General features: G+C 29.4%; 1 protein-coding gene across 1 annotated transcript; it reads right to left on the bottom strand.

Annotated features, from left to right (window-relative positions):
• Positions 1-43,259: 43,259 nt before the first annotated feature.
• Positions 43,260-121,863, bottom strand: LOC121124549 (uncharacterized). The gene is made up of 8 exons (XM_040719707.2): positions 121,681-121,863; positions 82,620-82,764; positions 73,794-73,854; positions 61,269-61,404; positions 60,218-60,351; positions 48,741-48,845; positions 44,638-44,773; positions 43,260-43,561 (listed from the first exon to the last, which is right to left on the bottom strand). The coding sequence occupies exons 1-8, from the start codon at positions 121,751-121,753 to the stop codon at positions 43,371-43,373; spliced, it is 981 nt and encodes a 326-aa protein (XP_040575641.1). The 5' UTR covers positions 121,754-121,863; the 3' UTR covers positions 43,260-43,370.
• Between the last annotated feature and the right edge of the window lie 22,316 nt (positions 121,864-144,179).

Raw genomic sequence — 144,179 nt, 5'->3', positions numbered from 1 at the left:
TTAATAATTTTTATGAAGGTATTTGTCTTATTTGCCTTAAATGAGATCCCAATGTTACCTATACACATAACATATACTATTACTAAATTTATGTCGAAATAATAATATTCTAACAAAAAAAAAAAAAACAAGAAGCAAAATTACTAATCATGTTGTTTTCACTGAAGGAGTGAAAGTAAATAAATAAAATGAAAGTAGTCAATACAATCAAAAAGTTTTTTAAGAGCTTCATGTAGACCCTGCTGTTAAAAAAATTATTAATATATTATAAAAAATCAAATTTACCATCTTCTTTCTCTAAGAAATATTAAAATAGGTTCTATTCAGTCTCTTCTAAGCCTTTTTTATATCATATTACATTTCCAATATTATTGATAAATATCTGAAGGATAGAAAAAATATCGTTCCAATTAACTCTGTCTTCCTTTGTATCTAAACTAATTTTGGAAGTAAATTGATATGCAATTTATCAGGAATACGCACCATTTTTATAAAATATGCCATAATAACACAATCATAATAAGCATATATTTAAAGGGTACTAGGAAAATCACCCGAAGAAAAATTGACGTAAGTTGAATATTGCCAACAAACTCCGAATTTTTACTTAGTTTTGATCATAGAAAGTGACTTATACCTAAACTTCTGAATATCTTGAAATTCCTTGAAATCAACAAAGTCTTGTATTAAAGACAATTTAGTTTTTTGAAAATGTATTTGCTTTATTTACTTATACTATAAAAAGGCTTAATTTAAAATATCAAGCTTCTACTTGCATAATTTTTTTGCCACTTTAAAAAAAAGCTTGATTGAAAATGGAGGAAGGTGGTTAAAATTAATATTTATCTTTAACCATTGACAAAAAAAATATTATCTTTATTTTCATTCACAAATTCATATGTGTGAGAAATTTCAACATTATATTTAAGATTCTTAAACAAAATTCAACGAAGGAAATAAACAAAACTGAATATACCTGTGTCTCAATTTTTATCTTGTTCCATAAGCTCTCTTGAATAAAATTTTATGTGTTCCTCTACGAGAAATTTCCTTTCTGTCAATTTTCACACTCATGGAATTTTTCTAGTAATATTTACAAATGAAACATTTATTGATTCTTCTGATGTATGTATTGATTAACCTCATAAACTAGAGTTAATTGTAATGCTGCTAAATTCAAAAACATTTTTTCATATTTGAGTATTTTTTCAAAAACCGAAGGAATTAATATAATAAATTCATGAAAGCTCTAAAAATATATATTTCAACCCCTATAAATTAAAAAAAGATACTGTAGTAGAACATAGGATTATGAGATTTACTTGATCTCAAGCGTATTTTAATTCTAATACACGATTTTAATTGAAATTGAGAATAAGTTTTTTTAGCAACCTTTAATAGACCTTCATGTAAATAGCTCATTTCACGAGACTCAAAAATTAAAAGTATTTTGAGTAAGCCCTTTCATAATATATTTCTACTAAGCAAGTTTTAATCCGTTCTGTTTACAAATATTTTGAAGGACGAAAACTATTCAGAGACAGATTATGTCGTGTAATTTAATGTTTTACTGTACCTACAGAAATTCAGGTAATCCAAAAAAACGTACATAAAAAATTTATTTTTAAAACTACAAAAATTAAACTGCAAAGATATAATTTTAATTTCATTTTCTGTAATATATAAAAATTTAATTTAAAATGGCTTCCTCCAGCCTTCTCAGTTGCCGACAGACGATCACTAAAGTCTTTAATGGCGGTTCGGACAACTTCATGACCGATTTGTTCCCATGCTTTAACCAGCGGTCCCTTCAGACTCTCAAAATTATAATTAGGGGTTGTACATGCCTCTGCCTCAAGAAGGGAATAACAAAGAGTTGTCCATATAAATTAAATACGGGAAGTTTGGAAGTTATTCTGCCTTTGAATTTTTTTTTTTGGAAAATTCGCTGAGTAATCTCGGCAGTGTGTGAGGGACTCCATCTTGCTCTAAGGTCCTCAACTAGTTCCTAAACTAGTGTCTTAGGGTTTTACATAAGCCTCAAGAACGTCCTTCAGCTAGTTCTTGCATTTACCATGACACCAGATGGAATAAAGACCAATTGCGTATTATTCACCTCCCAGATCATGACAGACGCATTTTTTTGTCATTTGTACACACATTTGGCATCACATTACCAATTCTTGCTCTATACACGGTAAAATAATGTGTTAATGACTTAAAGGGATCAATAATTACTTTATTAAAAATTAATATTCAGATGATGAACTTGATATTACGAAATCTTGACGGACTATGGACAAATATATTTGTGATTACTCACATTTCCTTACACCCTGTATGTATAACACATTAGTTATCATTAGATAACGTAAAAAAAAGTTATACATAAACATTTGGTTAGGCCTTAAAAGTCAATATTTCACTTTTACTTATCCGTCATTCCATTTTGTTCCTTTCATAACAAAACTTCACATTACTAAATATTTATCGTTTTAATTATTATTCAATGAGGACCCCCGCTTCTGAATGGGTTCTCCTGTATATTGTAAAACTAGTAAAAAAAATTCAACATCTGTAATTTTTCTAATAATATAAAGTTACAAGACCAATTTTGTCTGAAAGTATAAATACATTTACTGGTTAGGGAGTTTCAATATTCTACCTTTATTAAACAATCAATTAGATTATTTAATATTTTGTGTTTTGATAAGCACTTTTTAGGAATCAAAGGACTATGATTAGTATCGATATATCTTCTTTCCTTTTGCGGTAGCGCTTACCAAATCATGTTATCCTTAGAAATTATTTGATTTTTATTTAAATTTATTTGTTCCAAAAATAACTCATGTTTCCGCTCCCGAAAAAAAAACCCAAATACAAAACACATGCAAATCATCTACAAAATGAAACATTGTTTTGGTGCACTCTTCTCTTGTTGGCAGAGGATAAATTTACATGACATGGCAGGAATTCACATTAAGTAATCAACGATTAAATTTTTTATATGGTATGCCCATCAAGAAAAAGTTTGACTTTGTTGGAGAAATTTATAATAACGAACTCAAAATGTCATTTGCTGAGGAAATGGAACAGAAAATAATTTTAAAATTAATTAAAGTGCGTAGAAGCCAAATTTGCCCAATTAATTCCTTCTTCAACTTTATAAGAGGAATGACCAACAAGTCGATTCGACTTATACAAATTGATGATAACGACAAAAGTCGATACTTAAGACAAATAAATAGAAAGAGGGATTCATTCAGATAGACGGCTTCAATTTAAAATATTTTTGAGGCTATGTTTAATAATTTATTCTAATTTTCAACATATTGATTCTGATATAGGGTGATCACAAACACGTTTACTATGGGAAATAAATATTAATGGAAATACTTCTTAAGATAGGTTTTGCTTCTTTTGTAAATCTACAAGGGAAACTACAATTTATTTTTTGTCTGAATGCTGTGAGATGGAAAAATACGGAGATAGAATAGTGCAAATAGTATATGAAAAATATAGAATAATTTTAAGATCTAGTCATATTGCATTTCTTTATATTAGCCCCTACCAAAAAAAAAAGAACTATTTCATTTCAAAAGTTAGTTATTTTTTTTTTGGTAGGGGCTAATATAAAGAAATACAATATGACTCGATCTTAAAATTATTCTATATTTTTCATATACATTGTATCAAATGTTGATATTGTATTTACAGAAGTTTAGTTAATTAGAATAAAGTTGTTGTATTTGTGTACAAAATCCACTATTTACTATTAAAATGAATGGTAAGGGTGATAAATTGATTTTTTTTTTAAGTACGAAATACGAGCAGCCCTTGTATACTTTTGCTTTTATCTTACGTTAGTGAGGTTAAGGTAAAATTTATAAAAAACAAGGTGATTCTGTCTCAGGGAATCTTTTTTATTTGATTCTGACTTTTTATACTCTTTCAATGTATTGAAGCAAGAATTATTTCCATCATTTTGTCATAGGTAATCCACAGTGATTGTTCACTATTAATACATGGTTATACTATCAGAAGATTTAAAACATATTTATGTACACTCATCAGTTAATTTTGTTATTCAATAAAATAATTAATGCTTCAAGTGTTTTTAATCCTACTTAGTCTAATAACAATGTACCGTGCCTCTTACGACTGAGATATATTTGTGTTGGAGATTCAGTACGTATGGAGATGTTTTGATTACTTGGTTAAAATCTTTAATATATTAATAATATTTATTGAAGAAAAGGTTGTAATTACACTTTTAATACGTGTTTAATGTTTTTTATATAAATGATAAATAAATCATAAGCTTTAGTATAAAAAATTACATATTAATACATAGTGACAAAAATTTATTCTCACTTATTTAAAGTTTAAAAGTAACGATTTTATGAAAATTCTAAAAAAGCTGTCGTTACTGTTGGCCTAGGCTATAGGCTGTCATATGGTATACCATTATTTCTTATTAGAGACAATGTAAATACAACAAAGACAACTGATAGCTAATTTGATTGTAACATATCCAACAAAGTATAATTCCGTCTCAAGTAAAAATGACGAAATCCTAAATTGAGTTGTATTTTTTTATCCAATACACCCAGTGACATCACTTGGATCAGATTCCAGGTATCTAGATTTACACCTGTTGTAGAATTGGTCAGTTGTAAATATCTTTTAATAGGAAAATCCACCCATATCTATCAAAAAGTTAACACGTTCCTGGCATCGCGCGACTTCTTTGTTCATAAGTTACAAAACACGTACCCCTTCGTTCATGGTGAAACTAACCATGTTTTATGTCCCCCTGATCTTAATGTACGGATCTGAGATCTGGAATCTCTTCAAAAATATTTGATTAAGTCCCAGGAAAAGGTACAAGTTAGGCCTGTATCGATTTTCATTTATTCATAGATATTGTCAACTTACCAAATGCAAAATTAAAAGACTCAAACTCATAACTCTGTAACTAACATAAATGTTGCATTAAATATGCTATTATGCTCCACGGAATATTAAACAAAAAGATAAACCTATCTCTTCCACCTTTGGTACTAAACACAGACTACCTCATACTTGGAACGAGACTCTTTGATCACAACACCATCTATCTACCAAACCCAAATATAGACATTTTCAAATATAAGTTTTATTATAGATCAGTAATTCTCTGGAATTCTATACCTTTATACTTTCGTTGGGGAAATGAGGTGGACCTCATGCAATTTTTATCTAATTTGTTTTTATTTGATATTTGTATATATTAACAACATAACATAATTGCTTTTTTTTTACTTTTTATTTATTTTTAAAGCTTTAATATTTATTAATTACATATATTACTTTTAATAACAATGATTTTGATATTTTATAAATACTAACTATCGGTCGACCATCTGGTCACAATAAACAAATAAGAAGTTGAGTCAAGGAACTCGTATATATGATTTAAAAAAAGCTTTCTTGTCGTGAAGTTGTTGTTTTCGAAACTTTCATGTTTCTACGCATTATTCAGATGGACATCGTTGGATTCTCTTTAATAGTCGCTTGATATTGTTTTGATTACCACAATTCCCTTTTAAATGGCTGAGAACCTCCACAGAGTCCAACTACATTTAATGTATCTTTGGATCCGTTGTATATATACATTGGTGACATTTATGATATTTGCCCGTTATGCTTCAATTAAATCAACTATATTGGCTGTATTTGTATTTATCGTGGTATACCATTTAAAATAGATTAAACTGTGTCCCTATAAAAAGTAAATACATTTTTGGAGTCTAGTTATATGAAAGAAGTAAATGCCTTAAAAGCTCTTTTATTTTTTACAGAACTATTCTGCTACAAAATTATACTTGATGAGCAAACAAATCGTTAAAAATGATGTCATGTACAGATCTTCTTCTCCACATAAAAACAAAAAAAAAATAAAAAGAAATCAAATTTCTTAATAGTTTTTTTTTGTGCATAGAAGCAGATATATGCATATATGTACAAGTACTACAACAAATGTAAAATAATCATACTCATTGCAAATTTGAACATTGATAGAGTTGTAAAAAGTATAACCTGCCTTCTTTCCTAAAAAAAGAAAATATGCGATTAGCTTTGGTATGCCAACTAGCCTCGTGCAAGGTTCCTGGTGATTTAAGAGGTAAATGGGTACCAGGAGGAATTTTTCCAGACTGAATTACCAAAACAATGTCATAAATGTAGCGTTGGGCATTATTTAAATCTGTCAAAATATTTTTATTAATTTTTTTAACTTTTCCTACGACAGGCCTAAAATTGACGACTGGTATTTTTTGTAAATCTTCATTTATTGATTTTCCAATTGAGCCCTTATAAATACTTAGTCTTTGATGAGCACCATCAATTTGTTTGAATGCCTCGTTCAATGTAAGTTCATTCATGTGAAGTTGACACACCAGCCACTGAAGGTATCTTTGGAGGAAAAGTTCAAGCGTCCTTGCAATGCCAGATCAAATTCCTAAATAGGTATTGCAGCCATCACATATGATAGCAACTATGGATTTTAAGCTTTCATGATCTTCTAGAACCGATAGTATTTCTCTAGCTTGATCCTCCGCTTTCCCACTTTTTGGTGAAACATGGTGAATGTAATCATGTTGGGGTGCTTAAAAGGGGAAATGCCAACATTAAATTGTTTGCATAATTATAAATTTCAAAAACGAATCAGAAAGCTTATTCTTGTTAAACTACATTTAAAGTTTCGAAATCATGAAAGTTAAAATTCCTCACTCATATAAAGGGTTTTTCAATAGGGAACAGGACGTCATATTTGCTATTGTTTCTTTGACAGCTGTGTTCAAAAATAATTGTAGTTTTTTTTAATCAACAATTCAACGTTTGGTGAAAAAATTTGAGTTCACATACACGCTACATAATGCTCCTGTGCCAGTGAGACAAAATACACGAAGCGTAAAAAATATTGCTACCGCAAGTGAATCAATTCAAAATGACCCAAATTTGTCTCTTACGCGCCGTTCTCAATCGTTGTGCATCTCTGTGACATCGTTGTTGCGAATTTTGCGAAAAAATCTTGGCCTACACCCGTATAAGATAAAGTTGACAGAAGAACTGAAGCCGCTTGACCACTTCAAACGTCGTGAGTTCGTAAAATGGGCTGAAGGAAAATTGGAAAATGATCCTGATTTTCAATGTAAAATCATTTTTGGCTCAATTGGCTTTGTTAACAAGCAAAATATACGCTATTGGGCCGGAAAAAACCAATAGCTGATTCATGAGGCGCCATTACATCCCCAAAAATTACTGTTTGGTGTGGATTGCATGCTGGCAGTGTCATTAGACTATACTTTATCGTCGACAATGACAATCGCCACATTACTTTGAATGGAAATCGTTACCGTGCCATCATAACCAATATTTTTTTTGCCTGAATTGGAAGATATGGACTTGGACGATATGTGGTTTCAACACTTCACACACAGCAAATGTTACAATCGATTTATTGAAGAGTAATTTTGGTGAGCGTCTTATCTCCAGAAATAGACCAGTCAATTGTCCGCCTCGCTCGTGCGATTTAACGCCTCTAGATTATTTTTTTGGGGTCACGTGAAAGCCCTGGTCTACACCAATAATCTGTCGACGTTAGAAGAGCTCAGAACAAATATTCAACGCGAAATTGCTGGAGTTTCAACCAATTTATGCGGAAAAGTAGTCGAAAATTGGATTTAACGATTGGACTTCGAAAAACGTGCATGTGGTGGTAATTCAAACGACATCGAGCTTTATTCATAAATTAACTTGAATGTTTTTTAACGGGAAATAAAGAAATCGTCGATATCTCAAACCGTTTTTGTTTTATATAAAAAAAAATGTGAGCGCTGTTAATGAAAACCCCTTTTATACGAATATAAATTAAAACAATTTCATATTAGATGACTTGATGTCTATAATAAGGTTTAAACATATGGTATGAGTATATGCTTCTCTTTTTATGTGAAAAGCTGCCATTGCTTCTCTACATTATCTTCTATAACATTCCCAACTGTTGAGGGGCAGAAGTGCAAATATCATTTTCAAGTACATAAAGGATTTTTTTTAAAAAGAAAAAAAAAAGTTTATTTCATAATTATTTTTTTTACGTCATACAGAAACCTTTCCACATTTTGGGCTTATGTGATACCCCCTAATGTCCATATAATACTGAGCAATGTGGAAAAGGTGCAGCCGTTGTTTAACCACGAACTATGAGAATCTGCAACAGGTGCGCATGCGTAGGTAGGACATTGTTGATTTTTTTGGCGACTAGCCAGAAGTGATTAACGTCAGTTAAAAAATGTTATCGTTAAGATAATTATTTATTACAAAGTCGTAGAAAGGATAGAATATCCTTGTTGCGAGCTGTAGCGACGAGACAATGTTAAAATTGCAAAGTTCTTAAACCTGGACATATCATTTTTCTTATAGAGAGTCAGGAAAGGGAATGGAAGAGTATAGGGGTGAACAAGGCTCTATCTAACGTCACACTGCAAAGAAAATGTTGGCCTTGTTTGTGATAATTTTTATTTACTTTGTCCCCCAGCTCACCGGAACTCTACCCCATGGACTTTTTAGTGTGGGCACAGTTAAGGGACACACCAAAATATCATTCTACAACACAAGATCAAAGCTAATATCCAGAATCTGAGAAGATTTCTGGAATCTGACAGAGGAGACTGTCATCAAGACCTGCTCACGTTTCCAAGGTCGAGCTGAGACAGTTATTAATGCAAAAGAAGATTATATTTAAAAATTTTTATTTACCTTTCATTTTGTAATGATTTTTATTAAAGTTGGATGATTAGTTTAGAAGAAAATCCATTTTTTTTTATAAATTGTCCTGTTAAATAGAGATTGCCCCTTGTAGAAATATATTGTAAAAAATTAATCGGGACTTTCTCCTTTTCTTTATTTGTTTTTAAGATTGTTTTAATGTTAAAGTACCACATATTTTATACAACTCTTACAATTGAAATACACAGTATGTATATAACATTCGTAAATTAATATTAATGAACTAAATTTAAATGTTAAAATAGTACAGACGTATATTTGATCAACTTAGTTTTTTTTTATAAAACCCTCATATAATATACATATTATTAATGTTATATAATTTGTTCCATAAAAAAAAAAAGATTAAAACTTTCTAATGGGTATTTTGTAGAAATAAAAGCCATTGTTTCATATACATACATATATAAGCATATGTGAGTTTATACACATACATACATATGTACTTATTTCTAAGAACAAAGGAGTTTTATAAATGCATGTTATGGCTGTCATAATGCATAGAAAAATTATGCATTTACATATGCATAATTATGTATGCATGTATTTATTTATATGAAAATAATATAAACTACCAATTTGATCCTATAAATAAAAGTTCAGAGATAATTTATCCTCAAGCATAGACAACTTTATTGCACTTAAATAACAGTTGTAAATCTGATTTACATCATTTATGAATGATTCATGTTATATTAGCAAATATTAGTTTAATAATATTCTTATATCTACGAGAGAATAAAAGTAGGGGACCACATATATATATTCAAATAATTTCCAAAAATTTTGCAAACGATAATCTTCCCACCTCACCAACTCTCACTATAAAAATAGAGAGGTTCTGTCGTTTAAAACCTTTGTTGTTTAGAGGGGAAAAAAATACCACGAATGTAATTTTAGTACTTCCAAAATGAAGATTTATAATTGAATATTCCATCCTATAAATAAAATATTAAATTTCTTATATACTCTTTTCTTTTAAAAGGATGACTGTTGAGGTTTGTAGATTATAATATCGTGGAGTTGTCATATTCATACATTATTTTCTATTGTGAATGATAGCATAGAAAGAGGTAAAAAGAAGAAAAATCTCAGACCTCCTTCAATCATAAAATGGCAAAAAGAGAGTATTGCCAATATTGTACACTTCCTTCTAGAGACTTTCTACAATGTGAATAAGGCCATCAACACTTTGGCCTCTCATCTGAGTCAAGTTGGAATCGGTGAGAAAAACATAAAGATTCTAACTTCAATGCCGGTTTGGAGGCTAAATAAATACTGACTTAACCATCCCAATGCACTTCCTTGATAAAGGAATGCTAGTTAGTGATGGGAGAATCAAAAGACTGTGAATGAAAGAAAAAATGTATCAAACGCTTTGTTAGAGTCCTTTGACATCTTATAACTCCATCAAAAGTAATAAAATGAATTAAAAATTTCGAAATTTTTTGTCCCATCTCAACGTGCTAGACTAACCCATTAATTGTATGGTCAACTGGAAATACATTAATTTAATTTAAGAATTATAAGTATTTTCAAAACAATATTCAAATTGAAAACACAGATACTAAACTAAAAATTTTATAAACAATATTTATTGCAGTTCTGTCATGCATTAAGAAGTATGATCTCTTTTTAGTAATAACTCTTTAGCATCCAACCTATAACTTACCATAACTTTTTTTTTTTATTTTTTCTTCATATGTTTTTTGTAACTATTTAATTCAAATATCTTGTCTATCGAGGACTCTTTCTTAGATTTATTTATATATTTGTATATTTAAATCTAATAAATACTTTTTTTTGCATAAAAATATGACAGTGGTCTTATATACTTATTTTATATCATTGTAATAATTTCTCAGTTCGTCTAGCCCTTTTGTAACGGAGACGTTTTAAACTTTGCTTAAAGGTTAATAGTATTATATGGTTTGAGTAACGTATGAGTTGTAGCCATACACCCTCTATGCAAAGTTTCTATGTCTAAGATGAAGAAGTCATGCAGTTCTTTAAGTGCACATTCAAAAAGTGAGTACTCCACAGACAAACAGATAAGCTTGTCTATATTAATAAATATTTATAATATTATTTAGCAGTAACAAGCTCGGGAAGCACAATCAAAAATGAAGGATGTCAAGGACAAGACTAAAAAATGTAGTCAAAATTTTGCAATTTTAGTATAATATATTTTAAACTATGTTTATATTTATATTTGATAAACATTGCCCTTTGTTAACTCATGGGCTCAAAAGTACACGGTTTCCAATATAGATGGAGCTTTTTATGAATTCACCTCATTTTCAGTTAGTACAAATTTTCAAAAGAAAAGTGTAATAAGGATATAAAAAACTTGTTTTCTTTGTTCAGCCCGGGGCTTTTCAAGCCATGTATTAAAAATCCTTGAAATTATGCCCTTACAGTAGGTTGAAAATTTTTAAGTTGAAGATAAACACAATCTTGAATAAAATTCAAAAGAGAAAAAAATCCTGAATGATTTGTTTATTTCATTTATACATACAGTCAAATATTTCATAGACCTATTAGTGTCAATTATAGGATTTTTATAATAAAATTTTAGGATGAGCTATGACACCTTAAAAAATTGGTTATATTTGAAAACCTGAATTTGATTTAAGTGAGTAATAATGGGCCCCATAAGACAACTTTCCAATAAAATCAGTCAATTTCTTATTATTTTATTATGACGATCAATTTTGGCTATTTTAAGTGCACTTTGCAGTGCCTCCAAAGGGTTTAAATGAATAACATTTTGATTCGTAAAATTACAATCAGTAATTCACTCTTAATTTTGATAAAATTCACTCTAGCTCGCTTTTATGTTGAACATCAAAATTTGTCATCATTTTTATTCAAATAAGATCTATCTTATCTTTATAATGAATCCATAAAAAGATAAACCTTTCCTCCGTTTTTGTTTGTAAGGAGAAGCTTAACCTGTTTAAAGTTTTGAATTATTATCCACACAAAGAGAATTCACTAAAATGCTCAATGCATTTGTTTCATTTTTGAGGGTAAAACTGGATATTTTATGCTGTATCTATCTTGATGGTCTTATTCTACAATAAAGATCTTATGAACTTATTAGAAAGGAAGCTTGTTTCATAGCTTGTATTTGTGCTTTGTTAGGTTTCTTAGTAAATTTTGAAAATAACTGTTTATTCTTTCTAAATATATATTTTATATATGTTATGGACATTGTGGAAAATTCTGCAATCGGAAAAATACTCGAGCAATCTATAAAATTTCTAATATAGTGATAATATTATGTACATTCACATAGTCAGGTAAAGTAATGGTGGTTAATTTGATTACTAAACAATTCATTGCAAGCAATTTGATCATGAAGCTGTTGGCCAGCGATTGTTTAAGTGAACTTAACATTTTGGACCTAAAGTTCATTTGCAAAACCTGTGGGCCGGGTGGTATCAGAGAATATAAGAAAGACTCTATGATACTCAAAATAGCGACAGTGAGAGGTTTTGATCCCCTTTAGGGAACAGCTGTCCACTTGAAAAACCTGTTAGCTGGGGTATATAATAGGATTAAGTTTAAAACAAGATACAGAATCAATCAATTCAATTTTTAATTAAAAAAACAAAAATTTTACATAAGTTTTATTAATCCCACTTTTAATTTGGGGATTATTTTAAGGATAGAAAAGGACCTTGAACTATATGAACTTATAAAGTGTACTTCATACTCAGGATAGGGGTGGCGATAGGTCTTGATCCCCCTTGGGAACCAGCTGTCCATCTACACAAGTCGAAGTATATTTTTCAAAATAAAGTTGGGTCTCTTTGACAATTTCTTATCATACAATAGTTTGACTGTCCGAAAACGAAATACAGTATGTCCAAAAATTGATGGTGTTTTAAAAAAAAAAATAATGAAATAACCTAAGCAATTGATTTGTTTTTTGGCGAAAAACTTTATTTACTTCCCAATACGACAAACTTTATGCTTAATACATTTTTTATGCGTTTTCCCATCCCTACAGATTATTCAAAGTATCTCGATAGGTTTTTTCCCAAGCATTTGTCAGTTTTTTTTTAATTCATCCTCAAGAGTTTCTGGCGCATTTTCATTGAGTTCCCTCTGGACCAAGACTCACAAATTTTCAATGGGAGACAAATCAGGACTGTCGGCAGGCCATGTGCCTTTACCCCAGAAAGAATCTAAGATGTCTGAACACCACTTTTGTGCCTTTTTTGAGTGGTACCATTCTGCTGGAAAATGGTTTTTGATGTGTCAGACAACATTTTCCTCTTCAAAGGAGATCCAGTTTCTTCAGTACGAGACAAAGCTGACATCTGAGACTTGCTGAGGATCACCATTATGTAGTACTCGACCGTCACAGTTTGGTTTCATGGAATCAGGTGAAGATCTGACACTGCCTGGTGGCTGATAATGTCCGAAACCGGAATTTTCGGAGGAAATTTCACAGTTGGAGTGGGTTCCACATCTCCCTCATCTCTTGCCTAAACCCGATCTGTTTGGGGATTGGAAGCATGAAATAGCTCAAATGGACTTTCATAACTGAAGAGGATACATTTCCAGTCATCTGCAGGGCAGTGTTTCCCCTCACAACAGAATTGAAGACGGGCCTTCCTTTTGTTTTCTGAAAGTTTGGGGTGCAGACGAGTTTTGTATGGCAAAACATTCAAAGAGTGTCTCAAAAAGTTGTGGACAGATGCCTTGGATATTGGAAAGCCCTTTTAAGTGAATCTTGCTGCAAGTTTCCTGCAAGTTTGTTGATCGCATTTTTTTGGTCAAAGAGTTTGAAATCACCAGTTTGGTAACTTTGGTAATTTTTTTCTTGATTTGCAAGGGTTTGTCCATCCTTCCAATTCTCAATGGTACTGAGAGGAATCGGTAACCTTTGAGCAACGTCTCTCTGCCTCGATCCAACCTCTATCATGCCAACAGCCTTGGCTTTGGTCTTCAATGAGTGCTCTTCCACCGTTTCGGATATTGAATTTCAACTGACTTCCTGAGCCCTTTTATACGGATGTATGGTGCAATCATCGAAAATTATTGCATCAGAAAAATTCAATATTGCCTGCAGATTGTATCAGCCTAATTTCATTTGATTCCGATCAAAAAAATAATATTTTTTTTGAACTATAAAACGGATATAACATCAAGGATAGGGGAATTTCTGTTGTTCTCTGATGAGCAAAAATAATATTCTACTATAACACTAGGAATTGGGTTTATGCATGTGAACAGTAATTGTGTTTTCAAATGTTATTATAATCCTGGAGACCTAAAAAAAACAATAAACAAAAAAATAACTTTAATTACCGTATGGGTTTGAAGGAGTTAAAGTAGCTAAAATTAATCGTAACAATTAAAGAATGAGAAATTGATAGATGTCATTTTAAATATATTATATTAGGGACCGTTTAAGTTATGTAATATAGGTAATTTTTGTACATACTGTAAATTTAAATGAAGGTGCACACGATTATAGAAATTCTTGAAATAAAATTGGAACATAATGAAATCCTTAATGATAAAATTGCTTGTAATAAATTGTTTAACAATAAAATCAATGTGCAACACACTAAAAAAGTTGCATGAGTGAAGAGTTTAGAATGCAAAAAACAAAAAAAAACATAGTCATTCTTGACAGTCCATCATAAAAAATACCTTTCAAAAATTTAAAATTTCAAGAAATTAAATCAATTAACTCACAAAATGTGGTGCATCAACATAAAAGCAATGTTGAAAATCCAAATTAATTTTTTTACTTCATATAAACATTCACCCCAATATTCCATAGACATATATGAAACAATTTTATGCTTATTATTAAAATTAATGATATTTTTATAGCGAAAGTTTGTAAACTTTATTTTCTTTATGAAATTTAATTTTACCTATATTACATAACTTAAACGGTCCCTAATATAATATATTTAAAATGACATCTATCCATTTCTCATTCTTTAATTGTTACGATTAATTTTAGCTACTTTAACTCCTTCAAACCTATACGGTAATTAAAGTTATTTTTTTGTTTATTGTTTTTTTTTTAGGTCTCCAGGATTATAATAACATTTGAAAACACAATTACTGTTCACAAGCATAAACCCAATTCCTAGTGTTATAGTAGAATATTATTTTTGCTCATCAGAGAAAATCAGAAATTCCCCTATCCTTGATGTTATGGTATCTAAAATTTATTTACAGGCTTGTGAAGTCTGTGGAATCAGGAACTATTTGTAAAAAGTATAAGTCGAAGTAAGAAATTACTTTTTTCACTGAAAGAAATTCATGACGGGAGGAAATTCAGATACAAGTTACATATATCGAATGATACATGTCCTTTTTCTAGACTTGCAAAAAATGTTTAAAAAATAAACAGTACAGTTTTTTAAGTCTCTGGCTCTATGTATCATCAAGAAATTTTGACAGTGGTGTTTTAAATTTTCATAATCGAATGTCTTGAAAGATGCAATGTTATACAGTATTACCTCTATTTAGCTGAACAATATTGAATAAAAAATGTTACCATCCCTAGCGTCAAAGCCTATGTGGGTTATCAGTTAATATAAAAGAAAACTTATTACCACATTGGATATTGGTGCAATAATGATCACAGCAGCAAGATATTCTATGTTTTCCATCAGAATTCTACAGATGCATGGAAAAAATGGGATTTTGCTCCAAATTTATTGAAATTTTATACATCAATCTTTGTTAAATATTTTCATACTCTAAGTTTTATCATCAGACTGTACAAAAAACAATTAAAAGTTTAAGTATGTGCGTATAATTGCTGCTGTTTTATCGTTTCTATTTGTAAAGCCTAGAGTTGCAAAGGGATGGGAAGTTTCTGGTTAGTTTCCATGGATATTTTGTTTAAATAATTCTTAAATGAGTAGGCTATGTGTTTTTGAAATGTTCTGTCTAAATTTAAAGGTTAATACATTAGATTTTTCTAGTTCATTCTCTAATCCAGGGGTCACCAAACTTCTTTTTTTTTACTACGGCCCTGATAACTGAAAGAATGACGAAAGCGAGCCGCATAATTATCATGTTCAATACTTTTAAGCCAGAAATAAAGCTCTGGGGAAAAAAGACAAAAAACTTAATTTAGCAGTCCATGTTAAGTATGGGTAAATGGTGTTCAATGAACAATAAACAAACACAAATATCATCAAGATTTTTTATTTTATTTTATAAAAAATTAGCAAATAAGCAAAGATACCAAAGATATAGTTACATCAGACATAGTATGCACATATCCAAATCTTACAAACTAAGCAGCTAAAAAAGTTGCTAATATTTGTGACATTAACGTTTGGCTTTCAATATATCATCGATTTCGGTATGAATTGCTCCATCCACTCTAACAAATTGCTTTCAAATGTTCATCAGTTAAACGTGTTTGATGTGCAGACTTCACATAATTCATTTTTGAAAATATTAGCTCAAGGACATAAGTTTTACTATTACACGCCTTAAGGGTACGTAGACGGAATAGCCACCTCCTCCTCCTAAAGCTACAAAAACCCCAATTAAATGTGGTAAACCCTGTAACATATACCCCTAAGACTGGCATATATTTTCATCTACTTTAATCATATTTTTTTACAACAAAAATTCACAAAAACCAAACCAATTCCAAAATTTTCCCAGGTGGAAAGTTGCTTTGTTTTAAATTCCCGAAATATTGAATATAGAATATAGGAGCGTCTGGAATATTTGGTTTTTTTTTCTATGCTCCACTGCATAATTTGATCAAATGAGCTTTATATTTAGAACAAAAATCCTAATAAAAATTTATCCGCTGCATTTTTATTAATTTTCTTTTTCCAGAGGGATGATTTTTCAAAAATTCCTTCATGGAGGTACGCTACAACACCTCAAGCCCACTGTTTTTCGACGTGTCTGAGTAATGCCTCTTTTGAATGCCTTATACCCCTTAGAAAGGGCTCCTACTCTATCCCTTCATTGGTTTTTATATTCTTATTCACAAATTGTGTCGTCTTTATGTAAAGTATTGTATTGATTCTATTTCATTTTAATACTTTAGAAAAAAATTAATTTTGAACTACAATGCTAAACGATGTTTTAAAATCAATCTATTTTTCCTTTTATGTATATTGAAACACACAATATCTACCATATAAATAAAAGCCTTGTGTTTGAGAAAAAATAAAATTATAATGGATATGTATTTCAATGCACGTACACATATATATGTGTAAAATAAGGATAAATAGAGTGTTATCTTCTTTATTTCATTAGCTCTAAACTAGCTAAAAAATAAAACAAATAATGCTATACTTCTACACAAAAAATTATATATTGTAAAATAATTTCTAGTAATGCATAGTTGTAAATAGAAGCCTTCCCTATTTTCTCGAAATCCACGAAAAAAATAATATATTTTATAAAATAGAAATAGAAATCCGGGGAACATAGTTTCATTTCTTATAATACGTGGTTATCAGGCTATAAAAGTAATAGCGGGTAAGACTGGTTTGATTCTCGAGGTGAGATTATTAATTTTTTTTGTAAATCCAATCAGTCGCTGTAAAGCGTTGGAGTAGTTAGGAGGGTCCGTTTCCCATCAAAAATAAATACTGCGTAAAATTGGTTTCATTGATTCTTTTATAAAATAAAACTAATTGCAATTTAGCTCTTTAGTTATAAATATTGGGAGTTATCAAAATTAGTTTTTAAATTCTTATATGCACAAAAAGATTATATTTACATACAAAATAGTGATACAAAGAAGAATATATGTAGCTGTATTGACTAAGGGGTTCATATATAACAAATCAAATATAAATTTATATGAAAACAATTTGAAATGAAAATAAGCAGAATTCCTATTTAAAAATTCTCTAAAATTGTTTTTCATTACATAAAAAATAGTTTTATACTAATATTTGAAGTAATAGCTTTTTTGTTATAAATATTTATACTAGTTTTTAGACTGTCCACATAGAGAAAGCTTGACTCATTATTCCAGGTTTTTACTAAACTTGGTCCAGATAATAACCGTTCCCAAAGACTCGTCAACATCAATTAAAAAAATCTTAAAATCGGACTCTCGTCCATCCGTATTTGGCTATCAGTAAAAAGTTATTTTGTAACAACATCCGGTCCGGAACTTGAAGATGTGTATATATCAATATTTTAAGAAATATGTGAACAAGGTATGCAGAGGTATGTGGAGTTATTGGATCTTCCATTATCCTGTTCAATCATAATTGAAAGTTTATCTTGTGGAGCATCAAAGGGCAATAAATTCACAGATATATTCCAATTCTTTTTTGTTCATCCATGCAAAGGTTTTTTGAAGTTTTGTAACTACGGGATTAACACTTTTACGGAATGTCATTTTGCTTTAATTTTGAAGGGTCAGTTATGAATCAATTTGTTTCTGGGATTTATGGTTTAACATTCTGAAGGCATTCATTTTATACGGACTGTCATAATAAGAAAGAACTGCTTCCTACAAGCTCGTGCAGTACGCTTTGCACTTTTAAGTGCAAAAGTTTAAATCGCAAAAAAAACTAACGCTTTAAATAACTGTATGTGGAGCAGATCTTAGAAGAATAATAGCTTTAGTTTCAACAAAGTACTATGCATTGGATCTGAATATCCCTGAAATTCTACTCAAAAGTTAGTTACTATTTTTTGAACTCTTTAACCTATTTTTATGGTCTTGTAGTATTAGGGGTCACCAATTTGTAGTACGTGTGAGAACGAGTAAAATAAACCAATATATAGAAATGTAATAAGCCTGATCTTCTCTTTATTTTTATGTTTATGTTCGATCTTTTATGGTAATTATTTTTAAATACACAGTACTTTAAAATCCTCCCGTCTTAATAATAAAAGGGTTTAATTAATAAAGAAAAACGAAGGGAGGGAGACAATATTTGTTGATGGAGCTTCTTCACTACACTCTTAAGAAAATTGTTTTTGTCTATTATTTTCAAATAAAAAAAGAGAAAGAGATTGATATTAATCATTTGAGAAAATATTTTTATTACATTTTTATTTATATATACGTTATTCCATCGATTTTATGTCCAGTTTTTATATTTTTATATTGAGTTGTTTGTTTATCTATTTTATAACTTTATTTTTTTGTTTGCTCTAAAAAAATTTATTTTGTGAATTGGACAAAATACTATCCAATTGAAATGGTTGAGTGAGAAACTTTGCCTTGCACATAAATAGTCTTTTGGGGAAGTCTAATTTGAAACTATAATGCTTATTTACGTTAAAGATATTGTGATTCTTCCCTTTGATTATTTTTAGGTTTTTTAAAAATCCCCTTTTGAATACAAAAATTCTGAAAAATTATATATACATCATTAAGGTAATTGGTTTTATTTACTTTACCTTACCATAATCCACGGTAAATAAAAAAATTTTACATTAAAAAAATAATTTTTTTTACAAATATTATGTCTACTCTGAGCGATACACAAAAATTACATGTAAGAAGACCACGTTGATCATTTTTATCTATAAAAAATGATTTATTATGGGATTGTCACTCCTACAAAAAAATTTCATAAATCTCTTTATTTTGGAAATGGGAATGTTTGAGTTCTGAAGAATATAATACGCAAATTTCTATAAAATACACTATTAGATACGTAGATGTGATAACTTTGCTTCTAAAAATATGACCTACAGGTATGTTAAAAATGCAAATCAATCAAATAAGGATACGGCAGAAATTACTTCGCTGCCGATCCTCAATTTAACTCTGATTTCAAAAGGGTCTTACTTTTATAACTCCCAATGTAATCTTCAGTTTTAGTCTTTTCTCTGATGAACATCCAAACACTTTAAGCTAAGTTGATCTCACCTCAATAATGAGAGAAAAATGATAGAACATTGGAAAATAGAAACCCGAAACACAAAAAAACAAACTAAATCAACTTTTCTCAAATTTGAGTGAAGATATTAAAAAAAAAATTGAGAAACAATAGTAAATTTTATCAACAAACAATTTTTATTAACCATTTGGGTTTGTCACAAACTACACTTTAAGTAACCAAAATTGATACAGTGAAATAATGAGAGAGTGACATATTTTGTTTGAAATACCATATCAGTCTTTTAAATCACATAAAAGTTCTAAATTATAGTTAACATTATTGGGTATCATATCTCATCCCACAAATTTGAATACAAAAATGATAATTGGCACAAATATCTTTAGAAAATATTGGGATGTAGAAATGTATATAAAAAAGTAAAAATTCTCCCTTTTTCTTCATTTTAGTTCAATATTCCTTTGATGACAACATTTTATATATCACAAAAATTTCACATCTATCACATAAATATACATTAATTATCCTTTTCCCGAATCGATGAATATATGTATTTATTAAATGTAATGTTGTTTCTTCAACTTGAAAATAACATTATTAATTATAAGTAAGGCCCCATTACTAAAATGTTATAACATATTATGTACAATATATATTTTTTCCTTTTTTGAAGAGCAAAAACAAAACAAAACTGAAGTAAAATAATATTTTAAAATGTGTAATGCACTTCCTATTGTTTAATTTCATTATTAGAAAGTTCTTCAATGCATTTTGTGCCTTGTTCAAACATAAAATTATAAATCTTTTTTCTATAAACTTCCTTTATTCCGGAAAAATATCCATATATTGTAAATATATAAATAATATGTATATACAACATATACATCTGTATGCTTAAAGGTACACGTTTATTTGAGTTCTGTTTGTGGGTAAATATCATGGAGCTCGCATTTGAAATTTCTCTTAGACATGAAATACTTTAGTAAGTATGTTATATACATTATTTTTTAATAAGAAAATATTATTGATATAACATGTGTCGAGTGCTTTGGAAAAGGATATTCCACTACTATAATTTTTCTTCAACTCATGAAATTTAGTAATAAATTAAAGACAATAATAAGATTTCGTATTTCAAGAAATATATGTATGTTAAGTGATTTAAATCGTGCGTTTTTTTTATTTGGCTGTTTTTTGAAATTATTAATTTGAAAAATTAATAAATGAATTATCTTTTCTTCAGCTGTTATCATTATTATGTAAAGATACCTTCTTTTCCTACTTTCAATTACTCAATTATATTCCAAAAATGATTGAACATTCGTGTTTGTTCATAAAAGACAAAGAGTAACCTTGAGGATCTATTGCGAGATGTAAGTGTCGTTGTTGGGCATAGAGTAGAAGAATTGAGGATCGACATTGGTGTAATTCAGGCCAATGTCCTTGTTATATCCTTCACCTTCTCCTCCCTTGTCACAGTTGATTGTAGCTGATCGAATGAAACATCATGACATCCCAGCTGCTCTCCTCCAAAACATTATTGATATTGTCAGAGTTAGGATGGTCATTTTTTTAACATGCCCAAAATACACATAATTTTCATAATTATTTATGCAGTTCAGACTGTTTTAAACTGAACTACAAACATGGAAGAGTCCAGGACGTCCCCAGTAGACCCGGAGACTCCACAATATCATCAACTTTTGTGACCGGATCGACTCAAATCTAACTTGACGAGTTGCGACAAAAAAAATTCTACCGTAAATAACCAATGATTTGATTAAAAACCACCTACAAACTGAGGCACTTGGAGCAATAAACAAACACCCTACAGATCCTAACCTAAACCTAAATGACCGGTTCCTTTTCATGAAGATCAAACATCTACTCCAAGATGACGATTTCGTGGAAGTGATAGCTATTGTTGGGGGGGGGGAATTTTGTGAAGTTTGATAAGATCTTTAATGACACATCTATAAGGTCTTCAAATCTTTTAGTCGAACTAGATAGTTGTCGTTTACACCCATTCCCACAATCGACACAAACCAGACTTGTGAACCCTATCTAAATATAAAACTACTACATTAAGTAACTAATAGAATTGTGATCAGTATTCGAATTTTGTGAAAACAAATTCTTTGACTTTAGTTCCAGAGAGTGGAGTGTTCTTATTGGTATTTTTGATACCTGATGGAATTTTTATTTATTTTCCAATGCGTTGCATTTTTCTATTGAATCCTTGAAATCCAACAAGAAATTTCTTTCTTTTATCGAGCACAAGTCCTTGAGACTAAAAAATTATTGTCTAGAGTGAGGACCAGGAATTGAGTCCATATTTTGAAGACTGGACTTGATAAAACAATCATTTAGCCGAGACATGACTTATACTCGAAAGTCATTTTAACAAATTCACTGGACATAAAACACTTTTTAAAGTATCTTTTATTTTCTGAGAATTTGAAGTGACCTCAATTAAAAATTCAAGGACTTGAGACTCAACTTGGACATGTCAGCAAAGACTTGTCATTAAACTTGGACTTTCAGTACAAACAATATTTCGAATCCTCCAAGTTAATCGTATCCTCCAAATATTCTGGAGCTATTGATTATACCTGGTATGTCTATATGAAATGAAATAACTCATACTTTATATAGACATACCGGGTATATCAAAATATTTACTTGATAACTATAAAACCTGATATATGGAGGTTTCGTTGACTAATTTAAAAACTTCCGACAATAGATTACATAGATTCTGATAGATAATAGTTAATAAATTTTAATAATATTTGGAATGAACCAAGGGTCAATAACATGACCTCATGTAAGGTTTTGTGTATTTTTAATGGTTAAACATCAAATGGAAAATCTAATTGACTTGGTCCAATATTAGTCCATTCATATTTCAGCGTCCGAAAATCTAGGTGAAGTCACGTGCTACAATTAACATATCTTACTCCAAGATAACATTTTTGAAGTGAAATAAACATGGTTTTGATTAAAAAAAAACTTGCATGGAGTAAGTTTTTCAATCTGAGACTGATACCTTTAACATTTTTTACCAGTCAATTACAAAAAAAAAAAAAAAAATTCAATTTACACCCCCCTAACCCCACAAACTACTTTTTTATCCCTTAAAAACGCTTATTTTTACCTTTTTCAAAGAAAAAGGGAGAAATTTGTATATGTTGAAGACAATAATGAAATTTTAAAATAAAAGCGATAGGTATACAATGATATAAATTGAGACATATATTTTTAATGTCACTTTTTAAGGTCAAATGTTAAAAAAAACCTCATTATTTCCCAAATAAGTAGCTATGTTGTTTTGTAAAACTTTTAAAAATAATTATACAATTTAAATCTCACTATAAAAATAATATTAATTATATTATATAAAGTTTATTCAGATAAATTATCTATAACTACATCGAAATCATACCATGTTAAATTAACTTTGTTTGATATGCAAATGTTTGATGGATATTTTTTTAAATTATTTACATATTTATCAAATAATAATGTTATGTAGTTTTCTTTTCATTTGAATAAAGATGTTATTATTGGCATAGAAAGAATGGTGGCCTTATATTATCAAATTTCTATATAGAGCCATTCAATTTACGCTTTTTCTGATATGTTACAATTCGTGAATTCATCTACTTCATCTGGTATTGTGAAGGGACCCCCTTTAGACTTAATAAGTGTTAATTTCATGTTCTATCCAAACTCTTATTTTGAGCCTTTTTAACGTTAAGTCCCATTTCTTTCAACTTTTGTTGTGAATCATTCCATCTCTTCCATAATTGCAGAAAGAATTTCGTTCTGATATTTACAAGATTGAAACGACTCCATAGTTTTGAATTTAAAGGTTGGCCTGAAAATATTAAGAACAGTGGTGCTTAACCTTATTGGAGGTACTGAACCCTGAAGCTTCATCAGTGCCTTCACGGACTTCTTCAAAAAACATAAGTATATATTTTATGAATGCACAAAATGCACCACTGTTTTCAAAGAACAAGACTGACAAAACATGAATTTCACGAAAAAAATATATCTTTGAATATTAGTTGCAAATTCATGTGTCTTTTCCTGACCCTTTTCAGACACAAGCTCAGAAATGCGTGGCTTCACTTTGGTAAGTGCCACTTTCATTTAGTTTTCGCAACAGAGTCTGTTTATTTTCTTTGTTTTTATGCCCACCATCCTCGAAAAGGATTTATCAAAAAAAATATCTTGTTACAAACGGTATGAGTATACCCAGGGCTTTCCTTACAATAAGAGGGTATGATACGATTTCCTGACACCAAAACGTTGACAGTGTTGTTGTTCTGAAGAGTTGCTGTTGAAGCTGGCACTGCTAAAGTTCAATGATTTCATCGATATATTCATCGTTCACGTTTGGTGTCGCAACACTAAACGTGAAAAGATGTCTCGCCCAAGCAGGATATGACCCCTGTAGTGGGGAAATATCCTTCGGGAGACTTTATAAGATCTTCTAAGTGCATGGTCATTACTTGCTTCAGCTTTACAGAAGTACCTTGGATTCAGAGGTACCTTTCCTTACACAGCTCTTTGAGGATACGGTGCTTTATAGCCCCATTTTGCACGTAGCTCACACGTTCAACAACAACTTTTAATACTTGCGCTACTTTTAGAGGCAATGTTTTTGTTGCCAACAAATGCCTATGCAGAACACATTGCTTAATAATGAGTACATTGGATATCACCAGCGCTTCAAAACCAGAGTGTCGTCCCAGCATGGCTGGAGCTCTGTCTGAACAAACTGCAGAAACCATGTTTCATGAAAGATTGTTGCCTTTGAAGAAGTCATCCACGAGTTTCTACACTTCGACTTCCCTGGTTGTTGTTGTAAGAGACCTAGAAAATAGAAAATCTTCTTGTATCACGTAATCGTTCATATAACACACAAATACGACAATCTGGCTTAGATAAGAAATGTCAGTGGTCTCATCGAGTTGGAGGGTGAATTTTACAGGGCTTGAAATAAGATCTGCAACTACCTGAGCCAATATGTTATTGCTCATGTCGTTTATTCTCTTGCTGAAAGTGTCATACTACTTATCTTCAGTAGCTTTTCCCAGCATTATATTCCCCATCTTCAATGCAGTTGGTTTTCCCAGTGTTTCACCAATGGTGTGTGGTTTGCCCTGCCTTGCAATGAGGTAGGCAACTTTGTACGATGCTGTGAGGATAGGTTTGTAGATGGGTATAAAGTGGACAACAGGCAGAATAGCCTTTTCATCAAATTTAGATCTCTTTGCCTTAAATTTAGTAAGTGTTGTGTTCTTTCATTTCCATCTCCATGCAGCTTTAGGAAGTGTTCCTTCAGTTTTGCAGGTTCTAGAGTAGAATTGCTCAACTTGGCTGTTTAAATCATGCATCGAGGACGCTGACTCCCATCATGTTCCTTTATACACGTGAATCCATATTTTTTGTATTCATCAAACCCTTTTTTTTTGTTGACAATAGTAAGAAGGGAGGCTTAATGAAATTTTTTCTTGTTTAACTACCATTAAAATAGTCTCTTCTGTAATTACAGTCTAGTTAGTAAGTGGACATAGGGGGGCTTGCCTAACGAGGACGAGGTTTGTATGGCAAAGCATTCGAAGAGTGCATCAGGTAGTTGTGGATAGATGACTTGGATATTGGATAGCCCTTTGAAGTTTGCTGCAAGTTCCCTTGTGGATTGCCTCTTTTTGGTCAAAGATTTTGAAATCACCTGTTTGGTAACTTTGCAAATTTTTTTCTTCCTTCCTCGACCCTTCTGATTTGCAAGGGTTTGTCCCTCCTTTCTTTTCGTACACCTATTCTCAATGGTCCTGAGAGGAATCTGTAACCTTTGAGCAACGTATCTCTGCCTTGATCCACCCTCTATCATGCCAACAGCCTTGGCCCTGGTCTCCAAAGAGTGCTTTCTCACCATTTCGTATATTGAATTTCAACTAACATCCTGTGGTGTTTTCTGAGAACTTTTATATTGATGTATGATGCAATTATCGCAAATTATTACATCAGAAACGTCATTATGGTCTAATGATTGTATCAGCCAAATTTCATCTTATTTCGACCAAAAATATATATTTTTTTAAACTATGAAACCGATATTTTTAATGCCACCATCAATTTTTGGACTTACTGTATACTTATCCTTGCTGACTATTGCTAAAATATTAAGAACTATTATTTTCAGCTGAGTCAGATTATCTGTAGTCTCAGATGAATGGAGAAGGGTAGGAAAAACACGATATTTGCCTTTTATTGTGATCCCCTGTACACTAAATGATCCGCATCCCTTTTTCTTACTCCCATCGTCGTGGTAGATAATGACAACGTCAGAGCTCGTCATTATGAGCTCAATACTTTCAGAAAGAGTTTTAGCCAAAATGGCATACCTACCTGCCGTGTTTATGAATAGTGTGGTACTATGTTGAGATCAATTACATTTGTAATATCTAAATGATACTTCCACTTTCGATCGAACAGAAAGTTTGCTGTCTCCACTATGCTGTAACAGTCTGGCTCTGAGAGAATTTGTATGCACTCATGAGTTTGTCGGCACAACTATACAATTGAGGTTTTATCTTACAAGAAGATATACGTATAAGTTGATAGCATTGTGGCATATCATCCCTTTCACTATCACCATCAAATGCATGACTGTTTATAGAAATAAATGATGCCATACATGATTCGATTTCAAGGTGGTAGACATTTTCAGTAGTTTCAACCTCTTGAGAGATACAATCAGTGAATTAAGCAATCCTTATACGATGATACAATCCGTGTTTATTGATCTATCTTTTGTTTTTTTTCTTTATTCTGCTGGCTTGTAGGATCTTTTCCTTAGCTTGCTTTCTTTCCATTGTTCGCTCCCACTTTCTATCAACCTGTTCTGAACAGTAGCTCTTACGATCATTACGCATTGAGTGCAATAACTGAAATTCTTTGTCCCCCATTTTGACTTCAAAATTACTTTTTTGAGACTCTCATGCATGTGTATTTTCGCAAAATACATCAATTATTTTTTCCATAATCTCATTGTAAGCTTTCATATTGTTTTTCCATTTAGTTCTTCTTTTAGATGGTGGACGTCCCATATTGCAGAAGAAGCGGATATAAAGAAGTGTGGAAAAGTTATAACGCAAGATGCCTACTAAAAACGAATTGGAAATAGAAAACTAAGCATTAAAAGATCGAATCGGAAGAATGTCATGTGCTCTTGGTAGGATTACCAAGGTTCGGTTTTATTACGGATCACAGTCCGTTGGTTCCTATTCTTAACAATTATACAACAGAGATGCTTGAAAATGTTAGACTGATTAGATATAAAAGGAAGTATCAGTTTAAGACAGAATGGAGGAAAGGGAAGAACTATGAAGTTGCAGATGTGTTAACAAGAACACCCATATCATTACCAGAAGAGGATGATGTTAGATCAAGAAATAGGTTATCCTAGAGATAAGATAATCCGATTAGCAGTGATAAATATTTCCTATTTTGAAGAAGATGAGATATTAGTGGATCCAAGGATTGAAGAAATTCGTAATGAAGTTTATCGAGACCGAGAATATATTGATTTAATTAATACTATTGAAACAAATGTGATAATAGACACCATTGAATCCTGTGAAAATATTACATAAGGTGAGCGTAGAAGATGGTGTTATTTTTTATAAGGATAGGCTGGTAATTCCAAGAAGTAAGCGGTGTGATGTTCTTCAGAGGTTACATCGTGCACATCAAGGGATCGAGAGAACGAACAGAAGAGAGACAAGTATACAGACGCAATCTTTGTAAGAAGTTGCCAAATTTCAAGATCCAATTCCGATGAGACCTTTAACTAATCTGTATGGGAGTGGAACATTATTTGGTGTATGGGACAGATCATCTGGATATCTTCATTTTATCCAGACTTCAGGAGAAGTTATAGTGGTGCTGAGGAAGTTATTTTTAGAAACAGGTATTCCTGTCAAATTAGGGACTGATCAAGGACATCAATTCAGTTCTAAAGTCTATGGTGGGGAAGACAATGCAAACGCTTCTTGACAAGGTTGTAGGAAGATTCAAGTCCGACGAGTTTATCCATGAAATCCTAGAATTTAGAAATACGCCGAGAGCAGACGGAAAGTCACCTAAATATATTTTATATGGTCATCAAGTAAGATCATGCAAAGCGGTCCTTTGGAAATGTTACGTTCCGAAGTTAAACACAGGGAAGAAGAATATAGAACTAATTTAAAAATGATGCGTACAAGATAGAAGGAGAATATTAGTTATAATAAGAATAGAAGAGATTTACCAGAAATGAGTGTTGCAGAAAGTGTGATCGTTCAAAATTATAGGAATAAACGATGGTCAGATCATGGAAGAATTACTGTTAAAGGAAATAATCGAAAATATCAAGTCAAATTGGATTCAGGACAAAGGTTATGGAGAAATAGACGTTCCCTAAGAATTAAAAAGGGGGAAATGGAATGTGAGAGTGAAGATAAAAGTGAAAATGAGCTTGGAGTAAGAAGATCCGGGATAATTTGAAAGAGTTTCAAATTAAGGAAGGAGATGGATGTGATATTAGATATATATCGAGCTAGTTTGTCTAAGATGTATTATGTTCATGTAAATATAAAGTATTGTGTGATGTACATAGATATTATTCTAGAATAAAGTTAGTTGTATAGTGAGAGCTCTTGGTGTCAATTCATTCATCGGAATATAATAAGAAATACACAAGTATTAATTTAGAGGATTAAACGGTTAATCCCATTTTAAATTAATTATAATATAAAACTAAGAGTAAGAGACAGATGCAAAGAAAAAAAAAGTTCATTCATTTTAAATTTTAATTTATTGTGTCAAACATTTGTGGATGTTGCTAATCGGAGGAAAATACAGTAGTTCTGATTGTACGAGTTCCAAAATTGTACACCCTAGTATGCACGGTAAAATAAATAATAAGAAGAAGTTGACCTTTTTTGTGACCTTTGACATTTTAAATGACCTTAAAACTATCCTTGATAAACTTAAAATGTTATAAGCCTATTACTTTAAGCATAAAAAGGCTTTAATGATCCCAACATTTGCGACTTTCTTCTTATTACTTTGAAAATAGTTTTAAAAAATACGAATTCATGAGTGAAAAAGTAATTTTGGGTGTAGGAGGTGGGGTGGATTTTTTTTTCCTAGAGTACTTTAAAGATCATTTTGCATACGAAAAGTTGGGCTATAATTGAATTTAGTTTCAACAACCCCCTACTTACATGAGGTTCAGTGATTTACCCGTGGTTCATTCCAGATATTAGTAGAACTTATTGTAAGAGTCTAAGCTGTCGATTTTACTTTTATTGTTTTGTTTCGTTATTTCCGAACTATGGAGCAAGTGAATCGCTTAATAGTTGCTACTTTCCTTTTTGCAGGAGACACAAATAAAGAATATTATCAAACAGACCGGTGTGGACTCAGGACCGTGTACTACGTCAAAAATCATGACAAAGCTGAATAATTGCTGAACAGAAAGCCTGGAGACGGTCGCATCATTAGAGAGTATTCATTTGTGATCAAAGAGGCTGTCCTGGCTGCGATGTGAGATCACATACTAAGGATCTGAATGTTTCAAAACAAGGCGGTGGAGTTGGGTTCGGAGTCGTCGAGTGGGAAAGTTTTTACCAATCCTTACCACAATAAGTATTAAAATTTGTATAAACGAAACTTATTTATAATCTAAGACTTATATTAAGTATTCGTCAAGTTATTTGTTAAATATTTATAAATTATAGGTATTGAGTATTATTAATTTATGAAACTTATTAAGTTAACTAATTTATAAGTTTCCTTCACAAATTTTCAACGTGTTTTATACAACCACAATTCCCAAACACTTCTTAAGTCTAAATTACTATATTTGGTAGAACATAGCCACTAGCTGTGTTAGTTCATTAATTATACTTTTGAATAGTCAATATCATCCTATAAAATTCTAATATTGCATGAGATGTTGTGTTTATTATTGTTCCTCCATTAAGGGATTTTCAGAAACTTATTTACATATTAGCAATAGATAGATTTTTATACATTTCCTTTCTTGTTCATGTAGTTAAATATCTTATATTCCAAATATTTAATTTATACATAGCAAATTTTTTAACTACATACAGGGAGCGGGGATCAAATTGTTGCCTACTTTAAACCTTGATAACTTGCTGACGACATTATCAAATAAAAAACCGGTTACCGAATAGGAAAACTATTCTCGTCAGCTGACGATACGTAGTTCAGTTAGCATCATGCCGTCGCCATATGAGGAGATAAAGAGCTATAAGTGGAACGAGGAGCTTTCGAGGTCCTCCGTAGTCATTGCATTGTTTAAAATGGAGGTGAAATCTCCAACTCAATGATTGCTTCAACCTTAGGAGTGAATTTACGGACTGTTCAGCGTATCCGTAAGAAGCTAGAGGACACCTGGGGTGTTGATGCCACCATAAAGAGGGCACCCAAGGAGAAGGGCGCCGTCAGGAAGGTCAGAGACACCGACTTTGTCGACGAGATGAAAAAGATGGTTGAGGATGACCCTGCCAGGTCCATGAAGGCCATGGCGAGGGATCTGGGCTGCCATAAGAAAACAACAAGGGACTGTGTTTCTGAGGATTTAAGTTGCAGGAGCTACAAGATGCAGATGGGCCAGATCTTGACCCAGAAGGCAAAGGACAACAGGGTGATGAAGTCAACAAAATTTCTCAACAAGCTCAAGCACCCAAAGTAGCCCGTGATAATGTGGCTTTTCTCTGATGAAAATAATTTCTGTCAAGATCAGAACGTCAACAAGCAGAACAACAGGTGGATAGCCACTTGCACCAGCCATGTGAGGAAGGTAATGAAGGCCAATTTCCCTGCAACGGTCATGGTGTTCGAGGTGGTCAACAGTGAAGTTCATGTTATACCTCCCCACATGTTTGAAACGGGTCTAAAGGTCAATACAGAGGTCTACCTGGATGTTATGGAGAAGGTGGTTCTGCCCTGGATCCAATGGGTGGCCGGAGAGTATGGCAACAGGACTCAGCACCCTGCCATGTGTCCAAAATCTCCATAAAGTGGTTAACCGAGAACTATTATGACGTCGTAACAAAGGATTTGTGGCCTCCTAACTCTCCCGACCTTAATTCTTTGGACTATTTTGTCTGGGTCCATGTCGAGAGACATACCAATTGACATCCCCATAGCACCAAGACCAGCCTGATGGACTCCATCAAGGAGGTATTCGGCAAACATGGTCAATGAGATGGTCAGAAGAGTCTGCAGCCGGTTCCGAGGCCGTATTGAGTCCGTTATTGATGCCAAATGTGATTATACCGAATGAATGGCTACTCTATACCTATATGCTCGTCATAGTTTTGATTTTCAATAAAAAAGTTAAAAAATGTATATTTTGTGTTGTTTTTTGTAGAAAAATATTTTGGCGACAATTTGATCCCCGCTCTGTATAACTAACAACTACCTATAGCTATAAATTAAATTTATATATAAACTATATAGACTCAAATGACTCAATAGTACTTACATTAGCTATGAAACCTATTATTAATAAATAATAATTTTTGTTGGAGGTGATGCCTTGACTTTATGCCTACGTTGGAGGTCATATTAAGCTGTAATACGCTTAAACTGTTTTAAAATAGTACTAATATCAAAATAAGTTCAATATCATTAGACTCATTAAGTATATAGTTCTTGATTAAGTTCAGGGTTCCGAATCGAGAAATAGTTTTCATACACACGGTACATCTCAATATTTTATAGACAAATCTGAGTCTAATAAAGGATTTATAACAAAATGTAGAATGAGAAAAGATTTGTATTAATTTTAGCTATAGTTTAGAACTTTTATTTGATTTAAGAGACTAATATTCGCCCCAAAAAAACAAAAATTACAAAAAAAAATATATCTTTTTATCGGTCTTATATAGTGAAAATCATTTTTGGTTAGTTAAGTGCAATAAGCAGCCTCCAAATTGGTTAATTAGTATAACTTGTTGATAGAAGTTATCCTAGCTTGATTTGTGTTTCTGAATTTCCTCTCAAGGCTGCTTGCATCTCATCTAATAAAACGTCATGGCAGCAAAACTCCTCTCCTTCAAACTTTATTCAAATTGTCAAGATTTACTATTTCAATTTTCATTGTTTCTAACATACCGGCAGATAATATGATTTGCAACTCTACCTATAACTTTAGTGTTTTACATTCTGGATTTCCTCTTTCCTACTTTTAAATTTGGAGTTTTCAATCGGCAAAAAAAGTTTATGTATGATTTTCAAAACTGAACACATTAAAGTGTTAACGAATATAAATATTGAATGATACTCGATTCTGGATTCAGACTTGATTTGGACTCAAAATCAGATGGCCATGGAAAAGTAGTGGTCTTGAATACAACTTTATTCTGTTGTAGAGACAGTATATAAGTGAACCATTATACACTAATATATATTCTTAAGTTTCTAAATACTTTTCTCTACATAAGAATCTAAGTTAATTTAAAAGTTATGTATCAATAAACAACAATGAATTTATGCAAATAATTACTTTACTAAAATTTATTTGGTTAAAAATCGTCTGAAATGAAAAATAAAATAAAATGAAGCAATCATCTTAATAAAACTTAGTCCCCCCAAATGAGGATTCATTCTCTTTAACCCATTTTTACCGTTTGATTGTTCTTCAAAATTCATTTGTCTATTAATTAATTATTCAATGCATTGTGTTTAATATCATTTATCTATCTAATCTTTATTTTTGATGATTGGTTCATCGACTCTGACAGATATTTTGAGAGAAATTTACCTTCACAAACTTATTTTTGGCTTATTTTTATTGGAAACAAAGATAAATACTAATTGTATCCAAGTAAAATATCAGAAAACGTACAATTAATTGTAATTGCATACAACGATTATAATTGATTCTCTTTTTTAAGCATCAGGAATAGTATTCTTTTTTAAATAAATCTTCCCAAAGGGTAATAGAAAATGAATTGTAATTCCTTAATGAGGTTCTTTTAAAGGTATTGAATTACCATAAAATAAATATGATGTAAAATTTAATCATTATCGAGCAGTATTGTAGCAATTCTGGTTGGTGCAATATGATTAATATTTCATTGCCCTACTTAATTTTTCAATACAGTATTATAAAAATAAATAAAAAACACAGTTTTACGTAATTAATCTGTACTAATTTTTTTATTAGTCGTTATGGTATTTTTATTTTATGCTAATGACTGCATAATTTTAATATAATTCAAAATTGGCTGATATTAAAAAGAAATCAACATTATTTCATTTACATTACTTATTCCATATTACTCTTTTTTTTTCTATATATATAATTTATGAAACTATGTTCTCCATGACATATAGCATAATGTAACATGAAGGACCATACATAGATAAAATTAAATTTAATAAACAAATAAGAAGTATTTGTTCGTTGCAATGACTTCTCCAGGACTTCTTTTTAGGGTCCTAGGATTTTCTCATTTTCTTTATTTTTCTTGAAGATTGATTTTATGTTGATAGACCACTTGTACATAAATTGAAATAAATATATGATAAATTTTTACGTTCGTAGGAATATTCAAAAACATATAATATGTCCTAGAGATGTTGTATTTATATACCTTTAGCTGTTCAAAAGACATTAAATTAGTTTTGTGTCACTAGGAATTTTCAATTTTTTCAATTTTGTTAAATATATATAATCACAATTTACAATTATTTGTATATAACACGTACACTGAACTGGTTTTTTACTCTTTACCGACAAAGGTAGAAACTATAAAGATAATTTTTAGCATGGGTATTCTTGGTGTAGTCAATAACAATATTTATTCGTGAAATTTTTCGCCAAATAATAGATGTAGTAAAATCCGCTATTTTTCCAATAAATGGGTTTTCGTACAGTGTATCTCGCGTTGTATAAGATCGAAAAAATTTCACTCAATAGCGTTAGAAAGTAAAGATTTTGACTTTGTATTGTTTGATTAGGCGTCCAAGATGGACACCAGCAAAGTTAAAATAAACTGTATTTTTCAGTTTTTCTTTGATAAAGTCAAAAACGCCAGCAAAACGACTGAAAATGTGAATAGTGTTTAGGATCATGATAGAGTAATAGCTAATCACGCGCAATTTTGGTTCGTCTATTCTGTTCCCGTAACTTTGATGGCAAAGATGCAAGATCAATTGTCGAAAATGTGGATAACACAATGGTAATTTTTCGAGTCCGATTGTTATGTAAGCGCTAAATATTTGCATAATTGATTTTCAGAAATGTTACATTTGTGGTCTTAAGGTATTTAAATACCCAGACTTTGTTGTCACAATATAAATGTAACATATAACTGTAGCTTTAAACATTGCCATATACCTTTTTATTGAAAAATTACATAGTTTTCCAAAAATATTAGAATAAATTTTCAAGGATAGTTTATATATTAAACTATTTCCGCGTATCTCTATGATTAAATTATAAAAAAACATAGTTTGATGTCTTTTAAAATTGAAAGAAAGTCTCACTATAATCAGGGGCGTCTGCAAGTGGTAATTGGAGGGGCTGTAGCCTTCCTAATTAAGAAATTTTTCCTCTATACTATAATTTTTTTTCGTCATTTTGGTAAATTATGCAGCAAAGTAATAATTGAATATTTGAATTTTTTTTAATCATTTTTTAATTATAAGTATAAAATTTGATTATAAGCAGTGATGAATAAATTATATCCCACTGGAACGTAAAAGTAAAATAAACAAAAAATTGACATAGTCAACCAGTTTTCAAAAAGTTTAGGGGGAGAGCACTTTAGCTGTCATTAATTTGTAACAGTGACAGATCAGCTGCAAGTAGCCGTGAGTGGAAGGAAATAAACAAAAATCCTACTCCCTATATAGTAATAATATAGATTGGAATTACTCTGAGGTCGACCCTCAATTCTACTCCAAGTCTAACAAAGACTTTTAATAATAATTTCCGAACAATCCCCCATTACTACTGTTCGTCTTTTATTAGCACACACATTAGTTATTACTTTATACTTATATTTTCTATCTTAAAAAAATTCAATAACAATGACATCAGCATCGGGAAATAAAAAATTATGTGCAGATTATTAAATAAAAAAAAGCCTATCCCGCTTTTTAAGAGAATTTTTTTACTTCTATATATATATAAATGATGTGTTGATAAATGTAATCCATCTTTTCAGCAACATATTTAACTATAGTTTTAAAAAATGACCACATAGTTAACATTACGACTTTCACTATTAAGTTCAATCTGTCAATATATACTGAAAAATAGAATTTTTTTTTTTTTGTTAAGTGTTTGCAAAGTGAAAAAGTGCATATTTTCAACCAAAAAAGGCCGAAAATATTTTTTGGCTTTGTCCCTAAAACATTTTAAAGGCTAGTCTAACGTATACATAATGTATTTCAAAGTAAAGTTCTTTAAGATATTTGTGGGTAACAAATGCACATAGCTAATATATTAATGACACAAATTACGCTCCTGAATGTTCAATACACAATAATTAACTGCATATTATCCAATGTTGAATATAATTGAAAATCATAATGATTCCGAAAACCAATTATTATCATAATAGTAATAATTTTATAGTGATTAGAAACTGGTAATAAATGCAATATTAATGTTTCCCTAATTATTATCAGGATTGCATTTGTTGAAGTAAATAGCAGTTCACGTCAAATACAAGGGAAAACTCGAGACAGATACAGCTCTTTTAGTTTTAGGTTCAATTATTGGGCCCTGTTTAAATTTAACACAACATACATACATCTGTCTGTTATTGATCGAGTCTATTTTAAGATTATTTAACGTACTAATTTATTATACTAATTGCATTTTTATGAAAAAGTAAAAAAAAATAAAAAAAAATAGGTGGAATTGTGATTTAGAAATTAAGAAAATTACTATAATGAATATTTTTAGCAATAAATAAAAGTGTTGAAATTTCACTTTCAATATATTTATTACAAATAAACTTTATAAGTTTTAATAAGAGCAGCAGAGTTGGAGTCGTTGTGTCCTAGACCTGTTTGGTGGAATCGTAAAATTTGTACCGACTCCGACTAAGAAAGTTATTATAACTTATGGAAATAAAACTTATTTATAATTTAAGGCTTACATTAAGTGTTTGTAAAGTTTTTTTCCACATGAAATTTATTATTTATTGAGTTTTTTAGTTTTTATTCTTAAAAGTTAAATTAATTGATAACTTTACTTCACAAATTTTAAACGTATTCTATAAACAACAGTGATGGGTTAGTTAACTTATCTTTTTAAGTAGTTGAGTTAAAGTTAATTTTGATAATTATAAAAATTAACTGTTATGTAAAATTTAATTTTGACTTAATTTTTTAATTAGATACATTTGAGTTACTTATATTTTAATTGTAATTTATATTAAATTAATTAACCGAGCCTGGGTTAAGTTAATGATTTGAGTTCAAGTCAATTGAGAAATTTATCAAGGCTACATAATTAAGATTATTCTGTCGATCTATCTGGCTGGGATATTCTCTATTTACAATTGAACAATTAAGAAAAAAAACAAGGATTCTAAATCCAAATAACTTTGGTTTTGAAACAAAAAATCAATGCTTCGTATGATAACTACTGGAGGAGGCTAATGTGGAATGAAACACGTTTAACGATGTTTCTCCATATTTTCACTTAAACTATAGCTTAAACAAGTTAAATTTAAGTTAAAAGAATACAATTTAAAATATAACTAGTTCAGTTGAAAGTAAACAAAAAATTAATTTGTAAATTTATAATTAAAATAACGCTATTTAAATATTCAAGTAGTTAAGCTAAAAGTTAATTACCTTAATTATTATGTGTCGTCCAGCGTATCCACTAGCTATGCTAGTTCATCAATTAAGATTGGTTCACTGATGGGCGCAAAAAAGGTAACCCTTCTCTTCTTTTTGTTGTGTATGGTTTATCCCTAACCAATTTTTGTGTATATTTAACTCAACCTTTTAATTTTTATGTAATAAAATGAAGGGGAGGGAGGGGGGAAGGAGAATAAAAATATGACTAGATTGCATTGAAATAAGTAAAAACAACTTAGATCACAAGTTTAAATACTATAAGCATTGAATCATTCTATTCCACTCGGAAGACTAGTGAATTATCACATTTATTTCACAACAGGGATATTTCCTCAGGAATCTTCGCTCCCTGGACTAGTTAGATTCGTCTGTAACATTTTTGGATTAATAATACCCTAGATGTGTGTTGGCTTAAGAATTACCTTTCTGTTTTTGTCTCTCTGATTTTTCAATCATTTTAGCCCGAAGGATATGAATAAAAACAACATGATATATATTGTGCTGCCTCACTTGTTGTACTAAATTTCAAAATCTTAATCGTTATGACAAGGTAGCATATTCAGAACAATAACCACCAGAATCAGAAGAAGATACGAATTGTCGGGAACATAAAAAGCTCATCTCCAAAAGATGAAGCAGTATGTCCTGAACATAAGCAAATAGATTCTGAAGAAGAGACAGAATATCCTGAACATAATTGACCGTACTCAGAAGATAAGGCATTATTTCCATTACACGAGTTCCTAGATTCTGAAGACATATGAAATATTTAAAAGAGTCTTTCGACTCACTCAAAAAAATGTTGGTGTCTATGTTGTTAACATTTTATATTTTTTAGAATCTGGAAGTTCGTGTCCATTTTCTACGCTAAGACTTAAATAATACTACAAAATATGGGATTATATTAAGTATAAATATAATTTTTTTGGGATAAATTTAATTGATATAAACAATTTATGGCGTTTACAATGAAAACTATATGTAGTTGATAAATTAATTATATGTTAAAGAACTACCCAAAATGGATTTAATTGGACATATAATATTTTTTAATTCTAATGTTGAGATAACATTATTTTTAATGATGGTTTTATTGAACGTATGATAAGATAGTTTTTAGTAAGGAAAGCTTACTAAATTGTTAGTTATCAATAAATTTAAATCAAATTAACAATTAATTTAAGTTTAAAGAGACAAAAAATTAATCGAAATTTTTTAGTGAGTCTATAAGAAATGAACTAAGTTTTTTTTTTTTTTTTAAATATATCAAGACTGACCCACTAAAATAATAGAAGGAAGGGAGATAAGTTGATTTTTTTATAGCTATTTTTCCTAAAAATACTTGAATTACAATTCTTGCAACAAAAAAGACTGACCACTTTATGTCAAAATTTTAAAGAAAAACCCTTAGAATCTCCAGTTAAATTTGAAGGGATTTATTAAAAAGTTATGAATCCTTATAGCCGGTACAGCTTCTCAAACATGTCAAAGGATAACATATGGTTATTAGCAGTGATACATAATATATGTCCTAACAGAATATGAAATGTTTAAATAAAAAATGAACGTGGTTACTCAAACAATTTCAAAGAAGTTTTTTGGGGAGAACAAATAAGCTGTCATAAATATTTATTTGATCAGCTGCAATCAGCTGTGAGAGGAAGGAAATAAACACAAATCTGTATATCCCATTCTGTATATAGCAGATACATCTAGACTAGATTTTTTTTGTCGATGTTAATCTTAAGTTCTACTACAAGACTAGAACTCACAGCTATCGAGAAAACCCTTATTGTAGCTCTTAGTATTTCTTCACTACACACAATAGTTATCACTTTATTGTTAGATGTGTTAGCTTTAAGAATGAAATAATAATAACAACAGCATTAGAAAGTAAAAAATCATGTAAAAATAACCAAATAGAAAACGCCGCTCCCGTTTTTATAATTGTTTTATAACCTTTATTTATAAGGATAAATAAAAAAATAATGTTAACAACGTTAGGTTCTTTATTTTATTATATTTTTCAAATTTCAATCCTTTGAGCCATATAAATATTGTTTGGGTTGATGATATTAATATCAATTACCTGATTTTTTCTTCTTCTGTAAACTATAACTCTGATACGCTACCACAGAAGCGTCACAACTGGAATATGGATGTGGAAGAAGAACAAAAAATTAAAAATGGTTGTTCTTATTTTCTTGGATTTTTGGATACCATTTGGAATTAAAACTCCCTTGTTTTAGTTAGTATAGTCAAGAAAACGTTTCTTACAGGTAAGATCATAGCTTAAAAATGTGTTTTTATGTCTCCATTGGATCATAAAGCTTGTGTTTGTACTTTTGGCTGGACTGGATATTGAATTATCAAAAGATGAAATGCAAAATTAGTAGACAGAGAGTTTGTCGGACAACTTTTTCTTTCTTCTTCGCTATGGAAAATCCACCGTATATAGTCATTGTTTGAAAAATGAAGCAACATTACTTGACTATAACCTATAAACCCATTCAATAACCCATAAAATTGAAATATTTACAAAGTAATAAAATATTTTAAACACTTCATTAAAAACCTATAATAAGTTTTTGATCTCAAAGCCATTAACTTCCCTTGGCATTGGAGTAAGGAAGAGTTTATAATAAAATAATGTTTGAATCAAGATTACAATTACTATTGTACTAGACAAACTTTGATATTTTGAATTGTCATTGGAAGACTGCGTGACCCAAATTAAGTATAATGGGCTGGCGCCACGTTGTTTGTCATTTTGTATGGTCATTCTTAAGAATTGGCATATTGTTTCAGGAATTATAAAGAAATTAACACGTTGGATGATTAGATATTAAATATCAATGACAATATTAAGGAGCACTTGCACAATGTTCAAACGGATTACAGATATTATAAAACGCATGTTGAACACAACAAATATTCATCAAAAATCTTTTACTTTATTAACTATGATTTTTATGTAGCTAAATATAATCCACACGCACCAACACAAGTGGAAGAGACGCATTTCGTTTTTCTTTAAAAAACAATCTTTATTCTATTGTTATTGAGAATAAAGTATAAGGAACATCCAATATATAGTGTTAAACATTAGTTTTAAACCTTTTACTTTTTTTATAAATTCAGGAATAGGTTCATCGTATAGTAAAACATTAATATTAAATTTTTCAAAAAAATTATTGAACTTTCATCAATATTTGATATTGATACACCTCGTTTATCAACTACTTCCCTACGACGAGATTGAAATGTCTCATAAGCTGCACTCGCCATGGGAGTTTGACCCATTCTGTCTCAATTGTTGCACTAAGGTCTTCCAAATTTGTATTTTGACGGTATTTACCTTCGAATCGAGATAACCCTTCACAAAGTAGTCAAGGAGGTTGAGATTTGTACTCGAAGGGCCCACATATACTTGTCCCAAAAATGTTTTTTTTTTTGACATTCTTAGTATTGAACTCTGATTTGTATTAGAGCTCCATCTTGCTAAAAGATCACCTTTTTCGTTTTGGATGAGTTTTTCTTGAATCATGGAAGGACCACAGGCTCCAAAACGTATGAAATCTAATTGCCGTTCTTCATACTGAGACCCTTTGCGATAAAAAGATGTGGATATTTTCTCCTTTACTTGAAATCCCTTCCAAAACCATAAGGAATCAACCAAATTTGGAATATTTAAGAGGTATAAAAATACACTTTTTAATGAAGATGCCTAGATTCGGAAATTGTGTAGCTTGAATTTTGAATCTAGTTGCTATTTATTTTCATTCGAAAAGATGACATTCTCAGCCTGCAAAATTCATCCCTAATACTTATGAATTTTGGGACTCGTCAAAGTCCTTGTTCTTGTTAACTTTTGCTCAGATATTCCATACATTTTACGGATTGCTAGCTGACCTTGGTCGTCAACTTCGACCCTGCTCATCAATATTTATAGTCTCTCGAATCTTTTTGATAATATGTTTTAAGGAACTGAGACTAATTGACGGTCTCAAACCCCGAATTATTTGTGCAGTGATTTAACTGCAAGGTAACCATTTTCTACATTTTTCTAAAATTATACATCTAGAGAAAAAATAAAAATAAAACCTTACTTTTTTTTTTGTAAAGAAGGAGTATTTAACCTAGATTTTTTTACAACCAATCAAATTGTAAATAGATAAAAAAAGATATTATTGTGTCAAAGTTTATATGTATCGTATCTTTTACACTTTTGGATAACCTTTTATATATATTTGCTTAATGAGGCTGAACTGGTACATTTGTAACGTTCTCAGTATGTACAATCTTGTTCTAAGGGAATTACTTCTCAATCGGATATTATCAAAATGACACTCATTCTCTTTCATGTACGCACTGGTGTTTCTCTCTCCATCAATAATAATAAACCATTTATAACTCCAACACTACTGAAGATAAGGTTGAGAATATTCATTGAATATAATTAACACTACACTATTCATTTATTAATTTATATATTAAAATCAAGACGAAAACTTAATAATGTAATTGTTGTGTAGGGAGTAGAATATATTATTTTGTGGTAACTTTATTAGTCAGATAGTGTGAAAGCTTCTTCTTTTTAGAGTATTAATGAAAAGAAAACTAACTTTGCCTTTAACTATCTATTCTTATGATACTATTTTTCTCATCAACCACATGAATAAGTTTATATTCATTTGTTTGATAATTCTAATTAGCAAACAGGCAAAAAACCAACAGTAATTACAAAAGGCAACAATTAACTCCTGATATGGAAGTCAAAGAAGACTCAATTTTTAGATTTTTGAGTTTCTATTCAATATTTAAATGCTAAATTTAAGAAAAAAATGGAGATGGCTCAGTAGAAAAATGCCCATTTTTTGATCAATTTGGCGTGGAATTGCTCTATTATGATAAAACTTATATTTATCTCAGATCCAAATAGCCAGAAATAAGCAATATCATTTTTTAATATGAAAAGGGTTTAGCTATAATATGGTTTTTCTATAAGAAATTGATAAACAATAGAGGGACCGCATTTTTCTTAAGAGGCAATATAAACACCTCGTTTACACAAGAATATACATTGTATATCTTTTCATCTACAAATTTTTCCAGTTCTTTTTCCCTATTCATTGCTTTGAATGTTGATTGATTGAACTTGGATTGGCTCTTGTTATGCTGTGAACAATTCCCAACTAATATGGTATAAAAATAGTTGGGAAAATGGTCTAACTACCAACTGATATTGGGTCTATTTAGAAGAAAGGTAACATGAACTTTTGGAGCCTCTTACTCCTGACATGGAGTTCAAACAAGACTAAATTTTTTAGATTTTTGATTTTCTATTTAATATTAAGCTATATGCCAAATTTCAAAAAAATAGAAGATGTTGCTGTCTCTCGAGTGATTGATTTGACGTAGGAACGACCCCATATTATTCCTTAAAATGGCTCAAATATTTTCTTTATAATTTCCTATAGTTTTTGAATGTTAAAGCTTCAAACTACGTAGACATTTCCCGAAAAGTAATCAAATTGTTGTATAGTAGTGCAACTATTGCTTATGTAGAGTTTAAAATAATATGATCTTAGCCCAGCACGAGGGTTTTTATAATTGCAATCTCAACATTGTATTTTCATTTTTCATAGCTGGTATCATTATTATTTAATTGTTCAGGAGGAAACATTTAACTATATGTAGCGTAATCATGGACGACCTAAAGTAACACATATAATTTCTAGTAATTACAACTTAGGCACTCTATTCCCAAAAAATTCATCAAATTTTTAGGGCGGCCCAGCTAATTTTTGATTTTTCTAAAAAACTACCAAAAGGATATTTTTTACTGTTCCACAATTGGCCACAAACATTTTTTGATGTAACACATTTCTACGAATGACAATTTGCAAACGGATATTTCACCAAAGGAACATTTGGTACATTTCGCCGAAAATGATTTTTAATATATAGATACATGGAATTCCACTTTTTAATCCTATATATCAAGGTCATTATGATAAATAAGTATTGTTAATATATTATATAGATATGTCAAATATGTAAATGAATTATTTTTTATTTTCTAGAAAAATAGTTTTTTATGAATTATATTCATTAATGTACATTAAATGAAAACAACACTGTAGTATCTGGTTGGAATGAAGTTCGATCTGTATCCGATATCATGTAGGACCTGAAACCTTTCTATAGAGTTGGTCCCACGCAAACGCATGAAATATATCAATTTATTTCATCCTAGATATATGCCCATCGAAGGGGTGATTTACCTCGTAGTGTATTTATAGGAATTGTAATTCTTATACTTATCACCTCCTCGTATCTTCTTAAATAATACAATAGCTACCACTTACATAATTGATATCTTATATCAGTCTATAAATATAAATCATTATACTATTGTAAAAGCTGTTTATTTGACTAATTTTCTTCCTCTTGGGTCGTAGGTGGGATCCAGTCCTTTTCCCAGGATGCTCTTAAAATACATATATCCACTTTACATATACCTCTTATTTATCCAATCCGATAAGAAATTCACCTATATTAATAAAGTTTGATTCGTGTGTACAAACATTTTTGTTCTATTTATATGGTTTGATACAATCTCAGATCTTTTCTGCTCCAAATAAAACTATTTCTATATATGGTTTAATATAAGTTCACGTATGTATTTATAAATTTTATATTTGATTATATAAAACGTGAAAGATATATATTGTTATTTGGAAAATTAAATAAATATTCAATGTGCTATTAGGTTAAACTAAGACATAGAAAGCAAGCAATACACAAAGGGATACAACAATGAATGTGAAAGGCGTAATTGAAATGAAATTTGAAACCATTAACAATATTCTTGTCATCTGTTGGTTCCTTATTCTTTGACTTTGGAAGGGAGGAGTATTTGTCATCATCTACTATCTCAACAAGACCACTGTAGATGCCTATAAAATAATATTATATTGAATGCTTCGAATATATGTATGTGGTACGTCAACACTAAAGAAAGCTAGAATGATTTTTTCCGAAGTTGATTGTAGATTACAATAGTCAATTTATATAAATAAATTATTACTACTAACTCTTTGAGGCTCCGAAAATTGCACTTACTCTAGTCAAAATGGATTATTACAAGAAGAGAAAGGTAAATTAATAGATTTTATTTGAAAGGCGTCATATTTGGATCAAATTAAGTTCCTTCAATAAAATATTAATAAAAGTCTTGGATATCTTAACTCATCCAATAAATTTGAATATGAAGTTTAAAATTGACTCAATTATGTTTTTAATTGGGACTCAAAACTTAAAGTAGCATTTAATTTATATTTTATTCCCAATATTTGTAATTATAAGGTTTCATTGTGCAATTAAAGGACAGCTGAAACCAAAATAAACAATTTTTGTTTTTATCCTATAATCACAAGGATTAATATTTTGGAGTAAAAACAAAAGAAGCAACGCGAGTGCAAATTCTATTGCGCCTGTTTCAGTACTGATAAGGCTGTCATTACTGTTGGGATCTAAATCCAGAAGTCCGTTAAGGTCCCATACATCCGAGTAGAACCAAAACTTCTGCCGTATCAAAATGTTGACTTCTGGCCTTCTTCATGTGGCCCTCGTTCATCCCTGAACTTAACCCCCAAGACCTTGAAGTTTCGGACATCTTGGAGATGAATGACTGCCGCAGCTTTAATCCAAATTTTGCATAGAACATGGGCTTCATCGGCAATATCTGTCAATCTGTTCGCCGGTGGTTCAAGACTGTTAATGCTCGTCATGATGGAGGACATATAGAATAAAAAATATAGCTAAATATAGTATTTAGTCATATTGCAAATTGGTTTTGAGTTGTCTTTTCTTGATTTAAAAAAAATCACGTTTAATTTAGTAATGCTATTCCAAGTTTTAAGTTCCCACTCTGTATGAAAATCAAAAATAAAAATTGATTTCTTAATTTTTATTGTTGTTGACGAACCACATATACCAATAATATAATTAAAAACAGAAGGTCAATACTTACTGTCAATGTTATTCTTTTCCCGGCTTTCTAAAGCAGGTGCTTTTTGTGGTAGCTTCACCTCTAGGCTCACTTCCGAGCTTTTTAAATAAATTGGACTTAACATTGCTGTACATTTAATTTTTACATCAGGTCGATTCTGAAATTTAAGTTAAAAAGTCGATGAAAGCAGAAATTGAAAAGTCATCATAATGAAGAATGTTTTGTGGCAAGTTAATACTTGCATTGTTACTATTTTGATCCGAACAAATTCATGTATTATTTTTTTATTGGCCATCATAGTTTCGAAACATTTGTAGGATCAGTTTAGGATCAGTCACCGAATGGAGGTTCTATACCACCGTGAGTCTTTCTAGTGTGTATTAACTATTATTTGTTAAGTATTTTTTAAATTGGTTCGTAAAACTACTCATTTAAAACACTGAAAAACAGTTTGAATCATTTTTGATACAATCTTTTCATAAAAGAAAATACTGTACCACCGTCTTCCTAGAGCCTCTTGGCGTTGACGGGACACTGGTGTTCCGTATGTTCATTCTTTTGTCCTTGAATTAACTTTTATTATATTTAAGATATTCTTATACTATTAGAGAAAGTAATAGTAGATCTCTGAAATTTATAAAAAACATTTTATTATAGGACTTTATATTTGTCCTATATAAGTCTTCAAATATTGGTATTTTTTGGAATTCATTAAAATAACATTTTATCTATCATATGGATAATTTATGTTTTTTAAATTGATTGTTTAATATTTGTATGGTATAAGGAGTAATTGTTGAAAATTTTGCCATGTTTTGATGAGATATGAAAATGTTATGCTAGTTTAAAATTGTTGGGACACTGATTTCCCTTTGGGGTTGAAAGATAGTTTTTTTTTCTTTTTATTAGTCATCTAAATTTGTTTAGGATGAGACATGGATTTTTGGTTTTTGTCCTTTAGAGTATTTATTTTAAGTACTCTTTATTAGTAGATAGATTAGAAAGTAATACATATAAATACAAATGCTTTTTTAAATATTTTATTATTGAATGTAGAGTTGTTCATACATTGAAAAAACAAACAAATAATAAGATATTTTAACTTTTTTGGCAGCACTATTAGTCAAAAAAATTATAGCCTTTTAGACGTAACAGACAGTGCTGATGAAAAAGACATTGACAGTCTCATAAATCAAGAAACTACTTCGTACCACTAATAGTCAGTTATCAACCCAATTTTATCGAAGAGTCTTCTTCGATTTTCTAGAAAGGGTATGCTATATCGTGTATAACATCAAATATCAAGAAAATATTGGTTCTTGACTTCAGAGTTGTAATTGACATGAGTCTGATTAAATACTATGTAAGGTGTAAGAAAGCAACCTAATCTTCTAGACCATAGAAAATAAAAAATGTATATGTTATAAGGCAATCATAGTGGACATCTACCGAAGTTTGATAAAAAAAGAAAAAAATGTGCTCATTCTGCAAGCAAAATCGTTATGTTTCACATTTAAAGCCGTAAATAGTAAAAAGTAAGTAGTAATATTATTACTTCATTGAATTAAAAATAATAAGTATATTAAAATAATTAAAGTATGTTAGCAATTCAACTTCATTCCGTAATTTTAGTATCTATACAAAATAAAATAAATACCGTTCACACCCATAGGGACACCAGTGCTCCATTAAATTCTGGATAACCTATTGAAGTTATTATTAAAGATAATTATAATTAGTTCAAATATGGTGAAAGAGATCAAGAATCGATTATAATTATCTTTGATTTTCTTTTCAATTCTTAGTGGGTCTGAAAGGGCACTTCACAGCATACAACTAAACATTATCATGTATGAATTTTGAGGTTTTTTTTTCAAAGTTTATAAACCGGCTTCTTTTTAAACAAAAATTCCAATTTAAAAATATTGACACGGCATTGTATATGTCTGTTTGATAATGAATTAATTGATTTGATTTCAAGTATCTTTCATGCAACGACTGATTACAACAGTTTTAATCATTATATCCCTTCATGAATGAAAATTTTATATCAGACTTAGAAAATAGTTAAACATTTAAAGTTGAGCATAAAAATTATGCAAATGAAGCATTTATAAAAATAAAAAAAGGTTGAAATGCAAAAGGAAAATAAAAATAAACTATGACTAAGTTTTATTAGTCAAAAATAAAACTTAAAATAATTTAATGAGATAAGTTTTTTTTTATATAATTAAGAAACAGTAATAAACAAAAACTTAATGTCATTCAGGTCGAACACTTTAAACATTGTAGTCAAAAGTATTAAAAAAAAAAAAAAAAAAAAAAAACAACATTTATTGTTATCTTATGTAACTGAAAATAATTTTTTTTTTTTCATAACAAAAACTAGCTTGTTCACTTTTGCAGATATTTATATATATTAAATGAAATACAAATTAGTCTATTAAAGGACATTAGTAAATCATGCGTTTAATTGCCAAAAACAAAAAATGAAAAAATGATCAAAAAATATGATTCTTACATTTTTATCTCCTTTTCCAGTCCCTTAATAGCAGGTTGGCTGAAATGTTCGTATGCTAATACAGTGAAACACATTTATTTGCAAAACTCTATTTTTCTAATGAAGATAGTTACCTGTAAGGGTACGATTATAGGGGTAAATTTAAATTTCTGATGCCTTTTGCATAGTACGATTTCCTTTTAGTCCAAATATAGACCTCAGTATCGTAATTGCCTGTTCTTTTCCTCTGAGTTCTTTTTTTAAGTGAACATTCTTTAGAGATTTGAAAAAAGGAAAACGTGTCTGCTTTTTTCAGATACCCTACTGTGTCCGTCATCTTTGACACTCACTTTGCCTTGTTTAAATTTAGAAAACTATTTTATTTAATCTTAATTTCGGTAGTGGAGAGTCTCAATAATGTTGCCTTATGAACAAACGAAATTCTATTTTATTCATTTTTTTTAACAATAACAAAAGCTGCTTCACACTATATCTCACAGCTGAAAAATTTGTACACATATCGTTTGAGGGTTAATATTATTTTGTTCCCTTTATAATAAAACTTCACTGGTCTAAATATTTTTGACTTTAATTAATATCTAATGGCAGTTCTTCCTTCTGAATGTTTTGGCCTATATTGAAATACTATACGATTTTTTTAGATACATATAATTTTTTTCTATAAACATAACATTGTCTTTGGGCGCAAATACATTTCATAACTTTAGTGGTTAAGTAGCTTCAAAATTTTAACTTTCTAATGTGATTAATTAAATAAGTTTTATATGTATTGTTTACAAAGAACTTCATATACAAACGAACCATAATTTGGTGCACTTTTCTTTCCTTGGTTGCGGATGAATTTTAATTTATTCTAAGTTTCATTTGTCTTTAAAAATAAAAAAAGTCATCAAATATTGAGAAATTTAAGCCAGAAGTTTAAGAACTAAGGGCTCTATGATGTTTTCATTTATGACACGTATAAATATTTTTGTCTCCTGGAACTTATTGAGCGAGAGTGAGAAAATGAAAATATAAATATTGATTATTTAAGTATATAATAAGAGCCAGCCTAAAACATCTGTTTTGTATAATTATATGAACACTGTGGGCTATTGAAATAATATTAACTAAAATTTTAATCATGTATTAAATTAATAATGGATACTAAAATGATCAAAACTAATTAGATAATTTACTTGATGAAAGAAAAAATTAAAAAAAAATAACTTTACAAAATTGAATAATTTTCTTCAAATTTCGGGAACACCTAATTTTTGTTTATACTTGAATGATCAAAACTCAATTTTTATTGAGTAATTAATTATAAATTTTGCTGATATATTTTTGGGAGGAGATTTTTTCTTTTGTCTAATTGGGAAATTTTGAGGTAGTTAAATTGAATTGATTTTTGAGCTTAGAGTTTATAAAATCAAAGAAAAAGTTCTTCATTTCCCTGGACACCTTAACTTGAACTCCGACTCGATGCAACTCTATGCTCGAAAACTCATATTTGACTCAACTCAATGCTCAATTACTCAAACTTGACAAAATCTGATAGCTTTAAGAATATCCCAAAAGGATTTAAAATATATGTACATCCACATGCATCCGAAATACTTACACTGAAAAAATGTTCTCTTAATCGGAATTTGATTCCTAAAACAGATGTTTTCCGCCCATCTCTTTCTTCCTTTATTGGATAATAAATTAGTGTTGAGTTATCAGCCTGTAATAAGTAAATAAATAATCCCATATAAGTTAACATTAAATCTAGATATCTTTTTATACAATTACATAATTAAAATATTGAGGTGTAACAAAATAATTTATGTAAAAGTTTGAATAAGGTCACGAAATGACATTAAATTTATAAGTGATTATATACTGATATGGTCAAATTTTTCTGTTTATCTGTGAATGACTCATTTTAAATAACAAGCATGTCTAGCTAAAGCTCTTTCCATCATATTAAAAACAAAAGAATGCGTACTTATTTGAAATAAAAAGTAATTAATATGCATTTAGATAAGGTTTAGCTACGAGTGTTTGTAGATAAAGACGCCATATTAGAAAAAATAGAAGTACATACAGGGTAGGGCAGCGAAACGTGGAATACAGAGAATGATTTAGAAATACTTCAATAATTTTATATTTTCAATTATAGGGAAAAAAAAATAATTTAAAAAAAGCATGTAAACAATTTTTTGTAAAACTTTTTTCTCTCAATATGGCCTCTTAATTATCAATCACTGCATTTACACGTCCATGGCCATGCAGGAGTTGATGACAAACTCCTCTCACACGTTGTTCCATGAAGCCACTATGAAGGACTTCAGCGAGTGGCTGTAAGGTGCCATTAGTTTCCCTCTTCAAAGTCCCCCATAAAAAAAAGTCCAGTGGGTTCCAATCTGGTGAGGAAGGGGCCATATCTCATGTTATCTGTGCAGAACTTTTGCCACTTGGTATACCTATGAGTGCGGTCGCCGTCCTGAGTCCACACTTGTTTACCCTTCGGGTAGTTGGTCTTCAGCCATGGCAAGATGGTGTAACTAAACACATTATAGTAGGCATCCTGACCGATTTTCTGTACAGCCTTAAAAAAGAACGCAGTCATCTTCTTTCCATCAGAGGCTACAACGCCGAGAACCATTGTTTCGGCTGGATATTTGGTGAGGTAAACCCTTAGGGCCTCTAATCTTTTTTCTGCAAGCCAGTGCTCGTTCCAGCGGGTTTGGAGTTGATCAACTGCGAAAATCTTCTTGTCTGAGAAAATTGGAAGCATTGACCTATTTGCCATGATCCATGTGAGGACTTTCTTGCACCTATCGAGCCTCCTGGCTTTCACGCTCTCTGTCAGAAGGTGAAGTGGGGTCTTTGTGAAAGAAAATAATTCCCAGTTGCGCTTAATAGTTGTCCTAATGGTCCTAGGAGCCATAGAGAATTTGTTGGAACGGTGATTCATGGGTATCCCTCTTTAAATTATGTTTTCCACTTCCTAACATCCTGGAGAGGTCTTCTTCATTTTTTTTCATCTTGGCTAACTGAAAAACCAGGCTTTTAGAACATTTAATAATTTCCGTAATCTTCATCAAATCACTTCCAGCATCTAAGAACTTTGATATGCACTACCTTTTTGATTGTTGCTCGCTCATGATGATATAACGACTAAACGATTATTATAGTTAGCTTATGTAAAAAGGACGCTACAAACAGAATATCAAAAAATAAAGACTAAACCTTTTCATTGTATTGATACAATGAGAATTAATTAACTCTCCGCGTTTTGCTGCCCTATCTATATATATAAAATATGAAAGTCTGTATCTTTGTCTATGGAAGATTCATTTTGAACAACAAGCGAGATTAGCTAAATTTCAGTGTTTTATTTAAAAAAAAGAAGAGTACATATTTAATATAGAAAAATAATAATGTGTTCTATAGATGAAGTTTTGTAATTTAGTAAAGTTTTGACTTGTCGACTCCTAATAACTCCGTGCCATGCCGGGCATTCTTCCTAGTTATTCAAAAAATTTATTATATCATATTTAAATATTTGTGTTATGGTAACTAAGTAATATAAAATATAATTACATATACATTTATGCATTTCTGCAAAAAGTAAGTTTTTGCAATTATTTTACAATTAATTAAATAATAACATTTACAAAATATTTATCATTATTCAAATGACATGTATAAAATATGCATTTTCCCTCTTTACAATGACAGCTACAAATATTATTTCTTGAACCAAATTAAAACAAGTTCCATTTTTAGGATATAAATGTTGACATATCAACATCATAATCATTTTATTATTTCTGGAATTATTCAAATAGCTTAACTGTCGTAACCTTTACAGTAAGTCCTAACCATTGAGAAGAAACAGAACCAAAATCAGTTGCTAGTTTGCACATTGGAGTTGCATTGTTTTTTTAATGTTCCTTTAATTAGTCAGATAGATTTGCAAAAATTAAGTATAAGTAAACATTATAGTATTAAAAGTACTTTATCTGACCAAGAAATGTTCTTTGAAGTCCAAATACATAATGTATATTTCCTTCTCTAGGAAAACCTTTTCATTAGTGAAGCTGGAACTCTAAATATCTGGAATAAAAATAGTTTTTATCATTACCCCATATAAATAAATATTTTGCGTACATTAATAAATAAGAGCTAAATGTTTTACATTTCAAAAATGTTAATATACAAATTTTAGAAACGATTTGTCAAATTTTTTCTTTGCAACTTTTATTCTCAACAATTTATAAAGTGTTCATGTTTTGTTATTTTTGTCAAAATAAAAAAGGTAACTCGGAATACTCGAATAGGGTTCTCAAAACAATTGTCATATTCAATACTCAGAATTTGTAATTTAGTTTCTACAAGTCACTAAATAGTTTTAACCAACAGTTCTAGAATACTGAGTCAAAATCAAATATTCCCAATATATATTTTAAATTTGTTAACAAATCTTATATAATTATAAGGATAACACAAATCCGAAAATGAAATTGAGGTCCAGAATAAAATTTGAGTAAATTTAAAATACCTTAAAAATTGTAAAAACCATTTTGTAAGTAGCTTAAAATCGTATTTTTGACCACATTTAGAAATTGCAAAGTTAATAACTAAGGTTTCTTGCATGGAATATTTGATTCTCAACAGGCTCTGAAAGTCAGATGTACAGCTTTTAATGGTATATTTTTTTGCAAAACTTTGCTGCTCCAGCTCACTGTGATATCAACCATAAGGGGAAAACAGAAATAAATATGATCTTTCTTTCCTTGAGACGTCTTTTCCAATCTTTTTCATCTTGGCCACCTTAAAAATGAGGCTCCTGGAGTACTTCACAATGTCCATAATCTCTTCCACCTCAATTTTGGCAAACAGAAGGTCTGATATCATCTACCTTCTTGCTCACTCATGATGAAAGATTTGAGAAATGTTTATTATTGATTACTTATGCTAAAAGGACAGGAGATTTGGAATATTTAGGAAAAAATCACAAATCTTTCTTTTTTAATTATGTAATTAGCCTTTATTAACAATCCACGTTTTGCTTCCGAACCCTATAAATTTTGTTCCATGTAGGGGTAATAGTTAAGGTAATAAATAAAATATTGACATTTCTATTTTTAAGGATATTTTATCATCTAAACAAAGTAAGTTCTACAGACATGGTTATGTTAAGATTTAAATATTTTAATTTTAACTGAGTAAAGTGGTCATTCCTTTTTACGAAAATTAAAAAAAAAAATAGAAAAGGAATAAAAGTTACTATGAGAATAAATAATATCATCTATACAAACCGAACTCCTACACTACTCCCCTTAACGACTTAGTTAGTAAAGAGATCGTCTAATTAGTAATACCCAATAAACTGCGTCATAAATAATATTGATAAATAAACAAATAGATCTGTCTCCAGCAGTAGATCTTGGGCATCTTATAGTCGGAGACGCATTAAGGATACTTGGAACTCCAAATGCAGGTAGAACTCTATTTATCGAGACATTGTCAGTTCTGGATCCAAAGTTCAATTTATTCGTAACGATCGTGTCTCCCAATCACCTTAACCGGACCCTAGAAAGTTGGAGAAAGATACTCTTTTATGGGGTTATTTTTAACAAAAACAAATTGTGTTTTTTAATAGCTTCTTAATGGCCCCTTTATTAAAGTGTCTCAGAGAAACGGGTGTTATTTTATCTAAAATTTTTAAAGAAACTTTCGACGTTTAGGTTGCCAGAAGTAAATGTGGACGCATTTTAAGAAATTAAAGGGCATGCATCCCGAGAGACCTGGGAGTGATGGAAAAGGTGAATATTTAGAACCCGGGTCTATTAGTACAGACTTCCTCAATCCCCATAAAACTAAAGGTTGTGTATTGATCCAGTCTTCTTTTTCTTTCAGCATTTGTGCTACAAACTTGGTATTAGAAGATCTGTGAAACGTTATATGAGTCCGTTGGACTCTGGATAATACAAGGCTGTATTCTTGCTTTCAATTCCAAGTGCCCTGCAAACATCCATTCATAATGAACTTGTGAACTGTGTTCCTCCGTCAGACACAATGGTTTCTGGAACTCCAAACTTCGAAATCCAACAACTAAAAAAAATATTTTCTGTTGCTTGTAGGTTATATTAGGAGTAGGTATCATTTTTGGTCACCTTGTGAAACGATCCATCATAGTTAGGGCCTAGTGCTGTCCCTGAATTAGTGGCAATGGACCGAATATGTCTACTTGAATAAAGGAAAGTCTTTCAGGTGGAGGTTCGGAAGAAGGCATTAGTTTTGATGTCTTGAAAGGTTTGGGTTTCTGACACACTAAACACTCTTGTGAAGTTTCTGACACAGGCTCGCAAATTAGGACAAGCATAAAAAAGTGAAACCTTCCTTAACTTTTCTTTGAATCCTTGATGATTGTCCTTGTGTACAGAATGCACGATTTTTTGACGCAATTCTGAAGAGGAAACATCGACACGGAATGCGTCAAGATTGCCAAAACCAGCAAGTTGGGTTTCTGTAATGTATTTAAAGGAAGATTTAATTTTAAGTTTAAGTAAATTAGGATCCTATTTCTTTTGATTCTCAATAATAACTTCAATTAAGGTTGGGTCTATTGTGAGTTTATTTATACTTCTAGAAAGAATATCTGCAGTGTGATGTAATTTTCTAAAAACGTGTTGGATATCACAATTGAATTTTGCTATGAATGCAAAAGTTCGGAACTGCCTTGGTGTCCAGGAGGGATTGCAAATATCAATCGCAGTGACTAAAGGGTTGTGCTGTGTAAACTTTAAAAAACTTGTCTATCCAAAGCCCATACAGAATGTTTGATGATTTCCTTAACAATTAATAACTCCGTATCAAGCTTAGAATATTTCTGTTGTGTCGTTGAAAGAGGCCGATACCAAAAAGCTAGAGGTTGCCAGTGCCCATTTACCTTTTGCTCGATAACAGCTCCCATCCCTGTATCAGATGCATCAGTCGTCATGGCTAAAGAAATCAACTATCTCTGAATGAAAGTTGAGCACTTTTAGACAAAAAATTTAATAATTTTTAAAGGCGTGTTCATGTTTGGTATTCCAATGAAACTTTACATTTTTCTTTAACATGGGGTACATATGAACTGTCCATTGACACCATCTTTTGATGAAGTGAGAGTAATATTGCACCATGCCCAAAAATCTGTGCAGTTCATCTTTTGATTTAGGAGTTGGTACTTTTTGGATTGCCTTTACCTTACATTCTAGAGACCTAAAACCTTTCGATGAAATGTCCAAGAAAGTCTACCGTTATAAAAAACTCACATTTTGTAGGGCACAGGATCATACAAGCTGTTTTAAGTTTTGATGAAACAGCGTTCAACGTTTTCCAATGCTCATCCATCGACTCCGAAGCGACAGAGATATTATCAAGATACACAAACACATTTTGAATTCCTCGTAGAATTGAATCGATGAGTGTCTGAAATGTTTGAGCAGCTTTTTTAAGACCAAAAGGCATCCTCACATATTCAAGCAAGCCAAATGACGTAATGATTGCAGTTTTATTTATAGAAGTGCTAATTATAGGTATTTGTTATACGGTTTGTGTAAAAATTCATTTTACTAATAACAGTCATACTTTTTAGATTAGCCACCAAATCTCTTATATTTGGGAGAGAATATCAATCAAGGGCCGTCATCCTATTTAAAATGAAGACAACTTCCTTTCAGTTTTGGAACGACGTGTATAGCAGAATAATAGTTAGAAGAATATTATCGTAGGATTCCTTTCTTTAACAATTCGTTGATTTCGTCTCGTACAAAATGTGACTTCTAAATATCTAACTTTTGCGATTTTGAAAAGCAAGGAGCACCTTTTGTCTCGATATGATGTTAACTCCGATATTTCAGGATAAATTTCGATTTGATTTCTTTGTGTCTTCGATAGTTCGGTAATGAAGCACGGTTAATCTCGAAATAACTTTTTTTGAAGATATCAATTTTCAATCTGAAATTTAAAAAAAATATGCCCAAAATTGGACGACCTCATTGTATGACAAAAAATTTCCATTGAAAATCTCCTAGATTTTCTAGATTGAGAGTTAAATAGTTTACCAATAAAATCAACAAGGGCTCCTCCATATCCAATAATAAGGGAGAGTTTTCTCGAACAAGACTTTTACATTTTTTAATGGAATAACAGACACTTGCGCTCCTGTATATAATTTAACTATTACAATAAATAAAAAAATCTCTAATTATCCTACTTTTTGTTCCTAATCTATCAAAAATATTTATACAAATCTTGCTATTTTTTAGGATTTACGGTACATATTAGTTTGATTTATTTCAAACATTACTATTAATCAATGGCAATTCATAAAGCCATTTAATGGAGTTTTAACAAGGTTTATTAGAAATCTGTCAATTTTAAATATTAAAAATATCACCCTTGAGTCCATGAGTTGACGTTTCTTTCTATTACAACAAAATTTATGCTCTTTAATTGAAGATATCTAAACTTTTATACTTAACAAATTTAACACATTACACGTTCTAAAGTTTTTTATTCTCGATTCATTACTGTCAATTCATTTCATTAGCAATGAAATAAGTTATGATAAATAAATTTACAAGCTATTATGAGGTATTATACAGAAATTCCCTATTGTCAAAATGAACCATCTTTTTTAAATTGCATTGTCATTCTATCAAAAAGTATTCACTATTTAAAATACTTACTTAAATAAAAAGGATAAAATAATGTTGAACATAAATGTAACTCAACGGCACAAAAAATCTTACATTTCATGAGTTTTGGATTCAATGATTACTCAATCAATATTTTGGTAACTTAAAACTATCTAAATATACAAACTAAAAACATTTCAAAAACTATAATCAAAATCATTTCGAATGATAATCAGTTTTGCTCTTTTATAAGTACCTCATTAATTATATAATTCAATACAAAAAAGTAAAAATCAATTTGACATTTAATGAACTACGTCTATCAGCGTACTTAATACATGGATCTTAAATGCATTTAACATATATTCTTTTCATTATAATTTGATTGGTAATTGATTTACTTATTCTTGTTGGTGTGACAAAACCAAGAAAGGAGGATGAATTTGATAAAAATATAATTTATTAGTACAATATGGATAATTGTAATAAAAACATATGATTCAATATTTGTATCAATCAAAGAAATATTTTCATTTGAAAAGTTTTTATAAATTCACAAAAAATAAGTAAGATATGATATTTCTAACAATCAACAAGCAAAACGAAGAAAAAAACAAAGGAAAATGGAAGAAATTTGACTTTTTTTCAAGATGGGGACCTAATCAACGGATTCTTAGATGGAACAAGTCAATAAATTAATTCCTATAAATGTTGAATAATTGCAAGCAGATTGCAATTTTTCGGAAAGCAATTTTTCTGCAGACAATCCTCCGAGTACAGTGTGTATTGTAGTACCATGAAGAACAAGTTGTTAAATAAAACTACTAGTTGGTGAACTCGGTGTGCTGAAAATTTCTTTCTTTATGTACTCTTAATTCCTTTTGATTCCACCTTTTGTAGTCGTTTATATTTTACATTTGTAGTACTTTACACTACAGTATAAATAAGTAATCTAGACTGGTACCATGATAACTGCCTGAGAAGGAATATTACTGGTTGTTCATAAAAATAATTTGTTAATATAAATTGACGACGACGAGTGGAGGAAAACGATATTTTGAGAAAAATCATTTTAGTTTACTTTTGAATTGCCGACTACAAATTAACACGTTACTTATAGTTAAACTGTTACTTGAAATTAAAGTAATATCTTTTTTTTCATGAGTTGGACTCTTTTTTTGACAGATTTATTACAAAAATTTCTTTTAAAAATAATATTGTTTTCGTTCAAAATAGTCAAACATCTGTGTATTACTCAATGAAAATAAAATAAATACAGGATCAAAATTAAATTAACTCTAAAAAAAAATCCTTATTTTTTTACTAACTTTTAATTAAGTGAAGGATCGTCACTTATAAAAAATAAGAAATAGGTGTATATATTTTTGAAAGCTCATAGGGGAGTCAATATCAATATCTTAATCACAAAAATGTTCAAGACTATAGTTATAACTCTAGGTTATCTTAACTCAAATTTGAATACAATACCAACAATTGACTCATGTATGTTTATGGACTATAAGTTTCTTTTTATAATTGTAAGTAAGTAAAAAATTTAATTGGGATTTTCTCTTTTTCTGGATTTTTGTTAAAGATTAATTTTATGTAGACCCACTACATGTGCAATTTTATTTAGTAAAAAACAGTTTAAAAAGTATTGAAGTTAATATGAAATACATATTAAATGTTTGAAATACAAATATTTGTTTTTGGCAGTTTAATAATAATTTAGTGGTAATAATAATTATCGAAAGACTATTCAATAATTAGATTAAAATTTATAAAAAAATAGAGTTTTTAACACAACTCAGAAAAACATAAAAGCTCGGAAAAAATTTAAAACATATTTTGACAATGGATATTAAATTATCCTTTTTTATTATTTTTTTTAGCTATTAAAATATCGTATAAATTATTTCTCTAGAACAATTCTAGCCCAACCTTTTTTAGTGAACTGAGAAATTACATATACAAATCTAAATTCTTATTCCTTAGAATCTACATTCGGTTGCCAATACTTTTCTGTATGCTCCTGAATAGTTCAATCAGATTGTATGTGGTTATTTAGATATCTTGTTCAAGATTAATTCGTATATTTAACAATTTTTAATCGAGTTTCAGTGAATTTAATTAATAGTTTTGCTTCTAAGTCGTTCCTTTGTTTTTACTTTTGATTTCTAGGATTATTCGTTTTTCAATGTTAAAAATGACAGTAGTTTAAATTTGCTGTGTTATTGCTTTTTTGATATATATTACAATACAAACAACCTCATAAAAATGATATGTATCATTTTGATGCCAAAAATTCGCATACACTAATGAATATTTCATATAACATATATATATATATTTAGCAAAAAAAAAAAAATTTTTTGCTATAACAATAACAAATTATATTTTGTTGAAACCCAAAACTTATGTTGTAAAAATTATATTCAAATAAGAATTTATTTAAAATTTATGATCTATGCTCAAACAATTATTTTATTTGATAATTACAATTGCAAAATTAATGGAATATTTAGAAAAAGGATTTGAATATTAAATGATGTTCAGTAAAAGATAGTAAAACATAACTGAACCGTACGGGGGCACTAAGGTATTTCATACTCTCAAGCAAATGACTAGAAAAGTATACATCACAAGTGTTTTTTTATTAGTTTGATATTTACTAAAAAGTTCTATATTCTGTCGGGAAAAAAATGAGATGGCTAATTTGTACTATTCCCGACTAATTACACAAAAGATAAAAGTTTCAACTAGTCTGTGTCTTCCCCCGAATTTATATACCAATGAAATGAAGACAATAATTGAATTTATTTATGATAGTAAATTCCAAAACTGATCCGAGTTTTTCTCTCAGTCATCTGAAATCTCAAATATATGGAATTATAGTAATTCCGGACTAATATCGTTCAAAGTAATTTTTCCCCATAAGACCTTATGTAAAAACTTATATAAAAGTGTTTTTTTGTCATAAAGAAGGGTTTTTATTGATTTTGTATCTTATTCAGAACTCAATATATTTCTATTTTTAGAATGAAAAATGATGAAAATCGATACTCTTCTTATACACTTAAGACTTATTCATCATACATAGTGATGAGGAATATCAAAGATTATAATATAGAAAAATATTTAATGTATAATTTAAAATGGAGATATATACGCAGAATATGCACCTCCAAGGATTTTTGTTCCATTTTGTAGTGATCCCATTTTTTTATTGGGGTATATCAAATTTGAGTTAAGATAACCTAGAGTTATAACTATAGTCTTAATTTGTCCGATTGCAATACCAATTTCATGACGTTATGCCTCGTAAAAGAAAGATTGAGGCAATCGAAGGAAGATACTTCTAACTTCATCATCCATTTTAAGAGATGCTCGAATTGGATTCCAAATTCCAAGATGGAATATAGGAGGAAATTTCATTCTTGGAAAACTACTAGAACCCGATAAGGAGTAAAGTATACTCCTTCGTTGGGAATGAGATAACAGGATAGAAACAAAAAAAAACAATTCATTCACGATGATTAAAGAATTGTAATATTTTAAAACGGGATCACATAAAAAATACAAAATGAAAAAAAATCCTTAGAAATGCGATTTTTTAAAATTGATCTCCATTTTTAAATTATGCGTTGAATATTTTTCTATATTATAATCTATGATATTCTTTAAATCACATTGGCACATTTGTTGATCCTCTATCTCTTCCTGAATTTTTCAATAAGCTTTAAATAGCCTACTGTTTGTATATACTTAATTATTGCCTTTATAATTCATCTATTTATTCTTGAAGTTGTAAAAGTTCACTTGCTCTAAATACTTCCACAACTATATTTTAAAATCATCATATCCTATGATATTTCCTGTGATCATAATAGGTAATTATTATTCACAAGCTCATATATGTACAATATGAAATAAAGCTGCATACTCGTAATATTCTCTTTAATGTACAATTTAAAGCTATAAATTATAAAGCTCTTTATTAAAATTATTTTAATTAAACCTTATGAAATTATATTTAAAGGAATTTTAATTTATTCCTAAAACTTAGTCTTTGTTTGTTTTTTTTAAATATAGAAATTGTATCAACATTATGTACTTAAAATACATTATTTCTTCCTTGTAAATAAACTTATTAATTTTTCGTTGTTGGAAGCAAAATTACCTCCATAATATTTTTTGTACATACGTGAAAATTTTTTCATGACTTCCCCTCTTTCAAAAACATTCTAGGCATTTTTACTATTTCAATCTAGGTACGCTATTTGCATAATTTAGCCATTCATATTCAAGATTGAGAGGGAGAAAAAGAAATAACGTTCTAAGCTACTCATTACTAATGTTGGGATATGTTTTACATATCCAGCAAAAAAATGTACAAGTGTAGACATAATCGACTTACTTGAATAGAATTTATGTACCATGACAATTCTGTCGCTGGTTTTGAGGAATTGCAAGAGCAGTTTAGTTCAACCAAATCTCCACTAGTATATCGATCTCTTCTTCCAGTGATTGTAGGTCCTCTACGTGGAGCAGCTAAAAAGATACACGTGCGATCAAAATATAAGTCATATATGTAGGTCAGTGTCTCTAAACGTTTTAGATTGTATAACGTATGCTAAAATATAAGGATTTTCAAGTATCATTATTTAAATTAAACCATTTTTGACAGGAAAGGTGTGGACTCAAAACTTGCAATAACATTTAATGGCGTTTTTATAACCGATACATTTAATTACGAGGGTTAATTAAAAAAACAAAATAAACAAGCCTCTGAAATATGTTAAAATATGGGAGGAACAAAAAGAAAGGCAAAGCATTTTTCATCGTCTATGGTCCGGTGTTAGTGCCAAAAAGACTGCAGAGACCGTTGGGATCTCTATCCGGACTGCGTACAAAATCCAAATGTTACCTCCCCATTTAGCCAAGAAGAACAAAAATGTATGCTGTAACAATATGATGTCCTACATCCATGTGCACTCTTACGGACTTGAACTTAATCCGTTGGACTTTACAGTTAAAGTGTCTTGTAGAAGAATGTCTGCCACGCATACCGTCTAATTTAGATCCGATACAAGCTGCTCTCGGGGCAGCATAACATGGACGCCATGGACACAACCTTTATCGCCATGAGCTGCCTAACCTTTCACCATCGTGTCGAGGCTGTTATTGTATGTGAAGGATGAATAAAAAATATAGCCTGATTTAGTATTTGAACAAATTTTAAATTGGTTTTCAGTTGAATTTTCTTGATTCTATAAAAATCATATTTTTCGTAATTTAGCCGTGCTACTGCAAGTCTTGGGTATCCATTCTGTAATTTTATGTAAAAAATAAATAAATTGTATGATATGTTTAATAGAAAGCTTTCCCTTGTTTCTCCTCCACATAAAAATTCTATACATTTTGAGAACCATTGATCCATGTAAATTTAGAAACTGAATGGTACTTACCTACTATTCGTGCTATGGAAGAATTAACCACGGTGTCGTAGTATGGCTTTCCTGCAGTTACTTCACATTTATAATTTCCTTCTGTAGACCATCGGACCACTTTAAGTCTCACCTTTCTAGAGGAAGATCTTTCTTTCTATATATAGTGCAAAAAAAGAAAAAAAACAATTATTTTTTCCTTTGAAAATAGGCGCTCTAATACACATTATACTACTTTTCTTTTACATCTAATTAGGGGCTTACACAATATTCTGCTGAGTTTAAAAAATAATTAAATTGCTATTAGTTTTTAGAGGGAGGAAATGTTATGTAAAAATTTATTTTTTGAATTATAAATATGCTAAATGTAAGAGAAGAAATACAATAGTAAAAAAATATTTTTTGACCAAAAATCACACTAAAATTTTTCTCAAAATTCAGTGTTGATTACATTTGTTTTCTTCAACAATTTATTGTCAAATTCCATGCACAAATTATTCTTATTAATCTTTTGGATGCGCTGCAAACTGCACTTAAAGTAACCAAAACTGATTGTTACAATTAAAAAAATGAGAAATTGAAAGATTAAAAAAAAAAAAAATTATATTGGGGCCAATGTAAGTCTCTCAAATCTCAAACAAAGGACCTAAAATATTGCAAAAGTTCTTAGAACTCTTCACATTAATTTGAATACAAAGCCTATAATTGACTCAAATATGTCAATGAAATATTAGGGCTGACCAGATAAATTGAGATCTGACTCTCTTTGTAACTTTTCCAGATGGCGTTGGAAGCATTGGTAGGCCCAGTCTGTCTCGTGCAGATCCATTGAACTGGTTCTGGTTTTACACTATAAATTTACCTTCTCTGGATGACTGGAGGAACCCAGGGAAGAAATTACACCTTACAATAAAACAGTGCACTAGCCCACAACGCCAAAAAGTACAGAATGGCTTTGCCATAAAATTTTCTCATTTTTAACCCAGAATTTTGGGCTTGCAAAGAGCCTGCTGAACCCACGTAATTTTTATTTCTGGGGGAGGGTGGACCATGAGATCTGTTTCAAGTATCATTCGTCTGTGGAGACCCAGAAGAAGTATATTACCCGTACAATGGCACTTATGGATTCTCACAAGATCACCCGGGTACTGTGTGGTCAAGGTTATCAAGAAAGGCAGATTTCATAAAAATAATTGATTGTCATTAAATGTAGATTTCAAAAAATAATTCTTTTTATGATTCTACAACATCTAGTTCCTTCCTTATAAGCCTTTAAAGATTTTCCCAATTTATCTGAACCACTCTGTAAATATGAAGTAAAAAAATCTTGGAATTTTCTTCATTTCTTAATTTATGTTCAGGATTGTTTTTATGTTGTCACAAAATACATGTATCTGTAAAGGCAATATTTATATTTAAAGATAACAATAATTAAAAATACAAAAAAAAAAAAAAAATGACACATTGATTTTAAGGCAAATACTTTCTATTTCCTTTTTTTACTGAAAATTTAATGCTGTTTGAAATATCTATCATAACATACATAAATACGTATTAGTTCCTAAACTGTTCTAAAACCATTATGCTCATAGTGAGTGGAACCTATTTGGTGTTTGAAGAAGTTCAGTTGGGATCGGTCCCGAAAAAAATACGTGTTGTTTCTGTCTCAATTAAAATTTTATCTACATAATCAAGTGATGTTTGGTTCACAATTAAAAACATATGAAGTTAAACGGGTTGCATAAATCCATGGATTGAGGTTGAAAAAATTGGTTAAAGTTTTTGAAACGATTTCAGTATTTTTTTACAGAGTTGATCTTATTTAGTAGTACAAATTGTACTTCTTTCAACTTTTCAAGAGTAAAATTTAAACAAGAGGTTTTTGTGAAGACATTTATTTAACTAAATCATCTGAAAATAGTTATTGGATAAATTTTATTGAATATGCGAACCCTCAGCTCAAATAACTGCCTCAATACTAGGTCTAAATCCCTTGCAGAACTTGACTATGATGTTAAAGTCGTGCTTGGTACACTCCTTTTTGATGGAAGCCTCTAGAGATTGGACATTGAGGAGAAGTACCTTTTGACGCACCTCGATAGAGTAGTCGAAAGGTTTCACATCTGTAGGATAGGTCAACCACATGTTGAGGCCCCAAAAGCCAGGAAAGTTGTCTCTCAAGAAGGCCCTTTACATAGCGGTGCTGCAATGATACGGAACTCCGTCATGAGTGAAAACAATTGTCTCTAAACTTTTTTCTGGTCTAAGATAGCAATTTCATATCGAGATGTTTGAAGTAAGGATCTGTATTGAGCTGCTCTTTCCTTTACACATTACCAAGACCATGTTTCTTTGTTGAACTTTTTGTTTTAAAAAAAAATGTCTTAGTGAAGCTGAGGGATTTTGAGGATGTTCAGTTGTGAACAGTAAGCTGTTTTGCTTATTCACAGAGGCATCAACTGTGAAAAAAATTTCTCAAAAAAAGAGCAGTCTTTGGCCAAATTTTTGTTGGGCTTGAGAAAATTTAGGATCCTCTCTACTTTTTTCAAAATGTCTCAGCTTGCTCTGTTGAGAGATAAGATTTCTTGTAGTACTCTTCTGTGATTCATTCTAGATTGAAAATAATATTATGTGTACCACTAAAGAATATCAACCCTGTTGTCTGAGATCACGGTCTGAAACAAAAAATGTACAAAATCGCTTTAAAAAATAACTTAAGACTGAACCGAAAAAAAAATCGGTATTGGACTGGTTCTCAGCACTAATATATACCTAAATAGTATATATACAGCTATGAATAAATAAAGCTTTTCAGAAGTATAAATAAAGCAAACATCTACTATCCGTTTGTTTTTGTAGCAAAAAAGAAAAAAATAATGTTTTTATCTTTACAAACTAATGTTAGTTGTTTGGAGCAGTGGTTTTCAATGTGTGGTGCAGTCATTTTCCTTTATTCCCCATAAATGAAAATAACATTTTCAATGACGCTACAACTTGCAATATAATTCAAACAACAACATGTTTGAGGACTAAAGTAGCTATATTTTTTTTTTTAAATCAACAAATTTGTTTCAAAATTTGTCCCCTTTTTATTCTTTAAAAATATAGTAAAAAAAAAAAAGTGTTTCATCAAAAAAGAAAAAATGTCGGTACGTTTTAATAATCCCCTTATTTGAAGTTGTTCTAAATACGGCTACAAATATTTATCTCTTAAGTACTCTATGTTCATAGATATATTTAATATTTAAACTTATTTTGTTTTAATGTGTATAACATTAAGAACAAGTGGAAGAATGAATCAGGGGCGGCAGTTGCTACAATTTTTTTTAGCAAGGGTTTGGCCTTTTTTTTGTACCATTTTCAAATTTTTTATTTTATTATTATAGTTCATCCCAGCATTTCAACCAATTTTATTAAAAAGTATTTAAATTTAACAAATTTTAAAGGATTAATAATGAATAGGACATAAGATAGCTTTAATCAATAAAATAAATATTTATTTAATATGGGATTTGCAAAAAAATCCACGTCATCAGGGGCGGCTTCAATTTTTTTTCAAGGGTTTGGCCTTTTTTTGTAAATTTTCTTTGAACCAATTTTGGGTTTGGAAAAACACAAATTTTTTATTTTATTTTTTAGAGGCCAATTTTATTAAAAAGTATTTAAATTTTGACATTTCGTTGGGATAATTCAGTGCTTCTTCTTGGAAATCTTTGAACCAATAAGATTTCATTTCATTAAAATTTCTTCATTAAAATATATAATTGATATGAGATAAAAAGCCATTTTAGTGGCTCCAAAGGCCTCGTCCATTTTATTTATCATTATTGATTTTTTAATTAAAACTGATAAGTTTCTTGCTATGGCTGCCTCATAACCTACTTCTAAAAACGTTGAAACAATTTCCTCAGGGAGTAACCAACCATTTTATAAAATTTTTTATTGCTAGTACTTAAAATAACCTCAAAAGTTGAAATAAATTATCGGAGAAGAATATATGATTCTTTACAAGAATCATAGTAGTGTACACTATGTAAATAAAAGTGTATAATATGTAATGCAGTAACATATTCTGATTAAATATTTAGGCCTGATATACAATACACTAGAGCAGTGGTTCTCAAACTTTATACAGTCTGAGTGGACTTACAATACTTGTTATCGTACTATATTCAAAGTATCATTAATATTTATTATACAAAATAATTTATGAATAATGTTGCAGAGCACATCTAAAAAAAAAAAATTGTCGCACAGATTAAAAACCACTGCGCTAGAGAAATATCGACTAAAAAGGTCCAAGTTCTATTTTATTTGTCAGTCTCATTTTGACATCACAGCTGGGGTGCATCATCATTTTGACAGCACAGCAGTGGTTCATCGTCATCTTCCTTAATCTTAAGGAAGAAATAAATTTTTATATTAACAAAATAGATTACTTAGTCCCCAAGATGGCTAACATTTACAATGATGACATAGATGTAAATGCTTTGTAACTGTACCAATCTCCACACACACACCCCAAAAATTTCTATTTTGGTTATTCTGTTGTTGCATAGTAGTGTTTTATTTATCTGGTATTGCATTTCTGAAGAAATGCAATCCTTCACAAGAGAGGTACGCTCCAATTTAAAAACCACTTGTCTAAGGTATTATAATATATGATTTATACTTTCACTAAAATAAAAATCTACCCAGATTTCATTTAAATGTTTCCCTAAAAGCCTTTTATAATTTTCCTTTGAAAAGGGTGAACCAATTTTTTGCGGTTACGTCTTATTTTTAATTAAATCCTTTGATGACGGTTTTCTAGTGGAATAAATGAGAAATATATATATTTACATTCATTAAAACCTTCTATATTTGAAGTATAATAATGGTCCTCAATCTTCATCATCAAAACAGTTGTGGCAATAAAGAGAAAAAATGGTAAGAATTATAAAAAAATATCCTTCCATACATGGAACAATATGGATTGAAACACCAATAGATTGAATTAAATTTCATGACAGATTGTCGTTAAAGTATTAAAGTTATCAAAATAATATTGTTACTTTATTGATGATTGCAACAGCAACCAAATTAGAATCTAAATGCCATGGAAACACAAAAAAAAATTAACATTGTAAACAAACAAAAAATCCCTCAAATTTTTGCGAAATTGAATTGTTTTTGAAAGGTAATTCTTTATATTATTTGATTATATAAATAATAAAATTATTAATCATGAAACTTTTAACAAAATAATCCATTATATTTCATGTTCTCCTGTGTTCGTCGTATTAATAAATAAGGGGGAGTACCCAGCTTTTCTCAGAGATATTATGCGTCGATGAACAGACACACATTCCTTTAATAATATATGTGTCGTCCCTTTTTTTGATTCTTATAATAAGAGGGGTATTCCATGTCAAATGTACGCACACTTCTCCCATCATCATCACCGATGTCGATAATTTTTGATCAGGATGTCTATTCCATCAAAATAAACAAAAAAACTTGTAGAGGTGTAAAGGCCCGTTATGGAGTTCCTCAAAGTTTGGCCCCTTTAAAAAGTATTTCGAATTGGAGTAAGCCATTACTCCATATAGAATAGATCGATTTCATTTTTTAAAATACTTTCAATAGTAAGAGCTTCAACTCATATTTCAATAAAAATGTACAAGAAGTACTATGAAAACATAATCGGAAAATATAAAATGGCGCCCCAGCCATATTCCAAAATTCATTTCTCCAATTATTTCTAGGAATTCTACCCAAGTCTACAAAAATTAATGTGGGATCTCATGGAATAATCTTTATTCAGCGCTATAACTGGAAAAGATAATAATTGCCATAATTGTAAATCCCGTCTTTAAATTAAAAAAAAATTGTTGGTTCTTTTATCTGATTAACATTCTCATCAAAAATTATCAAAATAGGTGATGACCATCTCAAAATTTTCCAAAATGTATGTACACTTTACAATGAATGCACCCAGACGAACTGACGTTCAGTTGTAATCGTTCGTTGGAGCATTGTTATCACACGTTTCCAAGATATTAAGCGCACAGGATTCATAAATGAGTCTTTTACAGACGTACAAAGAAATAAAGAAAATAAAAGCAAACTTTGTATATATGTAATATATACAAAGTTTGCTTTTCTTTTCTTTCCATCGCAGAATTTACTTTGTTAATTCAATGAAATTCGTGTAAGTTGCGTATTTAGTTATAAAGTAATATTAAAATATACACAAATCCCTAGCTGACAAAATAGTTGAAATAAGTATGTTAGAATTCATTTTTGTATCTAATTGGTAGAGATGTGAAAATTGTCCAAATCTTCGTAACCTTACATCTAAAAAAATAGTATTTGCCGCTAATTTGAAGGATAATTGTACTTTAATAATTATTTCTCCCTATTATGAAAATTCTAAGGTATCAGCGAACAGAGAAGTACCTTAGCTCATAGCGATTTATGTCCACAAATATGCCCTCTATCAAAGGCGTCAACATACGTGAGTCGTATGATAAGTCTGTGCAAAGTCCAAGATATGACATTACTAGCGTGTATCGATGTTATGTTTAGTTAGTTGTATCTCTTGGAAGAACAGACACCAACTTTCAGCCATATTTGAAATTTACTTTCTGTTTGACATTCGTTTGAATTGAGGAATCGGACGGAAAGATTGTGACGAGTCTCTTTAGGATTCGCAAGGAATAACCCTCATCTACTATCTGGATAACGGTAAAACTATTACAAGGCCATATTATTCATTGTTATTGGACCGCTTGAAAACCAAGCTGCAAGAAAAACGCCAACGATTGGCCCACAAAAAACTCTGTTTCCATCGCAAAAATAAACTAGCTCAAATCTCAGCAGTTGTGGTCGCAAAATTAATGGAAATAGGGCTCCCACTCGAGATGCCTACATCACTAGTAATCTCACGCAGATTTACTTTACTATAATCCATCGTCATATTATGGAGGTTATCAATGATTTCTTTATTACTAACCTCAAAAGTTGGCCCAAACTTAAGAAGTGTAAAAAAATTCCGAAATTTCATTTCATAAAATCTTCAAAACTAGAGTTTATTCGTTTAAACTAATTACTGATTCGCTATCATCTTCTCAAATAACACAAGAATTGAATATCTTGTGTTATCTGGACTGTTGATTTTTACTAATACAATATTTTTTTGAGCTGAAGCAAAACTTTAACATTGAATTGAAATGAACTCGAATGAAATCTGAGGACAAGATCAAAATATTCAAAGATTTTGACTTGTGAGGATAGACTTGAGACTAATAAACACATGCAAAAGACTAAAAAACCCTTCAAGCCTCTGTATAACTAATATTATTTTGATTTTTTTAAACAAATTTATGTTGATTAAGTGTACATATATTTAATTACATATATATGTATAAAATCCTTTATGTTCTAGTCATATCATAGTAAAGAGGTAGTTCATTTAAAATTATTAAATCTGTTACTATTGAAAATGACCTTATTGATAGACTAGATTGCTAACAAATCTCAACAATTTTGAAATTATATTTCATGTTGAATAATATGCATTAGTAATTATTATTAAATGTTGTTTGTTAGATTTGTTATGGCAAGGAAGTGTTGTTTCAAGTACTTTATTTATTAAAAACTAATTTGAGCATATATATGATTATAAGGCCGGGTAAAACGTATAAACAAATAACAGTACTAAGATTAAAAAAAGAAAATAGGTTTGTGTATGTGTTCTGTTATCATTTTGTTCATTCTTTAATAGATCTTGGGGATGTTTACATCTCGCTCTGAATGAGAACAAATTAACCCTTTACTACCTGAATGTACTTCAAAGTCACATTTTAAATAAATAAGTGTAGCATAAATTTCCAAGTCTACAGGGGTCGGAAGCAAAACGTGAACTGTTCATAAATGCAAACTATTTAATTAAAAAAAGAGAGATTTTGTGATTTGTCCTGCATATTCCGAATCTCCTGTCTTTTTAGCATTAGTAAACAATAATAATCATTTCTCAAATATTTCATCATGAGTGAGCAAGAAGCAAAAAGGTAGAGGATTTCAGACCTTCTGGATACCAAAATTGAGAATGCAGATATTATGGACATTGTGAAGTACTCCAGGAGCCTCATTTTCAAGGTGGCCAAGATGAAAAAGGATGGAAAATACCTCTCAAGGAAAGAAGGAAGTGGGGGACACAACTTGAAAAGGGATTCTGAGTTTCTGGGGGACCTAAAGAAGACGATGAAGGAGGACCTCACAAAATCCATGAATCGCCTCTCTAAACGAGTTTAACGTGGACGAGGGGACAATCAGAAGGGAAGTGAAGGAGTATTTGGGGTTGCCCTCTTACACAGGAGCCTCACACCACCTATTGACGGCCACTCTGAAGGAAAGGAGACTGCAGAGGTGCAAGAAAGTTTGTGCTTGGATCGAGGCAAATGGATCCATGATAACAAAATTCTCTGACGAGAAGATTATCGCCATATACCAGCTCTACAACCGTTGGAACGACCGTTGGCTTGGGGGATCACCAGAGGAGGTCAAGGGGGGTGTTCTGTGCAAAACATCTGGCTCAAACAATGGTCCTGGGGGCCGTAGGGACCGACGGCAAGAAGATGCATCCTTTCTTTTTAAGGCTGGGAAGAAAATCGGGCAGGAGGTCTACTACAAAGTGCTGAGGTTCACCATACTGCCATGTATCAAGGCAAACTACCCAGAGGACAACTATGTGTGGATTCAAGATTGTGCACCTTCCCACACATAGGCCAAATGCCATAAGTTCTGAGCCGACAACATGGCTGATTTTTAACCCATGTCCTGAAGCCATCGTCTTCGACGGATTTGAACCCCTTGGACTTTACTGTGTGGGGCACTTTGGAGAGGGAAACTAACCGAACCTCTCAACCGAAAGTGGACTCCCTGAAGGCAGCCATTGTGAAGGAGTGGAACAACTTGTCTGAGAAGTTCATCATCAACTCCTGCAAGGATTTCTACCGCCGTGTGGAGACTGTGATTGCTCCTGAGAGCGGCCATATTGAGTGAACATGTTCACAAAGGTCGTGTCTCAAAGTTTTGTAAAACAAAATTCCAAATTATTCACATTTTTCTAAAATCAGTCATTCAGTCCATATTTTGCTTCCGAACCCTGTATATCTTCTATCTAATTGTGATAAAAGCTAGTTTATGATCAATATATGTTCGTCTAAGGAATATGTTTTTGAAGAAAATTATATATATTTTTATATGTTTAGAGTATTGATATTATTTTTTTATGAACTCCTAATGTCATTATTTATAGTCATGCACCCAAATGTATATTTAAAACCATGGTACATAGATATAGATATTTACTTTTTTTTAAAGAATACGCCCAAGTGGATCTCAAAGTCTTGTCAATATAATTTTTTTATTAACAAATATTTTTGATGTTTTTCTTACATATTATATCCTGATACTTAGTAAAGTTTATACAAATAAGAATTTTTTTTTCTAATTCATTCCATAAAATTCAGGTGGTAAAGGGTTAACTGTAATGCTATTTCATTAGATTAGTTGCAATCAGTTGCAACATGTATGAGGGGGAGAAGTGAAATAAACAAAGACATTGCCAAAAATTACTCCAACGTAATTATAACTCCATAACAAATCTTTAGGGTTAATCTCCTTCTTTCACGAGCACATAGAAATGTTCAATCAGGTTTTGAATATAATAGGATAGGAAGTTCACCACTCAGGAGCTAAGTAATAATGACTACAGTCAAGGAAAAGAGTACTTATTCCTCAGATTAATTATTACAAAAAAAAACCGGACCAGCTGAAAAAACAAAGACGATTTAAATCACTTAGAATATGTATCGCTCCAGTCTTCTTCTTGCACTCTCAGAAAGGCCTAGTCCTACATGAATGAAATAAAAGAGGCCACAGAACAGAAAAGGGATAGATGTCAGGGTGTTCCCACTATTTGAGAATTTACTGTAATCAAAAAGCACCCTTTTCATTATATTTATTAATATCATTTTCAAAAACGATGCATTGAGCCGGAACTAATACGGCTCCAAAAAAACAATAATTGACAGCGTAAGACAAATATGCATTTTAGAAACAGTTTTTTTTATCATATGATTAACTTCAAATTCATATAATATGCGATTTAAATATGAAAAAAGATTGTTTGCTTAATTTTCAGCGAAGGCCAAAGAATGTTACACTCTACAAAAATGTATAGGTACAAATAAATCATTAATGACTATTGCCTTTTTTCCCTGTTCCTTTTGTATAACGATTATTACTTACATATATATACATAAGTATATACGCTTATAATTACGTTACCGATTCAATGAGGGGGAAAGCACTCTGATTTTATAATTATACATTAGTAGCTCATTATTATTAATATATCTGAATAGTCATGAAACAACAGTTCCAAATTGAGTTTTTGTGTTTGTGTTTTTATTATTCTGTATTTAATAGGAGGAAAAAATAATATTAAATTTTAGTTAATAATTGCAACATCATACCTATATTATATTTTGAACAAAAATTGTTTCTGTCCCCAATTACACTTTTATTATTGATTTAGCTAACTGGAAAAAAATACATACATAAATATCAAATTAAGTAATCAAGTTTTCATTTTTTCAAGGTCATTTATGTCTATAGATTAGTGCTACAAATTGATATCAAATTTTAATTGCCTAGGCGGCTATAGTATGATACCTTTGAATTAACTAAATTGAAAAATATTTTATGACATCATTAGAGATTTGAATAAATTCTCGTGAACATACCGATACAAATAATTATATGTTTGTAATTTGCAAGGCATTAGTGTTCTAATAAATTATTCATTTATATTTTGAAAATTCAATACCTCTTTAGAGCAAGCAAGAAATACTAAGTATATGTGGGAACTTCATTTGATATGGCTGCTAATGTTGAATAGACTCACTCACTATCAACGGAGTGGGCCGAACTAAGAAGAAACAAAATATGGTTTTAACGTTGTGGCTCTTCCGTTCATATTTTGATCTCAATCTATTGCAAAGTCCAATTTTGAAAATTTTAAACTCCACGTAAATCATGCTACATTACTCTTAACGAATTTAGCTTTTTTTAAATCCGTTTTGTGATTTTTTTTTATTTTTAGATAATTATTCAATCATTTGTCACATCCTGTTTTTTGATCATGTTTTTAGTTGAGGTTTTTTATTTCTTTTCTCGTCTTACTTTTTTTTGATGAATGTTTTATTTAGAATATGTAGTGTCGACTTTTTTTCTTTTACGTTTATAATACTCTGACTGTGTAATAATAATGAGGTATTGCAAAAAAAACAAAAAAAAACAACAAAGTATATGTAGTTTCTATAGTGATCTCTATCAGTAATATGTCGTCTATGAAAGGCGCCAACAAATACTTTATTTACTTTCTTTTGATTTATATTAATGAGAATTTCACAAACTTTCAGATCTTTGTTATATCTAGAGATGTGGTATTGGCTAAATTAATGGGAGCGTAATTATTAAAAAAAGTTTGTTTTGATTAGATAAAATATGAATTCTCTAATTAATTATTCCTCTCTATTTTGAAAGGTGTAATGTATCTTTGAGGAAAGATTATATGGTTTATAGCAATTTCAGTTAGGAGAAATGTCGTTTCTCAAAGTTACCATATAATAGATTGAAGACCTTGTCAAATCTTAAAATCAAGAATGAAGATTTTTTAATTTTTTTTATGATGGAAAATGTAAACAAAACACGCAACTAACCATAATCTATGGCGTCACTATTAAAAAGCGTTGTGGAAGTCAGACATCAAGTGTTAAGGTATAACTTTGTATTTATATTATCCTTTAACTGTATCATGAAACTATGAGCACTATAGTTTATAGTGATACATGTCGCATATCAAAGTTAACCTATTTCTTATGACATTATCTTGGCTTTACACTCACCCCAATTTTGTCAAAATTATGTCCTTAGAAAAGTTTAAAATCAGTTGGTAGTAGGCCGATATTCCCCAGATATAACATTGTTATTTTTTATCAATTATTGGTAATTGTTCATAGTTAAATGAGAGCTAATTATTATTTTAACAACCAACGTTCAGAACCTTAATATGGAGAAAATAAACAGAAAAATTGAAATCTGACCACAGAAATACATAGTTTATTTTTTATATTTGTAAGGCAATGCAGTTTAAATAATAAATTTGTTAACATTACCTATCTTTTATATAATTTTTAAGAGAGAATTATTATATGGCCTTAAGTTATAGCCCAAAGACGTCAATATTATTAATAATCGCTTATTAGACCCTTTACCCTTTATCTTGACGCCTTTCAGTACTAACGTAAATATGTTTTGATTACATTGTCTAACTTTTTTATCTGTTAAAATGAAATTAACAATGAAAAATGTCTGATTTTGACAATATACGTTGTGAACATAAGTACCAAAAGATTAAAAAATAGATTTGAGAATTGAATTTGGAATTAGAAAAAACGGTAATATACAAAAAATACATTCTGAAATACTTACGTCAACATATACTCCGACAACGTCGAGTGTCGACTTTGGGTTAACTTCGTCCGGCATATACCTTTATTGAAAGAAAAAATAAAAAACTTTACTTCTTTAAAATCTAAACTTTTAAATATTAAAATCATAATGCTCATAAATCAAAAACTTCTTTTATCAAAAGCACAAACAATGGTTTCTTTTTTCTCAACATATAAACTTCTTTTAGAATTTATTGGTTATTTTTAATGGAAATTATATATGTTTAGTATAGAGAAAATATTCTTCGTAAAATTTGTTCTTTTTTTAACAACATTCTTTGAATATTAAATTTATTTTTTTACATAATTTAACTGATTTAATAAACTTAAATCTAGTTTTAATAGTTAAAATGTGCCAAATTGTACATACACAATAAGGTTTTATTCAAAATTGTTTTACGAACCTTTTTCTTTTGTCAGTCATAATACTTGATTAACAATTTATAGGATTTAACAATCATTTTTCTTCATCATATGTAACTTATCAACAAAAAAGTGAGCTAGAATAATTTGTCTTAAAATTGAGTGCATATTTTATTCTTCTTCAAATTATTCTATAAGCCCATGAGAGGAGTGTGGAAACTAAATGTCAAAGGACAAAGTGTCTTATGGTCAAATTCAGAATAGAGAATGTGTCGATTGGATATCATTTCTAATGCACAGTGTCAAATGAACAAATAATCAAAAATATATTCATAGGAAAAACTGAGGGCAAATATTAGTCAGTTTTACTAAAGTTTTTCTTTTAAATAAATAAATGATTTTTACATATTCATAAATTTCAATATTTTCTAAAAATTTACAAAACAAAATACAATTTTTGTATTATATAATTTATAATGCACTTAAAGTATTATAATTAATGAAAATTATTTTAATTTTATCTTTATAAAAATACTTTCTTCGTCTACGGAGCCATTTTGTATTTGACGCATGATTATTCTTATAAAGGCAAAAACATCCAAAAACTGCAATTTCTTTGTCCTAAATATAAAAATATTATTGGGTTCTTTTTAAATTTGCCATCATTTCTGTTTATATTCAATTTTAAAGTCTCTTAACGAACGTCTTTTCTATGATTTGTCCATTTGACACTTTGTTCTTCTACCCTTTGGAGGTTCCGCATCATGCACATAAAGTAGCCAAAATTGATTGTCAAAATAAAAAAATAATAATAAATTGATCAATTTAATATAAATGGTCATTTTCGGACCAATTTGAATCCCCAAAATCCAAAATAAGTTTTTAACCATTGCTAAAAATTATTTATTTATCCTGCAAGTTTAAATAAATACCTCTAACTAACCCTAATATAATATATTTTGTAAAAAGAAAAGACAAAGAACACTATATCCAGACAAAGTTTCGTAGTCTTTTTAATGATCTTAAAACGGATTATGCTAATCAAATGGACTATGGAATTAATTTTATACCTCTCGATTTTTAATTGTTGAAACAGTTAGAACACATATTGGAATTCACGTTTTTTAATGTTTAGTAGTAGCAAATTAATACTCGTTTCTAACTATTCTAGTCAGACGAGACTTGAACATAATTCTTTTGTTATCCAGTTTACTTTTGAAACCTTGATGGGATCATTTTTTTTACACCAGTATCTGCGAAGAAGTGCTGTACTACCGTTGTTCTTATTTGTATTTAGTGCCAATTATTAAAAATAAATTTAAAATTTGTTCATCAAACAATTATTATTATTATCAAAACTAGGAATATTAATTTTATTACCTTTATCAATAAAGTTTATTAATATAGCAATTTAAAATGAAGACAAATTACATTCAATTGTTGGTTACCTTGATGAACTAAGCCGTTCTTTTATTTAAAAAAATGATTTTTTTCTTTGTTTTTTTATGAATAAATTTTCATTCACTTCAAATCAATATCAAGAAAAATTAACAAACACAATATTAATCATTACATACAATAAATTCATTTAAGTTCGTAAAAATAATGAATGAAAGTAAAAGTTTTTTCAATGCTTCACTCAACCTCCAGTAGAGTTATTTCAACTGATCATTTATATATTTTTAAAAGTCATATTAGATCCTTAATAAGACTTTATAAAGTTAGAAACTCATGGAAAAAAAACCAAAAAAACTATACATTTTCAGATAAAGAAAATTAAATAGGCTTAAAAAAATAACTTTTCTATTTTGCAATATTCACAAAAAGATTATTAAATTTTTTAATTTGATTTGAACAATGATGTTATAATTTTTTATCCTATTTTGAATTTGACGTATATTTGTATCTGTTTTTTAAACCCTAGCCTAAAAAAATTGATTTTTTGTAAAAAAAGAAAAAAGAAGAACACTATGTCTCGACAAAGTTTCGGAGTCTTTTTAATTATTTTAAACCAGTTTCTGCTACCCAAATGGACTGTGGAATTAATTTTATATCTCTCGATTTTTAATTGTTGAAACTGTTAGAAAACATATTGGAATTTATGTTTTTTAATGTTTAGTAGCAGCAAATTAATACTCGTTTCTAACTATTCTAGTCAGACGAGACTCGAACATAATTCTTTTGTTGTCCAGCATAGTTTTGAAACTTTGATGGAATCATTTTTTTTACACCAGTATCTGCGAAGAAGTGCTGTACTACCGTTGTTCTTATTTGTATTTAGTGCCATTTATTAAAAATAAATTTAGAAATGTGTTCATCAAAGAATTACTATTATTACAAAAACTAGGAATATTAATTGTTACAAAATCTTGGAGGTTGAAAATACGTAATGCAGGGACTTTTACTTGAGTGGCTGGTTAGCTCTTCTTCATCCATAATAAGATGGAACTTTTCAACGGAACATTCCAATATAAGAATCTACACACATTGTTTCTATGAATTCATATCTTTTTGTATAATTATTCTATCTAACTTTTTTATTAACCTCATCTATAAAAAGGCATCTATGATACAATGTATGATGATTTTTAGTGTAGGGAAATGAAGGAATTTTTAGTGTGAGCCCTGGACCAGAGTTGAAATACTCTGCTGAATAAAGATGATACTTATCAATTTGTATGGCAATATATTTGTTGCGTCTACATAAAAATAGTCTTGTAAAAAAATCAAGAAGAGAAGAACACAGTTTTTTTGTTACTTCATATATACATTCAAGTCAATATTACAAAAACACATTTGATTAAATTATAGCTTTTGTATTCAAATTTGGTGGATGAGTTAAGATACACAATAATTTTTGGCATAGTTTAGAATCTTTATTTGATTAAAGGAGCTTTTATCCCCCCCAATTTGGCCACTTTTTAAGTAAAAAATAATTGATTTCTCATTCTTTTATTGTTACGATCAATATTGGTTACTTTAAAGGAAGAATACAAAGGTAATCCACACTCAATTTTAAGAAAATATATACTTGCTTGCTTTTGTGTGAGCGCCCATATACGTAATGATCTAGAAGTTTGTATAGAAATAAATCATTTTTATTATATTTTATTGACAGATTAACGAAATGTTTTTTGTAGAATAATCTGTTTAACCATATTTATTCAATATTTTTATGACCTATTAACGATTAAACAAAACCTTTTTTCCAATACAACTCAAACCTGTTCAATTCTGTTTTATACAACATTACAACCATTTCTTGGACTAGGAATTATTAATCATACAATGATAGCTCTTACTAAATTATTAAAGTGTTTATACTTTTACTTACATAAAAAAATAAACGTAAATATCTGGGGGTGAGTCTTATCTTCAATTAGAGAATATAAAGTCCCAATAGACACATTTTTTTAAATGAAAGTAACTTATTAAAAATATACAAGAAACCCCAAAAGAACATGAACATATATTTAAACTACGAAGAAGAGTGTCCCAATAGATTATTTTTTCCCGGGTTTTTTCCGCCTTATATTTCATGCTTTAAACAAATATATCATATTAGTTATGCAAATTTGTTAAATAAAATTTAAGAAGTAAAATATGTATATTTTAATGTATTAACATTTTGAAAGTATGCATACTATGAATACAATTTGGGAGAAATATCATGATACAGGTACATTCATATACACAGTTGTTGATTAAGCAGAAGGCTAGAGAGCAAAAATAAAAGAATGTAATAAAAAAATGAATATTTTATGTTTTGACTTCAACTCACAAAGTCATGTCTTAAGTATTTTTCGCAAATGTATTCATTATGCTTAGACATTTTAAAATAGTCAAAATCCTTGCGAGTGTTTGGGTCCAACTCTGTACAGTGTACGCCAAAAATACTTTAGTTTCCAAAAGAAAGTTAAAACAAGTTTTATCAAACAAAAAAGTTCAATGGGGGTTTCATATTTATAGTAGACGTTAAAGGTTTTCGTTTTACACAGTTTTGAAAATCATTTCGAATAGGCAAATTCTCGTTGTTGAATAACATAATTTTGGTATTTTTATACTCGGGGATTTTTTCATTTTGGTTGTTGTTGTTTAAATAACTTTTGATATGAAAGTTTTAGAAGAAAAAATGATTCTTGATTAGGTATTTAGCATTTTGCAAATTTGCACAGGTAATACCAATCGTTTAATTTTTCCTTACTAATCCTATTCTAATTATTTGATTTGGACAAACTGCAGCAATTCAGAATATTTACATGGGACCAAATCTAAATTGCTGCAGTTTCGTATAATTATTTGAGTTTTACCAATTTCAGCTCGCGTATTTTAAATTTCAAATATAAAATTGAATTGAAAAAAAAAGGTTTTTTTTTTGTATATTAGAAATGGAAGCAATTCTCTGGTTTTTATACATATCATTAATAAAAACGTAAAAGTTGAAAGTTTACTTTATTAAATATTCTGCCCAATTATTTTTTGCATTTATTTTCGATGCCAGCCGTCTATTACATCACATGAAAGCGGCGGATTGAATTTCCAACAACACTATAGAATTTTACCTCTAGAATAAAAACATGCCGTATTTTTGAAAGAATGATGTATATTATATAAAGAAAAATTATAATTATGAAGCAAATTGTCGTAACAAAAATACTTATTTCATTCTTTCAATATAAATACTGATGTTTGTTAATTTTTAAAATAAGATGGATTTGATAAATCCATTTCAACCGTCTAAATTTATCCTTGCTTATTTTAACATTAAATATTATAATTTTAGAATGTCATACGGGCAATCACACGTATGTTTGTCATTTTTGAGGTTATGACTATTTAATTCTGAACCCTTAATATACTATAATGATTACTCTTTGAGTTTTTTTAAATTAATATCTAAGAAAATAAATCACATCTTATAAAAAAACCTTGAGTTGTAATTTTTTGGGTTTTTTTTACACCTTCACCATTTAAGGTATGAAAAAAATAAGAGCGATTCCTGTGTTAAGGTATAAAAAGTAGTTTATGTTTAGTAAACTGTCTCAAAGGTATCACATGTCAAAAATCAGTTCAATCCATTTAGTTTTATTTTGGTGTATAGATAGCACACAGTAAGACGTCTTCAAACATATATAAGAAAGATATAGCACATCATAAAAATCAATATATATGAATGTATATAGTAAAAAAATAAAATAAGCTAGACAATAATTTAATTATTTATACTATTAATTTGATACCATTACTGCGTATATGCATGTAATTACTGGTGGTGAGTCTGAGATCGATTTTTTCCCCAGTTTGGTTTGAAGGGATTATTTTGGGACAGATATGTACCGATATTTCAGTACAGACTTCGATAGCAGACCCAACTCCAATTTTTAATCGTTTTCAAATCGCAGAATGATTTTTTTCAGTTTCAATATAATATCAAATTTTCTTTGGTCTTAATTTATGGACCCATTCTCTCCCCTTTCCTGATTTATGAGAAGTAATTTTTTTAATTATGCAACGCATTTCGCTGTATATGCCTTACTGTGCTGATGTTCATCATCTTGTAACACAATGGATATCATCTATAATTTATCTATGGAATCAGTTGTACCGAATTTTAAGTGATACCAATTTTTTTTGGAAGCCCAATCGGGATTGACTTTTCTTTGAGACGCGATAAGATCAAACTTCTTAGTCGGATCAAATAAGTTCTCTGGGCTCAAAAGCAAAAAGGTATTTGACCCGTTTAGAACTTTATACTTTAACATTCAATATATTGATATATTGAAAATAATTGACCATTACTTTTTTAAATATGACAATCTCAATCTATGATATCATCAATAATTCACCTATAGATTTGGTCACGACTAAATTTAAAATGAGAGTGAGCCAACCGATTTTTCCTCTGAGACCTATCCAGACCTAACATCTTTGAACCACCACATTTGTTTGATTTACATAAAATCATAACAATAAACACAGATTACGTCAATTTATCATTAGATGCCATTTTTCCTCATGAAGTATGCAATTTCTTCTTTACATCGCTGAATCTAACTTGTTAATTTGGTTTTACAGATGAATTGATAGATTCTGTGTTGTAAGTTTTGGGCATATTCAAAGCGCTTACGTGGGCTTCGTTTCAGTACTTGTTTTATAGTTTTCACGCAACGACACATTGATGATACAATATATAGCGCCACCAAATTGAAAGTGTATAGGTTATTTGATGAAATACATACCCTGTAGCCTGTTGACAATGTTAATTTATGATGACAATCAAAATGGTCGATACTTTATATACATATGTACTATTTTTGTCTTTGCATTTATTTTCAAGAATGATTGATATATGTTATTGACATGAATTAGTTGGAAAAGTCGTGTCCACAAAATATTTTAAAGCAGAACATACACAAATGATTGTTTCTATTAACTAATTCATTTTTTTCCGAGTAAAACCTTGTAAATTATAATAATATCCTACGGAAATATAATTAAACAAAGTAACATAAGAGATACATCTAAATTGACTTTTTATACATGGATGTAATTCTCCTGCAGTGCATCCCAGTGCTGGCAAATAGTGGCTTTGAGGGCCTCTGTGTTTGGATGATGGACACTGATGGCCTTTTCAGCGACATGCACACGAACGGTGTAGTGGAAGGATCTGGCATCAGGGCTGTGTGTGGGCGAAAAATATTCCAAAAGAGTTCAACACAACTGAAAAGAGTCTTATAATGGAAGAAATGGGGATCTTTCATTAATGGTGTCAAAAGTGGCCTCTCCACCATCACAATGCTCTTTTCAACCACTTTTTTGATAGCTCTCTGGACAATCTGGTATAAAACGCCATGGACCCTCATGAACTTTAGAGGATTGCCCTGAGTAATTTTCTCTAACTCCTCTGGGTAGAGTTTAGCAATTTTTGACTGAGCCCTTGTTCCTCTCCAACTTGCTGACGGCGTAGACGGTGGCCTTGGAGACGACCAACTGCTTGGAGTTTGCGCATGTAAATTTGTTGATCACGTTCAAGGGTCATTTTCTCAACTTGTACGTAAAATAGAGAGCCTGGTTTTTTTTCTTACTAATTGTTTATACATAAATAAATCCAAATATGAAATTATTTTAATTACTCAACTTCCATTAATTATTGAATTAATAAGTCTTCAAATTTCAATAAACCACTGGTAAGTAGAAATGTATCATGGAATTTTAGAAATATGGAAGTATATTTACGTCATTATTTCATTTTATTTTCACTTGAGTCATAGAGCCTTATTTTTTCATAAACTCTATAGACTTACACTGCTTAATACACCATTTATATTTAGATACATTACTCGTTGATAGTAAATGCATTCAATTATATCCTTGGGAAGTATTTAGGTTTTTTTTTAAATTTTTTGTAAAAAAATATAATTAAGATTAAAATGTTTTCTAAAAAAAAGTAAAGAAGATCAGTCATTGCAGAAATTTGTAGTTATCATTTAAAAGTTCTAAAAAAATACATTCGGACCTTTTTGAATCCAATTTATCATAGTCATAGATTCAAATAACATCAAATGCCGGCGTGATAAAAAATATAGCAAAAATTAACTTTGCTTCCCTGAATGAGCTTTGCAATTACATAAATAATTAGAAATCCGACTGCCTATCTATTAATGATATAGGTTGGAATTACTCCAAATGTTAATCCTCAATTCTACTCCGAATCCCACAAGGACTTACAATTATAACTCACCCACAAATCCTCAATCTTACCTGTTGTCTGTAACACATTTGTGATTACTTTATACTTTTTGTTCTCTTTTCAATAACAAAAGAATAATGATAACAGATTTTGAAAATAAAAAAATAATCCTCCAATTGCAATTATATGAAGAGCGCGATCCTCCCTTCCCATTTAAAAAAAAATCTATTATTATTGTACACATAAAAGGCTGAAAAGGAAAAATGATGTCTTTATTCTAGATAGCTAGATTTCCATGTGTGTAGTAAGTAGCCATAGTATGAGTAGAATTGTGTAAAATATTTCCTTAAAGCGTGCAATATTTTTGTGTAGTTGTTAAACTCAAGATTTTTACTTGATTTTCATTAGCTGTTATCGGTATTCTTTGATACTTGAAGAGAGAATATCTAAATATAAAGTAATCACCAGAATTCCGTGTAACTATATTCTATACGTTCTTTCTTTATACGGTGTGGGGTTTGTGTTTATTTCCGTCCTCTTATGACTATTTGCATCTTATTTAATAAAAGTCATGACATCTAAGTTTCACTCCACAAAAACGTTATTCAAATGTTCAAGATTGTCATGTTTATTTTTCGGTTTCTTATATTTTTACATTCCGACAGTTCATATATTATTCATCTATGCACAAAATGCACCTATGTATGAATATGATACATACCTGTATACCTTCATGGACAGCTCAATACATACCTAAAAAACTCTTTCCCATTTTTGTACCATTTAACGGAATATAGTTGAGAGCCTTCCATGTCATAGTCACAATAAAGATCCGCCGCTGATCCAAGTATAAGAGGATCTGGTACTTTTAAGTTGTACATTTTAATTCCAAAATTTTCTGTAAAATATAAAAAGAGATACATGAGATTTTTTAATGCATCACTAAACGAATGACCGAAATATAAGGTAGGAATTAATTTTATACATTTTTAAAAAGGATTTTGTGCAAACTGCATGCAAAATAATAAAAAAAAAATCAAAATCTTTAAAACAAAGGTGTTTGTTTTACCTGTTACATCGATTAAATTTTGAAAATGATAAATTTATAATTTTAAGCAACAGTAATAACACAACTCAACAGAAAAATCTTTTTAATTTCATATTTAATTCTAACAGTACTTGACGCGTTGCTCCAGAATCAGTAATTAATTTTATCTTATCAAATCTTTTTATGATAATTTTGGATTTGAATATTTTAATTCTTTTTCATAGGCTGGAAGCAACTTTTGAAAGTGAAAAAAAAATCAATAAGTCACGTGGGGACGTCTAGTCACTCAGAAATATTTTAAAATAGAGGTATTTATGGCCTAAGCAGACAAGCATTTTGTGTGATAGACAAAAGGATCACGAGATCAATATCAACGATGTATATATTTACTGTTATTGGAATAATAGGAACCTGAATATCTAAATAATACTTATTCCCAGATATTATAGCCAAATATATAAATCAATAAGTAATTCATTCATATTTTTTAGACAATTAATTTTTAATAACTTTATTTAGAAAATAATTTGGAATGTATAAAACCGTATTCATATTAGGTTATGTATAAAGTAATTTGGTATTTCCCATCCATATTTCTAATTAAGTATATCTTGTTCTACAAACGCTTGTCTGGCAGTATTGCACATGGACGGTGCAGTCGTGAATTATCATGTGTCTACATATTATGGAAGTCTCGAAAGAAGAAATTTTCCATATTTTACAAACATTTAAATTATATAAAAGGGAAACACGCGTCGAAAGCTACCAAACAAATTTGTTATGTATACGGGGCGGATACTAGGTCGGTTCGTGATGTACAATAGTGGTTCAAGCGAACTTTCCCCCCCCCCACTCAATTCTGCCCTCTACGCTAAACAACTCGACCATTTGAAGTGGTAATCCAAGAGAAACGACCAGCATTGGTAAATAGGAGACAACAAGACGTCATCAATACGATGCCAGGCTGCACATATCTTTGATGATACGCCAGAAGTTCCAAAAGCTTGAGATGAAAGTTATTTTGCATCCACTTTACAGTTTGGACTTGGAACTAATTGCCTACAACATGTCCAACAGGCTAAGGGGTATAAATTTGCCCGCAATAGAGGCCTGCGAAAATTGGTTGTCTTAGTTTTTTACCAATAGGGGCAAGGGATTCTACGAAAAGGGCATTATGATGTTTTATTCTTGTTGGAAACAAGAATAGAGCATATTTGGCTTAAATCAATTCTGAAAAACGGGCCACCTAAAAAATACACACAATATGCATGATTATTTATCAAACTATATTTTGATTTAATAATTTCCTTTTTTATGCAAAATAATTCCTTTGAAAACCTAACCGTGATAAATTTTGGCCACAAAAAATTAATTCAAATCGATGTTTCTTCTGAACTAAATTTAGTAGAACCCAATACTCTATTGTAAATGAAATCCTACTATTTAGATTTCAAATAAATTTATTTGGCGTAAAAACAATGAAAAAACTAATGTGTTATTCTTTAATTTATCAAGCCATATGCTACTGTTAAGCATTCAAATGTGTTTTTTTTAATTATATATAAAATAACTAAAGACCTTATGAGAAGTACAGATTGTCCTTTTGTTTCACACAAAAATACATAAAATAACATATATATTAGGCATTCAATGTTCTTCAGAAGAGTGCTTCAAAGCTCTTTAAATCTGTGTTAAGCACTTAATGGCTGATTCAACATTTTTCTCCCCTTTTTTTTTTAACCTAATATGCATTTATATGAGAAAAACTATTGAGATATCCTAGGATAAGAATATTTGTATGTATGGATATATTGATATGAAAATATATTATGTTATATACATACACATATAATCTAGGTTTCGAAAGTATGAACAATGCTATGAGTCATTGCTGAGGAAACAATTCAATACATATAAATATGAAGTATGAGTTTCCTTTACTTTCTCAGGTTGATATTAAATTGTTTTTTCTCTTAAGGGATTCGATCCACATTCCTTCAAACGTCTATAAACAAAATTAATATATAAATAGAATTACTATGTGCGTAAGAAAATTGTACCGTTTTTGATAGAAAGATTTAAATCAATTCCATCATGTACATAGTATCAATATTATTTTTTTAAATAGAGTTATACCTTATAACATCAATAATTATTTCTCCAAATGTCGACCATATTTTTCATTTATTTCAATGCTTCATAACTATAAGAAGCATTTTATCTGATTTTAGCGAAGTATGCCCTGTTTTTAATAACTTTTTGTCTACAAGAATCCAGCTTCATAATGCCCTTCTTGTAGAAACTCTTGTCAATATTTGCGAAAAAACTAGGACAACCAATTTTTACAGGCATATATTGAGTCCAAATGGGTACTTCCATGTGCGTTGATCATATACAGGAACAGGTAGTGGGTGCTATGTCCAGACTGTATGGTTGATGCATTAAAACTTCCCATCCAAGCTCATGGAGCTTCTGGCGCGTTATCAAATACCTGTGAGGGCTGATGTTGTCTTGATGAAACATAATTCCTCTCCTATTCACCATTGCTGACCGCTTCTGTTCGATCACCAGCTTCAAACGGTCGAGTTGTTTATAGTAGAGGGTAGAATTGATCGTATGGCCAACACAGAGCAGGTAATTGTAGATTGTTATCTGCCAATCTTACTTAACAAACAGCATTCACTTCCTTGCAGTCAATCCAGCTATGACAACAGTCTATTTGGCTTGAAATATACGTAAATGATCCATTTTTCATCCTCAGTCACAATCTGCTTCCAAAATGGATCGATTTTGTTTCGAGTCCGCAGGAATTCGTATTAGAAATTCGGTCAATGAGTTTTTTTAACCAATGGCAAATTTCTTCCTATGAGACCTCGATACTTGACGCACGACAATTCACAACTAATAATCTTAAGTGCACAATGTAAGTGCTAGAAGTATTTTTTATGTGGTTAAAAGATGTTCAAAAGATAATCTTAGCAATGATGTGGGGTCTCAAAAATATATTATCATAATTCAAACCTAAGTTTTAATTTTTTATAAGAAATTCTAAAAAATATTAATTACCAAATTAGTACTTACCAATTTTTATCAGGTTTTATGTGATACACCGTAATAATTGGTATTAATTACAATGCAAAAATGAAAAAAAAAACAGAACAACTTTGAAGGAAACAGATCAATAGAATACAACAAATCTTACCAATAATTGCTTAAAAAAGACGTTATTGTTTTTACTTTTACGAGATATTTAAGAAGTATTTTAAAAAGTTATGGAGATCAAATTGAGCTTAGACTGAATTATAATAAGTTTTATAAATTTTGTTATGAAAGTATAACTTTTTACCACGAACTCTTAACAGAGGCTTACATTAGTGAGCTTACTTTTTCTAAAACCGTAACTAAACTAGTTACATCTATGTATTTTCAAAAGAGATTGTGACACAAAATTTCCTTTCAATCTTTCACTTATTACCAGGGCTGTGTTTTCCCTCAAAATTGCTTTTTTAAATTGTCAACTTGCTAACAAGAGTTAAACGAGTTTAAGCACATTAACAAAGCTTTTTTTAAATGTTTGTTTAATTGGTCATATCGATATTTACTAATTCAGTGTAAGTAAACAAAATACTATAAAAATTACTCCATCTGATCTAGGAATGTTATTTGAAGTAAATATAAATAATTTATATTTCTTTTTTTAGGGATGCTGATGACTCGAAACTACGTACATTGGATAAAAAAAATTAATTTCTCTTGAGCCCGTTGATCTTTGAATCATTCAAATTAGTTCATTCTTATCATAACTAAATTATTTTCCCTGCTTTATTTATTCTTGAATCAAATGCTAATTATTTTTAAATTTATTTAAAAAAAATAAAGTGGTATTTTAACCAATTTTCCAATTAATAAGGAATAATTCACATTTGTTGAGATCATGTAAGTTCTTTTATACTTACATACAATAAATTAATCAGATTTAACAGATTTAAAAAGAATTATTTTTAAGATTAACATAAAGGTCAAAGGTCACAAAAATGATAGACTTCTTCCATATTATGAAGACATAAAAAGTGTGAGGACGTCACTTTTTTTTACTGTTAACATGATTTTAAAATTTACATAAAACCTATATTGTTAATAATAAATTCTCTGAATAAGATCAACTTTTAATTTTACTACACATAAATCTTAAAAATATCTACATAGAAAATACATTAGCTTCATACAGAGGTAAATACTCGTATTTTCAAAAAAAAAAAAATTATAACAAAATCCTGTTATAAATTTCTCTCCCGCACTGTACAGTAAATTACTACCAAAAAACATAAATAAGAACATGGACTTCTTGTTTTACGGTGGATTGTAATGTAAATCTTAATAGAAAAATTTATTTGTAAAAACGTAAACAATAGCTAAAATAAATTGATAGTAATAAAATAATCTAAAAAAGGCTAAAATTTTTGTAGAAATCAAATTGTTTCACTTGTTTAATATGTACCTTGTAATACTTGGACTCGTTTGTGAAACTATGACACAAAATAGCAAATTTCATCATGATTTAAGAATATTTTTAAGTAAGACAGCAGAAGGTTTAGTGTTCAGCGTTTTCGGAGTGATGATTTCGGAGAACAAATGGCTCATAATGATGAACCCGGCATTGTCATAAAATATGAAGCTGGAGTGCATCATAACAGACCTCCTACTACAAATCTATGATCTTAAACAGAGAAGTAGATGTCCCGCGTCTTTCTCAGTAAATACATTAGAAAATTATTTTAACATGATGACCCTTCTTTGATGCACATCCCTTGTTCTATCATCTGATTAATTTTATGATATTTATTTTACACACACACGCTAGTCTTCTCCTGCCTTACCTGTTGTTTCTCTCTAGTGTTTTTATTATTTTATTGTATCGCATTGAAGTATTTGAAGTTTTTTAGTTAATGATGTATTAAATTATTATTGTGTTTCCACTTTTAATGTAATTATAATTGTTTTATAATTCTATAGTTCTATGAAACTTTATCATTCTTAAATTATTATAACTCTTTGTATCAAGTTAAAGATGTACATAAATAAATGGTAGGTATAAAAAAATGTATTTAAAAGAATATTTAATATTATTATTCTCAAAAATGGTTGTGCATTTTACAATCACATGTACTAAAGAACTTGTTCTTGCACAATATTCTTAATACTTCCGTCTTACGTTAAGTTAAATAAGCCCTCTTGACTATCAACTTTTGAGCATCCACTGAAAAAACTTTTTTTACGCTCTCAACTTGAATTACACACGCTTTTTGCTACAATATTAATTTTTTAGATCAAGCAGTCACGCAGTTCTTAGGTATTAATTGCATACTAAAAAATAAGTCATTCACAGAATTAAAAAAAAAACTCTCCTAGATTAATATAAATATGGATACGTTAAGTAAAAGTTGAAATTTTTTACGTACTCTAATTTGCATAAGCAGATGCTACAATTAGCAATTTATTTGTTTTATAATGACATATTTAATTATAACATCCATCATTTTATTTATTAACTATTAATCAATGCTATTGTTTTATTTTGATCTGTTCAATGGAGAACTAAAAATATAACACTATACATATAAATGTAAAAATTGACTTAATTTTTCCAATGGTGCAGTATAAAACAAAGTTTATTGGGGCCATAAATTTTTTTGACCTGATAGTAGTATCTTTTTATTTGAGTATACATATATGTTTTTAATTTCAGAGTTACTTCACGAAGATAAATGTGTGTGAGCTCAATTAATTTTTTATTTTCGCTTCTTTAATAGTCAAACTCTAAAACTTGCTTTTACAGTAAAATTTTTTTTTTTTTCTTTTTTTTGTGTTTCAATTATTTTTTTCTTCTTATTCTAGTTATGTGAAGATAGCTTCACAAAGTTTGTCTTTTGTTATAAGGTAAATGTTATTTTTGCCTTCATGTCTTGAACATTATTATTTAATTCTTCAGATTGTTCAGCATAATTTTGTTGGTTTTGACAGGGAATAATGGCATGGTTTCTTTCATTTTTCAAGTAGGCACAAAAACTTTTTTGTGAACAAATCTTCTATCGGCAATAAGTGCAAAACAATTTTTTAGTAATTTTCGTGGAAGAATATGTATTTATATTTTTTTCTTGTGCTTTTTTTGATGATCAACATAATTTTTGCATTATCACAGAAACTTTAATCTTGTTTGAAAACACATTCGACCGCTTCATATTTCACTTTTTCGTTCACTAAAGAGAAGTTTTCAACTTAAGACGTTAAAGGTTTGCTGAATAACATTATTGTTGCTAGGTTATTTTGATCTATTAATATATACATGATTTTTACTCTTCTTGCTGTTTAGTACTTTGCATTTCCATTCTATATCAACTGATTGGTAGATCACTGATTCTAATAATCCTTTGTATTTGAAAAAAAAAATGAGAAGAAGAAAACTTAGAACAACGGATTTTTTTAAATAATACTGATCAAAAATAAGAATGTCCCTATAATATACATTCAGCTTCAACCACATCCTCCAGCCTGGCAATGAACCAAATAAGTTATGACGTGGAACTCCTTGCCTAGGTTTGACACTGCCTTGAGAATGGAACCTCCCAAGTATTTTGTGCACGTTTATTGGGCTCTCTCTCTAAGACACCTCGCACATAGTAATCCAAAGGGTTCAGATCCAATGAGCTTTGACGTTACATTTTCCTCCCAAAACATAAAGACAATAAATTGTTGGTCTTTCTGGAATAAATGTGGTTCCAATTACCCAATTTGTAAAAACAACACTAATTTAAAATGATACCAGATCTGTTATTATCAATTTAATGCTCTCTAGTATACAATACACTGAGGCATACAATAATGACCATACGGTGTTCGTATTTGAAGACATGATTTTAACCATTTTCTTCAACAATTTGGTTAGATAAATCTTATGTGCACACTTCCATAAACATATTCCTCGTAGACCTTAAAAGATAGGTTTAATCTTCTTTCTGATTTAAAATTTATATTTATTTATAGTGTACATAATTTTATATTATTAAGTTCCATGTAGTTGTTAAAGCTTCAGCAACAAATTATAATTAATTTTTTCCTAAAAAAATGCCATAAAATTAATTCTTTTGAAAAAAAATTTTGTTTGCTTATTTATATTTTAGTAATCACATTTTTTTACCCTTCTCTGAGCAATTGATTAATTTAATGCATAAATAACTTATCTATTGATTAAGAGAGAAAAAATACAAGTTTTTTATTTAAGTACGTTACTCACATAGAGGGCGCTTAAAAAAATTCTCTTCGAGTGTCAATATTTTCTTTACTAAACTTTAAATGAGAATATTTTGTATTTCATTCATTTTTTTTTAAATTTATACCTACATATTTAGAGGATAATGCAGATTGGCCATCAAAATTTCGATTATTTGTCTTTACACATAGGAAGAAAGTTTTTTTACAACTTTATATCTATATTAACCAATATTTGGATTTTTCTACTTTTTATTTAATGAACTACGCTCTCAAAAAATATGTCGATGTCAAAAAAACTTGATGACCAATGAACGCCAAAGCAATGATTTATTATTATTATATATATTTAAGCTCTTTTTATCTTATATGATGAGAGATGAATTTTTGATGTTCTTTGGTGATGTCACAAACAATAAAATGGCATCTATTCAATACATAATGTTCTTATTAATTGCGGTTTAGAGTGTATAAATATAAAAGACGTAGGGATATTCAACAGAAGAACTCGGCTTTCACTACATATTATCGATAAGCATACATACATACACGAATTGAAAAGAGAAAAATGCTCACATGTGATTAATTATTTTCCCCATAGGACGTGTAGGCAGAAGAGCATTATATATAATATTTAGAGTATTTAGTAGATCAGTTTGGTTACATTGTCTATGCATTATATTTTGCTCAATTAACTTAATTAATATATTTTTTCCAGTAAACTATTTACATGCTTTATATAGTATATATACTATGATTCTTTGATCTGAATATCGTTATCCCAGGATTTTACACCTACATGAAATTCCTGAAACATCACACACTTAATTATTTCGTAATATAACCTTCATTTAATTATTTCATAATATAACCTTCATTTAATTTTTATAATCATATTTGCTTTAAGTTTTATCATGGTGGTAAATTATTGGCCAGTTAATGATGAGTCATTTGTTGTCAATGCACTCAGCCCAACTCTTTCTCCCCCATAAGAAAACTGTGATTACGGTATTACAACCCCCAGTTTTACCAAAAATAGGCTCTTGTATCAGTTAATATTTAAGTTTTTTTTTATTGTAAGTTGGACTGTAGAAGAATATTTTTTATAAATGTTCAAATAATTTTTCAGATGGAGTTGCACTGATTATATATAAACAAACATTATAATATTACAATTACTTCATCTGACCAAGGAATTGTCGTTAGAGTCGTTTTAGATCAAAACCGTTTTATTTTTATTTTGCCCATGTTCAAAACAAAAAGAAACCATTAACCAGCATTGTAACCCTGCCACTTAAAATAGAAGAGTAGCTGCAATCATCTGTGACAAAGGATGAGCGGGAAAAGAAATAAACAAGAACATTGGCGAGGAGAAAATTACTCCGATGTAGATTGCAGTATTCTACTTCTATATTCTGGTGCAACGAGGAATTACAATAATCACTCCTAACAAATTCTCAAGGTCTGTCTATGAGTATAGACTAATTTTTAATCAGGTCTTGCATATACAGAGAGCGGGGATCAAATTGTTGCCTACTTTAAACCTTGATAACTTGAAGACGACATTATCAAATAAAAAACCGGTTACCAAATAGGAAAGCTATTTTCGTCAGCTGACGATACGTGGTTCAATTAACATCATGCCGTCATCATATGAGGAGATAAAGAGGAACGTGCAGCTTTCGAGGTCCGCCGTAGTCATGGCATTGGTTAATAATGGAGGTGAAATCTCCAATTCAACGATTGCTTCAATCTTAGAAGTGAATTTCAGCGTATCCGTAAGAAGCTAGAAGACACCTGGGACGTTAATGCCACCATAAAGAGGGCACCCAAGGAGGAGGGCGCCGACAGGAAGGTCAGGGACGCCGACTTTGTCAAAAAGGTAAAGAAGACGGTTGAGGATAACCCTACCAGGTCCATGAAGGCCGGGGACAGGCCCCGGGTGTGGCAACAGGACTCAGCACCCTGCCAAGTGTCCAAAATCTCCATGGAGTAGTTAACCGAGAACTGTTATGACGTCGTAACCAAGGATTTGTGGCCTCCTAACTCTCCCGACCTTAATCCTTTGTACTATTTTGTCTGTTGGTATGTCGAGAGACATACCAACAGACATCCCAATAGCACCAAGGCCTGCCTGATGTACTTCATCAAGGAGGTATTCGGCAACATGGACAATGAGATGGTCAGAAGAACCTGCAGCCGGTTTAGAGGCCGTATTGAGGCCTTTATTGATGCCAACGGTGATTATATCAAATGAATGGCTACTCTATACCTATATACTCGTCATAGTTTTGATTTTCAATAAAAAAGTTAAAAAATGTATATTTTGTGTTGTTTTTTGTAGAAAAATATTTTGGCGACAATTTGATCCCCGCTCCCTTTACTTGATTATATTAGAAAAGGTAGTTATTACTCAGCAATTAAACAGTAATGACGACTGAAAAGAGAAAAAAATCATTCTTTAGATAACAAATTACAAGAAAAAAACAGGCTAGCAAAAAATACACACGATTTACATTCTCCAGTAACTACACACATAGGAGTTCAAGAGAATAATTTCTCCCGAGTCCAGTCAGCTACGTTGTTCCTTAACATTATCTACCGTTTCTTTTTCGCAGTAACATTCATATAGTCAATAATGAACAAAATAGAAAAGAAACAACTTTATCTTCATGTTCGGTATTAATGAAACCCCTATTCTTTATGTGATAACGATGAAAATGACAAATGAGAGTTTATTGGGGTCAGACTAGTCGAAAATTAATTAATTTTTAAATAAATATACAAATAAATACTAAAACCTCACTGCATTTATAATTTAGTACCGGGATTGCACTATTTCCTGGGACTCTGCACGAAATCGTTATTCCGGGGTTCTGCTGAAATACATTTTCCCGGGAATATAGAAAATCTGTTATATACATATACAAAAATTGTGGAGAGAGTTTGAGATTTTTTGAGTACATATGTAAATATTTGTTGTAGATTATTTTTGAATAATTAACAAATTATTTTTATTATTCTCCATTTCTCTGGCCATTTATATTTCAATTACCCATGTTAAATTTTAACCAAAAAAATAAAATATATATATATATATATGTTAGTAGATTTATGCTACATTATTAGACTTGGATGTGTTTGTACGGTTTACCTATACTTAAATCATACATAAATATATGTCTTAAATTTTCATATAACAATAACCAGATAAATGCATTGTCAGTACACATAAATATAATTTTAAATCGGTAGTAAGTTAACATGAAAGCAATCTTGCAAAAAATCAAGAACAATATACAAAATAAGTAGTATTTTGACATGGTATACAGGGTGAGGACTCAAAAATTAAAAGCTTTTTTTACTTCTCGATATTTTTATTTTCTGCCAAACTTTTGAAGCAAAAATAATTTAACAATTTTCTAAACTTTTTATTTTATGTTTCCCCCTTCATTGTGAATAATGGATTCAATACGGGGACGAACAGAACATAATTGGCCTGGATGAAGTCCAAAAACCAGATGTTCCACTCCTCCACGATCACAGCCTTCAGGGCATTAATATTCCGGTGAAAAGTATTTTTCTTCTTGCCTTCCAAGACCCATTAAACAGCAAAGTCAAGGTGCTCACTTTTACAATAACAGGAACGAGGCTGAACTGGACGTGGAACTAAATCAGTTTTAAGTCCCGTATTAAGGAACAGTACAACCTTAGTACCCAGAAATGTTGAATATAGTTTAAACTCAAGCAATTTATAATTATTTTATTGTGACGATAAATGTTCCATTTATTTTAAATCATCAATTTGCCGTACTTTATATGATGAATCAAAATAACTTGCTGATAAAAATTAGTGGAGGAATACAGTCTCAATGAAGAAAAATAATTCTTGCTTGCTTTTTTGTGTTAACTTGGCACAATTTTACTTTAACCCATTGAAGATGATAATTGTAATTGTTCTCCTTTTCACTTGGTATTCACTTTTTTCAACTTTATTGCATTCAAAAATGAAATACTGGGTAAATTTTTTTAGTTATTAGTGTAATATTTCGTATTCCAAAAATATACATTTATAAATCAATATGCTGACCCTATAGGCAAGGCTGATATTTTAATTACTTAATTTCAAAATGAAATAAAACTCTAAAAAAATGAAAATATAATTCTGAGCAACATCAAAGATCACGAAAATATTTTCCCTCGAAATTTTATATGTAAATCTTAGCCTTCACGATAAATTTGCCCTTTCCTGGAAGTCATAATTGTTTATTTTAACAATATTCTCGATTCTAGCTTGACTCGTGAGTAATGTGGCGCCCCAGTAAAAGATTTATACTTTACTTTTTTATATAAAATTAAGTAAAGTATTCTAGGGGAGAGATAAACAAAAATTAAATAATAAATGTTCCATGTAGATTGAAAAATGAATACTTATTTCTAGTGGTAAATTAATTAACATATTTTTTGGAATAGGTTAAAAGTAGAATTATTTGTTCTATAATTTTAATTTTTCCTTACAATGTTAAATTCTACTTCTTCATTTTACTTTGTTTAATTTTTTTTCCAATGTTCAAACTTAAAAAAAAAAATCTTTTTTTTTTTTTTTTTTAAACATGTTAACTCTAATACTAGACAAAGTTTTATAGCAAAAGTCTTTATAATTATCCTAAACAACTTATGCTACCTCAGCAATCACTTTTTTTACCCATCAATTTTTAGTTGTTAAAATATATACTCTGACATATCAAAATTCATTTTTTGATGGTTTGAAAAAAAAAATATTATGGGTATTATCATTATATTAATTAAAACATACTTTTCTTTTTTGGCTTACATAGTTTTGAAACTATTTAAATTAATAAATTTAAAAGGTTAATTGAAACTTTTTTTAAATTTGAGAATAATTTTATAGGCAAATTTTCTAATTTGCATCGCTTATAAATAGCTGGAATATTTTTTGATACCAAGTGTCTCCAAAAGGAGGTACCAGTCACCACCGTCGTTACAGTATTGAAGGGATTATAGATATTTGAAATTAAAAGCGTATGGTGTATTACGGACAATGTCCTTAAGAAGAGCTAAAGTAAAACCGCTTCATGAAATTTATATAACATCTATAATGTATATACATTCAACTCTATCAAAATGAGAAAAAAAAAAACTTTAACATCTGTTTTATATATATGTACGCATATATTTATTTGAGAGCAATATGCTGCTTTTGCCAAAAGACCACTACAAAAAAAAAAAAAAAAAAAAAAAGATGGGACCATCATCTCTTTCCAAAAAACAGTGTTTTTCTCCTTTAGTTTTCTTAATATGTATGTAACTTTTTCAATGCTATACAATAAAAAGTACTTAACCCAAATAAAAAGTAATACCTACGTGATCAAAATTCTTTAATGTTCTTTTTATACTTTTAAAAAGATCCAACACTCATTCCAAAAAAATAAAAGTTTTCTTTGGTCTTTATAGAGGTTTAAATTAAAATCCAGGTATATTATCATCTAAACAAAGCCCCACATAATCCTTCCATTCCTATATACGTTGTTGAAGCTGATGGAATTACTTATATATGTTACCATTAAGATAAAAAGTTTTAATTGCTTTCTGAATTTGAAAACTTTATTCAATTGAAATAATAATTTGTCAAATAAAACATCTTCATTAATACAACAATATTTTTATGAATGTATAAATTGGTGTTTGGATGTTGGAAAGAAGATATTTCTGATCTAAAAAATAACAATATAGTCATATAAATAATGTCTCGCTACGTTTTGTATCGAGTATACATGGGGCACTATAGAAATTGTGCTCCCTGATCTCTATCATATTCATATTCTTGTTCTAAGAAATAACAATGGATTCATATTTTAAATAGTCTCACAGCCGTTTTGCAGGGAGTATTTATAAATTAAGCACTTTATAATATTACTCTCTGATGAATGTCATAATTCATATATACAGTATTTGTTAGGAGTTGTATAAAGAGCTGGTACGTATAAATAAATGAAATGGTGCAGGTGTTTAGTCCAACTCCTATTAAAAAAGGAAAAAAATGAAATACTTACTCACTGTTTTTTTTAACAGGCTCACACGTAGTTACAACTCAATAATTAGATGATTGATGTTCTCTCCTCAACAATGAAACAATAATAAATAGTATTTGGGTTACAAAGATCAAAATATCATGTTAGGACTGAAAAAACAGGTAGTACTTTAGTCTCTATAGCGCTACCTGGCTGAGGATTTGATACACACGCTCCATGCTACATACAAAATGCCTGCAAAATTTGATTAATATGAATACATTATTATTTCTCATTTCAAAAATATGCAAAGCGCCTGAAAGATTTTATTAATATGACTACATTGTTATTTCTTAGAATAAAAGTATTTATATAAATATCATATATTTTCAAACCTCCATAGATTATTTTATACTCGCTAGACGGTTTTTAAGTTACGCCAATGACACTTATTAAAGACTTTTTCACAACAATTATAAATTTTTTTTGCAACAGAATAGACTAAATTAACAGATATTGACTCACTGAATACTTAATTGTATCTCATAGTCACATAATAAAATGTAGTAATCCCCTGAATATAACATCCTTTTAGACTGAATTATTACAATATAATAGTCTTAAATTTTGTTTCGTTCATTTTGGTAGTTTGGTATTAAAAATTTATAAATTTTCAGGCGCGCCATTTTTCTAACATAATCTTATGAATAGCGCTACAAATATTTATTTTACAAGTATTTCATAACTAAAAAAGGTGCTCACTAAATCATCATGAGCATCTTTAAGAATTAAAAAAGTTCAAATAAATTAAATATTTTTGGAGATGCTTAATATTTAATTTGGTGTAAATAGCAATGTAAAAAAAATCACAGACAGCCTCTAATGTGCGAAAAAATAGTTGACAAAATACAAAAATCTATGCAAGAAAGTTTTATATGGTCTTTATAGAGCTTTAGATTAAAATCCAGTTGTATAATCATCAAAACAAATTCCTACATAATCCTTCTATTCCTATAAACGTTGAAGGAATTATATATATTCGTACATATATGTTTTTTCAGGAAAAATACTTAAAAATACATAATTTAAACATAAAAGGTGATTAGCTTGATATCAAAGTCAAGTAATTATAAATTTATGTATGTTGTATATGTCACAATTAATGTGATAATTTGAGGGATAAGTAGTTCAAAAAATACAAAAACTTTGAACTTTTTTATCTAAAGAGTTGTATTTCATTTATTCATAAAGTATACATTTAAAAAAAAAAATGTTTTACGAATTTTTATTTTCCATTAACAATATTATTTTTGTTTTTTTTGTCATTAAAAATTCTTCTTTCCTATACAAAATATATATGAGCATATATTATTTAGAGACAGTGAGTATTTGGTACAGTAGTAGAATTATTAGTTATAATTCCCAAAGGTTCTTTGTTCTGTCAAGATTGAATAATGTCTATTGTTAAAAGAAAATTTGCCAAATTATTGTTTTTTTTTAATTTTTAGACATTTCACTAGTTTCTGAAATCATGTTACTTAAATGGCTAGGTTTAGTTATTGCACCTGACCCTTAACATAGAATTGTTGCTATAAATTAGACATAAGTATAAATATTTTTATATAATTTATACAGAGTGTGAACCATAACATAGAATGTTCTGAAAAGCTTTGAATCTCTGTTAGCATTCAATTTAGGAGGTTGTTTTAAAAAAGAATTTTAAAGTTATAATGCTCAGTTTTTTTTAATTCGCATGGAGTTCAGTTAAACTGGCCAATACCTCAGTAAGAACTGAAAGATAACAATGGTTACAGATTTGCTCTGCGTACAAGTGGCCCCAAAAACAGAACCGTTTTCTTAACAACTGTCTATGAAGTGAGGAGGTCTATGGATCAAGATATAGGTTTGAAAAAACAGTCCAGAAACGGTGGCTTAAATAACATTCCAATAGTTCTATGATCAGAATATGGCCAATTTTTGTCCCTCTAACTTCCGGCCAGTACTAGCATGGATCTTAATCTGTTGGATTTTACTGGTGTTTTGAAGTTCAAGACCTATAGAGTTTGGCTTGGAGTCTCTAAATTCAACCATGACCAAGAAGTTGGGCAATCTTTTGAACCAGTGTTTACATAAATAGCTGCTTCAACTTGTATCTCGTGCGGAGACTGTCATTGAAGCAAAAGGGGACAATAAAAGTTCTGCAGAAAGTATTCTTGCATATTCTTGCGTATTATTTTATAATATTGAATTCTTTGTCGCACATTTTTCCAAATAATAAAAGCTAAAAAAAAAAAAACTCTCCTCAACCTGTATGAATTTGAAATAGTACTTTGAAATATTTTTGAATAACTTTGCAATGATAATATTAAGAAATAACCATTCAATTATTTTTGCATGTTTAAAAGTGTACTGAACATAGAAAAATATACAGAAGTTTCAAAAATTGGAACAAAGATTTGCCAGAATTTATATAAAATACTGAAATATACTGAAAATAAAGTGTACAGAAATCGGATGCAATTTAAGACGATGTCAAATATGTGAAATGTTGTCGTTAAGGGCTTAATCAATATATAAACCTACACATCAGTTTTTAGAAAATTTTACAATTAAAACTTTATTCTTTAATTTAAAACTTTGTGAATATTTTCGTTGATTAAAAAAAAAAAAAAAATTACAATTATATTTCTCAAAATTTGATATAATGCTACTAGCAGACTTATTTGTTTATTAATAATAAGAAGTATTTTCTTTCATTAATTCATTTCAAATCTTAATGCCAGTACTTCCCCGGAGTATTTAGCTACGCCAAAATGAAAATGGATGTTTTAGAAACATAAAACTTTATTTAGCCTTGGTAGTTGTTACATATTATAACAGATATAGTTCCAAATAAATCCATTATTTTTTTCAAATAGATGGCTTTAGTAATGTTCATCTCGCGCTGTATAAGTGCGATCAGTAAATCATAGATGGCGTTGGACAAATATGATCTCGTACTATTTAACTTTGTTTTACCCAAATATGTTTGAGTGCATCAAAGATGGTGACCAGAAAAAAACAAAAACGATATTTAGCAGTTTTTCTTCGATTAAAGTGGAAACGCAAGCCAGGCGCCTGAAAATGTGAATACTATTGATGTGCTTGATACTGTCGCAGCCAAATTTTACTGCAATTCGGTTTTGTCGAATCTGTTACAGTAATGTTGATGTCAAAGAAGTTCAAGGGTTTAAAATCCCAATTTTAACTCAGGAACAGATGAAGTAGCCCCCCTCCAAAAAAAAAAAAAATTGATATTGTATGTAAATTATAAATTAAGAACCTATTTAGCAGGTTGAGTCCAAATATGGTGTGTATAGATATTATTTTTAAAGTATAGGTATCGTTGTATAATGTCATGATGTACTTTGAAATTAAATGAATGTAACAAATAAAGGTTTCAAATAAAAGCAAAAAACAAAGAAATGTAACGTCATATTATATTCCTTTTGTCAGTTGATACCTTTGCTTAATCATTTGCACATCTGGTCGTCTTTATGCAGTTATTTCTATTTGCAATAATACTTCTATATATATATATACAAGTACTTTATTAAACAAAAGTTGAAATTAAAGTGAATTCTTGTAAATAGATTCTTATCGGACAGGTATCGAAGGATTCCCTTTCTATTTAAAAATGTAAAATCAAATACAATGAACTAATTTAGAAGGTATTTTAAAAATATATATTCTCCTCTTTTTTTGATACTCTGATCTAACAACACATTTATAAAATGTTAATTATCTCTATTTTCTGTTTCTTTCCATTAGTGTTATGCAAAATATGTTTCCTCCTGCATTAGTATCCATCAAAGAATAATAATTCCATGATATCATGAATGCTACCAATAATCCCTTATGTAATTTCTATACGCTATATGTGTCACAGGCATGGGTGTAATGAACCCCTTTGGTGGGGCTGATAAGAGATAAAACTGTTTTACGAGTTACTGACATTCCCATATGTATGTATATAGAAAGTGTTTGAGTAATTGAAATATTTTATTTTGAATGAGGGGAGTAACTTTTTTAGAATTGCCATTCCTTTTGATAAAATGTTATAAATGATAATAATTTAAGAAATTTTTTTCTTCTAATTTATACCTCTATGAACGTTGATGATGATTGGGTATTCAAAGGGTGTGACTTAGGCTATTAAAAAATAAAAGAGGTCAATAAACCCATTTTACATTACATTGTTCATAGGGTGATTGAAGTAATTGTAAATTATATGCACTTTAAGTATGCAAAAAAATAAAAAAATATGATTACCCGGATAATTTGAATAACTTTTGGAATAGAGTTGCTTACCAGGCATGGTGCATTATTAGATTAGCTGCAAGCAGTTTAAACAGGAGGAAAATAAACACAACTCCCTTCCTGTATCTACCAAAGATATCGACAGGAATTACTTTGATATTCGTCCTAAATTATACTCTGAGTCTAGGAAGGACTTGCAATTATAACAACTTAGCAAATATATAGTGGTATTATTTGTCATTCATAAGCACACGCAGTACTTTACTGAGGGCAGAAGCAAAATTAATATTTTTTATTAATAACTGTTATAGTTCCGAAAAGTGTGGGATATAGAAACAGTTTTAGAGACACATATCTTTTACCAAAACATAATATATAGCAATGCTTAAGGCATAACTTTTATTTATATGTCTCACTTTTTCTTAACGGCAGCCTCCAGAGCAGGTTTGAAATTCAAAAAGCTGTTGAAAATGAACTGAGTGAACTCCTACTATTTGGTGATGTCGTACTTCAGAGATTCAGAGATTTTCACATTTCTAAATAGATTAGTCAATGGTTTTAAATCGTCATAATTTTAAGTATCTAATTTTTTTTTTTAAATTAACATGGACCTTAACGATTTTGATGTTTTGGAGGCGATCAGCTTAGCTGTCACGATGTTTTATTAGATTTGCTGCATGCAGTTATAAGAAGAGGGAAATACACACAAGTCCCGACCAAGGACATCAGCAGGAATTACTATATTTTTACGGGGTTGTACTGCAGTTTGGTTCGTTCGGCATTTATGGTTCTAACCCTCGGTGTGGTTCTTATTTATTGAATCACAAATTAAATATTTTTATTTCTTTTATCATTCTTTATTTGGTTTATACTCGTACATTACACATGTCCTACGTATTTAAATAAACCGGATAAATTGCGTTTCTTATTTTTTTTAAATCAAACATATATTTTGAGTAACACACATTTATTGTGCCTTAATTACTGATATGATACCTACGAACGTGAGTCAAAATAAATAAAACATTATCCAAAATAAATGGAAAAAGAGATAATGACTTACAAAATGATAAAAATGCAGCCCAGTTGATAAAACCCAGTGCCATAGAGGAGAGATAATAAGGACAAATTTATATTTCCAAGTTAGGTTCGGGATACATCGTAGCTAAAGGTACATTTGTATTAAGTATAAAATAATTTTTGTGATAGCTGGCGATATTTTTACAACTAATCGATCTTGGTTACTACGGGAAATTTATACCCTATATTCAATGATAATAGTCTCATACAACTCGTTTATTTTTTAAGAAGTATATTTGGAAATAGTTGTTTATATGTACAGAAAATAAATTATGAATGAGTAAATATACAAAAAAACTTAAAAGCCTACATTAATTCTTTAAAAAAACATTATACTGATATTCTGTACCGAATGGCGAAGGGTTTAACACGGTTCGCATAGAATTGTGGGTTTAGCGTACCGTCCCACCCTTAATGTGTTTATCCTAAATTCTGCTCCAAGTCCAAGAGAGACTTACACTTCTAACTCCTAAATTTTTTTTCAGTGTTACTGCCCATTTTTCATGAGCAAAAACACTTTATACTAAAATGGATTAGCTTTAGAAAATGAAAAATACTATAAACGTGAGGTTTATAAAATATTTATATTTAAAAATAAATAAAAATTTGTAATTTTCTACGAATATATTATTTTTTTTGGATGCTGAGCCATAGCATAAATACAAACAGACATCAACAAGAACATTACAAAAGCATAAAATAGGTACTTGTTTATTTATTTTGTACTCATTCTTAAGTTTCATAGAGCACATATACATAGATACATATATGTTACGACTGGTTAACCACATTTAAAGATGCATGGAAAAATAATAAAGTACATCATTTTGGATGCCTTAAACAACTGAAGTTTTATTAAAATTTATAACTCTCATAAACTTTGGTTTTTTTATTACATATTTATGTATGTGCATACTTTTATTTCTTCAGCTGTGGTTTTTCTTGTACATGTGATATCATTGATAATTATTTTTATGTTACTACGTATGTATGTTGATGCTAATATTACTCACTAAATTAAAGAGAATAATTAATTTGGGTTAAATATGTAGAATATCTATTTAATAGATACAAGTTTATAAAAATATATATTTAGAGTTGTAGAAAATATGATGTGTTAAAAATATAACATTAATATATTTTATTTTTCAAAGATGAAGAACTATTGAAGGAAGAGAGAACAGTTATATATGAAGTAATCAAAAGTGCTTATGAAACAACAGTGCAAAAAGTCTTATGTACTAGAAATGTTAAAGTTTTAAAAATCTTATCAACTAAGTGACGTTCCTTATTCTCAATATACTTAATAAATCAAAATTCGGTATTATACTGAGTGGGCCATTAAAATCAGAACACTTTGAAAATAAAAAAATCATCAACATAGAATAAATTAATTAACAATAGAATTTCTAAAAAATAAATGTGTGTCTGAGCTCTCTTAATTATTAATGTAGCAACTCTTAGCGGCAATCATGGCTATTAGGCGGCGGCAAAAGGTCTGACACCAACAATGGATGGAGTCTTCTGTCATTGCGTTATGAAGCTGGCTGACAGTGGCATTGAGGGTCTTGTTATTTGGTTGATTGACACTGCAGGCCTTCTCCTTGACATACACACAAAAGGTGTAGTCAAGAGGGTTGTCATTAGGGATGTAGGAGGGGTGGGTGGGTGGATAAAGTGTCAAAAAAGAGTTCCAAACAACTTAAAAGACTCATTCAAAAGAGTCTTGCAAAAGAGGTGTTCGGTTTCTTTCGTTACTAGTGACAAAAGTGGCCTCCCATCTTCAGGAGGTTCTTTTAACTAACTTTTTTTTATAGCTCTCTGGAAAGTATAGTGCAAAACCCAAATATCTATTAAATGGGGGCTAACGGATTAGAGGGGATTAGCCTGAGCTGTTTTCTTTAAGCCCTCCGTGTCCAGTTTGGGCTTTTTGAAAGAGCTCGTCTTCCTCTCCAACGTTCAAGACTTGGCGATGTCGTATATATGGTAGTCTTGTAGATGCCCAACTCCTTGGAGTGCGCAAGTGGAAATTTTTCTATTACGTTCAAGTGTTATTTGTTCAACTTGTACGTCAGCTAAAGATCTCAAATTTCTTTTATTTTGTAACTCATTGCTTATGCTTTGATATATCGAAAAATGAATTAATTTCAATCACAACCTTCATAAATTATTAATTAGTAAGTGTTCAGATTTCAATGGAACACCCAGTAAATATGCTATACAAAAATATATTTAATTAAAATAACAACATATCTTTACTTTATAATTGTGAATTATTAATTAATAAAATAAATAGTTTTGCCGACTTTGGAAAAGTATTAAAAATGTTAGTTTTTTCGGAATAAATCCTATTTAATTCTCACATTTTCACAAACTGCACTAATTTCCAATTCTTGCGTAACAGAAAATCAGATTGTATCAAATTTAGCTCTGTAAATCCTTTGAGTTGATTGAGTTTCAAGAATTTTGCAAATTTCAAATTATCAAAATGAATTGAAAAAATCGTTTTTTGTAGATTAGAATGTGAAGCAATTTATCATTTGTACCATTAAAAACCCAAATTCCTAAATTTCAATTTGTAATGTATTTGAGATATTCCGTTTAATTATTTGTTGGAAATATTTATTTTTGACGTTAAATGCAGGTTGCTCACTATTCCAAAGCATGATAGCAATGAGGGTATTTCCAAGAAAACATTATAATCTTGCCTTTAGAATGAAACTACGTATACTCCGCTACTTATTTTACAGCCTCATTGCATAATATAAAAGTATACGTTATCGTGCCTGCAATAAGGTATGTTGGACTTCTTGGATTTTTTCCCTTGTCCTTGATTGATATGGAGTCGGATTGGAATTTTATTTATGTAATGCCAGCTAAGCTGCTTCTCTTCCAAAACATTATTTAAATTGTTAGTTTTACCATATCATTTGCATCATATTTTTTTAACAAATGGGCGGGACATATTTTTATGACTTTATTCATCTTCTTTTTTTTTTGGAAAGCTTCGAAAAAAAAATATTAGAGATGTAAAGATTGTCAAAATCGTGGTAAGGGTAAAAACCAGGCTTAAAAAACGACATATTTGCTTACAGAGTCGCACGTACGTAAACATTTGAATTATAGAAATAGAGAGGAAAAAATAATAAGACCACTTTTTTTATTGGTGCCCCTCATGTAATTTTTTTTCGATTTAACGCTCGCAAGGATTTTGAAAATTTCCACATAACTCAAAAATATTTGGGTAAGAATAAAATTAGTATTTTAAATCATCATAACTTAGTGTATGAATTTAAAAAAAAACATAGTGACCCTAATAATATTGGGTCAGGGATCTTATATAACGTCATGTTAGATTGGCTGCAAGTAGCTATGAGAGAGAGTATATATACACACATTTAAGTCCGTATCTAGCTAGGAAATGATAGGAAAAAGTCCAAGATCTATTCTCAATTCTACTCTGAGTCCAACGGGTATTTATACTTATAACTCTTCAACCAATCAATATTTATCAAAAGAATACGCATAGAAGTTAAGTATAATGTCTATGGTTTGGTATTAATACCATAGTTTATAGTATAATTTAATGATGACATCACTTAAAATATGAGTATTGCTATAATATTAGTTCTAAAGTTAATACATATTTAAAACATGTTTCTGAAGAGAGGCGCTTAGCTGTGATAACGTTTCATTAAATCAGCTAATAGCAGCTATAACAAGGGGGAAATGTAAATAAAAAAAAGATGTTATCAAGAATGACTCCATTGTCAATCCTCAATTCTACTCTCAGTCCAACAAGGACTTACAATTATAGCTCTGCAACAAATCCTCACAGTTACTCTCAGGCTTGAAATGAGCGCACGCAAATGTTCAATGCTCAATTTATATTTATTATGGAAAATATTGTTTACTGACCCTTTAACTTTTTTTTTTTTTCAAATCCAAATTAACTTCTCTGGGCTACAATATCTAAAACCTATATTTATTTTTGTTAAAAACCCATACCTGAGATAAAAGAAATAGAGTAACCTGATTTTAGAGAGATAGCATATCAGGTCTCGATATTTGAATTTCAATCATCAGTTAGCTGCATTGAAAGAAAAATCTTGAAAAATTGAAGACTCCTGGATCAGAAAATGTATCAACATTCTGAAAATGCTAAATCCATTAATACCTTTCCTTCATCCCTATTAACGTCATTATGATCATGGATTTACATTGAAGAGTCCCTGAAGTTTATTAACTCCTTCCGTTTCGTATTCCGAGCCAAATCTAATTTATCATCTTGGCATATAAAGGATTCATTATTTTCAATTCATTAGATAGTAACTGGTTATCTTTCTGAGTCCTCTAATCTCAACCTAAGTTTGCTGAAAATAGTATTCTATTTTTTTTTCACTGAATATTTTCTTGGAAGACAAGATATCAAAAAAATGCAGAAATTGAAAACGAAATATATCATGTAAAATCCGTTAAAGGGTTAAATTTTGTATTAGAAACTATTATGCAACTGTAGATTTCCAACTTGCATTATCCTATTCACTATTTTCAAGAAAAAAACAACGACAGAGATATAATATATTGTTACATCCCATGCTTATAGGATCATCAATGTAACTGACCTTAGCAGCAATAATTGCTTGCAGGTGGCGGTGGAAGCCATATGTAGTTCAAGTACTGAATGACAGCGGCTTTGAGGCCCACAGTGTTTGGATGACGGACCCTGCAATCCTTTGAGGGGTTGGCATCAGGGATGTAGGGGGGGGGGCATAAGTGTCAAAAAGAGTTCAAAGAACTCAAAAGATTCCTCCAACGAAAGAAATGGGTTATTTTCAATGCTGGTGTAAAAAGGGGCCTCTCAATCTTCATTCGGCTCTTATAATCGACTTTTTGGATAACTGTTAGGACTGTGGGGTGTGAAACCCCGAGATCACATCAGCCCTCTTCAACTTGAGGAGAGTGGCCTGGGCTCTTTTCTTTAACTCATCTTGGCCCAGTTTAGCCTTTTTGACTTGCTGACGGCATAGCAGTTGCTTTACTACTTGGAGTGTGCAAATGTTGATCACGTTCCAAAGTTATTTTTTTGACTTGCATGTAAGCTAGAGAGCTCAGGTTTGTTTTCTTTCGTAACTAATTGTTTTGCTTAAATAAATAGAAATATGAATAAATTTAAATTACTTTACTTGATTTAATAATTGAATTAGTTACTATTCAGATTTCAATGGACTGCCCGATATGCTAACAGAAAATATCATGAAATGTTATGAAAACAAAGATAATTCGCTCTAAATGGAAAAACCTCCCTATCCGACATTTCCAAATTTTTTTGCACAATTATATGTGGAAAATATATTTTTTCAAATGAGAGATTACTTTTGTTTCATTTAAAAAAAGATTTTACATCACAATGTTTGGCAGAAAGACATAATTGCAATGAACACACAAATATAAAATGGGAAAACATCATATCTGCTAGACAGTGCAATTCGCCATGGAGACCTTCTAATTTATTAAAGAACAGGCAGCAATCCCATGGCATAAAATATGTTGTTGTCTTATGTTATCCTAGGGAATTATGGAATTTATTGGGATTGGTTAACCTAGTTTTGTGATAATTTGGAGGGTAAAAGTTCACAAGTACTAAATTTAGAGAGAAGAATACGCCTTCGTCAACAACTCTGTATAGTGATAAAAATTGTTTTCATTTAGATAATTACTTAAAAAATAAAGAACTAAATCCATAGAAAAAAAGAAGAAAATATAGTTACTCGGACGATTATAATTTTTTGGAAAGAGAGCAGCATAAATAGGTCATCTAAAATTTTCTTCGATGAAAGAGAAAGGGGAGAAGAAAATAAAAAAGAAAATAGGCAAGAATTACTATAATGTCGATCCTCAATTCTACTGGGAATCCAACAAGGACTTACAACTATAACTCCAGAACAAATCCTTAAGGTTACTTCCCTCCTTTAATGAGCACACCAGAATGTTCAATAAGTTTTTGAATGTAATAGTAAAGAAGTTTTACTACTCATGACTTATATAATAATGACAAAAGGCAAGGGAGTGCCCGGTTTAAGCTCACCGGTTCTATCGATCCCGGTCTAAAAAAAGGGCAATTTTTCCATTTAAAACAGTGTTATTTTCAAAAAAACATCCTTGAAATCGTCAGAGTACCCAACTTATTTTTTTTAATATGTACAAAATGCTTACAATTTACAACCCTAATTACGGACCTCCAAGTTTGTGATTAAAGTCATGAACTTATCACTATTCTACTTGCATGCATAAGTCATATCAACCAACAAAACACACACACACAAAAGAAACTTAATAATATATATAAGAAATAAAAAACTCTTTAATTAGGAATGCTAAATTATAACGTGTTTATATGAAATTAGACTTGAATTTCTTGAATAAATACTTTGTTTCATTTTATTAAAATAAATCTTTTTTGATTAAGTAAAATAGTTATATTTAATCAAATAATGGATCCTGAAGTGATATTTATTGTTATGCAGTTTTGGAAGCTTTTAGATACGATTCCATGTCAGACTTGAGTAATTTAACTGTTAGAAATTGAAACAGTATGTAATTCCATTTCGTTCTAGACTTTATCAATAATTATATTAAGCCGTTGCTTAAGGACAAACATAAATATATTCTTTGTTAATATCAGCTGCTTGTTATAGGATTTTTTGAGGATAAAAAAATTAGTACTGTAAAGAAAAGGACCTTCTACATTTAAAAAAGCATTAGTTCAGGGGAAGTGTAATCATTATAATTATTTGATATGGTGTTATAAAACAATTTACACCAAAGATAGGCGAGAATTAAATAATGAATACAAAATAAGAAAGAGCACACGCGACATGAAAAATTTGGTGAGATTCTTATACATCAATTCAGAAAATGAACTTTACTGAAGCTTTTGAAATTCAACAACACCACTTTAAAATTCAAACTTTTTAATTAAAATACAACAGTATACCTAATTAACAGGTCATTCAAAAATAAGATAACATAGTAAAAACACTAAAATAAAAATGAAAAAGACGTTGATCTTTTTTGTAACCTTTGACCTTTATATGACCTTAAACCTGTACATAATAACCTTATATTTGACTATTGCTTTTAGCATAACAAGGCTTCAATAATCGCCACATTTCTGAGTTTCTTCCTATTTCTTTAAAATTAATTTTATAAAATACGCACTCTTGGGTGAAGATCTAATTTTGGGGGGTAGGGAGAGGGGTTCGTCAGAATTTTATTTATTTTTGTCTAGAGTACTTAAAAGATCATTTTGAATCCAAAAAAACATGAGCTAAAATTTAATTTTCTCATTTTTATGATGAAACACCCTTAACGGTATTCAAACTAGTTAAAATATAAAATATCTCCAAAACATTTTGAAAACTTTTTTTTCCTAATGATGCTCATAATGATCTACATCACGGATGTCCAACCTTATAATATAATGATCCGTTTGCCACAAAAATATTTTAATGGGCCTTAAAGCTTATTAAATTAAATTTCACGAAAAATGTGTTCATAAAACAAAACAATGAAATAGATATTTATTTAAAATGTAGGCCAAATATAAAAAAGATCAATCTAATTTTTTTGAGGACATAATGCTTCAAAAAAGGTTAATTATATTTTTAATTGGGGGTCCTTTTGAACTTTTTTATAAAGTTTGATGTTTTGCTCCTATGCATAATTTGATAAGATAAACTTTTTTTAGAAAATAAATCTTTAGAAAAATTTATCTGTTTCCTCATTATATTTTTTTTCTCAGACAAATAATTTTATATTTATATTTGGGATGATTTTGTGACAATTTTGTAATAAAAATATTACTTGAAGTGAGAAGGAGTAATGGACTTCACTTGAACATTTAGCAGGACGTAATATGGCCTGTGGAGCACGGGTTATACATCCCTGATCTAGATAATATCTTTGATTATTTTTTGTTAGACATGTAATACTTTTGACATTGATATATGTAGCTTTATTCATATTAATTAATTAATAAATATGGGAGGCATCAATGTGTAAGAATACCTTAAAAAATAATTTGAAATACTTTTTTTTTATCTTATTACATTTTATACTATAGTAGTCAGGGAATATGTGTACAAATAATGATACTTATAGGTGATTTTTTTATAGAAAAAAATTTAGTTTTAATGGAACTAGATGCCATCACATTTTATCTCCCATTTAGACCAATTTTTGTAGGTTTTTTAGGCATTTTATATTTCTATTTTACCTTCTACTATCATAATCGTGAAGCAATATTTATTCAAATTTTGAAACATATATATATTTTTTTAAATTATCACTTCAATAGAATAAGGTGTTGAAATAAATAATTAGAATTTTGGCACTAATGGATTCAGAGAGCATATTTATGTATTGATATTCAATAAATAGATATTATCTTGTTGTTTTTTTTAACTTATATTGAAATCTGCAATGTATGGGGACTTTTAAAAGAGAAAATAAAGCCAAAAGATAACAAATATTAATCGACTTTAGCGAATATCGATGGTAGATAGATCCTGTCTCAACATTACAGAGACTAGGATGTCATTTTAATACAATTTTGACTTTGTCGTAAAATATTATCTAATGTTAAAACCCAACACATTATATTTTATGATTTCACCGTTAGTTAAAATCCTTTTTAAAACACGCGTAGTGATATAGGCAAATAAATAAACCTCTAAAAACGTATTAAATTACATGATACATAATAATATCATGAAAAGTTATAATAATTATGTCATTTCAACATTGTATCTTTTTTTTCAATGTTCCATTCATTTTGCTCTCGTAAATATTAATTAAATTTCTTCATAACTTGTATGTGTTTAAAACATCGATAAAAAATAAATCCTCTTTTAATATAATCTCAACAACATAAATTTTGGATTTCAACTAGATATAATTTGTTATTTGCATTTTAAAATCATTAAATTTTTATTTTCGATAAATCTGTCTATGAAATGTTAATTACTTTAAGTAAATTTTGGGAATGAAATTAGTATCTATATTTTTTTGATGAGGTTGCTTGAAATTAATATATATATTAGCAAAATATTATTAGTTTTTATCTACCATTCTACACCTCAGTCCTCACATGGAAAAATAAAATAATTTATGAATTAAGAAGGAAAAATAGAGGAAAAACTTTGAAGCTAAACGAACTCAACTTAACAAAATATACAATTCAATTCTTTACACTACATTATCAACGTAAATAAAGAATTACATATAATAAGGTTGATTATTTCAGGACCATAATGGAATTGTTAGCAATAACATGTAGATTCTAGTGTTGAAACTCGGTCCAGCACTTATTTTTTCTAGACTAATTTTTGGGTCCAGACTGCAGTCTCAGACAGTGGACAGATTTTTTCCGTTTCAATTTATAGGCTGATTTTTTTCGGTCCTACCCTATGGAGCGATTTTGTAGGCCTCATATATTATAAGAGACTACATTTCTTTTTTTCTAGATTAACCTTATTTGATTTAAAAATAAAATTATCAAATTTACAATTGTTAAGTTTTTAGATCATATTTAATTCATTAAGACAAGAAGAAGTAGACTTCTATGTTCTTCAACAGTTAGGACAAAAGGAAGATAAAGGGAATCGAAGGAAGATACTTCTAACTTTATCATCATTTATATGAGGTGCTCCAATTCAGAATTCGGTACTCCACGAGAGACAACAGGATTAAAATTCATCCGAGCTATCTCTGTTTGAACTTCTTATCACGTCATTTTTCTTGAAAATACACATGATGTGATGTTAGAAACAATGTATCTGTCAAAATCGGTCTAGACCAATTTTTTTGGGACGGAACAAAAACAAGTTTTTCCTTTGGACCGATCTATACTAAATTTTTATATTTGACCAGGCAAGACCAAGCTCTCTTGTTGGACCAATTTCGTTCGGTTCAATAAAAAATGTAGAGGTCCAGCATTTCCAGATCGAACCCCAACATTCCTAGGAATAATGGGCATCTTGATAAATTTCATCGTTTATAATGTTTTTTTATACTTGACAAAACAATACAAGTTGTAAAATGACAATTAGTATTCATATTCCATAAAAATTAAGTCTTTATTAGACTAGCATAAGCTTTAAGTTCTTCGTTTCAAAATAAGTCAACTGCTCAGTTTGCCTCATCCTTATTAGAATAGTTATTTGGATTCTCTAGAACTGGTTCAGGTTGAACTATTGTTTCTTCAACAGTGTTTTGTTGTTTTGTTCCTTGTTTAACACCATCCTGAATATTTCAAACTTGTGAGGCCTATAAGTCTTAAGTTTTAGGAACAAATTTCCTGACTACTTGAATACAAAACGTAATAAGATTCATAAAAGTATGTCCTAAAAAATAAAAAATAAATATCCTCTATATTTTCAGGTGTGTTATTATTTAATAAAAACCAATGAATATCAATGTTAAAAGTACTTCATATATAAAGAAGAATAAAATAAAACATTACCAAGATTATGATAACCGTAATTGACCAAATTAGTTTGGTTCAATAAGAAATATAAAGGTATCCGACATGTCTAGCATTTCCAGATCGAAACCCAACATTCCTAGGAATAATGGAGATTTTGATAAATTTCAGCGTGTATAATTTTTTTTTTCGTTATATGAGGGTTAAGCATGTGAACACTACGTCAATACAAAGTTTCAGAGTCATAATCTATTTAATTATGACAAAAAAGTTTCTTGCTACCTCAACGGACGGTGGAATCATTTTATCAGTCGTCGATTTTTAATTGTTCGTACATTTACTCTTAAACATCGTAATTCAATACTTTGATATTTTCTAGAAAGTTAATAATTGTATTGTAGCTTCAAAAGTGGGCGTAAATATTTTAACAAAACTTTAAATCCCTATAATTTTTATTTCCTCGAATTTAGCAGAAGTTATAAAAAATAATATTTATGGGGCCACTTTTCGACCCTTTCCTGTTAATATGACAGCCTTAAATATGGAGTCCAGGTGACAACAAAAGGCGGATAAAACACAAGATTATATTTTTGGGGTGATTTTTTGGTCTTCTGGCGAGTGCCCGGACCATACTGGATGTTTTTTCCACCTAGCAGCCATATTTCAACGTTGAACACCGTTTTTTGTTGTACTTTGTGACTCAAATGAAATCTTTTGCGACGTTTCTGTCCAAACACATTCAACAAAAGAGAAGTGCAACACAGCCGTTGTTGTAGTTATGAAACGAAAATAATTATCATTTATTTAAATATAACTAATTAGGGAGTTTAATAAATCCCCATTTTCCACAAATATCTATTCCTGCCCTGATCGGGTTCTATGTACTGAATAGACTATGAGGAAATATCCCTACGCATAAATCAATTTCATTTTCATCAATATTTATGTAAGCAAGAAAAAAATACATTTAAAATATGATTTCACATATATTCAGAATAGTGCATCTTTAAACAATAAATAATAATTTATATTCTATAATATATAGAAAATGTAACAAAAGCATCTTTATTTCAAAGTCTATTGTAAGTATATATTTAAAAAAAATAAAAGAAAAATCTTTAGTTTATTTTATATAACACATTTTTCAGCCCATTTTTATTTCTTTCTTAATAGAATTTTATTAACAATGAAAATAATTAATCAACTACCTTAATAAAGTATTTAGGAAAAATAATGTAAATTTTGGTATGCAAAATATGATAAAAAAAAAAAAAAAAATGAATTTTTCCGGGGAAAATAAAAACGAAGGAATGTATAGGGCAATGGGATTGATTGTGTACAAGTTGCAAACAAAAAAGATTTAAAAATTATGTCCAACTGTATACACAAGTGATATATTATAAGCATTGTTGTATTTTTTCAACTTTTAATCAATATTATAAATTATTGTAATTCAATTTTTTTCGTATGTCTATTCAAATCATAAAATAAGTTAAAGATATAAACACGTATGTAAAATTTCAAAGAATTCCGGAGCAAAGTAACAACACTTTTAGATCCCACCTTTAGAGATGTAATAAAAAAGCCAATCTGATGTTTGGAATAATGATACTTCTACATATGTAGAACATGTTGCCAAATCTGTATTTTCATATGGAGGCCGGTTATAACATATATAGTTTGTATACACGTCAACGTGTTTATTTAAGTATAAATATATGTTAAATATATCTCATGAACGATTAAAAATTATCTACTGAAATTTGGAAAGATCTAATCATGAATTTGAACTTATGTGGCAAAATACCATCCAGATTTAATAGGGTCAGGTTACATGCTGTGCTTGATTCTACACAAAATTTATATTATTTCTAAAAATTATAGATATATTATTGGACAAATAGATATTAGTTCTAAAAATTATAGTTATATCATTTGATTTAACCAAAAGGAAAGGATAACACAAATTAATAGTTGGTAATTAATACAACTAATGGTGTAATTAGATAATGTATTACAAGTCAGGATCAACAGTTGTTAAAATTAGCCACTAGACAACGGGGCCAATCAAACATTTTTTTAATATCCGACAATACCACAAATATTATATCATTTTTATACTAGTACAGGACTTATAAAGAGATAATTTGATTATATAAGATACGTTTTGGAAGTACAAAAAAGAAAGTAATATATTTTCTGTGCAACACAATTTATACATGATAAAAAAACTACAAGTTGTAAAATAACAATTATTATTCTTATTCCATAAAAATTAAGTCTTTATTAGACTAGCATAACCTTTAAGTTCTTCATTTCAAAATAAGTCAAGTGCTCGGTTTGCCTCATTCTTATTAGAATAGTTATTTGGATTCTCTAGAACTGGTTCATGTTGAACTATTGTTTCTTCAACAGTGTTTTGTTGTTTTGTTTCTAGATTAGTTTCTTGTTTAACACAAGGCTGAATATTTGAAACCTGTGAGGTCTATAAGTCTTAAGTTTTAGAAACAAATTTACCGACTACTTGAATATTAAACGTAATATAACATTTATAAAAGTATGTCCTACAAAAATACAAAAAAATAAATATCCTCTATACTTTCAGGTTTGTTATTATTTAATAAAAACTAATGAATGTCAATGTTAAAAGTACTTCATAAAAAAAAAGAATAAAATAAATCATTACCAAAATTATGATGAGCGTAATTGGCAAATTGAACATTAATGTAGATATTTAATGCTTATACTTGTTTACATAGTAAGATTCTATTAAGTTAAGGGATGGCATTACGTACCCAAACGGGCAAGGTACAGGACAATCTGCACAAGCCCAACTTTTTTTTAATAGCCATGGTATTGCATGGCTTTTGCTTTCTTATTATAAGAGATTAAAGTTGTAACTTGTACAGAAATCGCAACTTCCACAGAACATAAACAATAAATCAAACTTTTCCATTTAAAACAAATTGTTTTTTAACTTTTAATCAGTTTAACTATCATTTTTCTTTAATTTAACATATAAATGTAAAATATTCGTATAATGATGTAATAACAAATATATCTTTTTTAAATATTTAAAAGTGAAATTAGTAAATAAAGACAAAAAAATCTATGAAAAAATATTTTAAAAGCATGTTTTCTAAATATAAAAAAAATCAGTTTAAAAGTATTTTAAAACGTAAATTATTCTATAATATAGATTGAATCACAAAAATTTTTTTATCTATGGTATCTATTGTCTATTTTATTTCCGTATTTTATGTTTTTTATTTCAGCATTTATCTTAAATGACGTTTAAAAAAATCATAAATCAAAATATATGTAAATGTAGTATGGAAAAAAATCAATCATATCTTAAGTAAACACATGTATAACATTACTCTACAATGTAATCAATCAAGAGCTGACGGATGAATCCATTATTAACAGGCTATCAATCTTTAGTTCATTATAAATTATATTTTATATAATTCATACTCTTATTTTTTTAAGTTTGTAGTGCAATTAAAGACATTTGCCATTTTTTAAAATCTTTTATTCATATACATAGAACAGGTTAAGATTCTTGCAATAAAGGAGCAACTATTCAATATAACATATATGTGGACCGTCACCACAAAATCAACCTAGAAGAATTATCTCAAAATTTTCCATTCAGTAAATTTGTATCCTTCAACGAATTAGCATCGATTCGTTGAAGCTAATTATTATTCTTAACTTGTTGTACTTTAAGTAACTAAAATTGATTATTACAATAAACAAATGAGAAATTGAGCTGAAGCAAGATAGCTCAATGGACAACTAGCTTGTTATTCAATATTCTATTTTATTCAATTTCAAGAAAATAATGATAAAAATTAGGTGTATTTTAAAGTTCGTCCTTTTTTTTTAAATCGGTATTCCGAATAATGAATTTTCTTTATTTTTTAACTCATGAGTAGTGAAATACTGCTACATTCAAAATATTCAAAACCTTATAGAACACACGTGTATGCTCATAAAAGACAGAGAGTAACCTTAAGGATTTGTTGCATGGTTATAATTGTATGTTCTAGCTAGAATCAGAGTAGAATTGAGGATCAAGGATCAACATCAAATTAATTTTTTGCCAATTTTCTTGTTTATTTACTTCTCATATTGGAAACCAGTGAGATATAGATAATATAAGTTTTTATTTTATTAAACTTATATGCTTTGTATATTGAGTTGCATGCACATTATCAATATTTAGTTTTTTGTGAATAAATAAAATTGTTTTGCCTCGTTATTGAGGTTCATTAATACAATTATAAATATAGAAATAGAAAAATAAATAAAAAAACCCGTTAATTTACATATTTAATCTTCAACTTATTCCTTTTTAACTTCAAAAAATTAAAAATAATAACAATAACCAACTTTTAAGTTAAATTTCCCGTACTATGGACAATGACTTTATTAATAATTATTTCAATCAATTTTTATTATCCATTTAGAAAAATATGATTTATATTTACCAAAATAAAATGTTGTTATTAGTATGTAGTCATTTTTACTAATTTAAAAGTTACAAGGAACATCAATTAACGCTTAAAAACTTAATTATTTTATAATTTTGCTAAGTTATATTATAAAATAGGACTACTTAATGCAAATATTGTATCACTTATTAATTATTATCCACAAATATAAATGCAACAAAGTGTGTTTGTTTGATTGTCTAGGAATACTCATATTTAGTAAGGAGTATGTTAAGTTATAGCTCAGTGCGTCCTACTAAAAAGGGACAGAAAAGGGGAAGTACTTATGAACACTGGCAAAAAAAAATGTGAAAAAAAATATTTTTTCGTCATTTTCATGAATGTTTATGACATTATTAATATTTTTTACTTTAAAATATTAAAAAAAATACATTCTATAAAATATTATTTAACCATTTGTATATAAAAATCTATCTTATTTGGCCAGGCTTAATTTCATATGTATTGTTTCTCTCTGGCAAGTGAGAGATTTGTAGTTAATTCTTTCATAATGGTTATCATTCTATCTTGGAGACGCAAGCCATTTTTTTGGGGGAAAATATTAATTGCAAGGGAGTTTCTATGTCAACCAAAAAACGATCCAAATCACACATCCAACCTCTGCAAAAACTTATTGGAAAAGAAAAAAGTTTCTCAGATCTGACCTATTATGCAATGACCAGTTCAATCTCTTGATTTGGCCCAATGGAACTATTGTGGAAACACCTAGTTATAAAAGTTCTGGAAAAGTGCCCAACAATAACGAAGTAGAACATTTTGAAGAATGCTTGTAATGATATCACACCTGCCAATTTTGAAAAACTAGCAGAAAGAATTCCAAAAGTATTTAAAGCAGTTATAGTGACAAAGGAAAGCTTTTTGGATGAAACTAAAATTTTAACAAAAATACTTTGAATTTTAACAAATAAATGTTTATAACCATATGGAACGTTAATTTTTCTTCCTTTTAAAAATCTAATTACTATGTTACCTGATGATAAAGTCATACGTCAAATTCCATTTTTGCAAAACTTTTTCTTGCCAGTGTACATTAAGAAGAATGTAACTTTTACAACGAGCGTGTATAGTTTAAACTTAGCACGTCATATTTTATAAGAAGGGAGTAAAAATATTTTTGACTGTAAATCCTTAGCATTATAAGATTGCATTTTTTGTTGCTGCCAAATTGAAAAAAGTTTTAGTTTTTAAATGTTGCACATCAAAAATGGAGAGTAACATATTAGAATTGGGTGTGGAGTTAACTTTTATAAAAATAATACAAAGTTTGTCTGTTCATCGACCCATAATAACTCTGAGCAATAACGGGCACTTCCACTAGTATAAGACTGGTTAGTATTAAATTAAGTGTTGTTACTATGTCCAAGAAATTTTCTTTTCTAAATACATAACATAATAAGATCCAAAAAAATAGATCATATTTTATTGGCTGACCTGTGGTAATATTAAAATAAATGCCTAAATATAGAACGTCATTTTTTTTCATTTCGAACTTAATATATTATTTTAGAGTAATATTGTAAAAAAAGAGCTCACAAATTTCTATATATTTTCTCTCTTCTAGAATAATATGTAGTTTTTTTATTTTCTAGGAATTATGTCTTTTAATTTTTTTTTAAGAAAAGAATCAAGACATAATTTGATCTGTAAATTAGTTAAAAATTTAAAATGCTCACAGAAATGTCTAGGATTATTAGATCAAAATCAAAACCAAATATTTATTATCAATATAATAAGCTCCAAAAAATAGGTAGTATTTTTTTTGGAGACTGTTTCTCAATAATCAATTAATTGTAGACATATAATATTTATATACCCAATTTTCGGAATTAATACGTTACGTAAAAGAAAATTATAAGTATCTTTGTACTTATCATATATATACACCATAATTCTAATAAATGAGTTCATAAATCATTTAACAATAATATAAAAACCCCTTTAAACCCCAAATTAAAAACAACTGTCAAAATGAATAATTAATATATTTCAATTTATCCTAAATATTATATTCTTATATTGGCAAAAGCTCAAGAAAAAAAAAAAAGAATAAAATATCGTGAATTAAAAAGAAGAGACTATTTAAACGATAATTACTGAAAAATTAGTTACTACGTGATCAAGTTCTTTACAAATTTAACAATGGAACGGCAATGGTATCATTTTGATATCATTTTGACTTTGCCATATCTAATAATCAACCCTAGCTTTCCAAAAATATGATATTTTATTAAGTATGTGAGCACTTCATTTAAATGAAGTTATGGAGTCATATACTTTTTAATCATCCATTAAAACTGTACATTTATTTTTCAAACATCGATTTATACTTGTTCAATATGTACTCAGACATTTCCTATATAATTAATTATTATAAGGTTACACATTAAGTTAGTATTTGTATTTTAACTATAATATTAAATACAGATTCACATACCATTTTGGTGTAGAAAAAAGCTTTATGTATGCATTTGAAACTTTGGTGATATAATTTTTCATACGAACAGTTTGTTGGTATGACATATGTTTTACCATTGTGTGTCGTTCTAGTTTGTTATTATTTTTATTGATTTAAAAAATTTTTAGAATCCTGATAAAATTATTATAATTATTTTAAATAATTTTTAGAATCCTGATAAAATTATTATAATTATTTTAAATAATTTTGTAGTCCAATTGACAAACTTGCATTGCTTAAAAATAGGTTAGTTTATTTTTAATAGTAGCTCTTTGCAAAGTGGGGTGTTCATATAGAATAAAATTTTTAAATAGCTATTAGATTAGGATAAATTTAGCCCAACAAAAAAAAAAAACCTGTAATGTTTTTTTTTTTTTTAAATTAAGAGTTGATCAAATTTAAAGTAATTGTCAATTTTCATCTACTAAATATTCTTATTAGCCATTTATGAGTTTCACAAATTGTACTTAAAGTAGACAAAGTTGATTTATAGAATCAAATAAATAACAGTGAATAAATTTTATTTGAAAGATCAAAGAGGGGTCATAAATCTAATACAGCTTCTAAACTAAAGTTAAAATTCTAAGGTAATTAAACAGGTGAGTTCATTTTTTATATCAGCAGAAAAGTACTTTAACACGGTCGTTAGAGTGTTAATATAGAATATTAACATTATATAGTTATTAGAATAAAATATATGCAACTCGTGAATATAAAATCAAGCTAAAATGATTTTTTACAAAATCAAGGGTAGTTTGCGTTTGTATTTTTTGACGATCTATTGTTTACTTTGTAAAGTAAAATTATTTATATTCATCCTTTGGGTGTACCAGAAATTGTACTTAAAGTAGCTAAAATGCCTTGTAACTTTGAAATAATTAAAAATATATAGAGTTTATTTGAAAAGGCAATATTGGGGCCAATATATGTATCTTCAATTAAATAAAAGATCTACACTTTACATAAATTTTGATGGTATTTAAACATGAGGGCTCATTTTTGATACCAGCAGACCACAAAAAGAGGTATTATATCCAAGGGGTTATAAGAATATAGAATATTAACACTATATAGTTATTAGAAAAGGATAAATGTGACCTGTCAACACAAAAACAAGCTAGAATGATTTTCCTCAAAATTGTGTGTAGATTTCATATTTATTTTGGTTTGTTGGTAATTGCATTTATAGATGTCAAAATTTATTGGCATAATGCAATAAATAAAATTGAATTGATTTAGTTGAAAAGCTATATCAGGGCAATTATGTAAGCACATAACTTAGTCAAATATATCTAATGAAACATTAGGTTGTGTGTATTTATGGAGTATTTTTATTCTTCTTATCCATTTTTGTTCAAAATTATTTTTTTATTGACATACAACAAATGTACCTGTGTAATAAAATTATGATTCTTGAGGAAAAATATATTTTACTAAAAAGTTTGGTTAATTTTTTTGTAAAAATAAAATAATACATTAATGATAAAAACAGAAACTGTTATAAATTATACTTTCAAAAATAAATATAAGTTTTTGAATATTCGTATGTTGTTCAATAGTTGCTGTGTGATTAATTATGCACTTTAAAAACGTTATGATAATTAATGAACATTACCTTTGAGATATTTGAACTCCCATTGCAGAAGATAGATTGAATACATAAGACAAGTTAGTGAGAAAAACATAATCAACTGGTTTTTTTTTATACTCAAACCTTATCAAACTATCTTTAACTGCTTTTAAATTACATTTTATCAGCGTCCCACACTTTTTACTTCATTCCTGATACCTCTAGTCAGAAACAAGATATAATCAATTTTGTGTTTGTTGTGATAATAAGTAGCTTATAATTATTTCAATTAGCTCAGAATGCAAAGTAACTTTTTATGATAAGGATCTCACAAAACCTCACCAAAATTGATAATTAATTACTTTGTCATCAAAATTGGTACAAAAAAATATAAATATTTCATAAAAAAACTATCCAAAATGAAATTATAATAACTATGATAATAATACATTATACTTTGTCGCAACCCAACTTTTATAATTAACTTTTTGAACAAAGTATATATTTTTTAGCTCACTAACTAAGCTAAAAAAGGACTTTTACTATTTAAAGGTTTAATTTCTATGTATTAATTCGAGTATTACTTAACGTGTTAATCAGGAAGCTTTAATACGTTTTTTGTATGGAATCTGATTTTTGAGAATTTGAAATTTTTCAGTATTAATGCAATCGTTTAATATAGAAAAAATACCGCTCCAAAGGAAAAAACGACCATTTTTTAGGGGTTTGTTAAAAATAAATCACTTGTTTTTTGTTTTTTAAAAGATTGTGCACCAAAAGTAACTTATTCAAAGCGTGAATAATTAAAGCTTCATTTAAAAAATCGTATTTGATTCTAGAATTGAACATAAAATTAGAAAGATTTTGATTTTTTTTTTTCTAACTACAGTTATTGTTATATTTTGCATTTTAGGAGGGATAAAAATTGTTAATCGTATTTTCAAAGTTTCATTAACATAATATTGTTATTGATTATGTTCTGGCTTCGATGTTTTATAATTATATACACAATTTTAAATTACAACTGTTCTTGGGTTGAAAGTGAGAATAAATATTACCTGGTACATAAATCCCAAGAATCAAAACCACAAATAGAAGACAACTTTGATGGAAATGAGTATAAATCCACATATTCTGACTATGCTTGGTACCACAATCTTTCACTAATAGACGACTCAAGTAAAGAATACAAAATTACCTTTGTTCAAAGACAGAGTTGTAATGACACTAAAAATATTTTTGGTATTCCTTTTTTTTTCTATTACATATATATTTATTTGATTGGAGAGATTTTCTCTCCCGGTTTTTTTGTTTTCCCTTATGCTATAAAAGACGCTCAAGAGAGAGTGGAAAGGTAAAACTTACATATATACATGTATACTAGTATACATACAAAACATGGACCGACTTTCAGAACCTTATGCGTGTGTGTACAAGAGAGGAGAGAAAAAGAGAAACAGGGGTTGTTTTTTATTAGTTTTCGGTTAATGGCTCATTAAATTAAATGACGATGATGCCAAAGACAGCATCATGTATGTAAAAAGAGGGAGTTATTTTCAAAGGGTTGAAAATAATGAATGTTTTCCATTTTTTTTTTGTTTTTGGATCAATTACTGGACTTAGAATGTTGATATTATAGCTTTCTAATCATTCCAAAAGATGTATAATCTTATTATATTAAATGGTGATAGTTTTATTGTCCTAAACTATGTGGATTTTAAATGACTAGGTCCACTATCTACATATTCTTTGATATTTCATGCAGGTTTCTCGGTATTTAGCCCTATACTATTTTGCCATAAACTATTTTTCCTGAGGACATTTTGTATAAAAGCCATTATGCATATTTCGACTAATACAGTTGGTAGGTCAGATGGAATAATTGTAAAAATATATAAAGTTTACTTATTCTGAGTTAGTTTAACTTCATATAACCAAGCAAAAGAACCTTCAAAAATAAAATACAATTGTATCACGTGAAAAGGAAAAACGGTTGGGAATATTGTTTCAAAATTATATATAGATTAATTAATCCTAATTGCTATAGAGCAACACAAATCAATAGAGAACTCATTTGGGCTAAATTAATTTTCTGAACTCAATGTGCATAAGTTCAATAAATGTTTATATTAGTAAAGCCTACTTTATCTGTTTTTTTGTCTGAGAAGGACCCGTTTTTACAACAGACCGACATATTAAAAAAGAAATGAAGAGGGGAGTAGATATATTCTAAAAAATAATTTATGTGACTTTAGATTAAGTTGAGCAACAAACATGTCTAAAAATAGCTTAGTACGTCATATTAAAAAATAAAAGAAGATAATATATATTTAAGCATGTAAAACCTAAGCATATTTAGTGTGCAAATTTTGTCGATGTTGGCAGTTTGAAATTTATTATGAGTGAAGATTTTTTGAGGAGGTATATTCTTTATTAATAAAACAATCTATATTATTAATGTAAAGTTTGTCTGTTCTTCAACACCTAATAGTTTGCCAGGTTCTACTCCTAGTAATACTATAATATTTACTTATACTTAATCAATGCAACTCAAATTTGAACAACTAAAACAAAACACATTTTTTAAGCAAATTTTTACATCCTTCATTTTCAAATGCGTTAGATTTGGGACCTTAAAGCATCTAATTAGCTATAATACAATTTGAAAATGACATTTCGCCGAAGAAAAATTTGCCCAATGCCAAATTGCTGAACTGATATTTTGACAAAATACCATCAGGGATTATATTCTACACTTCAAGTAATCATTGTGGTACGTATGTTGGGGCCAACTCCGTAGGAAAGTCTATACTCGTAGAAGATTGTATGTTTGTTTGTCACTCTAGGAGTATTTTCCATTACGAATAATCCGTCATGAGAAATGAGAAATAATTAATAACGGAAAAGTGTTTTGCTCTTCTTCTATTAGAATTGAAATTGTTTTTGTTTAGTATTTCATTAATTTAAAGTACAACAACTGTAAAAAACGAAACACATACTGTGTTGCGTTTATATAATGATCATTAATTAATATAATTACCACCAAAATATTTTCTACGGCTAAATGTGCATTAGGCAAATTATCCAAATGTAAAATGTCCATTTTGGGAAATTGTTCTTTTGCAATTAAAATTTTCGCCCAAAAGCCAACTCACAAATGGGTGTAAATTAAACGAATTCTTCTTAAGAATTGTCTATCATTTTTTTCTACATTTAAGGAGGTTGTGAGTTGGTCTCTTATAATATAATATACTGGGAAAGGGGGTGGAGAGGTCTGGATTCTCGTTTTTTTTTCTTCAATACGACAATTTCTTGTGTCTTCCACGAATCAAGATGACATCATTATTTTATGCCTTCTGTTATACTTTAAAGGATCTAAGTAAATGAAATTTCATACAAAATAGATCCCACAAGTTCAACGGAAATAGAAAACACATGCCAAGGGACTTAGATCGCGTATTATTTCTATAAATAATTATATTGTAATGATTCATGGAAGATACAAGAAAAAGTCGTAGTACTTCATATCCTCTGTTTTCATACCTATGTCTCCAGATTGACACCTACCCTTCCCCCAACAAATTCACAATCTCCTCCACATAGTTAGTCCCTCCATCTACCTTCATTATTTCTCAAAAGTTCTAATGGTTCGAATATCTCGAAAAAGTCGAGATCAATTTCCTCCTCGTCTAATAATATATTTTTTCCAACACTTCGCTTCACCTTACCGGACTAGGTTATGTTTTATAATAAAAAGATTGTGATCATTGAATTTCAACTTTGCGCTGTCATTGTCCCAATTTCGAGAGAGAAAAAAAGAAAGTAGGGCGTTCGCACAAACTTATAAAATGTACCTAAGTATTAATGAGGGTTTGGCTGAGGAGTTAAATGTGTTAATCCTTGTTGTACTTTGAGTATAATTGAGGATCTACAACAGAATCATTCTTGTCTATGTTCTACCTAGACACTAAGTGTAAGCTGTGTTTATTTACTTACTTCCATAGTCTCTCACAGGTAATGTACAATAAAACGTCATGAAAATCAAGCTATTAAACATGATTCAAATTGACATAATTAAGTGTCTTTTGTTTTTAATTAGCTGTAGGTCATATTTTTACTACCCTAATTATAGTAAATGTATATATACCGTATATAAACAGTTTTAAGATCAAAACGATGCTTGCAGTCACTGGCAATTTTGATATCCTGCAGTTGTCCATTGGTGTCTCTTTTTTTGGCGACAGAACCGTTGTTGTATCAACACCTGCTCCAGGTATTATAAAGATTGAATTTACGCAGGAACAACGACGTGGCGCAGTGAAGATTGTTTCCCGTAACGTCATGCAGATTTCAATCCGGAGGCGTCTAATGTGACTTCTGTAACGCTTTAGGTCTGGCAACAAGACTCAATAACTTGTTTTGTCTTAGACATGTTGGTGAAGCACTGTTATGTCTTCATTGTGAAGGAAAAATTGAATCCAGAAGTTTGTATCTTAATACAATGGATTGTTATCTGGCCCTACATTGAATCTGATACAAAACGAACATATCATGCAATCTAAGACTCTTTAATTGCCTCCCACAAGAACGTAATTACTGGCATGCCTAGGAACTACCTCACCAACGCTTGGTTCTTCCTTCCAGCCCCGAATTCAGGCCATTAATGATGCTGGAGAAGGATACATCAAATAAGCTCTTTTGCAAAATTCATATATCTAATTCAACCCAATTTACAAGTAAATTGGCCTAAAAATGATGCGCCAGTGAGGATTTAAAGATTTTTAAAAACTGTGTGGATTTGATAATAACACCTTGTATACATATAAGGCTATCTACAATACTATTATTTTATAGCTGATGGCTTCATTTTCCTTTTTTTTGACATTTAATTTAGATATTTCATTTATGAAATTATATTTACACATTATGTGCTATTTTTATCTCGCTTAATATATTGATATCCTAATATTTATACATACATATATATATATATATTCTTGTAAAAGAAGGAAAAATACATTTAATTTAGGGCTGTCCATATGTTTTATTTATGATTTTTTTAAAACCCAATCACAAAGTAATCATTTAAATAGAAAAATCTTTTAAAATTAATTTTGCAGAGTTATGTCGTTGTAGTATTTGTTAAGATAATATATGTTAAAAAGTAAAAGTGAAAGAGAAAAAGATATAGTAGTAAAAAAGTAACAAATTACCAGACTTTTATTTTTACAGCACTCATATTAGATAATCAATACAAATTTCTAAACCCTTATTCTTTTTTGAGTATGTAAGTAAAAGTTCAAAGTATTAATTATTATATTTCCAAATATCATAATTAGAGTTATTAAAAATAGGACATTATAAGAAATTATACCAAAAAGTGACATGGTAATCCTGACAATTTGAAGAATGCTAAATAGGAGAGCAGCTTAGCTGACGTCAAGTTTTATTTGATAGGCCACCGTTAGCTATTAGAGGTAGGAAATATACACAGATCCTAAAATATACAATGTATTCCTTTCCACATAAAGGAGTGGCTCAATCAACATGGTTTTACCGAACTTTTGAATAATAAGCACTATCTCCGGTGGCATTATTTTTTTCACTCAAGACGGAGCTTGTCATCACCGCTCTAAAACCCAAGCCTTCCTCAGAGACAGCTTTCCGGACTTTTGGGACTTCAAAAATTTGTCGACCTACTTTAGAGACACGAATCTCATATGCTACTGTATCTAGGCACTTCTAGAAAAGAGGCTGTGTTACTCCTCATAGGATTGGGCTTCCATCAAGAAGGAGTGGACCAAGCTTGAGTCTGACTACATAGTCAGGCCCTACTAGCAATTTAGGCTTGGTATTGAGGTAATTATTAGAGCTCCGGGCTTACATATTTTATAGTTGTATTTTAAGTTCTACCCAAGACTATCGTCAAATTATTTTGTAAAATAAATATATTCACAAAACCTCTCATTTAAATTTCCCTTTTTTTAAATAATAAAATGTGTACCACCAGTTAAGATCAACCTTCTCTAAAGGAAGGACATTTGCAGGAAAATTGTCCAAATCTTTGGGATCTTAAATAAAATAAAAAAACCCTATTAATTTTGAGAGATGCCACATCTTTCGTTTTAATCTGTTTTGGTATGTAAAAAAATAAACTAAAAATTACCAGGCTAACCGTTAAAGTTTAAAGAATGTTTGGCAGGGGATCATCTTAGCTGTAACAAAGTTTAATTAAATTAACAGTGAGCACCTGTAATATGAAGAAAATAAACCCAAGTTACACTCTGTACCAATCAAGGAAAAATAGCAAGGACGTGTATCTAACACTGAATTAAATTTATGAGTCCATAATCCTCAGTATTTCTCTGTGTCATTCAGGAGCAAACAAACTCGTGGTTACACATTTTACACTTAGATGTTAGCTCTTAAAGAATGAAACAATAATGATATCAACTTAGAAAAAACACACTTAACAAGTTGTCAACATAAATAAACGCACTCTGACAAATCCTTATAATTTAAAACCCTAAACATATCTCCTGACAGAGATTACTATAAAAAGTATTTTGCAGCTTGTTTGCTAATAAACTTTTATTTTCAAATAACAAGGGTTATAATTCATAAGAACACTAATATTTGGTAAAATGGAGAACATCCCTCTTGTTAAAAGCTATTGAAACCAAAAACCGAATGGTCTGTTAAAATCTGAACACTTTTACACTAAATTTTAAACTTCAACAACATATAATTTTTTAATAAACAATATAATTTCATCAAAATTAATACTTTAAATAGATTTTTATCACAGCTCTTTTAATCATTAATGTAACTGCCCTTAGCGTCAATGATAGCTTCCAAGTAGTGGCTGAAGACTTGCCACCCGTTCAAGTATAATTTTCTCTACTGGTACTTAAGCATAAGATCTCAAGTTTATTTTGTCTTGTAACTTATTATCCATTTTTTAATGTATCAAAATATGAATTAATTTATATCACTCAACTTACATGAATAATTGAATTAGTAAGTGTTCAGATTTCAATGGCCTGCCCAGTATGCATCATTTTATTGGTCTTATAAGATTTGGAAGAAAACATTAAATCCCCAAAACTTGGTACTTGAAACGAAAGTATCACCTTCATATAGGGGGGAGGTATCCAATTTGTGCAAAAGATTTGTAAAAGCTTTAGTTATTGGAGACTTGGTTAACAAGGATTAGGTAATCCTTTCATGGATTAGTGGCAAGAAATATATTCATTTCACGATTCCAGATTTTTACAGGCTGTTTCTTTTTCTACAGTTTTTGCGAAGATTGTGGGAAATTCTATGAAACTATTTGGTATTCCTTTGTTGAGTGCCCTTTTGTGGCATAACTTCAAGAGATCTTGTCTTTGAGTATGAATATGACAGAGTACAATGTTAAGGAAATTAAAGGTGTTTTAATCTTTCTCTTAACACTAAAACACGTGTGTTCTCTTTACTTATAAATATATAACTAAAATCATTTACAAAAGAAACACTGAATCTCACCACAACATAAATATAAATATTAGTGATGTATCGAACATTTATAAAGTCCATAATTCAACTTGGTCTTTAAAAAAAATGTATATTACATGAATTAAGTCCTTTGCATGTGTGAAATTATTAATAGCACACGAATTCAGGGTAATTTTTGCTCCGGACTTGGTGGTGCTTGCGACTAGCTGTACGCTCCTGTATAGTGGTCCTTCAGTGGTTCGGATATCATCTCTCATCCCCTTAGCTGGTGAATTCATATAGGTCTAATCTTCCGAAGTATGTGATGTGAAAAGTGTTGATAACACATGTGATTTCAACTTCTGTTTTTGACTTTTTATGATCTGATTGATAGTCTGTATTGGCCTTTCAACTCTTTCCATTGATTGACAGGACGTGTGATGAGCAAATTCCGTGGCACTACAAAATTCTCCGAATCCTTACGATTGAAAGCAGGACCCATTATTAGAGGAGATCTCCTCTGTCAATCCAAATTTGCAAAAAATAATGTTTAGAGCCTTACCTCAGTTAATGCATTTTTCAGAACATCATTAGTTATAAATCCAGAATAGAAGTTGATTATCACTTTCAAATACTTTTAAGTTAAATAAGTTTGTTTTCACTAATTTTTAATGAATGATGACACAAAATGTTACGGAACCAATTAAACTCTGGAGCTCCTTCTTGTCCATTTGAGGTGTTTGTATTATTCCGTACAATTATCGTCACATAAATAATGTTCAAGTACTTAATGTTTTTTATGAAATATATTTATTTTAATAAAATCAGTGTTACTTCGATAGTCTTACTCGCATGTTGTCCCAGTCTTATTTATTTAGCAGCATATAATATGGGGCAGTATATATTTCACTACTCATAACGAACGCAGAGATTAGTGTCGAGCTTTACGAAAAAAAGCTGTTGATGATCTAAGAAGCCTTAGTGATGAACTGGAGGAGATCAAATAGAGGACATCAAATTCCCCTTCTAAAATAGCTGTGGTGGAACAAGAGGTTATCCATGTGGAATGGAAAGTCAACCAACTCAGAAAGAGCATGCAACCAAGCGATGCCCAGCTAATGACAAGAAGTGTCATTTTTGTGACAATATAGGACATCTCAAATCTCAATGTCGTAAAATGAAGAGCCATACAAATATTCCTACAAAGAATCAACGTGTGGAATTACCCTATATTCATGAAGCAAGAAGAAGAGTTAGAAGAGCTACACCTACTATCAAAGTTAGTATTGGTGCATAAGAGAATGAGAGTGGTAGATTGATATACGTTGATGCGATTCCTGATACAGGAGCAACTGAGTAACTGATAACGTTGAACATGATAGGGGAAGTCGGTTTGAATATCGACAACAAAAGAAAGTACGAATAGTAGCTGATAGAAATAACATATTACACTGGGAAGGTATGGCGAATCTATCAATTAAGATTCAGGCCGGACAAGTCCATTGTGTTGCTTACGTAATTCCTCATGTTAACGAATTCCTTATGTCGTGGCGCCTATTGGTTAACATAGGAATGGTACAAAAATACTTTCCGTATTCATATTATGAGAACGCTAGAGCTAGACTTACTAAATTTGAGGTAGTACATAGGACTAAGACTTTGAATGGGAGGAATGCAAAGTGAATTTTGTTAAAAAATATAAAACTATATTTTTGTGGAAGAATTCAGCCCTCTTTAAGGTAAATAAAATATATGACTCGTCGGATTATGAAGCTCATGAATCAAGGGAAAGTGAGTGCAAAGCTCAGAAGCTTCATCGTTTTAGGACTTAAAAGCTATAAAGGGGAGTTGTAGTTTAAGGTCCAATTACAGTTACATCACTAATGTTCGAGTACTTAATGTTTGTTTAGTGAGATATTTATTTTAATAAAATTAGTGTAAATCGAGAGTATTACTCTCATGTTGTCCCAGAGCTATTTATTAAACTAGTATAGCTAGCTCCCTAATTGCCTCCCCTTTGGTAGGGGATGAACTCACTCCTTTTGGAGAGATCATCCTTGCAAAATATTCAACTTGATGCTTCTTAATATTGCATTTGTCCAAGTTGAACTTTAATCTGGCTATTTTGGCTAATAGATCCTTTCTAATAAGTGAATGTCGTAACTATCCTCCGTCGATTCCTGGACTTTGACATCGTCAGCACAAGGGAATGTGCCAGGTATTCCCTAGAACCCGCGATCACAGTTCACAGAAAACTTCTGATGATTTTGAAAGAGCAAAAGGTCTTTCAGGTTATGATGCAATATTTTTTGAAAGGTGTATTAAAAGCCGTGAGAAGGAAAACCTTTTGGTCCAGAATTTTTGTCCAGTAACCTGACTTTGTATTTAGGATTAAAAAGTATTGTCCATGCCTGAAGCTGTAATTAGTGTTTTCCATAATGTTGGGTAATGAGCATTGCAGATCAGATACTGGTTAAAGTTATTAGGGTCAAGGCACAACCGTAACGAACCATTTTTCTGTTGCACAGTGACAATGTAGTGTACCCATTCTGTTGTTTTCGTACAAGCCCGAATTATGGTGTCTTGCTACATTGGGTCTAGTTGCTTTAGCTTTAGTACAATACTTCAGGGCACATATCTGGGAGGAAATTGTACCAGCTTGTTCTCTGATGCAAGGGTCAAAGTAACTTCTCCATCTAATTATCAAATGGTCCTATCATACATATCTGGAAAGATTAATCTTTAAGTCCCTGAGAGCATCTTCTTTTTTTCCCCTTGAATCTCTCTTATTTGCTATGTAACTCCGAGAATTTTTGTCTGACTCATTCATGATGTGGACCGCATTATCCCATTCAGGGGACTGTTCCGCAGTAACTTTGCTTAGGCCACAGGAAGGTGCATAATTGACAAGTTCAAACTGTTTACAAAATTTAATACCCTGCAGAATCTTCTGTCCCGATTTGTTAATGTTAAATATATCATTAAGTTGTTTTCCGTTACTTGGAGCCATGATATCGATGAATCGGAGATTATTTAAGTATTGCCCAGAGAATCCAAATAATTTAATTTTACTCGCCGAAAGCTTCTCTTGTGATAGTTTTATTGATTTTAAAATTGATATTGACATACACGAAACCAAAGCTCCCGTGTCCACTTTATCGATGTGCTTAAAATTCTTTGTTACCCACTTATTTAAGGGAAGAATTCTATCAGAGCCCGTACTTCATTCAACTGAATAACTCTCTTAGCAGACTCTAAGTATATAGAGTGAAGATCGAACTCTACGCTGTGCTCATCAGAATTCCTAACCTGTACTCTACATTGCTGTTTGTTTCTGTGTTGAAAGTTTTTCTTTTTGTTGCAAGCCTTTCTAAAATTACCATTCTTATTGCAGTTCCGACATACGGCATCCTTGGCTGGAATATCAGTTCTTTGATGAAACTTCTATAATAAGAACATAGATGACCATTGATTTTCCTCTACGTACTTCTTTTATCTCCATTTCGTTGCGGTCTTCGAGTGGGATACCCTGCGTAACAGGCACATAATTTGGATATTGGCTCCTTCGGTCCCACAAGTTTCATTGTAGCGTCCACTGCTTCACACCTGTGTATAATTACAAGACATTCCCTCACTTTAACTTCCTTCCCCTGCTCCATCAGCTTCCTCTGTCCATCCATGGGTAAACTTATCTGCGATGTAGAAATCCGTATTTAAAGGGAACTCGGCCCGTTTCTATACTACCACAATTCTTGAGAAGTAGGGTGTTGTATCCTCCTTTAATGATTGTTTCATGTAGTAAAATGCCTCTTTGGCTTCTCTAAATGAAGTCTCATAAGTGAGACATAAAGCGAGCTGATCTAGCAGCTGTTTCACCGTGGACATGTCGAGGTATGAATTTTCACTGGTGTTGGCCTCGATAAGCTGCTCCGCTTGAGCACTGGCCCATATAAACAGATGTGTCTAAGTATACACATCGTATCTTTGATTTCCTTCAATAAATTTCACATTGAAGATTATTGTCGGACAATATGACATCCAAAGAGATTACTGTCGTAAATTAAATTATTTTATTCCACTGTTACATTTATATAATTCTTATTGTGTTAATTTATACTAGGTTTTATTCGTGATAATCAAATTATAAACCTTTGTTGGTTGATGACTGATAAAAGTTATTTGTGCATATGAATAAAAAAAAAACTTTAAAAATTACATTATCAATATTTTTTTAAATATTGAATTTGGACAAAACAAATATTTGATAAATACAATTGAATATTTAGAAATTAACAAAGGAACACTAATGTAGAAAATAAAATAAGAACATTTTAAGCTTCAAATATTTTCTAATAACTAAAATTAGATAAAAATAAATATTATTTTAATTAACTAAAACTTACCTCTGCAGCCTCTCCATAACAGATGAAGTATGACAATATATATTATATTGGTGTTCATTGGCAAAATCTATGAATACATTTTGTTATCAGACAATCTATTTTGTAAATTTGTTTACTTTTTTTCTACAATTTTAGAACTGTAAATTTTAAATATTTATATTTTTCATTTCTTTCTCTTTTTAAATTTTGAAGAGTACAACTCAAAATTAACGTTTGGGATGGGTTTCTTAAAAAAATGAATCATTAATCAAAAACATAAGCAGACGTTAATCAAACCCAAAAAAAATAATTATTTGATTTCTTAGTATGCCTCTCACCCAAAGGGTTATTTTCTACGAAATAAATTGGTATTGAATGCTCATTGAAGTTTCATTAATTTAAAGCAGAATTTCATATTTATTAATGGAAACCAAAAGATGGTATATAATTTCATCATAAAAGTTCATATTTAGAAAAAAAAAATCCCTGTAGGGTTCCAATTAAAGATCATTTTTATAAAGAAAAACATTAATTATATTATTTAAATAATGGTATGTTTTAACTATAAAAATAACAAATAAAAAGTCATAACTAATTTTATTTACATTAATTTAAATAAAAAATGTTTTCCATCTTTCAAATTCATGCTTAATTTAAAAAAATATAAAGTACAATATTTACGTATTTCAATAAATATGAAATAGTTAAAATAATATTACAAATTTAACTCCCAAAATTTTGAGTCTATGATGACTGTGTATCATGTAATAAAGTTTGTTTTTTATTTGAGGTAACCTTTAATTTTTAATTCATAATATAGATAAAAAGGATGTTCACTAATGAAAGGGTTAATTTATAACTTGGTTTGACTTTTTTCCCCGATTTATGCTGAACAATTAATTAAATAAATGGGTTTAATTTGTTTTGGTTTTTATATAAATTACAACCTTATTTTTAATCAACTAGTGACTATTATTTTGATGAAATAAAGATTTATTAACTTTAGTAAAAAAGATTGTGTCACTTCCAACGATAGTTGATTATTGCCAATTATTTTAAATTTATGATAAAAAATATTCCAACTGTCAAAGTTTTAAATACAAAAATCAAAATAACAATTGTAATTTATATTAGTGTTGCAGGAACCACAAGGGGCCATTGGTTCTCCACTTTTGCAAAAAAAGAAAAATTATTTTGCTATGAAATTATACTGTTTTCTAATATATATAGACTTTTCTCAAATTTGGCATTTATAAAAAAAAAACAGTTTTCCAAAATTTAATCTGCTTCAGAAAAGTTTTTTGGCCCTTTTTAAAATATAAATATTTCACGTTCTTTGCCATTTGAAAAAAAAACAACAGGAACATAATACCCCTCCCCCCACTTATCGTTTAGTGTAATCTTGACAAGGGATGTACAACCTTTTAATACATATAATGGGCTTCATTGTCACTCGAAATATATTAATGGCCCACATAATCTATAAAATTAAATTTCATGAAAGATGGCTTCATAAAAAAACTATTAAATACATATGTATGTCAGATTTAGCCCCAATCTAATTTTTCAATAGCAAAATGCTTTAAAAAAGACGAGTTTGAGTAACACTGTTTAGGGGTTCCTGCAAAAAGATACAATCCACGTCTTATGCGTTTTGATGATATTATGAAAACTTTTTGAATTAGACATTAAGCAGCCACGTGTTGAAAATTCCTATTCTAGACACTCGATGGATATTTCAGTTTGTAACTTAAGATAAGATAATTACTTATCTCTTTTTAGACAAAAATACAGCTAACCTTATATTTTGTAGAAAATGGATAAATTAATAGTAAGAAGTACAAGAAACAGATGAATAAAAACGATGAGTAAATTCCAAAAGATAATAAAATTAGAACCCCCCAAGGTAAATCCTAGTCACGCCCTCCACCAATGACGTCAACAATAATTAATTTGGACTTCTCGCTCTCAAATACATTTATCCACAAAAACAAAAAGTACATTTAAAGTATGTTTTGATCTATAAAAATATTCTTCAATGGGATTAAAATCAGGTTGAAATCATAAGTTAATGTCTACAAAAAAAAAGAAAATAAAAAAATAATTCGCTAAAATTTGAAATTTAAAAATCAGATTGTCTCTATTCTTAATAAAAAAATAAAAAACAACAAAAATGGAATATCACAGTACTATTTGGAAGAGCACAAGCTCCAAATCACGCAAAATGTAGTGATGAAAAACTTTAATTTTTTATGTAACATTTCTTACTGTTCATAAAATCATTTGAATATTGCAAAATATCTAATATCGCAATAATAAATTATTATACTACATCATATTTATAGTCATGTTAGTAATTGTAAAAATCAACATCACGACGTATTTTAATTAACTAATCATTTTTGGGCTAAAATTTAAAATCCCAAAATAATATTTTTGATGCAAAAATCATAACTTTTCTGTTGATGTATATCTGGAAAACAGTTTAATTAATTCAGGGCCTACATTTTTGGCACTGCTAATTTTTAATCAAGGAGATTTTGTTACATGACCTATTCGTGCCGTTTGTTTATATTATCACTTCGAAATTTACTGATTTATCTCGATCGGATTAATTATATTGCAAGTAAAAGAAGAAAAAAGGATATTAATAACTATTAGATTGAATTATCAACAATTGATTAATTAATTTTATAGTCAGTCCTGCTCCTTTTTTATTATGAGCTGTATACAATTAGTCGATCTTTCATTTTTGTGTATCTCAAATATTATCGCAATATGGAAAACTTGCTTAAAATACCAAGGGATGTTGATATAAAATTACAACTTCATAAATATTATGTTATAGCTTTATAATTGTACAAAGTTCATATGAGTTTACCAACTGTAATTTCTATCAAAAACGTTGTTTTCTTTACAACAGGTTGTATGATTCAAGCTTGTGCCACTCCATACAGTAGTATAACCGGTAATACATAAAATCATAATAAAAATTTTCATTTTTTTGTTGTTGTTGTTTTATATGAAATTTTCCTTTATTCGTCCAAAAATAAGTTTTTATTAAAAATGGTAAATTAAAGCCTCCATGGCCTTTTGAAGCAAAAAAAAGAAAAAAAAAAGATGGTCACCAGAACAATTTTTTGACCTTGAACAATCTTCTTTAAAAATTTCAGCAAAATCCATTGACAAACAATCAGACACACATACCTTTATTATTTATTAATTTTATTGAATACTTGCATATAATTTACATTTATTGATTAATTGATTGATTAGTAAGTTTATAAGTTTAAGTATTTAACATAAGTTCAAAGATATTATAAAATAGACATAGATGTTTAAAAATAAAAGTATGAAGGATTCAATTTAAAAGTAGAACAATTTCATTAGAAAAAAATTAAAAAAAAAAGAAAAACACAGTTCTTTTTTTGTTGATATATGTACACATTCAGAAAATGTTTTTACCTTATTCTAATTTCAAATATCATAGAAATAAAAGATTCAAAGAAAAATAAATGTATACGTATATATAAATAGGTATATGTTCCTTCCATATGTTCAAATAAGTATTTGAATATATAAAAATATATTGTATTGTATCCTAAAAGGGAATATAATTGTTTTTATTTAGAAATTGATATCATTGAATGTCATGAAAAAATTTACTTTCAGACGGATATTCATAGTAAAGTAATAACTTGTTTTCCTTTTATGAATAAATTGAGTTCTTAAACTACCTTAAACTCAATTTATATATATATATATACATTTTAATTAAATCATAATTAAAAATAGTTATTTTTTAATTTTAGTAATAATATATATATATGTATGTTTACAGATATATTACACTTCATGCATTGTGCAATTAAAATTGCAATTATTCACATAAGTAAATGCTTTCAAAGACATTTCATACTTTCGACCAGTGGTTTTCAAAAGTGTGGGTACTTGGAGGCAATCCAGGGGAACTTGAGCTATTGAAAGAATATTTTATGAGTGGTACATAACTCAGGGGTTTTCGCAAAGGGTGGGCTGGATCTTTAAACCTTTAAGAATTTTTTGTTTTTACTATAAAAATTGAATATTTAAATTTTTAATTGAAAAATTTTAAATTGAAATTTCTTTCTAAAAATTTTCATTTTTTGTGACTTTAAATTTTCTTTTCAAAACAACCTAATTTATTTGAAAACAAATAAAGGTTTTCAAAAAAATTTCTCAAAAATTAATTTTTTTAAAAGGATTTTTGAAATTTTGTATTGAAAAGCTGAAAATGTTGAAGTTTTTTTTTACAAAAGAAATAAATTCAGTAACACTAAATATGTTTTTTTTTTAAATTAAAAAGTAAGAATTTTTGAATTTTTTTGTTAATAACTGTGATTTTTTTATTCTTTTTCTCAAAAAATGAGTATTTTGTTATTTTTTCTCAGAAAATTGAATATTTTGTTATTTTTTCTCAGAAAATTGAATATTTTGTTATTTTTTCTCAGAAAATTGAATATTTTGTTATTTTTTTCTCAGAAAATTGAATATTTTGTTATTTTTTTCTCAGAAAATTGAAAATTTCGTTATTTTTTTTCTCAGAAAATTCAATATTTTGTTATTTTTTTTCAAAATTTTTGTTATGAATTTTCAAAAAATAATTTAAAACCAAGACTCCCTCCAAAATATAATCCTGCTGATGCCCCTCTCATTGAAGCTAAAATTGCTTTGTGCTGGTAAGGCCGTACTTTGGTTAAAAAAATCTTTTACAATTGGTACATCACTAAAAAAAAAGTTTGAGAATCCTTGCTTTAGAGAGATGACCTAAAAATAACATATAAATAATCCAACCAATCCATACTTATCATACAGGGTGTTGCAAATATATCTACACAAACTTGAAACCCTTTCTGATAATTAGGCAAAATAAAGTAAAAATGATTTTTTTCAAAATTTAATTAGCACTACATGGGTAATCTTTGACCATGTATAGTCAAATTCTATGAATAAATTATACATATTAACCCCTTTGGGTGTGTTTTAAAAAAAGTGTTTACTTAAAATCTCCAAAATTGATAGTCAGAATAAAAGATGGAGAAATTTAAATATTTCATTTGAAAGAGACGATATTGAAGCCAATATAACTCTCTTGCATCAAATAAACGTTCTAAACTATAAATAAAAATTTGGGATTTCTTAACTCATCCCACAAATTTGAGAACAATGCTTGCGTTGTGTAATGTATTATTAATTTGGTCCAATGCAGTTTTAAAACCTGTTCTATCCATCCTTGTAGCCTGTCCTTCACACTTAATGTATTAGAATTGATAAACCAATAATGAAAATATAAATTTGATTGTCTTTATCAAGAAAAAAACTTAATAAGTTTTCATCCTTATATGCAAGACTAACTTGTACGTTACCTAGACAAAACTGGACGGACCTACAGTCTAAAGTCCTAAATAAGGACCAACATTAGCCCATAATTGACTCAAATATCTCTATAAAATATTGACCTCTATGCAAATTAGGGTGCATCAAATGCACGAACTATGCAAGTTTGACAAATGCCTATGCAATATGGTTCCTCTTTAAAAATATATCTCAAATTGAAAGCACTTTGCACAATGAAAATATTAGTTGCACAAATAATTGGAAATTTGTAAAAATGTTTTAATTTTTTAAATCTGGAGGGTTTTAAAGTTGGTAAAGATTTGTGTTATACATATACTCTGTATATGATTAATAGTTTCCTGAATCTTCGATTTAGGTAGTATGCTAATTTTTGGGTCAAATACTACATGAATATTATGGTAAGTATATGATCAATGTGCAAAACATAACGAAATAGATAAAATAGAGATTATTTTTTTAAATCTTGAACCAGTTGTAAAGAAAAAAGAAGTATACAAAAATGTTTTGAGGTTGATGTATCATAAAAGATTTTCTCATGGATTTTTTTTTAATTGGTTCACAGCTAGTATTCAAAGGCTTAAATATCCAAAAATAGTTTTTGTCCCATCATGGACCAAGAAGGTCATTTGAAAATATGCTTTAATTTTTGACACACATTAGATAATGAAGAGATTTGAGTAAATATATTTTTAGTATTTATTGGCAGACACTTGATATTTGTAATTTTTGTACATCAAATCTTAAACTAATATTTTACTCAATATGAAACCTTTTAATCTTAAAAGTCACGAATATATCTTATTTTTATAATCTGGCTCATATTCTGCCCATTCCTCATTTATTCGTTATTTGAGGGCACTAATTTGGTACAAATTTTGCACAAATCATAATATCTATACACATTCTTTTAAAGGATTAAGGTGAGGTATCGATGGAGGCCAAAAGTGCATTGACGAAAAAATTATTTCTTATCTACAAAAGTAGGGCCAAAGAAAATATTTTCCCATAAGCCAGTATTATATTCGGTGTACATTTATATTATGATTTTTATACTTTTATATCGCTAGACAAAAATACATCTCTAAAAGTAATCAAAGATAAAAAATTGACGGGATATCGATAAGAGAAATTAAAAGATAAAGTCTAGTCATTGGGAGGCATAGGACGAACTAACAACTTTTAGAGAGTAACATCCACAACAATTTGGGAGATGTCTTTGAAGATAATTTAAAGAATGAGTTGGTATAAACTTTTTATTCAAAATCCAAGACTCATTGTCAGAGATGTCAATCAATGTTGGAGATATTTTCAATGCCAACCATAGTTCAATTCAACTCGACGAGTTGGAGATAAAGAGCTCTAAACAACATAAAAATACGTCCAATAGAGATTAGACCAAGATATTACTCTTTATTTTTCAAAAAGGGATTGGATAATCGATAGATACGAACATTACAGACCCTTGAATCTATAAACATACACTGTATAAGATTGATCATCAACAGACAGAAAGTTATGCGAGAAAATGATTCTTTTAACAAAATATTGCATGTCATAAACTAAACACCTTGGCATCAACAGGAAACTGGTGTCCCGTATTTTCATTCATTTGTCTCTGCATTATTTTTCTTTATATTTAAGACAGTTTTAATTTATTAGAAAGAATAATAGTAGATCTATAACATTTATGTACATTTTATCATACAACTTTTTATGCGTCCTATATAAGTCTTCAAATTATGCCATTTTTTGGATTCCTTAAAATAATATTCCACTTATCATATGCTTTTCCTATTTAGATAACTTACATTTTTGATTGATGGTTTAATATTTGTATAGTATAAGGAATAATTGTTGAAAATTTTGCTATTTTTTGATGAAAAATGCAAATGTTATGGCAGTTTAAAATTGTTGGGACACTGGACTCCCTTTGGGTTTGAGAGGTAATTTTTTTTCTCTTTTTATTAGCTTTGAAAATTTGTTCAGGATGATACATGTACCTTTGGTTTTTGTCTTTTATAAGTATTCATATTAAAATACAATTTACTAGTAATACATGTACATACAAATATTTTTTATAAAAACTTTATTATTGAATGTATAGTTCTTTACAAATGAAAAAAAAACAACAACAACAAATAATAAGATATTTTAACCTCATTAGCAGCACTATTAGGAACAAAATTTAAAGCATTTTAGACAAAGCAGACAGTGCGGATAAAGAAGATATTGACAGTTCATTATATGATTCCAATACTTATGTAACAGCTGATGAAGAGTTTACCACAGAAACTAATGTATAAGATGATCCATTGATTCTTGAAGCCAACATTCACGTCGGTATTATAATACTTCGTTATTTTTACTTTTGATCTCAAAAATGATTAGAGTGATACAAAACGTAAATTAAGACCACTGATAGTCTATCTGAACGGAAGTTTATCATGCTTACAGAATAAAATACCTAAATTTTCTTAATGGAACATCCATTTAAGTTGAAGGAAGCAAGAATAAATTTCAATAACCAAGAGAGTACGTACAAACTTTGCTTTATTAATAAAGATTACATCATTGATAAATGATGGTTCTTATAATAGACTTTTCGAATCTTACAACTCCGTTAATATTCAATAGAATTTAATTTACAACTTTATTATATAAAATTATTTAAAATATATTAATTTAGGTTTCAATTAACTACAATAATTTTCTATAGTGAACTAGACAATTTAAATCCAATTAATTTAAAAGTTGTTAAGATTAAAAAATCATTACACAAAAAAGTACAATAGAATTAATGAAGCATCTTAAAAAAAAAGTATTCTTGTGAAATTATTTATAGGACGTTATTTAAAAAATAATGACACTCAATAAGGAAAAATTTCAACATAACTAATATCGAAATAAATATGTGTATATATTTATTTACATATTCAAAGATATCAAAGTAAAAGAAAAAAAATACTTTTTTTAGAATTTGGCTTGATTGATTTTCATGGCTTTTGGTTTTATTTGATTATTTTTAAATAAACAAATTGAAGAATTATATTATGTATTTTTATGTCAAAAATATTTTTTTGTTACTTTTATTACGTGTTAGAAGCAAATATTGGAATAAGGGATATATACAATTACGTACATAATAGCAATCTATATTTTTCATCCAGTTATGGACTGTCGATACTTTTATTGTATCTTGCAACCTTTCATACAAATATAAACAGAATAAATTACCAAAAATCAATTCCTAGTTTGAATATTCACCCAAATTATGAAAACATTAGACAATTCAAATTGGTCACAGAATAATATGAACTAATTAAAATTTAACCAATCCAAGTACAGAAAAGTGATTAGCAGAAAAGAAGCAGAAATATCGTGAGCTGACCAGAAAACACAATCTACATTTTTGTGATTGTCAAATAAAGATGTGTTATACATCAATGCTTATATATCATAACTATCTATAATAATATTTATTAAAATAACAGTACTTCAGTAACATAGACGTATATACAGAGTGGGGACAAAAAAAAAGTTACAATGTTCATTTGTCATTTTTAATTCCGGGGTTTTATTATGAAACCAGACGACAACAGAAACAAAACAATAAACAGTTTTGTTTTTTATCCTGTGTCATTAACTGTAGAAATGTCGGAGCACCAACAAAAAAGACAAGACGTATACGATCTCCTCTGCGCTAGTGTCAGTACAGGAAAGGATGTGTAGCCCTTTGGCATCTCCATCCGGACTGTATATTACAGCCCCATAAGCTGAGAAGAAATACAACTACGACAGCAACATAGCTTACTTATGTCCTGCCTACAAATCCTCCTCCTCAAGCCCTGACACTAACTTACAGGACTTAACAGTTTAGGACCACTTGGGGAAAGCCACTTAGATCAATAGACAACGTGATCAGGCGAAATTATTATCTTGAACTTTATATGTGTAGGCTCGATATCCGCTCATTCCCAAAGAAGAATATATACATTATGCATATCGACTGCAAAAGACAATTCCCAAATCAAATGTAGTAATTGTAATATATAAAAATAAAATTATAATGGAAGATGACTTTTCTAGTTTCTACCTGAATATATGTTTTTATTCTTTATTTTCTAAAACTGCTTCTGTTACTCGAATATTATTGAAAAGAGAACTTTTAGCCTTAAAGTAAAAGGTAATCCCAAGTGCGTGAAAGACGAAGAGTATCTGAGGATTTGAGTAGAGCTTTAAGTGTAAGTCCTTGAAAGACGTGGAGTAGTATTCAGGATTGAAATTGTTGTAACTTCTGCCTATATCAATTCATTGCTAAATACGGAATGGGGTTTGTATTTTTTTTTTCATCCTATAGCTGCTGTTCTCCTAAATATTCTTCAAATTAAAGCGTAACTCTCGCCGGTGAGAGGACAGTTGCAACATTTACACTTAGCTTTAAAACATTTTTTTTATTGCGTGGTATAATCTTAATAGGTTATAATAATAACATAAATATGTAGGTATGTTGTTAAAAATTAACCAGTCTACGTTGAATTTACTCCAAGTACATAATTGAGGCGGAAAAAAAATGTTGCTACATTTCTATGTCTCACCTAGAATAAATACAACAATTTCATAACATATAAGATGTTGATTAAGTATATCTGTTGAGCTTTTTAAACGATAACGATTAGTAGTTGATGAAGTTTATAGTTTAACATATTATTTTTGTATCTTTATGTAATATGTTCTACCAAAGAAACTCAAATAAAAAAAGACACTATGGTTGACATAATAATTAAAACAAAAATACTATTATGTAAATTGTGTTCATTGATTCAAAGACGTTGGATCAAAAAATAACTAGGAATAGGAAGTTTGGAGAGCTTGCTCTGAATAAAACTGTAACGTTTCTGTACGAAAACCTCGTCCGTACCAGAGTTTGAGGTTATACTTTTTCCCCATTGGTTGTTTTTTGTTCAATTTTTTATTAGACAAGTATTTACCTTTAATGTATTACGCAACCTTCCATACAAAGAGAAACTGACAACAAGTCCCAAAATCCATTGTTAAGTAATCAATTCTTTCCAAATATGGATTATTTTCAATAATTGACAAGACTTATTTACAGTTTAACAAGAGCTCATTCAAACTCAACTAGTCACTGTTCAGAACAATGCTAATCAGAAAGTAGCATAGACATCGACATAAGAGAACAAACTATATTGTACATTTTTGTCTAAGTCAGGTAACACAGAGATGAGTCTTTTTACTACTTCTTATTTGTAGTCAATCATATTAGTTACCGCCGCAATGAAGTTGAACAGAGCTTATGTTTTTAACTCTGTTTGTTTGTTGCTCACCAGGATTTTAGTTGGTCAAAGTAATGCCCCATTAAATTTTGAGAGTTCAAAATAACACAAATGTACAAAAAGCATATTTAACCATAGTTGAAATTTAGGCGGAGGTTTTGGCCTCCACTGAGTGTCTTTTCTAGTTTTGATTACATTGAGTTATTTCTATTTATTTAAGCACAAAATTGTCGTAATTAGTTTTTCTAAACTTTTACCTAAGTGTTTTATTTTTTGTGGTATTATCTGTAAATTTTACAAATTACTTACAAGTGCTATAAAGCTAACTTGTGTATTCGGGCAATATATTCTTATCACAAAAGTAATACCATTCAAAAACAGAATGAAAATAAAATTCAAATGAGTTTCTTTATATTGTCATGTAACTTTATATTTACAAAAAATTGCTGACAAATGTATTGAAACCGTTTTTATCTCTTTCAATAAGTCTTCGCCAGCCTTATTAAACTTTACAGAGGTAAAAGGCTATTTGGAAGAATCGGAAAATTACTTTTCTTTCCAAAATTCATTATATAATTAATCTATTTTTACTAAGTTGATTAATTTTGGAACCAAAAAAACGTCACCCAAATTTGTATGATGAACAAAAGAATAAATATTTTCGAAACTCAAAATGATCATTTCCATTTTAAATAAATTAAGAAAAGGCAGGCCAGAGTTAAAAAATGAATTAAAAGAACAATTTGGTTTATTAGATCTCTGCCATGTAAATTTACAAAGTTGGAGATTTTTTTTAAGAGTCCCACTTTTGAAATAACCTCTTTTCTTTACGTGTTAACGAAAACATTTATATGACACGATAAGACAAAATTCTTTCTAATTGTAACATACACTGTCCAAAATATTATAGAATATCATATTTGTAAATAATTTTATAATCAAAATATATTAAGGTAATTTAATAATTTTTGAAATGTTTTCATACGACAGAAAAATTAAATTTTGATA

Source organism: Lepeophtheirus salmonis, chromosome 9 (assembly GCF_016086655.4).
Source record: "Lepeophtheirus salmonis chromosome 9, UVic_Lsal_1.4, whole genome shotgun sequence".
In the NCBI taxonomy this organism is placed as follows: Eukaryota; Metazoa; Arthropoda; class Copepoda; order Siphonostomatoida; family Caligidae; genus Lepeophtheirus; species Lepeophtheirus salmonis.
Note: the sequence above shows the minus strand (reverse complement) of the source record. Positions and strands in the feature narration are given on the sequence as shown.

Bases quoted from the DNA above. Each gene is read 5' to 3' on its own strand.
- LOC121124549 (XM_040719707.2), bottom strand. From the start codon at position 121,753: ATGTGGATTTATACTCATTTCCATCAAAGTTGTCTTCTATTTGTGGTT. The intron at 73,855-82,619 runs GTATGTATTGAG...CTTTCAATAAAG, and splicing joins AATGGGAAAGAGTTTTTTAG to GTATATGCCGGACGAAGTTA. The intron at 48,846-60,217 runs GTAAGTCGATTA...TACTTATTACAG, and splicing joins GGTACATAAATTCTATTCAA to GCTGATAACTCAACACTAAT.